At 42.7% G+C, this 144,179-nt stretch overlaps 3 protein-coding genes and 1 non-coding gene across 7 annotated transcripts; 2 read left to right on the top strand and 2 right to left on the bottom strand.

The window, feature by feature from the left end:
- The first annotated feature begins 26,332 nt into the window (after nt 1-26,332).
- On the top strand, nt 26,333-26,404 carry trnad-guc (transfer RNA aspartic acid (anticodon GUC)). The gene has a single exon. It is a non-coding gene; the product is annotated as a tRNA-Asp (tRNA).
- A 731-nt stretch (nt 26,405-27,135) lies between these two features.
- On the bottom strand, nt 27,136-97,157 carry hs2st1a (heparan sulfate 2-O-sulfotransferase 1a). Of its 3 annotated transcripts, none has more exons than XM_064338201.1 (8): nt 97,120-97,157; nt 95,176-95,303; nt 33,162-33,397; nt 31,102-31,187; nt 30,174-30,312; nt 29,389-29,486; nt 28,693-28,850; nt 27,136-28,393 (listed from the first exon to the last, which is right to left on the bottom strand). In XM_064338201.1, exons 1-8 carry the CDS (start codon nt 97,140-97,142, stop codon nt 28,167-28,169), a joined length of 1,095 nt encoding a protein of 364 aa, XP_064194271.1. In that variant the 5' UTR covers nt 97,143-97,157; the 3' UTR covers nt 27,136-28,166. The 3 variants fall into 3 exon arrangements, with proteins under 3 accessions (XP_064194271.1, XP_064194273.1, XP_064194272.1); XM_064338203.1 differs by lacking the exon at nt 97,120-97,157 and adding an exon at nt 95,571-95,691 and having other exon boundaries at nt 27,137-28,393; XM_064338202.1 differs by lacking the exon at nt 97,120-97,157 and adding an exon at nt 95,521-95,677 and having other exon boundaries at nt 27,137-28,393.
- Nucleotides 95,849-109,058, top strand: selenof (selenoprotein F). The gene is made up of 5 exons (XM_064338214.1): nt 95,849-96,228; nt 98,342-98,509; nt 104,581-104,644; nt 107,191-107,240; nt 108,433-109,058. The coding sequence occupies exons 1-5, from the start codon at nt 96,181-96,183 to the stop codon at nt 108,562-108,564; spliced, it is 462 nt and encodes a 153-aa protein (XP_064194284.1). The 5' UTR covers nt 95,849-96,180; the 3' UTR covers nt 108,565-109,058.
- A 6,054-nt stretch (nt 109,059-115,112) lies between these two features.
- On the bottom strand, nt 115,113-124,183 carry cldn18 (claudin 18). 2 transcript variants are annotated; one of them, XM_064338213.1, is made up of 5 exons: nt 123,657-124,183; nt 118,706-118,870; nt 117,028-117,184; nt 116,770-116,880; nt 115,113-116,445 (listed from the first exon to the last, which is right to left on the bottom strand). In XM_064338213.1, exons 1-5 carry the CDS (start codon nt 123,874-123,876, stop codon nt 116,352-116,354), a joined length of 747 nt encoding a protein of 248 aa, XP_064194283.1. In that variant the 5' UTR covers nt 123,877-124,183; the 3' UTR covers nt 115,113-116,351. The 2 variants fall into 2 exon arrangements, with proteins under 2 accessions (XP_064194283.1, XP_064194282.1); XM_064338212.1 differs by lacking the exon at nt 123,657-124,183 and adding an exon at nt 119,741-120,031.
- Between the last annotated feature and the right edge of the window lie 19,996 nt (nt 124,184-144,179).

The following is a 144,179-nucleotide window of genomic DNA, read 5'->3' on the forward strand; positions in this document are numbered from 1 at the left end:
AATACAATTCCACCTTGGTTTCAGTTCCATTCTCCTCTTCTAGCCAGCTGCTCCCAACTGCATGCACGAGGACAAAACCAAGATTGTGAAGAATGCTGTCCTCATGAAGGGCTAATGAATTGATCTCAACTATTTCAAACTGAGCGAAATTAAGAAATGACTTTGAATGGGGGCCTCGAAGGAGATTCTTTGTTTGTTCATTGCAGCTCTTAATGAGCTTTCATGAACGGCCAAGAAAAATGACTTTCTTTTTCTCCGCAATATGATAGAGGCAAATAATGGCGGGGCTTGGGGCTTCCCAATGGAAATGATATTCCCCTTGTTTGTGTTCTCTCCTGTTGTCTTCTAGCATTTTCTAAGTAGTCACGTTACATTCTCAGACATTACCACCAAAAGCTATTAAAACCTTTCAGCGGGGTTGAGAAAAGGGAGTTCTGGTCCGCAATATTGATAGCCTCCTGCAGGGATCTTCGACAACGCTGCCCCGGCTTCACATTAGTGAAGTTTCAGGCTCACGGGGAATCCAACACCACAGCAGCTTAAATACACTTTTTTTTTATTTGTGATGGGACAGTTCAGACAGGAAATTCACACTTCATTAGTCATTACCACACTGCTGCAGTGTGGAGCGATTTCTCGTTAACTCTGCGGTGTCCAGGCACGGATTCTAGAGCAGAAAACTATCTTGTTACCTCTAATGACAATTTTGCCATGCCCAAGATTCACAAATTAGTACTAAAATAGGTGCCAGACTAGTTTCTATAACACATTCTTCAAACACTGAAAAAGTATTAATAATTTGTAATGAATTATTATTGTTAATGTATATATCTCAGAATGTTTTCGCAACCAAAACAAGATGCATTATGTGCCACCTGGTATCCATGCATCAGTCTTAGAGAGGGACTTCACACCATGCAATTTGGAGCTATTAAAAGGTAATAGTGGCCATCTGTCTCATCTGTAGTGAAGATAAACCTTAAACCTAACCTTTAAGACTGATATCTGATTGAACATATTTTGGTTTCATGAAACATGTGGGAGTTGTTTAGATGGACATATCAAGTGTTGCATGACACATTTTTAAAATCACTGGTACATAAAGTTCTTTTCCTCAGTTTTATTATCGGTAGTCAAGTTGCTATATAAGTGGTAAACAATTAATTAGGCAGAGGAATGTGGTGTGATTCATACCAAGAGACTAAGCACTGTGCGTTCCTTAAAAAGAATGTGTAGCGTCCTTTCATGAAATTCTTGTCTGTATGTGTGCTGCACTACAACTTAATCACGCTAATTGTCTGTTCCGTCCTGCTCTGGAGGGTATTCAACAGCCAATCTGAGATGCGCACTAATCCATACTTACAGTACATAACCTTACACTAGAATTAACACCATTTGTCACTCTGTTTATCTAGTATAATTTCTCAGGCAGTGATTTACCATGGGATGATCATGACGATGATGGCGATGTTGAAGATGAAGATTTTTCTACTGCATCAGCTTCAAAATTCATTTTATTTTTCTTAGATTTAATGTGTGGTCCATTTACAGATGGGAATTTACAGGGATCATTCAGGTTGTCTCATTCAGGTGTCTCAGTGAAGAAACTGTAACTATAAAATAGTCAGAAAAGGAAAAAACCTATACCAACAGGCAGCAATGGAAGAGCTTTTGTAAGAATCACATACTGCATGATATTCTGAGTGACAGCTTGTATCGTTTAAAGTTGTGTTCTACTGTGTCCTCTGTGTGCTGTGTTGTGCTGTACTGAGCTGTGCTGTGCTGTGCTGGTACTTTGCTACATGCTTGAACAGATGACTGCCGTGGTATTTGTAGTTTGCTTATTTAGCGGTAATGATAGTGTTATGACGCCACTGTGTGCTCACTGATTTGCTAGAGTGCTATCTGAAAAACAGCCCACAGCCTTATAGAAAGCAACGTATTGATACTATATCTACCATTGTTGTATGAGAACACTGTACTGGCTCATTATATTTAGCTATTTCTATTTTAGCCATGAAATCTTTTCAGAGAATTTCCTCTTCCGAAATTCCAACCATGTCAGGTTGTGTCCAATTACCAGGACACAACATGCAACACAGAAAGAAGAGTGTTAATGCTTTACTATGGATGGCAGTATTAAAAATGTTTTACCATACTAGTGGTATGTCCACAGTTGCGTGGAATCATTCGGCATCCTTGGTCATTAACTCTGCGGCTGTGCTTGGGCTCTTACAATCAGTGAAACTGTGGCCTTGAGAAATTGCTTATCCCAGACTGGATTTTGATGCCAAAAGTTGACGAGCACAACCTTCTTAGGAAAAATAGTTCTATCACTTCAAAGTTTCAAAACAGTGGCACAGTTTTATAATGTAATACTGTTACATGTATGTCTAGGCTATACGGAAATACCCTAGGTAAACATTTCAAGAGTTTCTGTATGTAATGCTGTACTCTAATTACAAGATATGACCTGTTATACCATTTTAGAAGCAATTAGTAATGATGTATTACTACTTTTGTTAGTTCATTTCATAGATGGGCATTTTTGTTCTGCTGCATATTTCCTTACCACAGTAGAGCAGACTAGCAATCAGACACTTCCAGTCGGCCTGATTTCCACAGCTGAAAGTAATGAAAGTGCTTTCACTGCAAAATAAAATGCCAAAGGCTTTTCTAACAGTGAGAGAATTATTAAAGCACGCTATACAGGTACTATTTACAATACAGGTTTGAGTTGTACTCTTTTGTCCAATATGTTCTGTGCTTCTTCAATCTAATATTAGTTGGTTTAATATTTATTTTGTTATGGTTGTACATTTTGTGTTTACTGTGTCACAATTCACAGTGGCACAGTTTTAGTCTGTGTGAAGCTCTCGCTGCCGTGGAACCTTCTGCTTACCGGCCATAACATGGCTATCTGGGATACAAGGCAGATGCTATTGCATTAGCCCAAAGCTTCTGGATGAGACCCTCCTGGAACAGCACCTATCCCAGCTTCCTTTGTGTAAACTCCTAATTATGCTGATCAGAGTTTGTGCACCTTTATAACAACATTGCTCTAATGAAACCTTAATACTTAATGAGCCTCCGTTTCTCAGGATGAATTTCATAATTAATGAAACCCCCACAAACAGAGAGGAAATTCATCAGTCAGGGCAAATTAGCTGGGATTCATTAGGGTGTGCATCTCGCAGGCGCACAGACACTTTATTAGCCCCTACACCCATTGCCTTAATTGGGTGCATATTTCACTACAATAGACCTACTTCACTGAAAAGGCTGCTTTTATCTGTTATTTACAATAACATGCGATCAAGTGCACAATGCTGCCATCGTGAACAGCAGTCTCCTAAATAGGTTTGGTTAGTTAATGGGAATCTCATCAAATCTTTGATATTAAGCTTGAAATTTAATTGGCTAGCATATGCGGATAACCCAATTGCATTAATTTCATTAGATGCCGTGTCTAGTTTAGCATAAACCTGGTCACGACAGCATCATGCTGTTGTGCATATTACTAAGAATGGCCTGTACAGAAAGGCCCCAAAATGGGCCTTTATTGAATTATACCTGAAGCTCAGAACTGGCATGGACATGAGGAGGAAAGAATGACTACTCCTAACTGGAAACAAACAAAAAACAGATCTTCTCATCTCCATTTCCCCTTCGAAAGCTCTGCATTAGAAAGGTGAACAGCAAGCTTTCTCTATCGGACTGCCATTTGCCAAATGCCAGCATTCGCTGTTCGTAAAAACTATTTTCCTTAAAAACAATTTGAGTGTTGGTTGCTGAGTCAATTGAATATGGTCATCTCAAGGGACCCAGTGAACATTTTTGTGGTTAAGAGTCAGTGAGAAGTCAGTGAAATGTCTTATAGGCATTCAGGTGAAAATCCAGCTACATTTGGTTGAAAGGCAAAGATTTTCTAGCAGAATAGGGTGTAGACAGGCCATGTCCAGGCCAAACCTGAGTTATATTGAGGTCGATCTAGTCTTTTTATGTTGAACCATCTCTTAGCCTAGATTTCCACCCATCTAGATGTCTAGATTCCGGCTTTTCCTCCCTGGGGAGAGAATCCCTCTAAATGTTGAGCATAAAGAACAGAGGAAAGTTCAGGGGTCAGAAAGTAAGGAAGTAAAAGTCCCGCCATTTGTTTCTTCTACCATTAATTCAGCCAGCTGATTTCACTAATTAGTTCTACCTCCTGGCTGAAGAATTGTGCTAATTAGAAAATCCAAGTGACTGGAACAAAATACGGGGGAGGAGCAATTCCTATATAGGATTGGTAGTTGCCTGTTCTAACCTTAACTATTAGGAAATGGAAGGCTAAACTGATCCAAGATCAGCCCTCCTGCACTGAGGCTCCTCGAATATGGGCTGCATTTGCTTGAGATTTGCTGCGCACTACGCTAGCCCTAAATGGCATTCTCCGTCAGTCTTCTTTTTTCATTGTAGTAGCTGGACTGGTCAGGGACATGTTATATCACTTTCAGAATTACTGATTGTATAAATCATGTTGCACTGTGGTCCTTCAGGATTTAATATGGAGCCGGTCTGCAAAAGAAAGCCTGTGAGTCAGAGGTTATTTACTTCACGGCATAAAGAAAAAGCCAGCCGCACACTCACCAACCTTGATAACCAAACAAAAACAAAATGATTCCCATTGTGCTTTAAGGAGAACTGTGTTCATGTTTTTTTCTTTACTTTTTCTAGTAAACAGGATGCAGCTGGGGAGAAGAATGAGATTGACATTTTAAAAGGAAAAAAAACACCCAGAGAGCACTATAACCTTTTAATTGGTTTAAATGATTCAGAAATGAGGTCTTGGAAAAACAGATCCTGCGCATGCACGGGCAGGGGAGGTTGAGTGGAAACCAGGCGAGCGATCCCTGAAGCCAAATGCTGAGGGCAAAAGGAGGAGCAGCAGTGGGAGGGATGATTGAGCTGTCATTCAGGAGCAATCTGAAATGGCCTCTGCCCACCTTACGGGAAACAAAGCTGGCAAGGCCCTAGAAACTCCCATTTGGCATCCTATGGGTGCTTGGATGGTCTCATAACAGCTGGTGTTGGAAATTATTGGAAAGAAATGATTGAATCAATTTGTTAACCTTCTACCTGAAGTGGGTTTTATGTGACCTTAACAACTCAACAAGTGCTACATCAGTGGTTTCCAACCCTGCTGAAGGTCTACTGTCAGGAGATCACCCCCTGGAGATCTACTGTCCTGTAAGTTTCCATTCCAAACCAAATACAGCGCACCTCATTCCACAGCTAGAGCGCTTGTTGAGCTGCTAATTAGCAGAAGCAGGCCAAATTAGGGTTGAAATGAAAACCTATACAGGACGGTAGATCTCCAGGAACAGGGTTGGAACCGCCAGGCCACATAATGTATCATAACTATTGCCACGAGTGTGTGCATGCTTCCATGCATGTGTGATTCGGTGAAAAGGATGATATTAAAATTCCTTTTGTGGCACATGGTGGATAATTTCCCCTGGGTTAGTAATGGTAGGGCCTTACTGATTCTCCTCCTGTTGTCCACAGACAGGCTTAGGGGGCTTCTCCAGCCTGTTCTGATGAAGACATTAACCGCTGTAATTTCTAAATAGATATGTTCCTGTGGTCCGGCTTTTTATTTTTTTTTGGTGTGTGTGTTTTTTATTTATTTTTATAAACACTGCCTGCCCAGCCCCTCTCCATCAGTTTGGGTATCCTTTATCTACAAAATATACTTCTGAAAGTGTTTCTGATGTCCAAGGCAGAACTAGCACCAGACAGTGGTGCAAAGAGAGCGGACATTGGCACAGTATGCTCCATTCTTTGCATGCTGGTCTGCTATTACTCTTGTCTCAGGAGACACCCAGATCCACTGGGTCTGCCATATTATTTTTACATATCATCAGCATTATAAAAAAACCAGATCTCCATTTTTTTAAATTTAATGCACAAATGGAAAATTGGAAATATCAGTTGTGTACAGTCAATGTTTCATAGCTCTGTAACAAATAAAGTTGATTAAAACAGCATGCAAGTGCATTTTTGTAATGCAATGCAGTAATAAGACAAACGTTCTCCCTTCCTGAAAGCTTTTCATAACATCAGTAATTGAGGGCCACGTGGTTGGATATTTACTGGGCTGAAGCAATTGAGATCAGATGCCGGGTTCAGGGCTACGACTGCAGGATTCAAACCTGCAGCCTCCTCCTCGAAAATCTAATATCTTCACTACGGCTCCACTCTGTCCCCTGCTGAAATCACATCTTTTCATCACACCCACCCCCTCACAGCATTCATCCACAGCGCCGCGTGCCCATTTAGTGATGTGAAGGGATGAGATAAGTGGAACGCAGGGAGACAATGCTGAAAATGCACGTGACACTCATGTTACACGGAGGCTCACCCAAAGTGGAGGGAAGGGCGCTGAATCTGCGTGGCCGCCGGCTGGGATTATGAATGTCACGCTAAAAGAAACACAGAAGCCACAGCATCACCCATCACGGCCCATTTGGAAGACAACAACAGCTTAGCATGACTATTACACCACAATGTTACCCTGAGCTGTTTTTATCACTATAACTGTCATGTGAATGTCCCCTAGGGGGGAACTAACAAAAACATTTCTTATTGATTTCTATTTTTATTTTTTTGCACTTCCATGTGATAATCTTGCAACCCAGAATTCAATTACCTAAATGGTTTCTCTCATAATGCTCTAGTATGCATCTGAGTTCAAGTTAAGAATGAGCACACAAAAAACACTTAAAATTACATTGAAATGTATTCTCCAGTCCAAAGCGTTACTATTAACTTCTGTTTTAATAAAAACTGTTCCTCATGTAAATGAGTTTATAAAGCAATATATCTGGGGTGTAAATGATAAGACATGTTAATGTCAATGCAAAGAACAAAGGACAGATTCAGACACGTATACATTTAGCACATGTGTACTGTATTTCTGAAAGGACTGTATAGCCCATACTATTTTGTGACAGCATAAAATGAATGGCCAAAATGAATTGACCTATAGTAAAGGAATTTCACCTTTCAATATATAATCATGTATTCCAAAAATGAAGCCGGCAGTTTACATGGCCATGTAATTGAATGCACAGCAACCGGCTCAATATGAGTTATATATCAAACAATATTTAATTGGTTTCACTAATAAAATTACTGGAGAGTGTGCATATTCTTTGAGGATTACTAAACTATGCAAGAGTCATTAGCTGTATCTCATTTTGTCTGTGCCAAGGATTCAAAGGCAGTATTAAGTTCACACATCGTGTGGAAAAGAGGAAGTCTTTTTCTATTGGAAAGAAATGTACGAGATCAGCATTGCAATGTTTTAGCCAAGCTCCAGCACAGCTGCAGTATTCAGCTTAGATTCATCTGGACTGCTACCAGTGCACAAAGACTGTGACATGAAAGACAAGAAATTAGATCACAGCGAGTCAGATGCTATCAGAACCTTGTAATGGGAGTGTCACGTTGACAGTAAGTCATAAACATGTAGTCACAAGTAACCATGTTCACTGGCAGTCTATGACCATAGACAGTTGAGTCTTTTTATATACTGTATAACTAGGATGTTGCTGCTACACTGGGTGTAGCCCCTGTTCATGTCCATAATATCAGCTGTGATTCCTCATTGTCAGTATATCTTGCAGCTGTTCTGATGGAGGATTTAATTTCCTCCAGGAACCTTCCCAGGAGAACCACTGACTCAAGATGGTGCCTGTGGTGATTTTGAGAAATGTGTGCTGCCATGTTTTAGAACTCTTCAAAGAGTGCTAATGCCATTACTACACTCAACCAAACAATGTACTCAACTTTTGACAAACTTGATAGCTTGGCTATGCTGCAAAGATGTAAAAAAAAAAAAAAAAGATATCTGTACCTTCATTTTATTAAGTTAAAGCCCAGGATAGGGAGTTTATGAGTTAAATTTTTCAAACATAATAAGATCCAGCTGTGGAGATAACTAAATGCATTCAGTGGCCTTTAGTTATAAATCATAATGTTTTATTATGTACCTTGTACTTATTATATTTTCTAATTTATTCACTATCCTGTTTCCATTAACTCATTAAAAGGTTGTTTTTCAAAAACAGGAATGTTGGTGAAACACCCCAGTCACTGCCTTTTAACACCGAGGCTTAAACTTTAATTAATTTTAAAGCTTTAACAAAAATATTTACATACATTTATATATTAAATAAATCTTAATATAAGCTCTGATTGTGTGATCAGTAAGATACCTGTAGAGAACTTGCTTAAATATTGTTAATAGAATGAATGAATGTAACCTCAAATGGTTTCTCAGCTGGATTACAATTGAACTTCTGCCTTTTATTTTTAATCTATTTAACCCTAATAGATATGTAAAGAGAAAGACTTAAAAAGTCAGTGCTCTTAGATATGTTTCTGAGCTCTTCTTCTTCTTCTTTTCTTCTTCTTCTATTATTAGTAGTAGTAGTAGTAGCAGTAGTAGTAGTTGTTGTAGTCGAAAAGAATTCACCAACATTTTCCTTTTTCCTCCACAAAATTCCTACTCGAAAATCTTTTCAGCAAGAAAACTTCACAAAAGCTGCTCAATCACCTCTTTGGACCTTATTAAGGCTTTGTTTTTACAAACTGTGCCATGGCCACAATGTAATGAAAGGGGCTGATGTGCAGATCTGATTGTGGGGTAATAAAAATCAGTGCGGAGGAAAGGAAAATAGCACCCTTATCATCTTTCTTTCATTTAGACTTGATTACCAGCGGATTATAATGCAATCACTGCAGTGTGTGAGAGGTAGCCATGGGAACCAGTGTTAACTGTTTATCTAGCCCACTGATCTTAATTTAAGTTTGAACACTACGGATTGCTTGGATGTCAGAGGCCGAGAGAGGAAAAAAAGAAGGTGGGTGGAGGGAAGGGGAAAGAAGTGGGAAAACAGACGATCTCTTGTTCTTTCAGTTGTATTTCATACCACTACCAGTCAATTTGTCTTTCAAAGGAGAAAATTAATTTCTGATGACAATCCAAGGACGCAATAAAAGTTTGAGTTCCTGTGCCCTGGGAAAGTCGCTGCTGGAGACTGGCACTCGCAGCTAATCTCAGCCAAATTAATCATCCACGCTCTTATTCTGACATCTGCATTACATTTCCCTCCATTGTGTTTGACTCTGGCTCGTTTCTGATTGGTCTTTATTACCACGCAGGTGGCTGGAGGTTCTGTAGCCGTGGTGGAATGCTGTCTGCGGAGGCCTGAAAGGTTGCGTTCACAAACTAGCCCGGGAGCCGTCAGTGCTGGCATCTCTGTGGCTGAAACCGCGTCCAGAGGAAAAGACGCAGGCTAGCGCGGCCATGCTCCGGCTCTTTCAGCAACGAGCATTTAATCTCCGAGCACTTCCACTCCCACGGCTGTACTGAATGTCACATCAGCTGGGATTTCTTCTGCTAAATTGCATTTTATTCATTTCACAAAAAACACGGAGACAAGGAAGCTTTCGCAATCATCTTCTGAGAACATGTGGTGGTACCACAGAATATTTAAACAGGAACAAGAGAAAAGGGAGAAAGAACCTTTCACTCAGAGAAAACCCATGTAGATTTAAGAGTGATCTCAAAAGGACTACAGCAAAAAATAGAAATAAAATGGACATAATGAATGCATTTTCCCTAACTTGATGTGAAATTAGTAAAACTGCTGAATGAACCAGAAGAGAAAGAAAAGGAATTGCCAATTCACAATATACCGCAGCATTAATATGCAGAATATCAGTCTTTTCTTTTGATAGAAATTTTCACTATGTCAGCTGCTGGCCAAATACAAACATCTGGTACATAGTAGGGGATGTAACCTCATATTTTTCAGACATTTATACATTACCCTGAGTTTTACAGGCATGAGGCTTACGTATAAATCAGCAGGAGAATCCCAAATGAAACTTGGTATAATGAAAATGAACTTGAGGACTATTCAAATTCATGGTTTTTTGTCCAGTGGATGGAAGGTGCACTCCGGTGTAAGATCATACAGGAAATTGCTGTCTGGAAACTATAATGCTGTTAATGGAGTCAGTGAAGTTTGTCATATGGCATCCCATGTCTCATCCGTTCTAACTGAGGCAACGCCCCCCCCTCACCCCCCACCCCCTTTTCCTATACCTCTGTCAGGATACATTCAACACCCCATATTCCAGTTTCAGTAATAATGATTACTGAAAACTGCAAAAGTAATTATTCACCCCTCAGAGTTGACAGTCCGTCTGCACACATGATTCAATAAGAGAAGCTTAAAATGCATGGCACAGGCCTAGAAACTAACTTTCAGTTGCGGCAACCTTGTCCTCGCCTTACATTTATTGAGTTGCTGAGAGACAGGAAATTCAGACCAACAAAAAAAATGCAATTTACTCATAACACTAGAATATGGACAAAAAAAACTTGCTCAATGGAAAACCAATATGAAAAGCATTACATTGGTTCCTGTGTCTATTCTTCTCTCGACAAAAGATATGTGCTTCATCATCTTAGTGTCTGCATTCCTGAACTCCTATTGTGACCGCAAATCCTATTTATTGACTTGATATATTAAACCCAATCTCAGGAATCTTGACTTTCCATAAATAATTGGCAGATTTTTGAATTACCTTTTTGAATTGCTCAATAACACACATAATCTGCAGTTCTGTGATTTTATTGGACGTGCTAAAATGCTCAGTGATTGAGGCCATTGGCTTGTACCAATGCCCTATAATAAGACCCTATTGTTACAGTGCACTTCCTGTGGTTTAAACCATTTACAAAACTTAACTGTGGGGTTAATGATTCAGCATTTTTCTCCACAAAGGCGTGCAATTAATTAATCACATTGTTGAAGACTGACAGAGCACACAGCAAGGTGCTCTGTCAGTAAAGGAACCGGTGGATTGTGTGAAGGCTGATTACAATTAAGTTTCCCACTTTGAAATCACTGCAGCAAAATTTCATAACCTCCCATCAACGATGGCAATGAGTAAGCCGGATTGCTCCCAATCAAAACTTTGCTGTGTGTAATTTTAAGCAATCAGATTTTGCCGCATTCACCGGGCGCAATCAGGTAATCAAAGGGGAACGTTCGCGAGACAAACGGGTTCTGAAAACATGTGCACTCCCTGTTCCTGATAACTTCTGAGGGTGAGCCTCCACTTCACACCTCAATTACTTCCATCGCCAGATCTCCAAGATATTTCTATTATGGCTGTTCAGATGCTGCACATCGGCCTTTGTGGCAACGGCCTAAAGAAATGAGGTGATACCCTCGAGCACAAGTCCTGCAACATGCATTGTCGTTTTTGCATCACAGAACAAAGCAGTGGGCATGTGCAGATTATTTTTGCTGTTTTTGTTGTTGTTGTTGTTGTTGCTGCTGTTGTCGTTGTTGTTGTTGCAAGAAGATATTATCTAGAGATAGATGGTTGAAGTATTACATGTAACCCAGAAAAATCTAAAGCAGAAACTTTAAACTATTGGCAGCGTTAGTATGTAACCAGGGGCCATTGATTTCAGAAGAAGGGAGAGTCCCTGTTGCTCAGTGATTTTTAAAGGGCAGGAATGCAATATCTTCATTGCTGAATGACGTGTCCACATAAACAATGCCTATGTAGCACACGGTCAGTTCTAAACATGCAGTTTATAAATGCCCAGGGATTTTTCACCTTGTTGACTCTCAGTGCCCCTGTACCATCTACGTTTTTCTATGAATCCAGGAGAAAGTATTTTGAGCCAGAAGCAAAAGAGGTTGAGTCATTAAACATTAAAATCACAGCAAATGAACAGTGGTGTTGCATTGTTTGTATTGTAGTAGTATTGTTCATATTTGCCAAAGTTTGTTTTATCATCCACTAGCTAGTTACAATCCAGGAGCATATTAACAGACATTGTATGGGCCTAAAATGAATTAGGATAATAGTACTTCACACTTTCCCTCCACAATGTATGTAACTAGGCCATTACACCTTTGAAACTGAACTGACAGGAAAGCTAACTTCATTTTTTCCTCCTCATCACAATAGATTTCTGAGTAAAGTGAACAGTTATCCTCTGAAGACATGCACCGGCCCTCCTTAACAGCTTTCATGTAGCCCTGCTCTTAGTAAAAGGAGACAATGCCAGGGTGAGAAAAAAGAATTAAAAAAAGAAAAAGAAAAAAAAAAAGAGATGGGTTTCAATCGGCTCCCATGGCTCGGCTGAAATTTAAACCGTAGCCTGATGAAATTGAAGAGGAGAGAATAGTGACACCACCTCACTGGGGCCTTCGTACTGTATGGCAGGAACACAGAGTCAATTACATTTCTTAACAAAGGGAGTCACATTCAGAACACAGCGGCGGTGCTTGTAATGGGCCAGCACCAGGCAGCACTCGGTGCCCAGAGGGGTCGTATTGCAGAGAGTGCCAGGATTTCTGAACATCAAAACCGAGCCCCTTGTCTCGTCAAAAGGCCTAGCTGGATCGAGTGCTTAGCTCCTCTAATACATCAGTCTTTCTCTTGGCCAAAGAAAACGTTAGCAGGTGAATTTATCTCGGTACCTGTCACACTATAATCACTCTGTCCAGGGGCAAGGTTTGATTTGGCACCTTGAGCCAAAGAAAAGGTCATCGGTGGAGCATTAGCCCACAGATAAGTAGGGTAATGCTTAGCGCTGTTGACAACTGATAGCATCTATGCCTGGTTGCATTGATGACCAGTTTTGAAATGGACAGAGCGATTTAAAACCATGATGAAAAATATACACAAAGAAGCACAAATTCCTCATGTGAAGACAAGTGTGCAACTTAATGGGAAATGGCCTGAAACCTAAATATGTGGTCTGACCACATAACCTTATGTGGCCTGACCACAATAAATCAAACCCCACCTTCTGCCAAAGATGGTACCTCATTGGCTGCGAGAATTAACCCCATTGGACCTTTGCCGGAGATATCTAAGCCTTGCTCTTGATCTGTCGTCCCCATGCACTTAAGCTTATCGCGTTCATCTCTGAGATTGCCTCAGAGATGGGAGAGACGAAAGACCCAGTCATACGGCAGGCCTCCCGAGCTCTGTCTGCTTTCTGAAGGCACTGATCTTTCCCAAAAATATTCAGGCAGGCAGGAGATGCTGTCAACACGGCCGAGGCACGAGCATGACTGGTTGCCCCAGTGATCACAGGTGACTGGATCTTCAGTCAGACCCCATGATTAAAACTGAGCTTTGTCTCCTCACCCCACATTACAATAAATAACAAACTTTTTTTTTTTTTGGAGTGATTTTGATTTTTATTGTGACACACTACCTACATATCAGAGATATGTACAACTGTGTTTTAACACAATTAGTGCAGATGTGTATGTGTTATTATTGTTGTTATATCAAACCGTTTTCATTGCACTATAATCATCTTACAGTGTTTGCCAATAAATTAGACCGGGATGTGGGGGAAGCCACCGTGGCATTTGGATTCAGAAAAATGGACGTAGATATTAAAAAAGAACTCCCAGAACCTGGGTGCCTTGATAAGGTGAGTGGGCAGACTTTGGCAGACATGAGCTGTGCTTTCTGGCCCAATCGTACCTTCATTACAAAGTCAGTCATGGGAGCGGAGCAGTCATGAGTCTGTCAGTACATGTTATTAGATTTTGAGCTCCTGCTGGTCCCAAATGCCTAATCATAAAATATCAGCCTTGGAAAGCCAAGCTAAAATCGACCCAAATTGTGCTTGTGAACACTGTTATTGGATAGTCTAATGAAAAATAGCTGCTCCTTCCCTCCCTCCATTTGTAACTCTAATATATTTCCCACGCACCGTGAGCCAGAACTACAAAAAAAACAAAAAAACAAGTGCGCTTCTCAGTCATTAAAAGACACATATTATTGACTCAATTAGGACCAGGCCATTAACATTAACTCAGATTTTTAAATAAAGTTAAATGTGAAGACTAGATTGCTGAATAAACAGCAAACGATTATACAACAACGATTATCCAACAACTATTATGTATACAGCTTCCAAAGTCACACATTAAATGAGTAAACTGTGCTCCTATACAAACCAAAGTTTTTATGAACCATGAACACAGACTTCTACTTATAGGTGTGAAACTACAGTACAGGAACTTTTCCCTTTTGTCCCACATTGGAGTTTGTTATATTCTATGGGGGAGATTGTTGAGGTAGAGTACAATTTTTACAGTTGAACCTCAGAGATACACATGCATTGGGAAAGGAGAATGGAGGAATTCTGAAATGTTTGTCATTTGAAAGCACTATCAAAATACACCAATAAGAATTTGATTCCTTTATCCTTTACTGTACCCTTATTTTTTGCTTTTTGCAAACTCCACCTTCTACCCAAGGGAGCACAGAGACGACACCCAACTGTCTCTTCATATCACACCCAGAGTTTGGATGTCGGGGCTTGCACGAACATGAGTTGGAGGAAGACGCTTGGATGAGGCAGCTAAACAGGCAGACTTGTGGGGGGACTGACCAACCAGTGGGGGTGCTTGTGCTAGATCACGAGGCATTGTCATCCCAGCTGACTGAAACCCTTCCCTGGGCAAGGTTGGAGCCATTTTTGTTGGAGCCAGCCATACACTAGATCAGTGACTTAAATGAGCCACCCTGAAATTAAGATCATATCTGATACACTTTCATCTCTGCAAAGTCACTATCTGAAAATGTTTGTTGTCTATTTGCTACATACTTAGGCACAAACTCTATAAAATGAGTCTTTTTAAGTGATGGCATGTCTCTTTGCCATAAAAGGTTTGCAGGGTTTGTGTTATGGCTGTATGACACTGACCTCTATCACAGGACAGAGGATGGCTATGGTATGCAGTGCAACAGGACCGATTTATTGGCTTTTATTTTATGAACTGAGAAATGAAAAAAAAAAAATCAAAAAGGCTCTGTCCCTTGTTTGTTCACATGAATCTTTCTCTGCTCATTCCCTAGTGATAATGGGTAAGGCTGAATGACCAATCAATTAGGAGGGGAAAAAATTAACATAAGAGCACATAATGTGGTCCATGCACTCAACCCAAGACCAATATGAGATGCATTAGTCATTCCGCTTGTTTGCTGGTAGGTTGGTGCAAATAGAAGACCTAGAGTGTCTGTAATTAAAAGCAAATGGGGTCCTCTTAACAAGGCAGGTATTTAGTGAGCCAAATAAGGATTCTAAGCAAAACAACAGGTTCTAATCAATTTCCCTTTGATCTTACATTTTCCTGGCTACAATTAGCTAATGGGAGCATTAACGGACTATTATGATATAGGACTGAGGACACAGAATTCTAAAAAGACATTGAATGGGATTCTAAATAAACATGTCCTCAATTGTCCTTTTATTTTAAAATAAAATGATTTGAGTACTCATTTTGAAGCAATACTTTACAGTATGGGCCAGAGGATATAGCTAAAGTATACAGCATTGTACCCAAATGCATCCTTTCATTTGCAAAAGGACAAACATTGCATCTGGAATATATTTTTTATTTATGGCTTGGCGTGAGTAACTACAAGTCTTAATGCATAGCAATAAGCTCTGTCCACAGTTCACTTTTGGTTGTCCTTGACCCCAACTACATTTATAATATGAAAAATAAGTGTATAACATCAGCTGTCTGAGGCTAATTCAGGTTTCAGGTGTGACATCAGCAGATCCAGAAAATGATTAAAGAAAAAAAGAAGCCAAAGAAGATAAAAGAAATTTTAAAATCCAGTTTGATTCATCAGCTCAGATCACCTACTTCATCTGTTTTAAATGAACAGACTAATTATTTTGAGCAACCTCACTTTCATCAAAAGTCAGTTTTATCACCAAAGTAAACTCTTCATACAAAATATCAACAGGTGTTACCCATACAAAAAACTCTTGGTTGAATCTACTTCTAGTTTTGGACAGTTAAGGGAGGCCAAAGTGATTTTTTTCTTCTTCTCTAAGTGGCTGTTTTAAAATTATATTAGTCTCAGCCTCACAGACTTTCCATTCAGGTGATCTGTAGGGGATTTAGCATTTCGTATCAGTGTGCTTCAGGCTGTTCTCTGTAGTTCACTCGAGTTCTGAAAAGGCTTCCTTGTTCGACCGCCTACGTTTTCCTTCCTTTTCTTTCCCACAGACTCTCGATGGAAGTGATTTCAGCCCTCCAGGGGCAAACGGCTGAGGGAAGGGGAGAGATGGACGTGACAGTGTTTGATTGTTTTCATGGCTGCCCCTAAGCCACATGTACACAACAAGGCCTTGTGAGAGTCAGCACAGTCCAAACCTGGCGCCCTTATTGCCAGCTCCCTTCAGGCCAAGCTCTTCCTCTCAGTGGAACTTTTTTCATTTTTTTCTTCTTTTTTTTGGTGTCCATGCACGCAGTCTGCTGACGTTAATATTATTATCGTTTTGAAGACAAGAAGCCTTTGTTCTTCCTTGTCTGGACTGTAGCGCTTGTCTCCATTTTGGTTCCACCTAAAAGCTTGGTACATTATGCGTATAGAATTGAATACAAGCTTGTTATTGTCTGTACGACAAACTTGTATGTACAGACAATCTACAAAAACACGATAGTGTTACAGTTGTGGCAGTGTTACTTTCATTCTGTGTCACTGACTCCTTGTTTGTCCATGCAGGTCATTTTTCCCCCTGAGAACAGAGAACATGAACCCCAAAGACATTTCCTAAGCATTTTCGCTTAAATAAGGTTATACTGTATATAGCAGAATGAGACCATAGTTTATTATATTATTTATTTATTATAATCATTGGATAATGTGTGCTACCCAACATCTTGGATTAATTCCCAGTTTTGCTGATATCTTTCTGCTCCTCACCTCATTCACTTTTGGTCTCTTTTTTTCACAATTAGTAGGAATGTATAGTTTTAACTTCCAAAGGAAAACTGAAGTATTTTGCTTAGCTTGAAACAACATGTCTGGTTTGCTTGTTAAAATGCTAAAAGTGTGCTCACTGCTCAAAAGTTCAATTTAACAACCAGCCAGCTGTGTTTCTATATTTAATTTTAATGGGGACTGTGAATTTGATAAATTAACTTGCTAGCTCAGCCTATTTACAAAGGGGAAGTGGGCATACAACCCAGAAAATTATTAAAACTATGGTTTTTTTTGTTTGTTTTTTTGTTTTTTACATTAGGAAGGGTCATATTTGTGAAGGAAAAGACACGCACCCAACTGTTAATGATGTGTAGATCAACAGGGGATAAAAAATCAAAAGAAAACACTGCACAGTCTTTTTGCTCAATGCTTTTGCACCATGAGCCTTCATTAACTCAGTGAAAGGCATATATTACCTAAAAACTGGTATTGTAGTCATATTTATTATTATTATTATTATTTATTAATAATGTTAATAGTAGTATTAGTACTAACCATATGACCCAAATATTCTTCAAACTCTTACACTGCCTTGTAGAACCACGTCTGCTGTGTTAACATTGCCAACATGGCAGTCGGTTTTCTAAGAATCATCCTGTTTTATTTCAGTATCATGTACTTTTAAAGACACAGTTTACCTCAATCATACTGCTGTTATATTTTTTTTTTGTTTTGTTTCTTTTTTTTGAGAAAGAGAGAAATGCTGAGTTATGTACAAATGCATATCATAGCAACATCTAAATCTATACAAAATGTAATTCCACCTTCGGCTTTCTAATGCTTTATTGGAATGAACTGCTCACTATTCACAAATGCAGCCAAGATGCCTATTGGTTGCAGATGCTGCAGTGGAACAATCTTGACTAGTTTCATACCAATGCAGTGAAGGGTCTGTGGGTAAGTGTTTTTTGAGCTAATTTTTTTTCTGAGGGAGTGGGCACTTAGAGAGGATATTGCACTCAGCAGGAAGCACATATGAAGGAATGCGTTCTGGCCCACAGTTGAAATCAAGAGAAGGCTTGAAGAAGCCCTACCTCTCGATGTCTCTTGTACAACATTAATAAATGCGTCAATTTTGCACACAGTTCTTGGGTCTTGGGTAGTCTGACCTTAATCACCTGTGAATGCAGATATTATGTTGCCAAACGCAGCAGAGGTGGAAAATCCAGGTCTAGACAGTAAAAAGTCCTGCCCTGTATTTTGTTCCAATCATCTGGATTTGCTAATTACTACAATTCTTCAGCCAGGAGGTAGAACTAATCAGCTGGCTGAGCTTATGGATAGAAGAAACACATGGCAGGACTTTTACTTTCTGACCCCTGGGCTTTCCACCCCTGCTATACAGTATATGAAGCCAATCAGAAGAGTCAGATCATTCTAGAATTCTATCTCTAAAAAGGAAGCGTACCCCCAACTTTACCATCAGCAAGATGTCTCTATTTTGACTATACAGTGTGAGTAATGTTGAAGCCTTCTGAAAAGCCTTTGAAACCTGTCACTGAAACATTCGGTGTCCCTTATGGCCATCATTCAAGTCTTTCTTGCAGATTCAAGGAGAAAAAAAAGCTGCATGTGAAGAAATTCCTTGTCTTTCATGTCTAAAACAAGCTGACAGCTCTTAAGTTGTAGAGCACTGTGGTTTTTTCGCTCTTTCATATGCTGCTTCCAGTTCTGCGTACACGGAACTGTTAGTTCAAATAAAATTTCCCGGCTCCATTGCAATATTTAATTACCAAAGTGAATGTTCTGAAAATATTATTGGATAAATCACTGGATAAATATACCGCTGGCTCACTCAGACACACACTGCCGATGCTGGAAAATGGGCTTTTGCCAAAGGAAACATACAGAGGCCAAGCTGCAGGGCATTTTGCTGCCTTGTGTCCAGGCTTGTGCTCTAGCTTCCTTTAATCATCAACGTAAATGAGAATGTCAAAAATCATCAAATGAATTAATTTTCTGAAGCCGCTTTGTGTCTCCATACCAAAATTTCACACCACACATGAAAGGGTCAAGTGAAATAGGGATGTGAATATACTAATCTTAAATTGAAGTATTCCACTGATTGTAGGATTGGGAAAATTATCAAATATTAACTAAATGATTTACCCCTAAACACCTCGCTACTCAGTCAATGTTACTCCATGGCCAACCCATCTCCACCCAGGCTTTTAACCACTGGCTGAGAATTGACCTAAAATCCACGGCCCCTTCAAGTCATACAGTAGGTAACCCAGTGTATTCTACTACAGTCGATAATGTTTGGAATTGAACAGCAGTACAACAGTACAGTCTCATCTCAGATTCTGAAGCATTTCATAATGCCTATACTATGGTAGCTTTCACAAAGATCAAATGCCTTTGTTGGATATGCTGAGCTACAATCCACCTCTGATGACACAACAGTCACAGCTCAGAGTCGCTTAAAACACAGATCTCTTTGTACACCATTGCGTGTTTCGTATTGAAATAGGACAGCGGAAGCCAGATTCACATGTCATTGTGCTTTGGCTGTCCCAGTTGTCCTTGTGTGCATGTTGGCCTTTTCTCAGAACTATACTGACCTGGTTAGAGACGTGCCAGGGAACACCACTTCCCCCAACCTCACCAATTGTGACATTGTTGCCATTGGGACATTGGTTTATGATATGCTGTATTATACAATGATTGTGGCCCTGAAATTGTTGCTTCAATGGCAGGGTGTTCTGGGATTGCCCAATGTGCAACATTAGTTCATAGTTGAAGAGCACAATAGACTCAATAGAGGCCTATATCTTTCCTTTTGTCAGCACACCAGTCTGCTTGGCGGACAAAAGCTGGGTTTTTCAATTGGAAAACTCTCAGCTTTCAACAGCTGGTTAAAACACCACATTGTCTTCAATTCAAAGTACATAAATCTGACCCACGTTTGCACTAGACAACAGAACTAGTATGGTATTTTTAAAGTGCAGTATAATGTTAATCCCCTAATAATGAGAATAAACTGCCCATATCCCACATATCATTGCAGATAAAATCTCTGTTTGCTTTTCAATAGGACATTTCAGTACTTCAGCTTCCTGAAGGAACCATAGAGACCCTGTAATAGTAAGAATATTATTGTCCTATCACATCCCATATGCTCTCTTTAGAAATACCAAATAAAATTAATTCCCAGTTCATTGTGCAAGATTGACTCCTCTGACCCATCAAGCAAATTAGTCTACTTGTACAAACCAATATGCCTCCATCACCCAATCCCTTAAAAAAACAACATGTAGACTGCTCCTGAAAACAAACAAGAAGGAACACAATGAAACTGAAACATCAGTATCACCACTGGAGAATTCTGAGCGAATAGTCCCGCAGCCAAACAAAAAGTATCATATCCTAGCAACAAGAATGCCACTTGCTGTGACACAAAGAAGGAGAAATCAATTGAGAAACATACCCACATCCCGACCTGGAGACAAAAAGCATCTGCTTCCCATCACGACGGACTTGTGGTGTTGCAGCGCGTGGAACAAAAGACTGAGCCCTGGCTTCTTTCAGAAGCCTGTATGCTGGAGAAGGCTTCGCCACACCGCATGTGAGGTCCTCGTGTTTAAGACTGGGAGTAAGAAACTCAACATTATCAAAAAGCTTATTGTTATCTGGTAGAAGATGCTGTCTCTCTGAGTAATCTCACTAAGTAACAAAAGAACTTTAGAGTGAAAACAAGGGGGCTGTTCGATCATATGTGTTCTAGTCATTTCCAGCTGATATGCATGATGTGATCTTCAAGTTCCTCAAATAAGCATGCAGTAGTCGGTTTGAACAGACTCCAGTAATATTGACATTTTGACACCAGGATCAGGAAGGGACACCCTTAAACATGCCCCCCATGCAAAGCAAATAAACAAACAAAGACCCCACAACTTTTTCATGACATCCAGTGAACAAACTAATTTAGGTCTGCGAGTTTGCCAGGGAGTGAGCTACCTTGTTTCTCTAAAACAGAGGTCGGCAGCGAGGGCTGTATTTGTTTCTGGTTTCTGGTTTCATGCCAACTTCCGGCCTTAATTATTTAATTAGCCACAACATTTATGCCATCTGACGTTTTAGTTACATTTCTTGACATGTGCATGAATTACAGCCAAAGTCTGTTTTATGAAACATGAAAAGTTTTACTGTGATCTCATCTACAAGCGAACCCGTGTTGGTGTGTACAGCCAATTAGAAGTTCCAGGGTAATTGGTATAAACAAAAACCTGCATATACACTGTCCCTCCAGGACCAGAATTGCTTACGCCTCTAAAAGATGACTGGACAAGGGCCTAAACCAGTGGTTCCCAATCCTGGAACCACTGGTCCTGGAGATCCACCATCTTGTAGGTTTTCACTCCAACACTAACAAAGCACATCTCATTCAACAGCTAGAGATACTATATAATTAAGCAGCTAGTTAGTAGAATTAGGTGTGCCAAATTACAGTTGAAATGAAAACCTACGGTCGGCAGCTCTCCAGGAACAGGTTTGGGAACCGCTGGCCTAAACACTTTCGTTCGGATCACTACAGCTGTGGTAAACAATTCCCTCGCCCATATACAAGTGTCACAGTAACTTTGCTTTTCCAATCTGATGGTCTGATGAGAATTTTACATATCCAGAATGACTTCATTGTATATCTTACTGAAGCAGTCTTACTGCTGAATAAAAGCCAGATATTTGACCATGGACTTGCTTATTATGCTCATATAAATATGCATGGGATTATACATATAGTCTTCCTCAAAACCAATGTGTAAATTATTTTCAAGGACCATGGCACCTAGAATAAGACTCTCAGCTAGGACTCTTCAACCCCAACACAAACATTGGTTTGATTTTTGGATTTATCTAAGGAACAGAGGCTGGACCATAAACCATGACAATGATTACTGAATATTTTTATTGAATTTTGAATATCTGAGAAATATATGGTCCCTCAAAACCCACCAAAAAGTATATATGGGTAGATGCATAATTTCTTTCTAATTTATTTAAAAACTGCTTCACCTTACAAGTATCCAAATTGTGTCAGAAAATTGAAGAAATACCAACACTGACATGAAATGGTTTTTAACTATTGGATGTTGACATGACAGCCAATCAGCAGCAATGCAGCATCCACGTTTTTTTTCACTGCATGTACTTTTGTACTTTACCTGGCTGTTATCTCAACAGCAGTGAGGACATAAATCATTTTTTTACCTCAAATAATTTCTTGTGAAAGCCAATAGGGTGCAAGGTAGTAGATATTAAATCATTATCGCTGCGGGTTTATTAACCAGTCGTACTAAAACTGAAAGTAGATTGCTGGTCAACGTTAGATGATGGAAATATTTTTGGCCAACATTCCTTCGACACAACCGTTTGACATACAGCCTCTAAGAGATGTGCGGTAAGTTTCTCGTTTCAATGGAGCAGACTCCAAAGAGGCAGACTGTGGTGATTCAATTTCCAGATGAGCATTTACTGTAACAACCTGTTCACCTGCCATGATTTGTTATTCATTTCTGCCCTTTTGCAAAAACAAACGAGAACTGCACCTAAATCTAAATTAGACATGAAATGCCAGAGTAGAGAAGGAGAACAACCTTTTTGAAAAGTTTGGGAGCATTCGTTTAAGTAGGGCACAGTGCTGTCTAGTGGCTTGGCAGAGGAAGTGCAACAACAAGCCTGTTTGCAAAATAATAGTTTTCTTGACTGTTAGACTATTTTGACTCCTTACCTCTGTGAGTGAAATATCTTTTGATTTAACCTTCAAGGAAGGTCTCCTGATGTTAACACTGAGTTATAGCTATTAAAAAATATATTTAGAAAACCCCTATTTATATAGTTTGCTATTGTTTTTGAGCTAATGTAGTACAGTATGTACACAGATATTTATTAAGACTTCCTGATTGCTTAGGTCAAATAAAGTTACAGAGTGATAGATGGCTGTACACATTGCATTGTAATGCATGGTTAATTTACATAATCTATATAATGAGTACTAAAATGTGTAAAAAAATAAAATAAAATAAACGAGGTACATGCGACTCTAAACAAGGCCCCCCAATGCCTCATCCCGGACATGACTTCTCATGTAAACCAATGCCTTTTTTGAAGCTAGGGACAGGAGATGGCCTAACTGAAGTCCTATGCTGCAGCACACCGTTGTCATCCCCCATAGAAAGATAACTTTCCATTAGCTGGAGCCCTCACAGTATACAAATGCCATGCAACCAGCTTACTCCTGGCCCCTGCCCTTCACCAGTCATGATGACCAGCACTGATTTTCCGCGAAGGTCTTTGGCAAACAAAATTGCAAACATTTGGCTATGCATACAAACCTCTGTGTGTAAGGGTCCTGTAATATATCAGTATCTCCATTCTGCTGTCGGTTTCCCCAAACACCCCCCACTCCTCCCCCAGCTGCCCGCCCCCCCAGCACTTTATTCAAACACTAATTAGAAAAAAATCGCATCTATAAATGGCCGTGAGTGATTGCTGCCTTGAACTTTGCCTGTGTGCCTCGTACACAAATAGGCAGCATCAATAGGAGGAGGAAAATAAATAATTTAATCCATTATCTGGTCCATGAGTTCATCAGCCGAGCCACACTAAGCGCAGATTGAACTCTTGATTGCATTTCCCCCTCCTGATGAAAAGCTCAGACACGCTCAAAGTCACACTGTCGCCCCACGTCCCCCGCAGACTACCACTCCGGGAAAACTTCTTTTCATCAACTTGGGCTAAAATGAAGTTGTAGAAAGCTGGCCAATGCTCCAGACAACCAGCAAGTTCTTACAATCATTAGAGTCCACATATATGTAATGATTTATTTTGACAAGCAAGTCAACACTACAAGGGATCTTGGTGAATGCATTTTTAGGTTAAAGAAGGTATGAACTGCACTAGTGAAATAATTTTAGTAATACAGTGCAGTAATTTTCCTGTACTGCCCCATGCTTTTGGTCAGCACACCTGAGCTTTTAGTCACATTCTAATACCAATTATTTCTACCCAGGCACATTCCAATCAGTCAGTTTTGCATGAAATGCACAGAACTGCCAATTGTCCATGTATGCAATTGTTAGACTAAAGCTTTTCAAATATTTTATTTTAAATTGTTGCATGTGAATGGCTACCCAGACACCAGTGATTTTCCCAAAGTCTGAGGCTGGTGGGAGGAGCAGTTTCAAAAAAGATTTTGAAGGAATTAGGATTGAAAATCCTATTTCATTTCTCCCATAGGCAGTTTATTCTTTGATCACGAAATCGAAGGGAACGATAACGCGACTTCTGAGGCCCATGGAGCTCATTGGGTGGAGCTAGTTTGATTTGGCCCACCTGTGGTTAATCAGCCACAGGCATTAAAAGCCTGACTTTTTGTTTGCTCATTTGGCTGAGAGTGCTATTGAATGTGGGAGGTTTGTCAGAGGTGCCTGGAGCTCTCAGCTTGGGCTCTCAACTGTGAAAAGAAAAGTTGTTTGAAAAGTGGGAAATTATATAAGTTTAAAACCGAAGTAAATTAAGAAAATAAGTTGAAGTATAGCCCAATATAATCACTGATTGGCCAGAGATCACACTCACCTGGTGTCCCTGATTAGAGGGGGGTGTCAAAAACCGGCAGTACTGTGGGGCAGATTTGAGTATCCCTGCTCTACCCAGTGGGTGTGCTCATCGTGGAGCAATTGAATGAGATAATCCCAATTATATTTTGCAGTCCCACTTGAATTCTGTCTAGCCAGGTGGTGAACACACACATCCACACATTCTTTAATGTGATTGAGAATGAATTCACAGTAACAAATTTGCTGAACACATTTCAACTAAAAAGGGTTTTGCCCCATAAAGAAAGCCATGTGCTGTCTTTAAATGGAGAGTGAATAAACTCATCAGGGCATTGCATGGTTTCTTTTTCTGTTGCTAAATGTGAATATTGTAGTGTTTTACCAGTGAAGTTGTCTAATGTCTCAAACTACTGCAAAACCACACTGAAAAACTTTCTGCCCCAACATCATTAACTACAATACATTATCAAGAAAAAAAAAAATCTTACCAGCACTCGGTTTCTTTAAATCCTTAATTACTGTCGAGACCAATCAAGTATTTATTTTCTAGGTACACCTGCAGGAATTTTCACAAGCTGACTGAATGGCTAACTAATGTAGTAATCACAGTTTTTTTTTTTTTATGGAACACAAGCCAAAACAAAAAATAACCTCATGAAACGTAGCTCACTTGGTTCACAATGTATTTCATGCTGAAAGCTGCATTGTTCATATCCTGTCTTACATACAGAATGCCTAGTAAGAAATTTCCAATTAGCATTTAAACCCCATCATTAAATAAAATGTCATTATTTTGGCAGGTGTTACAGACTGTATTCCTCAAATTAAAATGGGGCTTTTTGGAATAGTGGAGTCAATATGGAAGCACACTAAAAACAAGTCATTTACAGTGAACCAAATGTTTTGCTGTTTAACTGTAGCTAAACAGCACCCTCTAGTGCCTACAAAGGATGATCAATGCCAAGCTTCAATCAATGCCTTTTTCTAACAATAACATCTCCAAATGGTGAAATTGCACCTTTTAGTATATCACAAATATATGACCTGCCACAGCCATGTGGTCCATGTACATAATACGCATTAGTCCAATACAACTCAGCTATAAAGTGGAAATGTATAGAAAACTCCACTATTGGCTGTTGTTTTCCTCTTAGTTTATCATCTGCCTGTTGTCTAGTATAACACTTTCATCAAACAGAAAATAATGCGTATGACTGTTTTCTATCAGGATGATTGCACAAATTACATAGACCCTTAATTAGGAGCAATCTAAAGCCTAAACAGATGGATCCTGGACTCTGGACACTCCTCTCAATCAATCTTGAACCTCATCAATCAAAGTCAATACACAGTGGCTGCTCTTAATTAAGACAAGATAATTATCAGACTGTACCGGGCTTGTTGATGTAAAAACGGTGCCAAATGCCTGAAGCTAGTAAGAGATCAGTGGGGATCAAATGAGAAGTATGAAATGGAGCAGTTCAGGATATGGTCATAATTTCAGCTCCCACAATAGCCCTGATCCCACAGACCAACAGCACGTCTCATGTCCTGCGCTGTATAGAAACAAGTGGCAGACCTTCACTACTGTAGAGTCCCCACACAATAATCATGCGATTTGATTTGCCATGAAACCTGAAAGGGGACTCATACATTTTGCTAGATGAGCATGTTTTATCAAATTTTTCAGTGGAAATTGCTGCTCAGTTAATGGCAAATTAAACCGCTGCAAATGATCCCTTGTTTTTTTTCATGTTAGATGAGTCCAGTTATCAACTTTTCACCATGAGCAAAGCCACATATGAAAACTGCTGAGCTCAGTGTTTCACAAAAGTTACCTACAACACCTCCTTTCACCTTTTTCTACCTGTATGCACTCCTCGTTAGTATAGTGGTGAGTATCCCCGCCTGTCACGCGGGAGACCGGGGTTCGATTCCCCGACGGGGAGGCAAAGCTTTTGGTATGCACTTCCTGCACGTCAAAGCGTCTGCCGAGTAGATGTAATGAATCACTTCGACCGCATGCTTAGTTCTCATAAGACTTGCTGAAGAACATACTGTGCGGTACACATCTGAAAAGACGAAAATGAGTGAGTAGGTTATGATCAGTTTTGCTGTACCTGTGTGCACCTCTGACAAAACCACTGAACAATACTGCTGTAATCAGTAATCAATCACACACAGTAAAGCATTGGTGATGATTAAAAAAAAACTATTTAACATGCAACTCCTTCAAACTGCCTCAAGGAAGCAGATCCAAAGACCCTGTTTTACTGAAGGGCAGCTACTCTGCGTTTTTAAAGGAGTGCTGTACGAAGAACCCACAGTGAAATCCTTCAGGCTCTGCAATACCAGCCATGGCTGCAGATTTCTCAACCTTAACTGTATGGATGGATCTTTAAACTTAAAAATGCGCTTCCTTTCTGGAGATCATGCTTCCAGAAAGGCTTAGCATACAACACCCAATTACAGATAAGAGTCATCTAAACATGAATCTGTATTGGACATAAAGTACTTGAATGAATGCAGCACAATGGATTTTCATTTTAAGTGTAGTTAATCCGGTTGCCTGTGGAGGGCAGCATTGAGCAAAGCATTTCCACAGTTCATATGACTTGTAAAGACAGAGTTGACATGGTAGTAGAGGGTGTGTCATGTTAAACAGGGTAAAGAAATGAAACAGTTTTTTTTTTCTTTTTTTAATAACCTTTTGGTCCAAATACATAAAATATGCAGTATGTACAGCAGCTGTTTTTCCATCTTGGTAATTACAATGCTTGTAAACACATTACAAAGCACCCTAGCAAAAATACTCCTACAGGTAAAAGTGTACAAGATGCAGAAAACCAAAAATCCCATGAACGTACAATACCACAATTCTTAAAATGGAGGTCTTGTGCACGCAGGCCTGTGCCTAGTGCAGACATGTTATCCATCACCCTGGTAATAACTGGACAACCACCAAGGTGACAGACTCTAGACTGGGTCTGTCACGTGATGCGTTTTTACCATCGATGAGAATATGAGTACAACTTTTCCACAGCATTGTTAAGACGGTAGTCCTCTCTAGGGGACACGGGGGCTTTCATTAAACCGCCCGATAATGCCTTTGTCACATTTAAAACACGGGTGTCAAATTTTCTAGACATCGTGATAACCATGTTCATAAGAAATCAACAAACCGAAAAACAAAAGAAAAATAACTTTTTTTTAAAACGCCCTCTGATTGGACAGGACTTGTAACAGTGTGAAAGAGGGCACATCTAGCGCGCTTTTGAAATGTACACCGCTGAAGTGGCTCGCTGGGTATATACGGCAGTGACTTTCCTCCGCACCCCTGCAACAGTGTCCCAGAGTCCGTGACCTTTCACCTGGCAGTGAAAGAAAGGGGGGGGGGGTGGTCGTGACGAGGTTGAAAGACGTCGGCGCTGTGAGGCCGGGCCTCTGGACGAAGGCTCTGGCCAGCCCTCGTTCGTAACAGGAAGCGTCCGCATCCGCGGCCGCTGTGGGTCGACGGCCGGCTAGTCGAGCGAAGTTCGGCGAGGGGACTGGTGCCCGCAGAAGTACCGTTCAGAAGACTGCTGAGCACCGTATGTCCAGGCCCGCCATTTTGTTTAGAAATGTGTCCTTCCTCTTCCTCTTTTCCCCGGTGTGTGAGACGGCGGCGCTAGGCCGAGGCTCGCGGCCCTTCCTGCGGGCTCCCCCGCGCCGCTAGTTCATCTTGGGGTAGATCTTCTCGTAGAAGAAGTTCTGCGCCAGCAGGTAGAGCTCGCCGTCCTTTTCCCGGACGGCGTGGGCGCGGACGAACTGGAACTGCTCCAGCGCGAACTCGTAGAACTCGTTCTCCATCTTCCAGATGTCCGACTGCTGCAGCTTGGCGATGGACTCCTTGGTGGGCGGCTTCTTCTCGCTCGTCTTCCTCAGGTGCGATTTCTTCCCTGCAAACGAAATGGCCAGGCTCATGAATCTTGGTCCTCTCAGCTCATTAAGGGCAACAGTTCAAAAATGTAAAAGCCTCGGTATTAAGATTTTAACGATGTGCAGTAAAAAGTACCTAGTCATATAAATGTTACAGAAGTAGTTTTGGCATCTGGGTATATGGTTATGTACAGTATGTAGCAAACTTGGACACTATGTAAATGATCTCTCTCAGAGGCGGGGCCTTGGGTGGGTGGGTTGGGCAACTTTGGGTGGGTGGGCGTGGTCTGGGGGGTGGATGAGGCTTGGAGGGTCGTACCTGTGCGGTAGAGCTCAGTGGCACCCCGAAAGTAACGCGGCAGGGCCGCTTCCAGCATCATCACAAAGTCCTCCAGCTCCTCCGTCACGCCCACCAGCAGGTACTCGTTGACCAGGTTGTACTTGGCCTGTTCCAGGGCCCAGTGGCTCCCCGTGTTCCTGGAGAAACACAGACTGTGAGCGCACTGCACAGCACACAAAACCACAGGTGTGATGCTACGCTCATAAAGACCGGCTCTCTGAGGGCCTATTGTAACTCATTACTTAGCACAGTGACCTTAAGTGGCAGTATTAATAGAGAAGAAAGATAGAAATCTTTGGGGTATTTTTCCCCTTTCCCCCGCTGTGTCAGGCTAAGCACCTTCCTCAGGAGTACAATGGAAGTGCCCCTGCTGAGAATCGATCCTACAGTACAGTTCCTGAGGCAAAAGCCCAGTTTCCTAATCATTATGCTACAGTGCCGTCTTTTTTTTGATGCATTTTTCTTCAGCCTTTAAAATTACCTAACCCTATAATAACAGAAACAACATACATAATATTAATATGAAATAACTTTTATATTTGCAGTCAAAATGGGTGGTAGGGATTCATTTAAACTACCCAGTAGCTGAGTATGTGTGTATTTGTGTTGGCTGAAGAAGTTCACAGGAGAGAAGTTCACAGGTGTATGATGGGAGTTTGAGTGCGAGTCACCCACCAGCACTCTGAATAGTGACCACAGAAGAAGGGAATCTGAAGCCAGAGCTTTTCAGCAGCACAGTCTGATCCTCCCGCTGATACGCACTCATCAAAGGTCTGAAACACAACACACACAGTGACGGAAAGGGTTAAAGCAACACACAGAATCACGGAAAGGGTTAAAGCAACACACAGAATCACGGAAAGGGTTAAAGCAACACACAGAATCACGGAAAGGGTTAAAGCAACACACAGAATCACGGAAAGGGTTAAAGCAACACACAGAATCACGGAAAGGGTTAAAGCAACACACAGAATCACGGAAAGGGTTAAAACGCCACAGAGACACAAAAAGGGGTCAAACTAAAAGGATTACTCTCTGCTATGCAGTCTTATGAAATCTTGTTTTTAAATTGTCAAACAAATTAATTAATTAATTCATTCATTCATTCATCCACTCATTCAAAATGAAAAACACACAGTCACAGAAAAGGCTGAAACGCAGCACGCACTGGCTAGCATGCCACCGTCAAAGGTCTGAAACAAAACGCTTACAGACGTCAACGGGGCTAAGAAGCAACACTCAGGAAAGGTAAGTCACATTCCTCGGATAAAAGACGCAAGTGGCGTGTGTGTCAAGTAGCTCATTGAAACGCTGCCGAATAGACTACCTGCACAAGTGTCTGGTAGCGTTTCAATGGCGTCCCTCACTGAAAGGGCAGCGCTGAATGAGGAAGAGAGTGAAGGAGGTGCGCGGAAGGACGCGGCGCCGGAGAAAGAGCGGGAGAGAGAGAGAGAGAGTACCTTCTTATCCCCCTGCTTCCTCCTCCGCAGGCCCGGCCGGTAGTCGTCCCCGAAGCGCAGGAAGTAGTAGTAAGACACCAGGCGCTCTATGGGGTCCCTGATCACATTGATGTAGATGGGCTTTCTCTTCACTCCAAACCTGAAAGAGGACAGGACAAATCGGAGATCTAATGTCTATCTCTTCACTTACAGAGAGAGACGCATACTGGAGTACAGCTTATGGTTGCAACTGAGTATGTACCTAATTTAAGGAAAAAATAGTTTGGGGCTAAACAATATATTTCAATCAAATTAAATACTTGTTTCAATGCTCTTGAAGAGTACTGCATTTTAATCTTTCTACCAAGTGGCGGCGCCATAGAGTAAAATATAATCCTATAAGCGTTAGAAACTGCTTAATAGCCCTAGATGCCATCCGCACCAACATTGAAATGCAAAGAACCAGACTGGATCCACGGAGTGTTTGGTGCACTGCTTGGCTTTAGCCACAAGAGGGCAGCTTCTACACAAGCAAATGATAGGCCGCAAATGAAACCATCTTCAGTATTGTTTTATCTGTATTGGATCCTGTTCTTGAAGCACAGATGCTGGGTTCTGCGATGACTACACTAAAATATTAGTTCATGCCACACAATTACCAGCAAAAACAAGGATCCGTCATATTTATACTGCGAGCATCATTTGCAACTGCAGAAAATGGCTACCGGGAAACAGCTGGGTTGTTCCAGAGTAATTTTGTGTAATTGACCATTTTACGTAGACCCGCAGCACAATCACTGACGGTCCCCTAATTCTCCTACTGGGTGACTCATTGTCCAGCCTGGAAAAACAAGCTCAGTTTTTTTTTCCAGGGAGACGTTTCCTCGTTGCGACAGGCCACACGGTGGTCTGAGGCCAGAGTGTACACGCGCGGGCGAACGGCACTCACTTTGAGAAGTCCAGGAAGGCCACGTGCCCGTGATAGAAAGCCGGCTTCATCTCCCGCCAGGACGTCACGTTCCGCACGAAGCGCACCTGGGACGACAGGAGAGCGGTGAGACAACCACACCCCCGCCCCCCGCGCACATCACCTCGGCCAATGCCGACCCGCCCTGCCCCGCGTGCAATTCTTACCGACCGAACGCTGAGAAAGGAACGATTTAGACGGAGTCGCCGGGCAGCTCAGAAAATGGCCGGCCGGCCGCTCCGTGCCGCCGTCTCTTCTTCACAGTGGAGAAGCGCGGTGCAATACTCAGAGACAACGTGTTGGGAAAACACGGACACGATATTGCGGAAGAACAAGGGAAATGAGATACTTTCGCGGCAGCCAGGGCAAACAGTCTGAGCGCTGGTTCACAGCAGCATGAATACTGATGCAGAGCGATGCCTCAGGAGTTAATGCAATTAAACTGAATAAAAATGAGGCCTTCAGAGCCTGAATCAACACATGCTGCATCGACTGTCATAACTCTTTATACTCACAGTGCGGGACAGTAGATTTAACCTTCTTATTATCATTATTATTATTATTCACACTGACCATTTCTTCTGAAAGATAGTATCAGTAATCCACAATGCAGCTTGTCCTTATCTGAGATTTTAGCAACCGTAAATTTTTTCAAATTCTTAGGCAACAATTTATCAACAGCAGAGCTCAAGTTCTGTTTGAAAAAGAAAGAAAAGGAAAAACACTTTTAGATTCTAGATTTAGAATGTTTACACATGCTAAGTACACTCACAGTTCAATAAAGCCAGATCCATTATGGGTATTATAAACTCCTCATTTATATGGCGTCATTATTGAGACAGATGGGCACTGGACCTAAATATATAACGTTCCAAGTCCTGGCAAAACAAATTTATCCTGTTTTCCTACATACTGCTGAAGCCTCAAGTTATTTGTTCTTAACTGCAGATTTATAATGTATTAAGACAGGGAACAGCATGGTTCCCAGGGATAAGGGCAGAGAACAGTGCTAATTCAGCAGCCACTGTCAAATCCTTCAGCCCTTCAGAATGCTTATGCAGGCTTCTTACCTACATCTAGAAACCCGTCCAGAACACGAACACAGAGGTACAACAGGACAGCAGAACAGAGTCCCTTAACAGGAAGATTAAGTGCTGTTTGTTTTCTGCTTTCCACTACAAAAGTCGAGCCTCCTCCGATGAATGCAAGCCTGCTTCCTCTGTCTATCTTAATGTTCGTCTTTGTACAATGTACAACCGTTTCACCACGTTGGAAACGGTGACACTCTCGTAATGATTACAGCGCATGAATTATGCATGAGGACGAAGAGGCAACTGCCAATCGTATCTGGCTGCGATCTAGAGTTACGGGCTGTCGTCAGCGCTGTTTCTGAAGCGCGACACCGGATTGGCCGGCCGCATTCCGCGCGGGTCCCGGCGACGGAGTCGGCGTCGGCATCGGCCAAGGTCAGGACCGTCACCGTTACGCAATCGCGAAAATGACAGCCGTCAGCTGCGGCGAAAAGATTCCACTGATGCAACCAGAAAACCGATCCCCCGGCGCCCGATATCTTCCCGACAAGATGACAGCTCGGTTATGAAATGGAATACTAAAACAAGGAAACGCAACGTAACGGCGGCATTGATCGCACGCCGTGAACGGAGTTCAGCACACGCTCAGAATTGAATTCTGCAAATGTTTAAATGTTCATTTACGATTCTCCCCTTTCAAATATCTTCTTTGATGACTTTCTACATTTATGGAATTATGAAATTGAGAGTTGGGAGATGGAAACATCTCAAACATTTGATTAGGATATCAAATTTACTCAATTAGAAATGTGAAACAGCCTTTTTGAGCAGCAAGTTATTATGGGTAATAATTTGCACGGTGCAAGTCCCTGTACTTGCTACGGAATTTGATGACTGTTTATTAGTACCTGTACGGCAGGGCTAGGACATGAGGCTGAACTTTTATAACCAGACTTGTTTACAATAAGACCGGCCAATGAGCAAAGAGGATCCATTGCTGCGGGCTCTCACCTGGTCCTGCAGTGACATGACGGGGTTGTTCTTGGTGGTGTTGATGTGCAGGACGTGGTACTTGTTCTTGCCGCACAGGTCGTAGGCGATGTTGGTGAAGGAGGTGCTGGCGGTCTTGGGCACGCGGTTGTAAATGATGACCACGTCGTCGCCCTCGTCCGGCGCCGCCTCCCTGCCGCCGTCCATGGTGTGGCGCTGCTCCACCTCCCGCACCTCGTGCCGGGCGATGGCGAGCTCTGCGGAGGGAAAGGAGGGGTCTCGGTGAGACAGCCGCGAGCAGGAGAGCAGCAGGCGCTACGTACTCCCAGACAATCAGAAATCTGGTTTCCGGGGGGGGGTCTCGAGCGGCAGAGTCGGCGCGTTCGCTCCCGCCGGCTTCCTGTGATTGGCGCCAGCGCTCTCCTGTGCGGCAGGTGAGGTGTGAAATAGCCGGCGGCTCACAGGCGAGCGCGGCGGAGCAGCGCGCGCACCTGCTCTATTTCGCCCTGGCACGCGGGCGCAGGTGGCACAGCGACGCGCTGGCTCGAGAGAACGTCAAATAGCAAACGGGGGAGAAAAAGGAAAATGGACAAAAACACTAACGCAAGAAAATGTCAGTTTCCCTTAAAATGCAAATCAGGTTTCTTTTGGGTGAACGTTATTAAACGAATCACATTTCTTTCACTGCACTGATCCAATGGCCCTAACCCAAGAGAACGGCTCCCAGCCAATGGGATGCACCCAGCAGAGCCCTTCACACCTGATTGGCTGCACCTGCTGGAAGTGAAGCGGCGCTGTCACAGAAAGATGGATTACACAAAAGCCTCAGCTGGGCGCTTCCCCCTCAACGGCTACAGTGAGCGAACGAAAATACGGCCGCCAATAAATACTACCAATTAGAATGCAAACCAAGCCACACACTGAACTCCTTCTGCCCCCCACTAACGAGGCACAAAGGGAGGCTTTGAAACTGAACATGGAATTTGGAAGAGAAAAAAAATCCCCAGACTGTCAAGAATATGGAGATAATTCTCCCTTCGTCGGTGGAAAAACTTGTGATGTTCGCAATTATCGAAGACCATTTCGATGATGTAGACTTTCAGGGAAAACACAAACACTCAGGAGGTGTGCTAGCAAGATAAAAGGCCAGCACTGGTTCGATATGTTCCGGCTAAAAGATAAAAATGAGGGTAATTTTGGACTGTGATGGCCCCTGAGCCTCTGAGAGATGGCCTGGTGGTGATGAGCACAAGACAGTGTCGAGAGAACGCACCAATCAGCAGCACCAGCGACGAGGCGGCTCTCCTGATTGGTGGTCTGTCCTGTTCTGAGGTAACACCATCCAACCCTACTGTTTGCTTTTAGACCTCAGGCTTTTAGTCTCTCAGCCAGCAGCGCTGAGTAAACACCGCAGAACGTTCCGGTTTCATTTGCTCTCATCTCAACATGCAAGCAATAAATTGGGGTGTTGCCTTTTTTTATTATTGAGACAAGGAATATTTTTTTAAATGTTTACCATATTCCCTACTTGGTTTTCACTTTACAACAGATATAAGCTATAATGTATATAATATACAGGGATATTTACTGCACTCGCTTATAATTCAGGTAGGCGGCAAACTGATAAACACCGATGCATACGTCACTTTGCACACCTCCACACACAACACTGGACTGCAGCACTGTTCACACAGTCCTGTGCTCCTAGGTCCGCTAAACACACCGGAAGCTGCGAAAGACCGGCACCGATTTTTAAAATTTATTTATTTTTGTTCTGCACCCTCCCAGCAACCTGGCCCAGCGGCCCTTCCAGCGTGCACCTCGCGTGAATCAGCGCAGCCGACAACTCACCAACGAGCTACTAAACCACGTACCCAAATGCTAACGCCGCGAGCGGGCTGCAAAACAAACCGGCGAAGCAGCACCGTGTAAAATGAAAAAAAAGAGAGAGAGGCTTATCGCTGCCGTGGCGAGGTTCTCCGCCAACGCTCTTTGGGGCAGGATTCATGAAGCAATTACACCGCTGGGCCGTTCCGAAGCGCACGCGGACAATACCGCTCAAATAAAACCGTCACATAATCTCGTGAAAGATAGGTCCCTCTTTTTTTTTTTTTTTTTTAACAAGAGCCATCTTGCAACACTCAGATCATATTAAGTGGACACTGTTGTTAAAAAAAAAAAAATAATAATAATAACGTCGAGAAAGACGCGGGGCCAGCGCGCTGGAGCTGGACCAGCGCTCGGATAATTACACAAAGAGGCTCCCCTCTCGGGGGAGTCAGGCCTGTAAAAAGGCTGAATGCCATCCGTCTGAAAGGACTTCTGTCACAAACCAAAGCTCCGTTTTGCAGGCAGCACAGTGGCCGCATCGTCCTCCCAGACACCAAAGGGGATTGATTCGCCTCCGCCGAACAAACAGGAAATGTATTGGATTTCACATTAAAAATAATGAGGCTGAAACATAATTTCAGAGGCCAATGTTTTTTTGATTGCTTTCGAGCAGCAGGTTTCCTTTTCTCTTTGATACATTTTTTTTTTTTTCAGACGCTGGCTTTGATATAGCTCTCGCCAATTTTCACCCGTCCGTGAGCTTCCAGCCCTCCTGCTTCTCCCTCTCCCCAGCAAAAATAAAACGTTAATACACATTTCTGGTCGCAGCCATATTTAAAAGGCAACACACCGCTTCCGCACGATCGTATGAAGTGAAACAAACGGGAGTGAACAACAAATCGGTAGGACAATGAACGCGGAGGTTCCACCAGCGCTCGCCGGGAAGGAAATCCATGACATCAATACCAGCATTTCCATGACAACCGGGGAGCGGCAGCACTTTTGGGCCCCCCCGGGGGTGGGGGGGGAGAAAAAAAGGGGAGTTCACAGGAGAGCAAGTTTAATCAAACAACTTATAAATCTCAGGCAGCTTAAGGTGGAGCCAAGCCCTCCCACAGCGGGCCCTCCATCACGGGGCCCATTCAGGGCCTGTCCTCCGCACCGCGAGTTCAATCAGAGGCCAGAAGCGCTGGCAAGCTGAGGAAATGAATCTTTCAGGAGCTTTAATTGGCGACTACGCCATCTTTACACAAAGACTCCTCCCAGCCTCTTCTGCTCCTCATTCTTCTCCCTCGGGGGTTTCGTGCCTGGGATTATGTTGTAAGACACCTTGAAGTTGGCAGATAGCTTTTTTTAAATGGGACTAGATGGGCTGAATGGCCTGTTCTGGCCATTATGCGCTCTTGTGTTCTCATGTTGTAAAACGGCCATCGCATCCTGCTCTGTGGCCTAGAGCCTTCAAGTGAGGAGGTATGCATTTGAGCTGCAGCCAATCAGAATCGCTTCCTGCACACAGGAGAGACGCCATGCCTCTGCTGATTGGACCAGACTGCCCTCATCGTTGTGAGAGGGGAGGGAGGGGGGTTTCCACACCTGCGATGGGAAGGCACTGCTAACTGTCATCATGCCTGCTGCATTCCATGCCAGCGGCAGGTGATTATTCCTGACAGCATTAATCATTCATGCCGCCGCGCACCAGGACCGTTCCTACCGGATTACGACCGCCGTTTCTCTCCACGACCAAGCTTTGAAGAGAGCTCACTTTAGAACTGTTCAATATTATGCTTGGAAACAGGTATTCACAGTTCAAAGCGGCATTTATTTACGTTTATGAATTTTGCCAAGCCAAACAACCCACAACGTGCAAACAACGGTCCGTGCTCCAGGAAGGGTCTGTAACACATTCAAGCACTTATGAGCTCAATGTCTCATATAAAGGTCCTCCAGAGCAGAACAAAAAAAGAATTTAAAAAAATAAAGCTGAGGGGCTTAGCTCAGACACTCACAGATCACTGATCGCAAATTATCCTGTCACATCAAGTCATCAATGCAAAAGAGCTGAGCATTTCCAGAGCCAAAATACTCCCTTTGACTTAGAAATGCTACATTATTTCTTCAGAAACACATTTTGGGAGTTCTGCGATCAAAATGAACTCCCCAAAGAAAAGGATAAATGCTGGTGTTTCCCCCAGTGAAAGCATGGGGTTGATTTGATTCCCAAACCGGCAGTGCACTCTCAAACCTACACGTGTGCCTGTGGGTTGGCAGTACACCATAATGGTTACAGAACTGAGCTTTCAACGTCTAGGTCAGAGGTTCAATTCACAGGTGCACACGGCTGCACCCTTGAGCAAGGTGCTTAATGTGAATTGCTTCAGCAAATGCCCAGCTGTATAAATGGACTGCATGAAAAGAATATAGCCTAAGTTGTGCAAGTCACTCCGGATAAGAGCATCTGTCAAGACACTCCGCATTAGTGCGTTTTAGCGTTAATGCGGGTGTGAAGGAAAAGTAATTAACAAAAGAAAGAAATAAAATAAAACTGGACCTACTTGATTTCCTTCAGCTAAATCCATGACTAAGTGGCCCCTTTAGACATCATTTGCATGTGTTTTAAAGGTCTAGACCAATATATATTGCTTCAATTATTCGTATTAATATTATTGTCATATAAATATAAAACAGTTCTGCTTGAAGCAAAGGGTCATAGAAAGAGAAAAGCCTGAATCGAGCTTCACAGATAGGCCCGTTTCCTGAAAAGGAAGAACACATATTGACAGTGCAAATACTCCGTGGCCTGTGAGGACGCGGTGAATGAGATGCTATATTAGTGCTGTCTAAAGCAAACAAAGGGACGAGTCAGATTATCAAGTGTGGCGCTGTCATGACCAACGAGCTCACAGTGAGAAGCATACCATCCAACTAGTTTCTGACATCACCTTATCACATCCATAGGCTGTGGCACACGTTGGCATTAGAGCTTTTTCTTACAGTTTCCAACCATTTCATGTTGCCAGTTGGCGAGATTCTGTTCCGACAGGAAACTCCGAGATGATGCATTTCTCCTGGCTGACAAACACCATCGAGTTCCCCAAATAAACGACAAGACGACATCGTAGTGGCCTCTTCTTCCTGAGCTTCTTTCCACTAGCCAAGGGCGCACCCAACAGTCTCACTGGAGATCGGTCGAAGCAAACACTCATTGAAAAGGATGAGGGTTACAGGGAAATATGGCCAGTCCTTTAAGACCCTGTCAAGCTGCAATGACTGGTTACCTTGCACTAGATCAATGAGAATCACATAACAAAATAATATTGAATTCAACGCTGAACATGCCAAGCACAAAGATACTAAGCTACTGGGCTCTTAAAAAGCGTATTATAAATGGACAACAGAAACCCATTCCCTGGGTTTGTATGGTTTGTATTTGCTCACAGTCCTACTCTAGTTGTCCTCTGAACAGCAAGCCTGTCACCCTCAGGGCGAGCGGACACTCTAATGGAGAATGCGGGGGAAGTGAAACGACAAGAAAAGAGAGGGAGGAGAAGCGCTTTCTCGCGTTTGGGCTGCAGGCGAGGCCCGAGCCCGTGCGCGGCGGCTGTAATTACCCAGAAACCAGTGCTTTAAGTGACTGGCTCCTCTTCCGCCACCGATGCCCGCCGGCGCGTGAAATGACCATCTTTAAATATTGATCACAGCTTAATAAGCTTCTGTAGCAGGGCTCTGTCACGCCCGTCTCAGAGTGCTTTACTGCCGTTCGGTGTGGCCTGCTGCCTTTGGTAGTAAAGATAATGGGTCTCTAGCAGAGCTACATCCCCCCCGTGCCCACCCCAGGTCTTGCTGTGCCTGTTTAACATGTAGCCTGTGTGGCCGGCAGTCTGAAGGGCAGGCAGTATACATCCTACTGAACAGACCCACACCAATCCGCTTACCAAGTGTGTCTACCTAGATTTCTCTGGCACACTAACCATGGTTCCACGGTTCTAACCATGGTTCCAACCACAATATTATTAATGTATATACCGATAGGATCATTCAATATTTTCCCAGTTTGCACAAATTTAATTGTGTTTGAAAATGAAACACGGAGAGGGGGAAAAAAAATACATTTTCCAACATGGTGGCCTTGACAAGACAAATCTAGACACCCTTGGAGCTTGGTTTTAATTATGGTACCTGACACGTTCATGCTCTGACTCTGAGAGCTGCGTTTGTGTAAGCGGCCCTGCCCGGGCACTGCTCCAGACGGCTGAGACGGCGAGGCCCCCCCCCCCCCGGGGTAGCGCGAGGCTTCCAGCCGCTCCGCGCTCCGACGCCCCCACTGTTCTCCCCGGGAGGAGGGCCGCGCTCCTCGCCGTCTTCAAGCCCGTCCGCAGACGTCGCCCCGCGGTTGCCGAGGGGATTCCATCTCGCCTCATTTGCATGCGGAGCGGCGGATCGAGCCGGGAGAGTAAACGCGCTCTCCCTCGGAACGAGCGGCGGGGGGGCGGGGTGGATGCGTCCGAACCGGCGGCCGCGTCGGCATTAGCACACCTTAATTAGCGAAACAAGCCGCTCCTTCGCCCGGCGCCGACGCATTTCCAGGCGATTAAGCCTTTGATGGCGGTAACGGCGAAGCACCGGGGCCGCGGCCTGATGGGAGATAATCACAGCCTTGCGGAGCGCGAAGGGGACCCGGGGTCCATCGCTGTTTCGCGCCGCTGAGTGACAGGTCCTCCGGTGCGTCTCTGGGATGCGCGCGCGCGCGATCCACGCCGGCTATCTGCTAGCGAACACCTTTACCGGGGAACGCTCTCAGACCTGGAGCAAGCCCAAGTGTCAGCAGAAAATCAGGCTGAGCAAGAGGAGATTAGCAATCAGGAGAAACGGCTTATTACCGTGGGACACTTGAACTGCTTCCACACTATCTCAGATGCTCAGCTCAACATTCACCAAAGCATTCAGAGTTTAATCACCTTTCTCAAGGTTGCTACAGCCGTGTCCCCCCAGGACACAAAATCGTAACTCTTATGATGTAACCCTTATTCCTTCATCCCCCTTTCCATTACTGATAACAATCTTTTGATTTCTAGAACATTCCTAGAAAGCTAAAGTAGATGTTCCCATCAGGCAAATTTGCCTGATTTTCAGAATGTTATTTATGTTATTTTTAAGGAACAATCCAGGCTATGATCTTAGAACATCATTCTTTTTTTTTTCAAACTTAAAAAGAAATTTCAATTGTAGATGGCCATTCATGCTATTTCTTCCCAGCAAAGTCCCATTAATGTTCTATCTGCCAGTAAGATCGCATTCAGGATGCCAGAATCCTTTTTACACAGAAAAACAATACATTCCAAGTCTGTTTAGGGCACATTCTTGCCATATCGTTATGTGCACGGCTAAAGGGGGAAACTAAGCACAATGTTCCCAGACGTTCTCGAAACGTTTGGCCTCAGCCGGGAGGCTGCCACAATGTTCCCTGACGTTCTCGAAACGTTTGGCCTCAGCTGGGAGGCTGCCACAATGTTCCCGACGTTCTCGAAACGTTTGGCCTCAGCCGGGAGGCTGCCACAATGTTCCCTGACGTTCTCGAAACGTTTGGCCTCAGCTGGGAGGCTGCCACGATGTTCCCCGACGTTCTCGAAACGTTTGGCCTCAGCCGGGAGGCTGCCACAATGTTCCCCGACGTTCTCGAAACGTTTGGCCTCAGCCGGGAGGCTGCCACAATGTTCCCCGACGTTCTCGAAACGTTTGGCCTCAGTCGGGAGGCTGCCACGATGTTCCCCGACGTTCTCGAAACGTTTGGCCTCAGCCGGGAGGCTGCCACGATGTTCCCCGACGTTCTCGAAACGTTTGGCCTCAGCCGGGAGGCTGCCACAATGTTACCCGATGTTCTCCAAACGTTTGGCCTCAGCCGGGAGGCTGTCTCTCCGAACGTCTCATTTTGCGGCGGGACGAATGAGCTGTCCGCTGCTCACACCTCCGCGCTCCCGCTGAGCACTGGGACTGAGCTGTGGAGACGGGCGGAGACCGCCACCGGGGACCGGCGGAGGCATCGATCGTCTCACCGAGGGAACGGCAGCGAAGAACTAAGGGGCTGCCCGTGTCAACTCCAGTCTCTCACGGGGATTCATTACCGACCCCTCCGTCTCGCGCTCCTCGACCTCCTCAGGGTCTCAAAGCCCTCCGGATGTACCGCTGCCAAACAAACTCTGCCAGACAGTGATGGCTGGGGCCGAGGCGGCATCTCGCCAAGGCCGGTCCTGAGCGCCGGGCTGCCCAGCAAACGGGCTGATTCACGAGCGCCGCTCTGGCACGGGGATCTCTACGCTCTAAATTCACCTCGTACTTTCAGCCCAGACGCCGTGGCGCTCTTTCCGGGCGAGTCCCTGTCAAACTCACAAACGTCACCCCCTCAACCCCGACCGGCCTCCCGTCACCCACAGGGGGAGATGAGTTTTATCGATCCTCCGCCTCGACTCCCCTCTTCAGAAAGGTCAAACGCAGTCTTTCATCACGCCAGATTGGAAGGGATTCACGGTGACCGCAGATACCTTCATATACGGATGAAGAGCAGTGTTTGGACAGATATTCCACACCATAGCGCGGTTTCTTTTATCTGAAGCAGAGCCCAAACACAGCCGCCCCTTCACAATTAGTCCCTCAGAGTATGACATAATTCATACTGTTGTTACATCTGAACAGTGCTCTGCTCTCAGACATAATGACCACTGTTGTGGTTCTGCACCTTAAGTGCCCCATCCTTTGCTTTGTCACAGATCTCCCAGCTTTGCCCCTGCAGATTTTCCATTCCGAATACTAATGGCACCATAAATCCAATGCCAGCCTGATAGTGGAGGCCTACTTTATGAATAGCACAAGGTGTTCTCTGGGCCCGGTGGGAAAACTGTCATATTCAAGAATTATGCGATCAGCCGCTTCAAATGCAGAGCAAACTGCAATGCCGTTGGTATTATACGCCCGGGAATACGCTAACCGGGCGTGCTAATGGGGGGAGGGTGTCACTCGGCTCCAAATATTTGTCTGTTACAGATCTCTCTCATTAGAGGAGTACGAAGGCGCTCGCGCTGACGTTTCTCGTCTCCTGGCGCCTCCGCCGTCGCCTGTTTTAAGCTGCAGCTCTTCACGCAGCAAGACGCCGCGTGGTTTTCACACTCGGAAGTCTCGGCTTGGTTATGAACGGCACGCAGAGCGACTGGCGCTGTGCGTTAGATCCCAGCGAGAGACCGAAGAGTTGAGTTTCTGGAAACTAGGCGCACGGCCCTCCCCATTAATATGCTCTGAGCTGGGCTAGGTGACTACTAAGCTACAGTACATGGCCAAAGGTATGTGGACACCTGACATCCAACATCTCATCCAAAATTATGGGCATTAATATGGACTTGGTCCACCCATTGCTGCTATAGCCATCTCCATTCTTCTGACTTTATACTAGATGTTGGAGCACTGCTGCAGGGATTTGCTTCCATTCAGCCAGAAGAGCATTAGTGAGGTCGGGCACTGATTGGGCAATTAGGCCTGGCTTGTAGTTGGCTCTCCAATTGATCCTAATGGTGTTGGATGGGGTTGAAGTCAGGGCTCTGTGCAGGCTAGTCAAGTTCTTCCACATCAATCTTAACAAAACCATTGCTATATGGACCTCACTGTATGCACATAAGGAAAAGTCAACTCAAAATCAGGTCTTGATGTCAAGTAAACTACTGGAGCACAAATAAAGTGACTCTGATCACACCTACTTTTGATATTGAGCAAGTGCTTCAGTAACATTACTTATTAGTTTTAAAGTTCATTTTTATATGCCATCTGCATAAAAATGAGTCACTCTGGCACTGAAATTTATATAGCAACACAATTTAAATATGCACGACCCAGACTGTGTGTGCTGTGTTGCTATTTTCCTGGTAGTGCATTGCAGGCACTTTCCACCCACTGTGAATCATACATATATTTTTTACATTTTTTATTTCTATAAACCTGCAACGGTTTAAGGGGTATAGAAGTATCACAATCCTTTTGTGGATTCCATCCTGAGTGTTAGAATTAGAAGGAACTGTTACACTCACATTTACAACTAGTGAGTTTAAATATTGTATATGAATTAGAGGTCATAACCATACACTTCATTAGAAATGTGAAATTATAGACTTTATAGAAATATAAAATCATGTGTGTGCATAGCCATACAGTTAAGCGCGTGGAAAAATGTTAAATACAACCATTAATTGTAATTATACCATAATTAGGCTGAGAAGAAAATATCCGTAAAAAACATTGTTGAAACACTTTAATTATGTGCAGTGTTTAATGGTCTTTTTCCGAATCTGAAAGAATGCAAAATGTGCTCAGCTGTGGAGTCCTGGGTCACAAATGACTAATGGCAGAGCCTGAACTTCAAGGAGCAGTGCTCAGACGCTGAGGCCAAGCCTGCACACAGAGCCATCTCATTAACAGATGGAGACACATGAGAGCCCTGCTTATTGTCATATTATAAAAAAAAACAAGGCCATATGTTCAGTCCGTGGCAGAAAGAAGCCTTTTTCCTCAGCACTCAAATGTGAATAGGCATTTAAGGCTTCAAAGGAAGCCTTTGAAATATAAAAAAAGAAGAAGAAGAAGAAAAAAAAAACTACACAAAAGACTTACAGAGCCTTGTGTGGCCATTGCTGGACAATGCGGCCACCGTTTCGCCCACTTTTCCCATAATGCTCCAGCCTTCAACCCCGCTGCTATATTAAAGCACGCCGGGCATGACAGTGAAGTGCGAGACATAATATTACCGAGGAATGACAGCGGTGATTTATGGGCAAAGCTCTGGGCACCCTGGTATCCCCTAAGACAGCCGCGGAGGGAGCGGGGGGCAGATCGACAATCACTAATAAGGTTTGCCGATTTTTAATTGGAAGCGTGCGGGCTCATCGTGGCGATGACGGCGCGCTCGCGGACGGGCGGGAGGGTCGCGGCGGGGGTCCGGTGCGCCGGTGCCTGGCGAGCCCGGCGGTCTAGCGGGGACGACGCTAGCGACAGGCCGCTCGACTGCCCCGTGATTAAATGGAGATTGCGCTGCGGGGAGCTCCTTGGCCGCGGCAGGCACTTGGCGTCAACCCCCCCCCCCCCCACCCCCACCCCCCGATCCAGTCATCCACTCGGAATGAAATATGAAGTCAGCCAATTAGTCACTTCATGTAAAGTGGCCTCTGTTTTCTGGTAATGTGATTAAAGCCTAACGAACAACAAGCGGGAATGCAAACGCGGTACCAGCACACGGCAGCCCATGCATCAGGGCGGACACAATCTAATTCCAGTCAGAGAGAACGCTCAGTGCTGCGTTCTTTATTTCTCACTCTTAAGAGAGAGGCCTCTGAACATGGACTCCAGAAGAGTACGGTCTCTTAAAGAAGACTCGGGCTGTGCGGTACAACAATGAAAGCCGGAGACGACTTCAGGGCATTCGAGGAGTGGCTTCAGAACAAAGTTCAAAGGCTTTTCCATAAAACTTAAATCAACTCCAAGCTCTCATTACAAGTTTGCGATGGAATAAATAAATGTCATAAAATATAATAACGTATCTTTTTTTGGTGTTCTTTCAGACAACGGTCCTCTGTGCACATTAAATTCATCATGAGCCTCAGCTTTGGACATGCTTGTCAGAGACTAGCCGTACAGCGGAGTTACTGGCTTAGCCGCATCATCAAAGCAGTGAAAAAGCCAATGAAAAGTGCATGCTCTGTCTGAAGGTCCAGAGGGGCACAGGGAGCACGTCCAGAGAGCTCCTGCGATCGAACTGAGCCCCTACCCGTTCCAACATGACAGCCAGATCAAAGCAGCGAACACCAAAGTAATATGTCAGGATGAAATCATTTGTGCGGCAGGTGACGCACACGTCCCATCTTTACTTGGACAAGGGGAATCATTTAGCTGATTAAAAACACAAATCAAATTCTGCCACAGCCCCACACTCTACAAGATCAAAGTGCCAATGCACTGATCTGTTTCCAGTGAGTTGCCCCATCGCCTACCCCTGCAGCGTTAACCTTTCTCCAACTTAGACCTGAAACCTAGAAACCGGGCTCCGCAGGGAAGGACAGGGAAGAGACTTGGGTCAAAACGCTGACCCTCGCGCTCATTTTTAATCAGGACGTCCCATGCTGACGCGTCCCGGAGCCCCCTCACTCGAAAGAGGACAAAAGCAGAGCTCTCACAGGAGAGAAGGAGAGCGAACAGAGGACAAAGCAAACAGAGGGGTGGAGCAAACAGAGGGGCGGGGCAAACAAAGGGGTGGAACCTACAATGGGGTGGAGCAAACAGAGGGGTGGGGCAGACAGAGGGGTGGAGCAAACAAAGGGGTGGAGCAGACAGAGGGGTGGAGCAAACAAAGAGGTGGAGAAAACAGAGAAGTCTGGCAAGCAGAGTTGCAGAGCAAACAAAGGGGTGGAGCAAACAGAGGGGTGGGGCAGACAAAGGGGTGGGGCAGACAGAGGGGTGGAGCAACAAGAGGTGAGAAACAAGGGGTGGGCAGCAAGCAGAGGGCTGGAGGCCAATGAGACAAGGGCGCGAGTCAAAGTGAACACAGCGAGCTTGCAAACGTGCCCTAGCTGAGCACATTCACTCATCCCTGGCAGAACGGGCTTTGGAGGAAATGGAACCCTGCTGGTTTTAGCAAAAGAAATGATTGGAAAAAATACAGTCAATTTCAAATAAACTGACTTTCTCTTCCCCTCATTAGGGGCTTGGTGGCTTAAAAATAACAGAGAATTTAAAGTGATCTCTCGCATTGCATCGATCCCACGTCCCCATAACAATATTGCAGAGCATTTGTTTTGGGTTCAGTTTAGGACTTCAGACTGCACAATCTGTGAAGCTTTGTATGAACAGCAGTATGTTAAAGCACACGGCCAAAATATCAAGCAATATTTTTTTCATATTTATTCAAAGATATTTAGCAATTAAATGCATACGGGAAGGAAACATTAAAATTCCTTTTAGCTTGCCTTTGTCCAAGCTAAAGACAGCATCTACCTCCACCTCTGAAATCTCCACACAGTAGGTGGATGAAACCTCATCCCAGTTTCTCTTCGCAACCGACAAATCCGCATACAGCGAATGAAACGCGGTGTAAAAGGCTGCTCAAATGCCAAAGCGGCCATTTGGAGGAACCGCAGACGGCAGCCAGGAGCAGGAGGGTGGAGGGGGACGGAGGAACACGGGGTTGTGCGAGTCGGCCAATCCTGGCGGTGCTAACAAGCCGCGGCGGGCTCGCGGCAGAGCGGTCCCGGGGAGCTGCCACGATCTGGAGCCTTGCCCATCCCGCCAAAGCTAAATCAGGACTGGGGGGGACACCGCCTCCAGCAAAACTGCACATCCTGTCCCTTCATTCAACTCCCAAAATGGTCAGGAGGACATATGCACAACCACTCACTGATTCTAGCGTACCGGAGGCAGATTTATAGCATTTTCTTTGGAAATTTCTTTGCTTCCAGTGTTTTTCTTTTTCTTTTACTTATTTCTTGGGTGTACCTGTCCTACGTTAATACACTTTAACAGGTTTCTCTTTATGAGATCAGTAAAGTGAACAGAGACGTTGAGGTGCACTGACAAACAAAGGAATACTGTCTAGGCACAAATGACCATGATAAAAGGCCTGAAATCCTGTCCTCAATACATCACTTTTTTATTTTTATAAATGCTGCCGGGGGTTCTGGGACCGCTGTTGAGGTTACCAGGAGCGATGAAAATCTCCATTACCTGTCAGAAAATTGAAATTAGTGATGAATCGCTTCAGGGAGGTGAAGCCGACTTGACCAGCGAAGACGAAGACATCCTGTGCGAGCAAAGTTTTTTCTGAGCCGATGCCGCACCTGACGAATCCACTGAGTGAGTGAATTCTAGCTCATTTCTGGCCATGCAATATTTATCATCCATTCTGCCTGTCACCGTGCTCTACAACAGGGTTCTACCCTTCCTGGGGGCAAGATTCTTCACAGAAAATGATGTATTCCGGCCAAGCGTTGTCCACGTGGGCCTGCTATTTATAAAACAACGTATGAATGAAAAGCATTATGTGTGCGTGAAGACAAAGGACATGCCTTCTTAATGCATGCTATTCAGCAACTAGTGGCCACGCAAGCAACATTCAGACCTGGACACAGTCCCAGTTTGTGAAGCACCTGAATAATATATATTTTTTCCTTCTGAATGATTAAAAGGCCAAGAGTACCTCTACGGAGGGCTGCATGTGGCCTCCAGGCCACTGGCTGAATAACCCGTTAGTATAACAGAGCCAAAATGGCCATTCTCACGGGGAACACACGGGCTAGCGCAAGCCCGACCCAGCCCCTATTGAGACGAGGGAGAAAGCGCGCCTGGTTAACGTGCGCATTGAAAGACCAGGCAGAGCCCTCCATCGTTTTCCCTCCCTTCGCTATACGGGGAGTCGTGTTCAGGCCTTTCCTCGGGGAGGCCAGCCGCTGTCAGACGGCGGCGGGAGGTCGACGAGCCGGGCCGAATCAAACGGCCGCGGCCTCCTCCTAAACGGCGGCGGCCGCGCTTAAGGCGCTCATTAAAGTGGCACCTCTAGACCGCGCGACGCGCCGGGAAAGCTAAAGAGGCAATTACCGCGCGGTAAACACGCCCGCTGCCTGCCGCGGGCCGGCCGGCTCCCGACCTCTCAGACACAGCCGACAGGTCGCGGAGGGGTCGCGGCGGTGCCGGGGCTCTTGGGAGACAGGAGGGGAACGAATGGATCGGATCGACTTCTTCCTCCGTCTCCTTCCGTTCCACGCTCTCTCTCTCTCCCTCGCTCTCTCTCTCCATGATCACACATCCACAGCCTGCAAGTGGAGAGCATTACTGGTGCATGAGGCATCTGAATATTTGAACTTGTCAAGTCTGACCCCTTGTGCTAAATGGTGGACGGCTTCAAGAGTTTGCTTCAGAAAGACTCCAGTGTGTTTTCTAATGAAAGGCGGATAATACCCCTTTCATTTGCTCCTTCAGGAAAGGAGATCTGCCGGCTGAATGTGCTTTCTAATATGGCTGAATAAAGAAAACGATGTCCGTGAAACAGCAATCCAAAACTCCTTGGCATTCTTTCGAGAATGCTAGAGAGATGAAGCTGCATACTCGTCTGTGAATTCATATGAAAGGCGCTACTGTCAAATCAGCAGGCTATTACACCTAGCACCGAAGCAAAGGCTACCACCGCCTTTTGGGGGGGGGGGGGATATCCCTCATGCTATTCTGCTGCAATCTTCCCTTAGCCGGCCATCCGTGGAGCTGCTATCGACATCAGCCCTTCTGACATCAGTGTCAACGGCAATCCGAAGCGCGCCAAGCTGGCGAGGGCTCCATCTTTGATCAGGGAACTAAGGGCACCGGGGCAGTGGAGCAGGAGAAACAAAGTGCTTCAGCTCAAACTCAGACCGTGAGACCTGCAGTAGAGTCCGCTGAAGCCTTCGATTTCCCCAGCAGCTGACTGGTTTTTGAAAGTTTTATGCTTCAGTGGCTTTAAGTGTTGAGGGGAGACAACAGATGAACCTGAATCAACAAAAAAAAAAGCCAGCGTAGATAAAAGCGTGCGCGCAAGTGCTGCGTCTGCGGCAGGTACTGCAAAACGCAAGCAGGCGTCTGTGAGAAGCACCTCTGAGCCCCTCAGCAGTGTCAGAGCGCGGAGTCAGACACACCTCAGCTGTCACTCAACAGAGTAGAGCAGAGCACGGTTACAGATCCCACCCCCCCCCCACACACACCCCAGAGATCACAAACAGAGAGGGCCTATTTATACCTACAATGAGCTGAAGTATAACTAGTATCAACCAAAGTATATCTCTGTATCAAAAGAGCAACAGCAACAATTCTGGAGTCTCTGGAATTTAGTGACATTTTTAGCATTGAACATCCCCGATGACATGTCTGAAGAAATTCTGGTTTTTGTGAAGCTTAATGTAATGCGCGTGAAATCCTCATTTTAATTAAATGTGCAATGCGCAAACATGGCCTCGTTACGTTTTTATCTTGGGTATGAAGTACAGGCAGTAACAAAGTACAGGTTGTAAAGAAAGCAGAAAAACAAACCATGAACATAAAAACAAATGCAAGAAAGATCTGGCGTGTGTGTTTATGTGGTTTGTTTGAACAGCCACCCTGAAAAAGAACAGGCATGGAAGCCGTAGGGCCTCGAGCGAAATAATGACTCAAAGCTTAGTGACGAGGTAATGTTCTGCTCCACTTTTATTATATCTCCCTTTATCTGTGATGCGAGGCAAGCCAACCCAGCTAGATTTAAAAAAAAAATACTGAACACACAGTGACACGGGGGAGAACCTTTTGATTAAAAAAAACCCTTTTAATAAAAACCGATGGAAAGATCCAACGAGCTCCAGTGTGCCACCATTCGGGATTTTACCAGCTTTCTCACCCCAGCCCTGAACTTTAACGGAAAGGTAAGCCTGATCGCGTCACGCACACGGATACAGTCACAAAGAGCCAGAGGTTCCGTGCCGTTTTTAAGTGGGGGAAAAACCGCATTCTTAGGAACTCAGCAGACGGCGGACTGGGATGGAGAGAGAGGGAGAAAGCCTTCCCACACTGTGCCATGGCCTAGTTTCCACCCGCTGCAGAGCACGCCAGGACACGCTCACCTATAGCTGCAGAGCCTCCTTAATGGCTCCCCGCGTGAAGATCTGGGCGTAACTCAAAAGAATAACACATTCTGTACAGCGCTACGGTGCCACGGCTGTCTGGAGCTGCTGGGGGTTCAGCTGTGTCTAATGAATAATTCTGGACGCGTACAGGAAGTCAGAAATATGGCCTGAAGGGAAGCTCGGGCCGGTAGGCTTTGTCACCGTAGAACCATAGCTGGCTGATAACGAGGGCACTGAGCAGACTCATTACGAGGGTGACCTGCGTCTCAGCGAGAATCAGAGATCCCATAAATCCCTGCCTCCCTCTGCGTCTCACTCATCCGACACCGTAGCGGGGAGCCCTCCGCCCTTTCCCGGCCCCGCCCGCCCGCCCGCCTTTCGCTCGCGCTCCCCAGTGACCACCGCAGCCGCCCGGCTGACAGCCGCCGCGTCGCCGGGGCCCCCTGGGGGCCAGGAGTCGTTATGCAGGTCCGCGGAAGGGCGACATGGCAACGCGCGAGACGAACCGGGGGGGGGGAGGGGGGGACAGGGACAACGGGGGAGACTACAGGGGGAACAGGGACAACGCCACACACTGAACAGACCACACATCTCACACTTCTCTAGAAGGCCTGCAGTGACTCTGCTGTATGCCAGCCTCTTTATCAATGCAGACACAAAAAAAAATAAAAAAATAACAAACAAAAATAAACACTGTGGTGTGAAACGCCCACTTCGCCGTGTGAGCATCCTGACGTCACAGTATGGGCTAGGCTATACCTGGAAATCTGGCTTTCGCAGCAAAATTAGTAGCTAGGTAGCAGCTTGTGCCCAGAGCATTTTTAAGTGTGCGTTGTGCACGGCTACACAAAGGCTGTTCTGTAATTACACTGAACTGCTATAGATATATACAACTGTGTCCATAGCTAATGTGTGAAATGTAATCTGCAGAATAAATTACAAATAGCTATTATGCAAAAAATAAAAAAAATGTACGTATACAAGGCTGTATTCCCGGCAAACCCCCACTAGCAATGTGCCACTGATTATTTCATTTAGACTTTCGAAATGAGGTAATGTCTTCCGCACAACCGTAAAAATAATGCAGTCAGTGAACAATAATGCAGGCAGGCAGTATAGCCTGCACCAGCCCCCGTGCAAAATAAATCCATAAAGAACACGATCGGAGACAAACATTCACATCATCTATATTGCCTCATAATTTGTAGTATTAAAAAAAAGCCTTTGTGATGAACGGCCTCTTGCATCTCGCGTTCCCATCATAATTTCCCCACTATCGACCCGAACGGCGGAAGAATTCCCATGACAAATTCCCACGACGGCTTCTGGCTAGAAATCAGGCAAAGGCTGCCGCTTTGCCGTGGTCTTCTTCTCTAAGGTCTGCCGGGGCTCAGCTCTGCCCAGATCCGCGTACGTCCGCGGGACATGGAGGATAAGTCGGAACAAAGCTAAATGAAAAAAAAGAAGAGCGGAGCCAGAGCTTGTCAATTAAATTACGGAGTCGTTCTCGCTTCACAGCGCCTGAGAGACAATGGCGGAGAGGCTAGGCGCTGTAATTTTAATTCATCATCCCCATTCATTTAACATGACACCGTGAGAACAAAGCCGGATAGTCACCTTCGGGAGTAAAAAGCCGTCTAAAGGTACCCTCTAACGGCACTGCGAACTGCATTTGAGAGCTCGTCTGGATAGTGCCTTTGTGTCTGCTCAATGAATATGCCATGCATTTCCTAACAGATGGAACATGGCTGCTAGGCGTAAGGAGTGGGTCAGTGGGCAGAAGAATAATGGGGGGGGGGGCAAGGAGCTTCGCCTGAACCAAGGTGAGCTCAGAAGCAGAGGCTAATCAATCACCCCACTTCGACATTCATCCAAAGCTTTTACTAACAAGAAAAAGATCCTTGCAGCAAGCTTAGTCGTAATGAACGCTTAGGCTAATGCTTGTGCTACCAAAAATAAGAGCTGATAATGTGTGTGTGAACAACTAGAGTCCTCACACGTTTAGTCTAACGAGCACAGAAATTCATATTGAAATATTTTGTATCCAAACTCTCATGAGAAAACTGTGACTGTGAAAACTTTCTGCTGCAACTTTCAGCTGGGTGCTGATCTATCTCTGAGAAAAGTATGATTCATTTAAGTATTATTCCCCCTACAAACTACTCCGCTTTCTCACGTGTTTCTTGTGCTCCTGCCAACGAATTGCTGAACTTTTTTCCACCTATACTTGTATAACACAAGTTCAGCCTCCAAGAAGATAAACACATTTAATTAGTTATGTAATAAAAGCAATGACTTCAAAGGCTATCAATCTTCAGTCAAGGGACACACATTGGGGTGAGGCAGGGGTGAGGATGCCCCAGAGAAACACAGAGAAACCTAAGCAGCCTAGGAGGGGGGGGGGGAGCCTTTGGGGCCCTCTCCGAATGTTGAATGTCAATGTCCGTGTCTCATTAAGAATCATTTACGGCACTGACCGGACACCTTCATAAAACCCCCCCGCTGGTGAGGCGGGGTGTTAATCTGCTGAATATGATCCCTGGAGCGGGCGTTGGGAACCGGGCGCTACCGCTCCGCCGGGAGGGGAGGCGCGAAATGCCGACGCAGCGGACGGGCGACCGCGACCGTTTGCGGTCAAGCACAAACCGAGACCGCGAGAGGAACGCGTCGCTGGTCACGTTCTGAGCACTTTAAATATGCGACAACATTTGAGAGATCTGGCCTAACTATAAGAAAATGCCTTGAAAATGCGAACAGACAGAAACGTGACTGAAATAATAATTATTTGCGGAAGAAAAACGCAAACATCAATATAAAAAAAATATGGTGTGTGTGTGTGCGTTGTTCAATTCAGGGTCTGCACACAAATCGTGGCTCATGTCACACGCAGTAATCAGTGGTGCTCTGTCTTATCGCCGCTGTCCCAGAATCTGAATTATGGGTTTAAGTATCCTCAATCCCTGTATCCTTCCTGGTGTCAGTCACTCAATACGCGTGAGACTGGTCTACGAGTCGCGCCCACACAGATGGCCCCCCCCCCCCCAAAAAAAAGTGGCACTGCCCCAGACCACCTCCAGGCCGGTCCGGAGGGGAGGGGCTGTAATGAAGACATTACCCATAAGCCACAGCCGGCGTTCCGCCTGTCTCGCTGCGCGGACAGCTGGAGCAGTCCGACTGTGACCGAAGCCCTGCATCTGCGTCTGTCTCTTACGGCATCGCTGGGAATGCCTCCGCACTCGCTGCGCTTTCTCCAGGGCGGGGGCTCCGAGAAGGGGGGGTGGGGGGGCAGCTCAGCACTACTACATCCCTGTCCGTATCCGCCATGGCTCCAAAGACCGAAGCGCTTTGCTGAAACGTGCAGACTGTCCACAGTGTGTGTGAGTAGCACACCCAGGGCCCTGTTTCACAAAGCAGGATTACCAAGGTAGCTGGATAACTGCACCGAGTAACACCTGGAACCCTCCAAAATCTGGAACATGGACTGAAGTAAAAAAGGGCTGCTCCGGGTTTTACTCAGCGCAGCTATCCATCTAACTCGGTAACCCTAACCCTGCTTCGTGAAATACCCCTCTGGTCTCAGGGGAAAGAGGCCTGTATGCCTTTGACTGCATTATTGTACTGTGAACAATACGACTCTTCAAAATAAACCTGAGTGAGGACTGACAGTATTGCTAGAAAACTACACTGCGTGAGGACACTTTAATGACAGCATCCCTCATACGTTTCTGAACACTGCTTGACATCAGGGCGAATCGGATTCGACTAGCAGAAAAAAACAAAAATATATGAATAAAAAATATTTCTGTTTGTAATATTCAAACATTTGTGTCAAACCTGCACTGGTGAGTCACACCCTCATGCACTGAACTGTAGAATCACGCTTTGCCCCACTTCCCTAATATTTTCCGGTTTGAGCTCCGGGCGTAGATGCGCCTGTTCTTCAGGACCATTAGGGGTTCGCTCGCTCGCTCTACCCGGGGCCTGTGGGATGTGCAGCGAAGCGTGGACCTGGAACGCAGCCTGTTGGGAGTCAGGACCTTGGGCGTCTCCCCCCCCCCCCCACCCCGAGACGTGCGGTGGCGAGGTGGGGGACGTCTGCCGCTCCGAGTGACGGCGAGCCGCTGATGGAGGAACGCCCGGAGACACGAGCGCACGGGCAGGAGCACAGGAAGAGGGAGAGCGCGAGAAATGTGAAGCCTTTTACGAGGGACTGCAGAGGCTCACCTTCACAGACAGGAGCAAGGCCCTGAAAGACGTCAGTGCATGGCGGTGGGGACTTAATCTGAAAAAATCAGAATGAGTACTTGAGGAAATGGAAGTAGCTAATTTAACTGAAACCTCTGAAAGGGGAGAATTTGGGTAAACACTACCATACTGAAATTTATGTTAATGGATGGATGGATGGATGGATGAAGCAGAAAAGAAAAAAAAAAGATGAATGTGCTGAAAAAATGGGGCAATACATTTTTTTTTTTGCAAATCCCTAAGTGGTTCATTAAAGACAGGAAATGATAAATGCTTCTTTCTAGGTTCAAAAATTTGACTTTTTGGGCAACTATAAAGCTATTACATTTTGACCAAGGGAGAGGCATAAAATAAAAAAAATAATAATAACCACACCCCTTTTGATTACAATGAGTTCCCTCACAATCCTGCCAGCAGGACAAATGAGGAAATCAAACATGAATCAGAGGGACTGAGACATGTGATCAAAGGAGCCAGCTCTTTTGATCATCTGAAACCACAATTGGCTGAAATTGCATGTATTCATTGAAAGTTTTATATATATATATATATATATATATATATATATATATATATATATATAAGCAAATGAGGTACTAGCACAGCCGCTTCTCTGGCTACTAAGTTGCTGCAGACGTTTGTGTTCTGGCTGCAACACGAACGGTTTCCACGGCAGCAGCGTGCAGATACGGACAGGATTTGGATTTGGTGCCGCAGACTCCTCATCCCAGAGGTTTATCTAAAATGGTAATGGTAAAAAAAAAAAGCTAGCCTAATGCTATTCAGCAGCCTTGTCAGGGTGTTTTCGATGAGACGGGGAGATCGGGAAGCCGTGGCCCCGGCTGCCTGTCCCCGCTGACGCGTTTTTAATTACGGGACAAAAGGCCCAATCTGCGACGATTAATCTCTTCCCGGCGACACAGGTTTCATTCACCGCGGCTTCCCCCGTTTTACCGGTGCGGTGGCTCGTCCGTGGGCACGGACCGGTAATTACGCCAACACGTTACCCAACACATTCCTCACGCTCAAATTATCACCAATCAGATTTTTTTGAAATGATGTCATTCACAGGACCTGCCTTGCTGATGCACAACATGTTTCCAGCTAACCATAAAAAAAATTTTTTTATTGGTATACCTCATGCACACAGACACGCACATACACACACACAGACACTGCCTGTGGAGTGTGACTAACTTAACGACATTTACGACCACAAATCCTCAACATGCAAGACAGCTGCACTGTCAGTTGAGAATTTGTGAACATTCCTTAAATTTACACGTTATCAAAAGCTGAGGACAATTCCTTCTGAGAAATTTAAATCACATTTCAGGAAACACAAATTCAAAGATGCGTTATCTTTTAAGGGTAGCAATCCATGAAACGACTGTTTATTTTAGCGCACTACTACTAGGCAAGACAGATAATGTGCAATAAACACTGAAAACAGGTAGACTGTGAACAACCAAGATTAACAATATCGATACCAGGATTGAACCACGGTGGCTGCTGTAAACTGTGTAACCACCATTACAGATTGTATGGAGTGCATAATCAAACCATTTCTTTGTCAAGCCTAGTGCTGTCCTATAATAAGCAGGTGACACACGGGTTGCTCACCTCTTGATGTTATTGCTTTACACCTTTGTGTCAAGACTCCCCTATTTTCACTGTCTTTCAAAGACAGCTACTCTAAATAGGCTATATAAATCACAAATCTCACAAAAAGTTAGTATAAAAATGCACAGTGTAGCTACATTTAATATCAGCATCCTTTCCTACTGTTAGGAACAGAGTCTAATTGATTGGGAAGAGCTAGCAAAACAAATAAGCCGCCTGAAATTTTAGAACATTGTTTAACAACACTGAGACACGAACGTACGAGGAGATGAATCTGGCTGAAAGGACCTATCGATCAGCGGACTCAGCGTAGACGAGGCCCGACGGCTCCATGCCAACCCAACGGCCCGGCTGCGCAACGCTCCCCAAACGTGAAAATCTCCATTCTCCGTCACCTTGACCACTTCCTCTTAAAAAAGCACTGCACGGGCTGTCCTAACACGGGTCAAGGGGTGCATCGGCATTCAAACAGTAATGTCAAGGGGGGGGTGGGGGGGTGCTCGGAGGACTACAAAGGTAGAGGCACTTTAGGCACTCCCCGGCTGAAGCGAAGCTCGGCGCCTACCGTGAGGAGAGACGGGGCTGAATGGAACGCTGACAGGGGAGAACAAAAGCGCCACTCCGCGCGTCCGCCTCAAGGTCGCCGCGGCGATGATGATGAGCGTCGAGCCGGCTGATTAAATCCTCCTCTCTGCTGATCAGCGGGCTTAGCGTGGAGACAAATCCACAGAGGCAGAGGCAGAGGCAGGAGTGGGCTCGGGGCTAGCCAGGTAACGGCTACAAGACACCTCAGCTAGCCTCAGGTGGTGCTGCAAGAGGAACCATGCTACAGCCAGAAGAGATGTATGTTGCCGTCATAAAACCTTATATATCTCAATTAGAGTTTACTGCACCAGTGGAAAGGAGAACAGTTAGGCTATGTTCTGTCAATGTTTAATGAATCTGTGACTAACAATGTCTAAAACATCTTAAGTACATAAGTTTTTTTTTTTTTTTTCATTCCCTGAAAGGGTTCATTTATGGCGCTGACAAAGTATTACAACATATTATTTTCTTTTATGTATTACTAATGTTTACACCAACTGTGGCTGATTTCAATGGTATTTGTTAAATATTACATGTCTACTTGACTAAGCATATAATTTTACTGACAATTAATAGAAATGATCTGGTAAAACAAAACAAAAAAAAATCTTCTGTATTCATTGCACGTATAAACGGGATGCTTTGTCATTCAAGGCAGGAGAGCAGAATGCATTGAGAGAGGAGAGAGTCTGAACTTCGGCAATCGTGGGTTTGAGAAGATCCACCTTCCAGGGTTCCGGCTGAACGATATGGGATTGTAACAGGGATGGAGATTACATAGCCGGCTCTGCAAATCAAAACGTCTGCCATTTCCTCTGTGCCTGTGTGGCCGGGGAATTCATGAGTCACAAATTAAGAAGCAGGACACTCTTCCCTCCTCTGACAAGAATAACAAAGTGAGAATGAAGTTGTACTGGAAGTTTCCATTTCAAAAAGGACCAGTAGAGAGACTCTGCCTTTATAACCTCCCAGAGATGAATTCTGCACATGCCCTGATTCCACATACCAGAGTGACAACAGAGATATTGGACCTGGAAGTAGCGAGTTACCGCATCCAATAATTGTAGTGTACAACAGATAAGCAACAATCTTAACTGTCCATACTAACAGAATGGTCTTCCCACCTTTCCACTGAAAGCCGTTACCCCTCTTCAAGCTCACGGCTCATCAGGTATGTAACAGCAAAGAAAGCTGCTCCAATCCATGAAACTACCTGAGCCACACTGTCAAAAGCACTGGTTTATGGAGAAACAGCTAACTTTTCACGCAAAGATAATCACAGCATGGCTCGGGGGGAAAAGTGAAACATTCTTGGCTTAACCACGTAATTTTTCAAGATATGTAACAGACATCATCTCAAGCGGGAAGACACAGTACATGTATTGTCACATCTGTTGTGTGAAATTACACACAGAGCACAGATTTCCGGGGGGGGACTCAGAGCCTGCATGCCTGCCTGCCTGCCCGCCCACACACACACACACACACACACACATTCACCTTTTAGTATGTATTAATCACCCTTCCACACAATCACCATTATAAAACGTTAATTGTGTGTTTGTGTGTGTGTGTGCAGCCCACTTCCTGTGCAAAGCTGCATACATTATTTAATACACGGCTTCTGTGGATCAGACCAGCCTCCAGCTGCTCGAGCAGTTTGTACTTCCTTGTCACCTAGTGTTACTGTCAAATCCTCCAAAAAAGATGAGACTTTAGACCAGAGCAAGGACAGCTCAATTATGACTCCCGGTGGATGAACTTTACAAGTAACATTTTTTTCTTAAATCCTTCAAGATATGTTCCAATTCCTTTGGGCACAGTTCTCCTGGAAGACTTGGTTATTTACCACATCTGAACTGAGATTGTCATTCCAACAGCAATATTACATTACCCCCTTGTTTTACGTCGGTCTCCCTTGAGAAAAGATGTGACAGCAAACATAATGTGGTGGTAAAACAATGCCACACATGGCAGATTGTATGCACTTACGTATGTGAGATGTGCTTCACTGAGGTATTGTTTTCAGATAACCTTTTTAAAAGAACACAGTTCTTGTGGTTTGTATGGATTGCCTGACAATCCTGAATCCGAAGACCCAGAACTATGACTGGTGTATCGTGGGGGAAGAGCCCCAGGATTAGCAAGCATTTCACAAACTCACTCAGAATAAAACAACCTGCAGGTAAGATTTCTGAAAAAAGATGGTCTGGGAGAAATGGGGAAAAAACAAAAAATCATGAGAATATTCTTAATATAAAGAGAAATGTAATAAATCAAGAATTTGAGGGGAATTCAACTGTGGATAAATGAGCTAGATTCTGAAAATGACTGGAACTGTGTATCCAAAGTAGAAATTTGTAAAAGCCACAACAGAATCAATCTGAACTCAAGGACGCATAAATTTACAACAATAGCTTTTCTTTTTTAGAAATTAAATTAAGATGTGTGAAGAACCACGATTCAGCCTCACATATCAACAGCACAATAAACTATGAATGACAAAAATTCACACCATTCACATGTCGATCCTGAAATGTCACACCAATCGCGTGTCAGTCTGGAAATTTGTGTCCAATGAATGGTATAAAAAAAATTTCATACTTCAGAAACACAACTGCAAAAACGTCTTTTTAATTTCACCGTTTGACCTGTTTTTGCAGTCATTTCCATCTGTCAACATCAGAGTTATTTGACTCAAACCCTTGCAGGTGTGAACTAGTACCCAATATATGTAGGGAAAACATTTCCTGTTGGGTTTAAAAGAAAAGCCAGTTTGCAGCTAAAGAGTACAGCACAGAGAGAAGACGGGCAGCGAGGGATTTGGTCTGTTCAAAAGCTTTGCTGGACACTCCCGTGTGGGTGTCTGTGTGTGTGCGAATGTGTGTGCTCGTGTGATAAATGACAGGAATCCTATCTCCCCCGCTACTTCCTAACAGGAGGGAGCCTGGAAGTCCATTAGCATATTAAAATATTCACATTTCTGCTATCTGGGGCAGTGTCAGGTAAGGGAATAGAATGCCTGTGGTGAAAATGTAAGTTAGCAATTCACTTTTGTTTTATCACTGGAACATGGGCACTGAGGTCAGCCCTTCTGAATCCAGTCAAAATAATAACACTTTATCCTCAAAATAAATAAAAAAGTATACAACACAGCTAGAGTGCTTTGGGGAGGGGGAGGTCGCCTTCATGTGAAATTGGAACAGAGCAAATGCATTAATTTCAGTCACACCTCACTCTCCAGTTCCTTTTGTTGTTAACAACTTTTAAAGAGCCCGACAGAAAACAGTGATATCAGAGAGCCGATTAACAGAACTAGCCGGATGTGTTAGACAGCATCCAAGGTGATGCAAATGCATCTTTCAGAGTCTTTCTGTGTCTAATATTGCTTCATTAAAGGGGACGAGCATAAGCTTGGCTGAATAAATTATTTTTCCGGCATGTCACCACTGACTTTCATGCAAACACACGGCTGTTTGGGGTCTATAGCAAAGAAACACAAAGTTTCAATGTAGGAAAAAACATCTAGGCTAAGTCAATCAATGAAACAGAGTCAAATTTGCAATACCCATGCCTCGGGTTGGCAGTGACATTTATTTTACCCAAGAGCCTCTCCAACAGGGAACTTGAGCCTGCTGATTAAAATCAGAAACTGTTCACAGCTAAAGCAGGAGAGAAGCTAAATCATGGCCACGTTATGTTCAGCGCATCTCTTACCATCGCTGGTACATTAATGAATACTTCAGCCTATGCATTCAGAAACACTTGTGACTATACTTGATGAAGATAATGGGTGCTCGGTAACTTGAGTGACAGAGACCCCCAGCCCTAACAAACTGGCCTTGAGACAAGGGAGAGGAACCGCTACCCATATCACTTTGGACAAATTACCCCGCGATGATGATGATAATCACACCCTCTGATGATATGATTAGATTTATGCTTTTATCCGTTTTTTTTTTTTCACGTCCGTGTGAAAGAAATGATGGGGTTCGGGCTAATGAGAGCTGACGTCCGCCGCCGCCCAGCAGCCTGGGAAGACCCGCGGTTATTTCCATCAGCCGTCAAACCGGCTGAAAAGCCAATTATATCAGACAGGCCGCCCTCAGACAGCGTCTGGTAACTGCTAGCTCCACTCAATCAGGAGCCCGTCTGAAACGAGGCAGATATTAAGACGTGGTCCTTCGGACGGGCGAAGGCGTCTCGGACGAAGTCAGTCCCGGAGGGGTTGTGCGGCACCGCGGTGGAGAGACCGGATGTCAACCTATCAGGCCAGCGCGGCCAATCAAAACCGTCACGAGCCGAGCTATGGAACACTCCCTGGTGGAATCAAAAGGCGGCCCCACAAAAAAAAAAAAAAATCCATTATGGAGGGTTCTGAAATGAAAGGGTGATTGTTGCTGTCGGCCTATTCTGACATCCCATCACACGGACCCCCCACGCACGATCGGACGAACACCAAACCCGGTAGAGGAAGAGGGCATTCCAGATTGAGCACCTACCGTGTCCTTTGTTAGCAATTTGTCAATGGGCCAAGTGAGAGCACGCAGATCAGATGCTTTATAAACAGCAGGTTCACTTGGACAAGTTCACAAAGGCAATCAGATTCCTCAACATGCTTGGACAGAAAGGACTTCTTAAACCTCCCCTTCTCAAGAACAATTGTCTTACGAAATCTGTCAAAAATGAGACCATTAACATCCACAAGTGTTTGTGGGGGGACTATCTGACATTTCCAAGAAGACATTTGTTCTGAACTTTGAACTCTGAACTAATTGCAGGCACAGGTTTATTTATTTATTTATTTTGTTAAAAACAGTTTGCAAAGTTAATTTTGATCAAAGATTATCACTTTAACTCACCAAAGAAACAAATATTTTCACCTGAGTAAATTTTAGGGACAAATGTTCATGTTCACAATAGCTGGACTACATGGCAAGCAGCCTAAATCTGCATTTCTTTTTTCAAGCTTAAAAGCTACTTTCATAGCACTGATTTAAGGGTCATCAACCCATTGATTTCGGCATAAATCAGAGATGAATAATCTCATCCCCTCCCCCCGGCCCAAGACGTGATCTTTTTTTCACAGTGTTGCGATAAAATGTATCTAGGTGACAATCTGCTAATTGCTCCTGAAAAAGAGAGTGGCGATGAGGATCGCTGCAGACTACTCAAACAGGTTGCTCAAATTCATAGTGACATTAGGATCTTCATTTAAAGTCACCTGCTATCCAGGCCGCTGCCATTACATTAGATGACACTAGTTCTTATATTTGAAACCTCACAGCTCAATAAAACTCTACCTTTTTTGGGGACGTTTTCACACAGAAGATGTGCAGTTCCTGAAGTCATTATCTGCTGAAATAGATTTTGGCCCGCTGGTTCTGTTTCCATCGGCAGCTGGGCGATCAGTGCACTTTTAACAAGGAGCCCGATTAATTGCTGACTGAAGCTGGGGAGCTGAGAATCGGTAATAAGGTTATGTCCAAAGACTCAGCACTCCAAATAAGAGACACAAAGCGGCGGCGGAGGAGGAGGAGAAGAAGGAGGAGGAGGAAATGGAAAAGAAAGGAGAAAGAAAATTCCTTTCCATGTTTGTCAGTAACTTTTATATTTACATATGCATCCCTGAGTCAAAAATGCATTAAAAAAACATTTTTTAAACATCCATAGCACAAAGGCAGTTTAAAAAAAGGTATATTTCTGCTAGCGGGGCATCCAACAGCACAATTTTCCAAAGTACCAATATTTCAATACAACCCTATGGGACTGTACCCAGCATAACAAACCATAGCTGCAATAATGGGGACATTCACACTCCTTATACCTGAAGGGAAAGTCTCCATTAAAACAGCAAATAGGACTCTGCTATTCAGAGTTTTTTTTTTTTTTTAAACTGCATAATATGATTTTTTTTCTGGCAAATTACATGTGTCGGGGCAATTAAATCTTGGCCCTTGCCACTTCCATTATAGTCTGGTACAGCTATTATTAGTCCATTATGGAGTCAGCAAATGCACCATGCTGTACAGGGAAGGCGGAGGAAAGCAGTGATCTACCATGTTTGCTAATGGCATACACCAGTCACATCCTGCCAGACAATTTTTGCACCTGACAATCTCTTATCAACATTGAAAGCTGCCAGCATTACCCAGCAGTCTTAGCTCTTCTATTTTCAGCTCTCCTCTCTCCCATAGCCATAAGGGACCTTGGTGCAGTTCTAATGTTGGTATGCAGGCCCTGCAGATAGCACAGATAGCTAGCGTACACACACACACACAGTTACTGTGACTGAGCTTGCTTTTATAGTACTGTAAAAAGAAGCCGGCTGCAATCAAATTTCAAAAAGCTGCCTCAATATTTGAATAAATAATTTAAAATGTTTAATTACACTGACTCCAAATTACAGTGCATATTAAGTTTACAAATGTACTGTAATGATCAGAGAATTTATTATCATTTACTTTAATCGTATTTGTCTGTTCAACTCAAAAAACCTGTTCAACTCAAAAAACCTCAAAAAGTGTATTGCATAAACATTGCTGATTTGTAATGTATGAATATGTCACTAAACTACCCACACGTGTCTATATTAATAAAAACAATCTGATGTGTTTCAAAGGTTTCACTTACTTTCGTCTTGGTGCTGAGTAAAGCCAATGTATGAGATTTCATACGTCAATGCAGTGAAGCAAGTCTCATTTGTGGTCTTAAGTATAAAACACCATATTTGGTATGCAGAATTCCATAGTTCATGATCAAAATCTGGAGGAAAGTGCATTCTTATGTCTTTCTTTCTTCTGTTCCACTCTCTTACTCATTTCACCTCTCATTCCGTCAACCTTTTGGTCTTGCATTAAACTCTCGCTACCATTGATTGGTTTTTGATGTGCCCTGTTAGTTCCTCTCTGATGCTCGATAACTATGGTCTTTTCAACAGACCATAAAGCTGCGCACAACTGTTAATGAAAAAATAACCAAAGAACGTGTCCGTCTGAAAATACATTTCTACAAACTGAATAAATCGCACGAGTGGCTCTCCCTGCTCTTCAACGATACTTACTGGCACAGGGAAATATCTTCATATTTTAGCACCCCATGGCGCTAGAACAAAAATACACAGCTAAGTCACCTCCCCAGAAAGTAACTTTCATCGCAGTGTCTTCAGATAGAACGACTTCCTTTCTACTCTAAGAGACGTCCCACTGAGTTCAAAGGCAAAGGCCACTCAAGTCTTTTGCTGGTTTTCGGCAAGTGGAAATTACTTTCGCCATTTTCATAGTGAAGGTAGGTGGGCTGCCGGAGGGAGAAATCTGCTGAGCCTTTTTATTGCAATGCCAGCAGGTCTTGGTCCCGCGCTGGTTTCCGTGGGCCTAACCCTAGCCAGCTGAGTGCGGTGTACAGCCCAGAGGTCTTGATGAAAGCCGGTGTCCAGTCCGCTTGGCAGGAGAACAGACGCTGCTCACCCGCTGGAGGATCCACGGAGGCTCGGGTTTTTCATACATCACAACACGGCTAGATGCTCAGGGCTCTGCGGCAATTAAAAAACATGAGCTGGCCCGAGGGGTCTTATCAGCAGAAACAGTTTACTGGCACCCGGGCTGTCAATTACTCACTTTTCTTCAACCCATCGTAGTTTTGGTACGGGAAGGTAATATCTTATGATTAGCCTATTCAAGTCTGATCGACAGCTCCGCTCGTAATTACGCGGCTCTTTACGGGATGATTGCCGCACGAAGCCTACACGATGTAATCAACATAATCACCAGGTTGCCTTCCTTCAGGTTCCAGGCTTTTTTTTTTTTTTTTTTTGGCTCGGCTAACGCGTGTCAGCTCAGGTCACTAGCAGCGCTGCTGTTGACTTATTTACAGGCAAGCCAAATGTCAGCATGCCGCCATGGCTGATCGCAGCGAGCCGCCAGAGACAGACAGAAGCCACGCAAAGCTTTATTTTTCCGGAAAGCCCTCCTGAAGATGCAGATTGATACGGATTGTGCGCGTCGTTCGCTGCAGATGCTACATGCCATTTCACTGATGACACCCTCTGGATGTCGTTAATGAAAGGGAAAAGCAATCGTGCAGTACTGTGTCGACCAGCTTTGCTACTAACCTTATTTCAACTGTACTGGAAAAAAAGACTATGAGGACAACAAGCAACACTGCCAGAGGGAAATAAAATAACCTCTGAAGTATTTTAACAACCACAGCAACACATTAAGATTTGTTTTTTTTTGTTTTGTTTTTTTAAACTGGGACAACAAGCCGATGTGTCGGGCCAGCACCCAGACACCGTAAAGTGCAGTGCTCTTTCATCATCATGTGGGCAGAGGAGGGATCACCGCTGAGGTTACATGAAGATGACCAAGAAACAGCTTCGCTTTATTTGTTTTGTCTTGTTTTACACCAAATGCCGAATTTCTTTTCCATTAAATATACATAGCCGATATATGTAAACATAACTAATTGTTCAGTTCTTTAAACAAAAACAAATATACCAGAAGCAAACTGCCCACTACTGACATGTTTTTGTTGTACAACGCATGATCATCAACAATGATTCCAATGACTTATGGACAGGAATTATTACTTTAATAGTCATTTATTACTATTAATGTGAAGCAAGATATGCACTAAAATAAGCCAAAAAGAAAGTATCACTGTGTGTATTTTAATTATCTAGCATAGTTGTAATCTAAGCTACGCTATAGCCAAATCATTGGTACACTGCCGTCTTACCTCACAGCGAAGATCTACACATAAAAGATCCTGCATGAAAAAGTCATTTTTTTCAAAGAGATTAACTCTTTTCAAAAGAAAACAATCTTGTGTAGTGGGGAAAGTGATTAGGGACCACCTTGCTTTGGGGCCAAGTGATTTATGAGACTGGGACCACACGCATTCTTCTGTGATAATTCTTCACTGGCCATGGAGGCCATTTTACCAGAGCTATTTTTCATTTTGCTTAAGCTTCGCTTCCTTTGCCAAATTGGCAGATGCAAAGACATAGGGAGTCTGAGTATAGAATATCTGAGTAATCTAGAGGGACCAAATGACCTGACATTTATCTTTTAGGATTGAGGTTTGCTTTGGTTCGAGATTCCGCTGTTGGGGAGTATTAACTTTAATTTAATTGAACTATAACCATTTGCTCGTCTGTACATACAGCACTGCTAAAACAGCATCGAACCGGTTCCTGGACAGTCACATGGTCTGTTGGTTTTAGTTTTCACATTAAAATCTGAAAACATTGCAGACCCAAGAATCCAGATGAGGTGAAATAACTGAGTCAGTAATCAACTGCTTTGACTGATAAATGATCAATTGTGTAACAGTGAGTTAAAGTGAGAACCAACAGACAACTGTGGCTCTCCAGAACTAGGGTACCAGACCCATGATTACGGGTTGAATTGGCCCTCTGAGACTGAGCACTCAGAACTTACTGGAGACGATAGTCTACTTTAAGCAACACATCGTAACTGTGCTTCCACAAATACCATCTGAGACAGCTCCAAGCTATGCTAGCAGCTAAAACTAGGTGTCTTACCCTGCTTGGAGCTTTCGAGCGGACCTTTCAACTTTCAGATTGGAAAAACAAATGGGCACTGAATTTATGGTAATACTTTAGGGTTTCTTTATAACAGATCTGCAATGCATAACAGATGATTCCTCTAATCAAAACAAAATACATTAGGGTAAACGTCCCTATTAAGCCCACCAAATCCGCTTTTCAGACATTTTCCATGTATACTGCCCCAATTTAAGTGAGAACATTTTAGTTATAATGAAAGTCTAATCTCTCATTTGAAGTGTCAATAATTCATTTATACCAATTTCTAATGTTTTTATTGTTTAATTTGTCAAAATATGTCAAAAGTCTGGCATGGGCTTAATGGGTACCTAACGTACCCTTTAAGCCCATGGGTGTTCCAAATAAGCCCACTTCATGATTTGTTGATAAATAAATATATATTTAAAAAATCCTAACAATACAAACTTGTTCTATTCAAATCTGTAATCTCTTAGCTCTCAATAGCTATTTTCATTTTGTCTCCACTCCTATCCTATGGCCTGTAAATGGCATTTGAAATAGGCATGACCAGCCTTTTTGCTGTGTTGTCAACACAGAAAAAGTTAAACTTACAACATGTCTTCTTTGGAATGTAGCCAAAAACATATTTACGAACAAAATCAAAACTATAGTGGAAATTACTCTTCAATACTTCATCTTTCAATATGTGTTGTCATTTTGTCTGTATCTCTATCCTATGTTGTGCTGTTGGCATTTGAAATTGGCCATAATTTCTGGTTCAGTCAGCTGGTTGAAAGTGCAGGTGTTTTTATGAAGATTTCTGAAGACCGACTGACTGAATGAAAAACAATTTCAAGTTCAATACTAATGTTCTAAGGATAGTAAATGAGTCAATTTCAGGATTTACAATTAAACAATACATTTTTAAACGTTAAACAGATTTAGGATAGTAGTTTGAAAACATTGTAAAAACACATTTTAAAATCATTCAGTTCATTGTGGAGTAACATTAAAACATACAGTTCATTATGAGGAGACATCAGTCATAACATATTGAAGCTCATGTATTATTAGCCTATAACTTAAACAAAATAAACAAGAAAGATGTCAACATTTCTGCAGTTTCTACTTTCTCCTAGACTAAACGTAGGCCTATGCTCTTTGAGGTGATTGTATCGTTTTAGTAAGGCTATCATTTGCTCCATGCTCCATCTTAGTAGTATAACATAACAGGTTATAGGGTGGTCTAAGCTTTATTTTATTTGTTTGCTTCAATCTTTAGCCCACGTTGTGGTTGTCTTTGTCTTACGCTAGCAAGTCGTTCATGGCTTTCATCTTATTTTTGTAGATTTTCAATGACCTCATGATTGCACAAATAGAATGGTCCAGGTCCCTACAGCCCTGCTTTGCAGAGGATGAACTTGCGCTTCTATCATGTGTGGGCATGAACTGTAGTTCTTTCGTGTTTTAGTCATCTTAAACTAAAACTCATCTGAAAAGTAAAGATTAAAAAATTATTGCTAATGTTAAGATAGAACACAGGCCTATCCAGAATGAATTGACGTTTGCAGTATCACCGATATTTAAATATGGGTATTAATTATCTGAATTATGGAGCTGATTCATCAGGTGAGGTCAAAATTAGGGAGGAAAATGGTTCAGAGGTCAAAAGGGAGAAAATCCCCATTGAAACACAGTAAAGTGGGCTTAATGGGAACAGGTGGGCTTAAAGGGAACATCAGTGAATTTATGGTTAAAGACTGAATATTTGATTCTACTCACATGCCATTAAAAAAACAACTGTATGAAATAAATCTATATATGGTGCACTAACATAATATGAAAAGTATAAATTGATCATGTACAGAAGTAATTAGCTATACTCATTTACATCCACCTCAGACAGTGTGATTTTTTTGCTAGAGTCCCCTTTAAGCCCACCAGGTAAAAATGTTAATTAAAAAATAAATAAAGATAAACATACACATTTATTGTCTATTTAACAGTATAATAATATAAACTGCATACAAAAATATAAACTATACATGCTTATCATGCTTTATGTCATTGCAATGAACCATACTATGTAGCTACTGTATTGATGCAGCATGTGGTCTGTTTGCTAGTGTGCTAAAACTCATATTTTGATTTCAAAAGACACAATATTTCTAATTCAGGTAATATTCTAACATATGTCTCATTCAAAACACTAATCTCTTAAATTTTGATAACAAGTGAGTACTTTCCAAAAACAGGAGTAGAAATATACAAAAAATGTTATTTTCTGAGGGTACCAAAATCACCTAAGTTTTTTTGCAACTTCTTCTGGGATCAGCAGGCACATGCCACACATATGCTTCGATAACTCAATATCGACAAATGTGATTGACTTACAATAAAAAGTGTCATTTACGTAACAAGCAGCTTCATTCGAAAAAACATCACACAGCAAAAAATGATGATGTAGTTTTTTTAAATTTGACTCAGAAGTTGCAAGTGGGCTTATATGGTACGTGGGCTTAATAGGGACGTTTACCCTATATGATGTTTTGAAAAGATTCACACAAATATGCCAGCATGACACGGCTGGGTGATCCCTGCCGAAGCATAGCAGCACATCTAATTAAGTTAAATCCAGAGAGTAATGAAACAATCACTGCTCGTATGAAATGCTGAATCTCATATCAGTTCTTTGATTAAAAAAAATACAGATTTACAGTATGATTGATCTGCTGTAATGAAGAGAAATTTGATGCATAAAAACAGCATTGTGTATATAGATGGCATGCCAGCCAACTGTTATCCTCATCCTTTGTTTTTAAAGGCCATTTAAAAAGGTATTTCATTGAGGGCTTGTTGTGCATGTTGGGATGCGTAATGTATCACACGGCCATTTCTCAAGAAGGCTTTCAAAGCACGAAAGCCTTTCTAGGACTGAAATGGCTTTTTGAAGGAATATTGGCAGCTCACCGATAACTCCTTCCCATCAGTCTCATGAAACTTTCATAAAAATGTGCCAGAAAGTGAGTGAACCAAAAATAATCTTCACTGACTTCTTTGTCTTAATGGGAAAAAAAAAAATCATCTTTCAATGGTATTTGGGACAAGAAAGAAATCATTTCATGAGGTTAAATGCATATGTAACAGAAATATTCCCAGAAGGACTTGGAGGCAAGTCCCTCAACATCACATCTCAATCTTTTAAACTCATCTACATACAAATCTACATATAACCACTTACTTGGGCAACAGTGAAAAATTGGAGAGACACCATGTTACCAGGATCAAAGGCACACATACCACCTCCAAGACAGCTGTGGAAAGATTACATCAAACCTCAAAGAGCTTCTCACAGATACTGAGCTATTGGTGGCCAGGTTGTGCAATGCTGGAAATGGAGCTCGGATCAAAGAGCAGCAATTCACCCAGATGAAGGAGGGAAAACCACTCCACAGCACTCCATATCACAATTGATCCGGTCGCATTTTCACAGCGAGAACTCCTCCAGAAGCACAAGGTGCAAAATCAGATCCCTTAAAGTTCTACAAAAACAGTGAACACAGGCTGCATGTAGCTAAGTGGTTTGAGGAGAGCCCAACCGCTCCAGAAATAACAGACTTTTGGTAAGAATTGGGAAGTCGACAAGTAGTGCAATGCATTCAAATGAAACGTATGTGTGAAGTACTGCTGGCATAGCATATTTCCCTCCCCTGCTGACATCCTACTGAAGACACCCCCGCTCCCTGTCTCCCCAGAGAGAACAGAGGTCCAGCAGACTTTCCTGCTGATATGGCAGGACGGACTACGAAACCCGCCAGATCTGAGAGGCCCGACCCGCGCATCGCAACTGGGGTTCAGTTACGGATTCGTTTCCATGACAGCGGCGCCACCGTCAACGCGTGCCAACAGCGTCGTCCTCCGACTACGGCGGTTTGATGAATTCGCCGAGCCTGGAACGCCTCAAGTAACGTCTCTTCCGAAAAACGCCGCGTAGACGCCGTCGCTCGCCCGCACTTGCGGTTGACGGGCCGCGTTTCCCGTCAAACCCTCCCGTGAGGCTCCGCCACCCCGCCCCTCAGCGAATGCCACCCTGAGCAGCGTCACAGCGCACATCCGCACACATCCCCAGGAGGAAGAGCGGAAGAGGATTATCCGCGCTGCCTGCGGGCAAACTGGTGGGCGATGTCTTCTGCTTTCTTCCGCTAGCTGGTACTGCTCTGGTTCCGCCCACTCTCACGACTTTTGAAGCAGGCTGAAAAAGTGCGAGCAGCACAGTGGCTTCGGTCTCTGAGGGCTGCGTGCTGTAGTTATGTGGCAGGTGCCCCTCGTGAACTTCACCAAACCTTTGGGTCACATTACCAGTAAACTCTTTGGATTTGGCTTGCACTTTTGAGGGTGTTCTCACTGAAACGACATTATATTTAAAAAGAACTGTGAGAACCAAACTGCATGCCTAAAACGTGTTCACAAAACCTTCTCATTGCATTCATGGCGTGTAAAAGGAGGGGGGAAAAAACCTGCATAGTGTTCAGATCTTTGCTGCCAACTTCCTGGTACCTTGGGGGGCCGCGCTGAAACTGCTGCTGCTGGCACTATATCCCAAAACAGAAGGCGTTGACGAGGGGGTCGAACAGGCCTGCTGACGCGGCACGATGGAGGCATAACAAATTAGACAGAAAGTCAAAGTTGACACGCAAGGAGAGCTCGATGGTTTCTTCGGTTCCACCTTCCGTAAGTGCAATGGAGACAGCCAGGCACGATATTCACATGCAAGCTACGTATGGTACACCATGCAAGGAAGGGTCGCATTGGCTATTCCTCGCAGGTTGAGATTGTGCAAGATGAATGCAAAATTTTTTAATTCACATATTATTTGAAACACAGCAGCCTTTTGGTTACAAATATGAATGCCATGGAGAGTTACGCAAATTTGACCTAGAATTGACCTTCACTGAAGTAAACTAGTGGTTAAATGATCCGTTTCTGCACGATTTTAACCCAGAGAACATGAATGCAGTTTATTTAAGTACACGCTTGCTTTGATTATCGTCCCCATAGATTTCATGCTGAATTATTCATTTTTTATGTGATTGAGCCACCCCAGAGAATCAAGCAACATTTTCTTGACATGCAAGCTCTGCTGCATTTAGATTAGGCTAGTATTCATGGTAACAGATTTGGAGCTTATAAATATTTTGGAACACGAAAATACAAATTTATTCCATGCAATTTTTTCATAACCAGAAATCTATCCACTGTTGGATAACTGGCAACGCTCACCATTTCATTTAAATTGTTCCGCTCGCATGTAATGTAACCTTTAAACTAAAACAGCACTCTAAGGGAGGAGGCTCTAATAATGACAGTGCTGACATGACAGAAAACCCTGGGAAATTATGCAAAGTAGTAAACATAGGAGACATTCACGTGTCCCTCCCCCATCCCCGCCAAACCTTCCTCCATTTCACAAATTAAGTTGCAGATACTAGCCTATTGCCTATTACACTGTCATCTCTAATGCTGCAAAAAATTTGATTATAACTAAATTTTGACTGAATTGAGATCTCTGGTACAATAAACCAAAACAAAAAAACCCAAAAACTAGCAGCTGTGAGTAATCGATACGATCCGTTCAGAGTTTTCTGTTGTTTACACGCCCTCCTTAACTAAATCAAGGCCTGGGCACCAGACTCATCTGCTTCAACTTGCTGTCATCTGAGAACATTACAGCTAGTTCTTGACAACATGCCACATCCATCCAAAGATATAATTTCCTACACAGAATAAATAACTAAATGCCTGTGCTGACACACATGCATCGAGACACTTCATTATTTTGTACACTAAGCATTGAGAAAGCAGGTGTTATTATTGGAACACGAATCTGCTTTGACTTCAATCTCCATTTATGATGTAATGAAAAACAGACCGTTCATGCCCCTGATGTTATCTGTTTTTACACAGCAGTGAACTCTGGTCTCCGTACAACCATCTGCACAAATCAACTGTTTTTAAAAGTAGTCTGTGGAAACAATACTTAATTAGATACACTTTCATGATTTGTCATTAATGACAGATAGCCTGCTCATATTTGCTCGTTTCATTTAATAACTTATCCAAGACCGGGCAGGAAAAAAAAAGTCTTCAAACAGAAATGAATTTCAGATTAGCCTACATGACACATCTCCTTGTATCACTTACAGACTGGAAGAGATGGCAAAGAGATATAGAGGTAAGGCTACCCCTGTCAAGATTTCATTAATCTCAGAGTAGTCATTGAGGCTAATTTGCACTGTACCTCGATCCCAGTGTCCTGATTACCAACCCATCCTAGCAGGTCCAGACCAAATTCTAGGTGTTCCCGAAGACAGATGCTCTACATTTGTGTAGAAATATAGTAGGCTAAATACAGCCTAATAAATAAACTAATTAGATAAACTTGTTTAGTAAACTACTGAAGTGGCACACAAGGCTACTGTAGAGTGCACTGATTTTTAGCCATTTCCAATGCTAAATTTAGCAGCAACGGTAAATACGGCAGTTCAACATGGTCACAGCCAGTGTGAAGTTCAATCTACTAGAACCATTATGTGAAGCAGGCAATTATACAAAATGGCCTACTGTCACAGTTGCTGGCACACATTTCCAAGCCACAACAGACAACACAATATTGGCCATGATGAGGCATGCAGAAGTGTGAAAATGTTTCTGAGAATGATTATAAAATATAGAAACAGAAAACAGAGAAATATTAAAGCAGCAAATATCTGAATTAAAAAAATAGAAAAGGCTCACAGATGTGAAAATATATATTTTTTTAGTAGATGTAGATGTTTTAGTGACCTGAAGGTAATGAAACATTCTTTGCAGAATTTATAGAAACATTCATTGTTTGCAGAATTTATAGAGCAACTTATTTAACTGCAGTATTCTAATAAAAGTACTGGTAATGTCAGGACAAGCAGAATTAGAACCATGTGGTGCATGTTAGCATTTTGTCCATGGATAATACTCCTATTCTTTGAGAAACGTGCAATAAACCTATTCATCTGCCATGCTTTGCTCAGAATGGACTTTCAGAGGACTTTATATAAATTCAGTAACATACGTAATGGACCTATGTTATAAATTGCTCTGACCATTTTACATGTTTAGCGTGTTGATAATTGCTACATGAATCCACTGCAGCGAGTTTGGTGGATTGCAAATCATGGTTTCACCTCTACATACATATCCTTTCACCCTTGCCTTTTATTAATTTTAATCTGGTATTTACTGCGAGAAATTTCATAATCTTGTTTCCTTGTTACTTTTAATTGTTCGTGGTGGGATTGAATGCTGTCAGGTTAAACCTGGCTAAACTGCAGGGGTTTCAAACCTCATACTCGGAGGGCCACAGCGTCCCCAGGTTTTGGGTTTTGCTTAAATCAGCAGCTAATTCAGGCCTTGGAAAGCAAGTGTAAGCACACAAGTGCTGAAACGCACCAAACAGATGCAGACACCGCAGCCGTCCAAGACTGAAGTTTGAGCTCCGTGCTCTGGTGCGAACAGAGCAGCACATAGCCTATGTGCTACATTCCAGACCAAGAAACGGTCAGTTCAGTTCAAATGCAGTGCAGCTTCCATTTTGTTCTGGGACAGTTATGATTTCCCACCTCAGCAAGGCAGAACAGATTGCCAGATCCCTGTTTATGTTAACAAACAAAAAATAAATATAAAAAATCCCAATTAAAGATGCATTTCATAATGAATAAGATCTCGGGGAAAGGCCCAAGAAAAGAGTGGAAAAGAGAAGTCAGATCAAAGCACCGATCTCTTCTGCATGTCGTCTAGAATGAAGTGCGTGCTAGGGCTGAGATTCCGAGAGGGTGTGCAGTCCAACAGTCGATTCGGCGTTTGAAACAAAGTGGCAGCTGCCAAAAACATTATTGGCATCACTAATGCACACTTGGCAAGCGGAGAGAACACACAGAAGCACGTTAGGACAGCACAGCTGAACAGGACATACTCGGTGACTGCAAATAAAAACTGGAAATGGAAGGACTACACAAACACAAGTCTAGTCTCAGAACAGATTGAGATGGGAAGCTGGGTTCTATTATATATAAGGAAATAAAGTGGGGGGTGTGGAGTTGGGGGGTGGGAGTCAGGCAAGGGCAGGGAGTGGGATGCAGGGGCTGTTACACTGCTAAAAAATCCACTGTTTAACCCCTCAACAGAAGACACAATTCTTCTGTTGAGGGGTTAAACAGAGAAATACCCATTTGCCAATGAAGGAAATTACACACATTTATGAAAGAGAAAAACGGTAGTACATCTAAAAGAAATCTTCCTTATTCTTATCATACACAAGCCAATATTAGGCTACCTTTTTATTATAAGAGAGACTATAAAGGTTTGCTGGAATAGAAAGACTCCCAATAGAAAATCAAATTTTGAGAAGATATCTTGAGCCAAGTACCCTAAGATAATGGATTCAACATCATGTAATCTACAGCCACCATACATTTTATCACTAACACCTTGCAGAAGGTCTGTATGAAATATCTTCCAAAATAATTTCAAAGACCACATTTTTAATCAACTTTCGGGGCATACAATTTAAAGAGGAATATCAAAAAGATTACTCAAAGTTTTGTGTAGATACAATACATGATCACAGAGAAAATGCCGCTTCAGTGTTTTAAAAATGAAAATGAAATGGCAGAAAATCCAGTCCAGCAGTATTATCCCAAGTGTTGATGTAGATAAGTGCACCAAGGTTCATGCCGCTACGGTGGACTGTATGTTCATTATGACAGTTCAAACATTTCAAAACTTGGAAAAATGTTAGGTTATGTTAGAAAATGTAACTGTTATAGCAGTAACATGAGGCCAAATTGATTCCATATTTGACGTGTGGACAACTGCCACAGTCCTCAAAGCCCTGCAAAGTTTATTGAGTTTTTGTTACTTTCTACTATCTACTTCTACTTCATAGAAGAAGAATCCATAAAAAAGGTGTCTCTCTACTCTTGCTGTGTTGCTGGGACTGTGTTTCTTAATTACAATTGAGGTGCCAATGAAATTCATGACACCTCTATCACACAGTTAATCTTGTTCACAGGAAATCATTTCAAGAGGAACAACCTACGAATGGAAACATTTGGACGTGGTTTTAACTTGGCTTGTCATACTCAACTGAAAACTTTCCCTCTGGCTTTCAAATACATTTAGATTCTTTCTTGACGAGAATTCATTTTGGGGTCTAATGAGATGTACAGGCTGTCACTTTTCCCCTAGATAAACTCTATAATGTAGCTGCAGAGGCAAAATAGTCATCCAGTCTCTGTCACTGAAGCTGTCAACTGCAGCCTCTCTTCTGAGGGAAGTGACAGTCCTTGCATGCAGTACGTTCACTTCGCCCAGCAGAACAGCAGGATGTTCACAGCACACCTTTCTGAAGGACAGGTACTTCTTTACACAAACAGTGCTCATTCAAAATCCAACATTCAATAACATTGATTCCACACAGGCTAGTATCTCAGAAATGGAGATTACGGGAAACTGAGATGTGCACAGGTAGGCCCAAACCAATGAACCACGGAGAACAGACATCCTGTGAGACAGCACTGACGTTCCCCATCTGCAAACGCAACACAAAGAGCCTTGTGTGGCAGATCGATTTTCACTGAAAGCATTGCGTGGTCTCTTCGCGTTTTAAAAGCATTTGTGCAATGTGCAAGCTCTCCGTTTCCATGGCACCTAACCAAGCAATAACAGACGTCCAGGTACATGCACCCCCGACAGCTCCCTCAAACCCCTCCCAAATGGGCAATATTTTGCTCCCTAAAACTGAACTACAAAAACAGAGCTGTCACCAGGGACGTTTTTAACAGATTTTTTCAAACATTTAATAGCTTTTTCAAACTTTTTCAAAAAATCTCCTCCCAATATGTTAACAGCACAGAAACTCAAACCAGCAGTGATGAGGCTGAACTGACCTGTTCATAACAGTCAGCGATTGACCAATCTGAGAGATATAGTGTACTGCAGAACAGTGGGGTTCCCAGGACAAGATTTACTTCTCTGGCCCATGAAGTTGCACAGGCTTACAAATGGCTTGGACCTTTCCTGACACAGGTGACCAATCTCTATTAACTGGGCACTCCTCTTGAGTACTGACCTTTCATTCTCTGCCTCGCCGATGTTAAGCTGTGTTCTCCAACCTTGAGGCTTCTTGCCTTCGCTGTCAAACCACAGGCTCCTCCACACTTAGCTGTTGGCTGGCTCACGTCCCGTTTCTCAGCGGCTAACAGAGTGTCCTTGTTATACTGAATTATATTTTTAGGGTAACGGAGGAATTTTCTTGGACAACCCATGAAATCGAAAGTTAGCATTATGAGGGATCAATCAGAACCGCATCTTAACACGATGGGACGATTCGGTAGGAATGGAGCATCTTCTGAAGTGCAGAGAGGTATCGGGAATGAAACCTTCACCATCTCATCATCCCCACAGCCTGATTTCACCATCCTGACAAAGGCACACTGCTGTTGGCAGATAAAAAGGGCTCTGGATAGTCTACACCTGACTGAGGCTTCCTCTCCTGAATAATTAGCCTGCGCTCTGCAGAGGCGGCGCGGACGCCTGGGACGGTAACCAATCAGCGCTAAAGCAGAGTGACAGTTTCCATTACCTTCCGACAAGAGCAGGTCAACCCACCCTTCACCACCTTCCACAAACCGCCGCTTCAATCCTTCAGGACTGAAGAAACGCGTTTAGACCGAGACGGAAGACTTTCTGTGAGTCGCTAACCAAAGTGAACAAGAGGCATGTATTCATTATGTTAAGAAGAAAAATAAATATCAGAAATATTGGCGAAATATCAGAAACATCCAAAATTAGTTTATTTTTGAGGACATCAACACCAGGTTCTCAACCATTTTCAGATTATCGTCACACACAAACCGGTTAATAAACCATCGGCAAACCGTGAGGTCTAGCCGAAATGTCACAGCAGCTGGCAGCTCATTCATAACATCTGGACAGCGGTGCCGCAGCCTTGTGTTGCCGGGGCCAAGACACGCCTGCGGTGCGAAAACGACACGAGCTACGCTAAGCAAAACATCAACAAACCAAATTCTCTTTGGCCCTCAGTTCTGAAGCGCCACTGTACAGCACGCAGGCACGATTTACGGCGCGGAGCACGGTTTTTAACGCAGTGCCTGGGACCGCCCCGAATGTTTCCAGCTGGGCTTTGGTTCCCAGGCAGTGCAGATCCCCAAACTTACACAAGAGGAGGATCCATAGGAGGGACGAGAAAGTGAGGGCCATGCTGACTCGGCCAAAAACATTTTCTTCATCGCTCATTTTGACAACATAATCCTTTTTACCGGTTATAGTGCTGGGGGAGGGCTGTAGTTCTCACACATAACACAGGAAGACCCACACATATAAAGTTACACACACAAAGACACATAGTCATTGAATTTGTGTGCCTACCCTGGCTACAGACTGTAATGTATTCAACAGACACAGTGCCATATTTGAATTCATTGAACGTTCCAAAAAAGTAGAATTGTGGGCAGCAACCAAGTGCTGTTGAACCTTGATGCTATTTGTTTTGCCATTTTTTCTCCTTTGTTTCTAAATATGTGGTAATTCCATTGTCTCAGTATTTCATACATAATTCACACAGTAAGTAATTTTGTGGACTAAATAATATGAGCATAGCTGCAATCTTTTTTAAATATGACCCATTCTGATGGAATGTTAAATGTATTTTATACTACCTAACATTATAATTCACTAAAGGAACTCACTGTTACACTGATGGCTCCATATAAGAGAAAGATTACTGGACCAGTACAGGGCTTACTAAGAACTGATGCCCCTGAACAAACGGATTTTTAATGATGTAATATAATTAAAGTCCAGCTATGTCATTTATCCATTTAATGTCAGTGACTGAAACACCAAGATCTTTTTGCCGACCCTTTGCAGTAAAAGCAGGAAAATAATTAAATGTAATTTTCAAGCAAGGGGATATATCAGCTAGGTATTACATACATGTACGCATACCCCCTGTTGTCTTTGTACATGAAAAATGTAGACTCAAGACAGGAAGATAAATTCACTGTCATCATAGTATGGGCTGCCCTGGACACTTTAAAAAGGATCTATACAATGATTCGCTGTCTGCCATTTAACAAGTCGTTACAATTAACTCATCCTGTGACATCCTGTGACATCTCCCTCCCAGCACGTCTTTTTTTAACAAAAGACTCGTCCAATTGTTTGAATGCAGCAGGACTCCGGACATGACCGATCGCGTCCGGACGATCGGCCCGTCACTGGCCTCTTATCTGGCCCGGGCAGGCGAGGCTACCATTCTGGGTGCATTAGAAAAGCTTCATTACCTCAGCCCGGCTTCCGAGAGGCGCTTTCGGGACACTTATCAGAGCCGCTCTGCGATGGTGAAAGGGAGCAGGCGGCCCTTCAGCTGCTCTTATCTCCAGAATCGGCTCGCTCTCTCGTTTGCGCCGAAACAGATGGATCGATACAGCCTGCCCAGGCCATATGTCCCTCACACTATTTGTAGATGCCTAACAAACAGTCGGTTGGTTTTTTTGTTTTTTTCCCAGAAACTTCTTTCCTAGCCTGCCTCGAGGCGATTCGCATGGATTTCGGCGTGACTGGATCGTGGCAGTAGACGAGACGCCCCCGATAGCGATCGGGCCAGACCGCAGAGGAACATCTTTTTCGCTGAAACACTAGACTTCCCTCAGGGACACTTGTGTGGCTGATAACAAGCGAATCGGAGAGATATTAAAGAGAGTCTTTAACAGTAACTTCACAGAAAATCAAAAGTTTCATATCGTGATTCTTACCTTTCAGAATATAAAAGCTACATAATCAAAATCAAGGAACAAGTTTCGCAGTGGGTAATGTCGTAACAGAACTCCACATTCTGATGTCAGATACAGACAGGATCCTCTCAAATAAATTAATGATTGAGGAACAGTTTAAAAATGCCAGCGGCTGGCCAGTCCACATGCCCATTCTCCACGTGAACATTCTGAATTCTGATTGAAACCAAGTGTAATGTTTCATTTTCTTTGACCTCCAGAGTGAGGATGACATCAGGACATACCCTTCTGCACGTCTACTGAATTTACATGGAGGATCAGTTAACTCAGGTCTATGTATGAGATAGTCTAATACGAGTACAGAATATGTCTTAAAATGTTAAAATGACCTTGCATTCTTACCAAATAAATGGTGAACAATCCAAATGTGTATTGGATGCCTCTTACACTACGGTAAAAGGGGCAATAACAGCACATGATCTTTAAGTTTCAAGCTTGTCCATGTCACGGGCATGCCATATGTGGACAAACAGAAATGACACCAGTGTAGAAGTGATAATCAAACACGTCGGATGAATTTTGGCCTTGTGATCAGAAATACACTCACAGCGTGATTAATTGTTTGCCTGGTTAGACAACACCAGACGCTCGCGGTGAAATGCATTTGATAACCAAAATTCACCTGTGCCAATGGGTGCCGGAGGTAAAGTTCACATGAACGAAGAAGGTATTTGTAAATGTAACTTAGTTTCCCGTAACTGACAGCACGACTCTTTATCTTTAACCGATTGCGGGGGAACGTAAAGAGTTAATATGGCCGATGACAGGGCATACTTGCTGGTGGTCAACTGTTAGTCAAGCGCGCAGCTAATTTAAAGAGTTTTCCTGCGAAGACGCACTTTGGGCTCTTGCATTGCTACTCACAGGTGCGATGCGTTCCTATTGTGCTGCGAATTTCCTAAAGTACGATTTCAAAAGCTTTATTTCATTTGATCGATCGTAAGCGCCATGATACAAAGTAATTACAGCGCGGCTGAAAAGAAATGAATAATGAACTTCCTTCAGTGTCAGAGTCCCAGCCAGGCGAAGTAGGCGCGCTCAGGAAGCAGTCCAAACAGTTCAGTAAACGGAACAAATGAGGAGAATGAGAGGATTTATAATGGGTTTATCCATTTCTCATGGTCTGAGTACAATTTATTATGCAGATAATAAGAGATGCCAGAGTATGAAGCTATCCCCTCTGACTGACGGGTACATATGCGAGTGCACCCTTATGCAGAAAAGGCATTAGCGCCATCACAGTGCACGTGTTCCTTCATGCCATTCTGGGAGTTCACATGGGGAAAGCATAGTCTAATGCAGTGTGAAGGTAAAGCATGAGACACAGCCAACAGACCACTGCGGTGTTTCCATCGTTCAGTTTGGCAAGGACATTAACACAAGGTCCTGAATCAATGTGGTTTAAGACTCTGTGACACTTTTGAAAAGAGCGTGGGTTTTACACCCAGCAGGTTGGTCAAATTCCCAGAGCTACCTCTCTGCATGTGATCTTTAAACATCCCCTACATCTGATTGGTGACACAGTCCCTCACATTGCTACTCACTTCAATTCCCCAGACCATCACAGCAAAAACGAACAAATTCTCAGCTGATCTACGAGGTTAAACAAAAGTAAAACAACAATAAATACAAAATGCTGATCAGTCACATCATTAGGCATGGGCAGATACAAGACTAATTAGTCTTTTGAGTGTATGTGTGCAAAATGACTTCAGCGATATTTCTGACACTGTGCCCAACCATAATTGAGCACAAAGCAGAGAAAAAGGACGAATGTAGCCCAGAGGTTTCCTCAGAAGAAGAAAAATCCTCCACAGAAAAGAAAATTCAGATTCAGCACAACATGATATGCTAATGAGGTAAAGAGTCTGAATAATTAATTAAGCTCACAAGATGTTCAGAGCAATGTAGAGTAGCCTTGGAGAGGAAGGCAGCCAGCGAGTCACACACGGCCCCAATTACCAAGGACAGTTAACTGGTGGGAAGGTAAGGACTGGATCTATGAAAAGCCGCTTTAATGATGGGGAATCAGCTTAGTTAACCGCTTCCCTGTCGTATGAATTTACTGCCATTCAAGTTGCATTTGTGAGCAAGACCTGATGACTGTTTATACACTTCCAAAAGGAAAGACCAGTCAAACGCGTCTGTAATAGCACTGGCAATGAAGTGATGGCCTTGAGTGAAGTGGAAATCTGAACCAACCTGCACTGGCAGCTGCACTGTTTCAGTACCAGGTTAGCATATACACTTGCAATCTGTAATGACTTGCACAGAGGATGGGCACAAGTCAGAATCCCAAAGCCCCGCCCCTCCTCCTCTACAGCTCTCAGCATTTTGGAATGGCTCAATTAGACTGCTGGGCTGGGCTGTCTTTTCAGATTCACCCGTGAGTGTTATTCTCTTCCCAGAAATGCTGACACCCCGCACACCAAGTCCAAGGGCATCGTTTTCAGGCATCGCGCTGCCAGTTGAAGGGATTGGCGGTGCGTTCTGCCTGATCTGAGATTGTGTGTCAACAGCCTAATGGGGAATTAAGCTAGTCTTGTCTAAGTTCACTGTTTTTCTGTTTTGTTTTTTCCCCCTTTTTTATCTTTTTGCTCTTATGGGCACTAAGCTATGCTTAGCAGAGCCAAATAACTTTAATTAATTATCAAACAAAAAATCAAATACACCCTAATGAAACAATTCAGAGGTTTTTTGTTTTTTTTCAACGGTAACTTCAATAGGAAATGCAAAGACCAACTTTCAACAAAACCAGAGCCATGGAAACACGGGTCAGGTTACGGGTTTCACAAAATCTACAATAACAATAAAAAGAATTTGAAACAGCCACTGGCAAGAAGATTAAAAGTTCTCACTCATGAAAGTTAAAAACAGAGAAGGGAAAAAAAATCTAATCCAACTTTTTTGCTGCAAAATGTATCATCGTGCCAATCCCAACTGGCAACCCCACAGGGTGTTTTCAGATCTGTGCATCGGATTGAAGATCAGCTTTAAAGTCAAAAGAAACTCAACCTATCGCTGCCAGCCTCACCAGAGAAGACGAGAGTGAAAGAAAGACCCCAGCTAAACCCATCAACGGAAACATTCAGAATGAGGCACACATCATACAATAAACAGAGCGCTCAGAAGCCCAGCAGGCCAAATCATGAGCCATTCACATAACAGGAAAAGACACAGTTATATTTGAGGACACAGGAAATGTGAAAGAAACAGTTCACAGATTCAAAAGCACCCAGTGGAATTAAATAAAATGCGGGCACAACATTCCATTTGATGTACCTAATATTCATAAATCTTGTGTGTTTGGTAATATGAACCAATAATAAAGAATTTCACAGGGGGATCATTTCCAAAGTAATATTCGCTTGTTAAACCTGGCAAAGTTCAAGCTGTGCTTCGATAATGTTTAAATAAGTAGGCTACTACAATATAGAGAGAAACTTTTGAGTTCCTGAGTTTAAGCAGGAAGTCGATGGGTTCTTTTGGGGAAGGTTCTACAGGGAAGTTCTTTTACTTGGAACTTCCCTGCAGTCTACTGTAGTTATAATGGCAGCAGAATCCGCCCATAACGGCTTTCACCAGGGTGGCAGAATAAATAAAAATATTCCGCAAAAGCAAAGCCCGCATAGAAATTCCGTACTCCTCTTCGCCACCCATCAGCATCAGTTGATTTTAATGGTTACTCATTAGAATGTCTGCCCCCACCATTTTAAGACCACAAATAGCTTCACACTCTGAGATTATGAATGATGTGTGTGGAAGCCAGTTCCCCACAGAGCCAGCAGCCAGTGGGGTGTGCAAAACGAACAAAGAAGCGTCTGTGATCTCCATGGAGCGCGTTCTCATTTCCGCATTTGGCACGGCCATCTTAGAGGTAATTAATTTCTGCCTAAAAATGAAGGGCTCCTCAAAATATCCACGTAGCACTGCTGTCTCCACATTGTCACGAGTAAGAAAAACAAAGACAAGGCTATTTTAAGTGGTGGAAACACACACACACAACAATTTCGGCTTCAGTCTCTTTCTTATCCAGTAGCTCATTATTTAGCTTATTCCCCAACAAACAGCGATATCCAAACAAACCGACCTTTGTGGTTTAAGAGGGTGAAAGATGTACATAACTCCAGTTTTTCCAGGCAGAGCCCTCAAAACTGCAACATTAATCTATGTGGGGAATCTCTAACAACATCAATGATGAGCATTCTGGATACCGGCGCATGCATGTGGTCTGTCAACCTTGCCACTATGTACATCTAGTCCGACCAGGACATTAATCAAAGTGCAACATGATTCATACAAAAGGTAGCCTCCTGGGAGTGATTAATAGAGAGAAACAGAGAGAGGACAATTCCACAGTGCCGCATAAATCACCCTGAGAGAAATACATTCATCATTTGGTTAATCGATATGATAAATCGTTCGGTGCCAATCTCATTTCTTATCTTAAATCCAGTGGCATGGTAGTGACTGGGGAGGAAAACACCGAAGAATTCACTTAAACGGTTTAGCATACAGATTTGCACACACGCCCAAACTTCATTTCATTCCATTCCATTATTTATCCACATTTTTATCCAGAACAAGCTTTTACCAGATACATCACCAGAACATCAGGATTACTTGGGTGGTACTTAGATAGTATTCCAGCTTGTAACCTTGTCTCTCCATGGGTCCTAGTCTGCAGTATGGTATGTAAGTAGGCCTACATTTTGAATTAAGTGTATATATTTGTCTCTTCACCTCATCAGGAAAATGCACCAGGAAAGGTGCCACTGAAGAACACAAAGCTGCATCAGCTATAAGCTATGAGTGCATGATCAGACATAGCTCTGGATTTGCTGTGTTCGGACAGGTAAATGTCAAAAACGTTTCTTAAATTGCATCCTCTCAGTTGAATGTTTTCAACTGTGCAGATATGGCCCGTAGAATAACTGAATTTTTTTAAGGAGTTTGTGAGGAGATGCAGGTGAAAAGACAGTACGGTCATCATCTGATCATTGCTCCCTGTTAAAAAGTATAATTCACGTTAATAACAAGATGTGGTAAATGTGATCACGTCATCATTCTTGAAAGTACTGCCTCATTTTGAGGCAGGAAAAACCCTGTTAGCACATCTGTTTTTAATGTCACATTAAACATGTATTAAAGGGTTTTGTTCTCATACACTGTACCCACTGCTGGGAGTGCAATCCCAAAAAGCCACCATGAAATGCAAGATAAAAAATGCACCCAAAGACTCCTCAGTTGAATGCGTAAATAAGAGAAGAGAAAAAAAAAACCTCCCGCAGAAAGATCCCAATGGCAAAGAACAAAAAAAGCAAGGACAAACACAGGGTGCAGGAAGGTAAGCAGAAAATTCATCTTAAAAATCTAAAGTAAATGCACTTGGTTCTTTTTGCTTGGGGACAAGGAAAAAAAACTCTACAAACACAGCTCAACAGTACACCTGCTAACAAGAGCTCAACTAAACCGAACTAAAGAGAGGAGCCATGAAGTCTCTGCCAAAGCCCTTGGATCGATGGCATAGTTGCCACCCGTACAGCAACCAACTGCAATAATAGTCCACCTGCAGTCAAGGAGGCAAATGCAAGCATCTCGCTTCTTGTTCTGCAGCTAGCGCAAAAGCAGCAGGTCCTTATGGACTGAAAGCAAGCTTTTGGAGTCAATTATAATCATGTTCCCTGCCCAGACGAAGCAAAAAGCAGGAGCTTAGTGCGTCAAGTTATAATTTTCAGCAAAGCGACAATTGTTACCCGGCGCAGCTGTCTTTCTGGTGATAAGGCCCGACGGTTTTCAGAGAAAGAAAAGAGTGGCCACAAGGGACAGTCACCCTTCCACCTCTCCTTCAGGCTAGCTTCAACAACAGAGGTATGCGTCATCCAGAGGCCCATCAAAATCCAGCAAAGAGCTATTGTGAGGAGTGGAGCTGGGGAAAGGGAAATGGGAAAGTAAAGTAAACAAATGTATCTGCTCCTCAGAGATTTACAGTTGAAGGCTCGCAACAGAATTGAAACACACTTAAATATGTGTTAAGAAAAAGGCACAAAAAAGTGTAATATTTTTTCTTTAGAGGAAGCATTGGTATTTTTAGATGAAAAAAAAAAACATTCCAAGGCTTTGCTGAAGTGACAAAGTAAAGCAATTGTCCTTTCAAATTTAACCAATGACAACCACAAGGAAACACAGTTCCATCTAGGCTAAGCTTTTCCATCAAAGCGAAGGAAAATTGGACCGAATGTGTACTTTCACTTCACACAGCCTACGTGGTGCCTGTCTGAGCGTATAAAATAGGCTATGTGAATCTGAGGACTACTACATCATAAAGCAGCTTGTGAAGTATGCCTGATTGAGGCTTTAGATTTGAGCTTTAACACAAATATAACGTTATTCCCATAAGCAGTGTTGCAGTGAAACAAAGCCACTGTTTTTTTTTTTTTTAAATGACATGGTCAAAATTCAAAGGGAGCCATCTCAAGACATTGGGAAAGCAGAAATCTTCAGCTCTCTTATATTTGACCACCAGCACATTATTGCTCATTCTATAAAGGTCCTCCTTCACAATCCATTAGCTGGTCTTTCTTAAAATGTCTTGTATTGATAAGCACATGAAATGTGTTGGGCAAAACTGGCCAAAAATTACAGTTCTGTCCAATATTTTTCAACCAAATAAAAAAATTAACGATTTTAGCCAGAAAAAAAACTTAATTATTCATTACAGGGAAATTATAAATGTATAGGACTAAATAACAGTTCCAGCATTTCTTACACTTTCATAAAAACTCGAAATCAAATTTGCAAGTACATCTCAGTTCCAAAGATCCCCAGAGTCTAGGCTTAAATGAAATTCAGATATCCATTCCATAAACTGAAGAAGATGATGATAAAATAGCACTGGAAGAGTCCTCAAGATTGATCTCTTCCTCTGGTAATGGCCTGCGTGCTCTCCTCCCAAGTTATTTACTGTAATGACCTGTCCATACACCATTACTGGGAGTGGCACAGCGAGAGTAAGCCCAGTGTTTCCACGGGGTCATCCATCCCGATTAAAATCCACTGCAGCTTGGGTATACAAGAGCAATCGCCCCATCCGCCATCTGCAAATGGCACCGCCAATTTACCGGCGTGGCTCATTATTTCTCTGGTGTGTCCCTGCTCCCAGCAGCCCCGAGGAAACCCACAGCCCATGAAGTACAGCGAAGAAAGACTAAGGAGCCAAAATGGAGGGAATACCAACTTTTTACCTTTCTCCCAATTTGGAATGTCACTGCATCACTGCAACGTTTTCTCTCTCGTTCAGTTCATCGGAACAAGCGCAACCCTATGTATCGAAGAAAGCATGTGCTTGTGTCTACTCTCATGCAAGCTGATCAGCACTCATATTCATACCACAGGCACCCAATCTACCAGAAGAGTTGAGCGAGGAAGTAGGGGAAGCCCTGTCATTTCGTACTCCCTCCCTTCGATAACAAACCACCCTGTGGGACTCCTGGCTACAGTCAGTAAGGAACGTGATTTCTGGACCACCGAGTGCAAATTCTTGTAGCTGGATGGGGCATTCAAGATGCCTGAGAATTCCCTTACTGCAGAGATTCATAACACACAAATAGGATTAAACAGCCAGATTAACTTTTATATCCAATTCTGATTGCGGGGCTGCAGAGTTCTGACGCCCGAGTCCGCCGCCGAACTTGACGAGCCGGCGGATCAGACGGGCGACCTGGTCGCGCACGGAGAGATCCCCCGACGTCCTCTGAAGGTCCTTTCTGCAGCTGTCCAGATAATCCTCTCAGATGGAAGGGGGGCATCGATTATGGGCTCTGACAGCGTATTTATCGTTGACAAAGTGCTTCGCTCGGCTAAACAAATGCCGGGCGTCCTGCGCCGGGGCGAGCCTCCGCATCATTTAATCCGGCGTACAAATAAACGGCCCGGCCGCCATAACTCTGCTCGGGCTGCCTATCGACTGTCGCCTCCGCGGCCGAGGGGAGCAGAAACGGAGCGAGAGAAGGGGGCGGACCGACGCTAAATTACAATGCCTCGCTCGATACACCGGAGGATAGAAATCGCATTCTCGTGCGTTTACTTATTTAAACGATATGCTAATTTAATATGCTTTATTGAATTTACGCAGAACCCCCGGAGGGTGTCATTTCAGAGGGGGGAAAATGAGGAATTCGCATTTTTCCTCAATAAAAGCTGCAATTTGGCCCCGTGCAACAATCCGGCTCAAAAAGGTGGTAATGAGGGCTGGGCCTGCTCTGATCCCCAAGGAGATGAGCGGAGGCATCCTATTGTTGGAGGCTGACACAGACACCTATGAGTAAATTACACCTCGAATAATCCGAGGAAACACGCAGGCTTTTCATAAGGAGAGTTAATGCCTGGTTATGCTGCCCATCTTCTGCCTGGCACATCGTCTGTGCTCGTCTTCCAGTGAAGGCCACATAACAATAAGCCTGCCACAGCTATATTCCCAGATACACTGGTGCAGGTACGCTTCGCAGACTCCTGCCAAAAGGTTATTCAAATCCAGGGACAAAAGAAATGCTCACAAGCAGTAGTGGTATGGAAATATAGAGCATAGCCACGAAAAAGGCTCCAATTAGCACTTGGGAGGGGCTGGCATAACGCCTAGCGGCAGGAGAGCACCTGGACCAATCCGCTCCTCACAAATCGGTCCTGACTGCAAATCAATGCTCACCTTTTAGCACAGGCCGACATTTCCTCAAACCGCTGCCCGGGACAAATAGTTTCGCATTTACCCAATTACAGTCCACCGAATTACATACTCGTTTGTCAATACTTCAGAACGGCGAGGCGGGGCGTTGCCTTGCTGATGGGAGGCCAGGGAATAAGGGAGGAATTAACCTTCTGAATGTGTGGCCCGGGAAGTGCGTCAATTGTGTTTTCGGGGGGTTACCGTGGATACCGGGGCTCCTTCAGTCAGAAAGAATAGAGGCATTAAGGCATTCTGTGGGTCCTGCATAGAAACGGCAGTTCAATGCTGCTCTCCAAAATACACGTATTGAAAGGAGGGCCTTCATGAATAAATTCCATTTCACTTTTCAAAAACCCAATGGTGCACTACAGAACAAGAGCACGGTCCCCCCCTAATGCACTGAAATGCAGCTCTGTGTTTGGGGGCTAATGTACAAATTACAGAAGCAGGTTGTCTAAGCCAGATTGCCTTCTCCCATCCACACCCCCCTTGTTCAAAGGAAATTGTGCAGCAAAACGCCGTGGAAATGTTTTATGCTGAAAGCTTTATACGTTAGATCTACGAACGTGACTTTCAGCGAGGATTTACATTTACATGCAAATATGAAAATTAAATCTTTTGTTCCTCCAATTAAATCTTTCTGTCGTCTCCAATATAGACCCAAAATCAAAACGTTCAACAGGCCTTCTGCCACAAGGTCTAAGAGCTGAGACACTGACCCTGAGAAATTCTGCACTCACAAAACATATCGAAGCATCCACTTCAAGAGTCTACCAATTTATGTCAGCAAATCAGTAAATTAAGATGGAATGATGCAGGATCATCAGTAATAAAGACAAATCCAGCTCTGCTTATGACCAGATGTCAGTTTCTCTTCAATTATGGCTATAAGGCACTTTAACCTACTTGCTGGTAATAAATGGCAAGCAAAATTAAACTGGCTTTCAGAGCACTTACCCACAATGAAAGCATTATTAGTCAAACCAAGAGTGACATGTCAAAATAGCCCATTTCTGAGAGTGAAATTTCTTCAAACAAAAACAAGTGCAAGCTTCAGCCACTTGTGATACATGGGCAATCGACAGAAAGGGTGGAGACTCTTCAACTTCAAGGTACTATAATCTCAAGCATACTTACATGGGAAACCAATACGATTGCTTTCATTAAGAAATGTCATCAAAGATTCTATTTTTTGCAACAACTTAAAGAAGTTCAGGGCTTCTCAGGAGGCCATGAGGTTCTTCTACAGGGCAGTGGTCGAGAGCATAATGATGTTCTCGATCACTGTCTGGTAGTCATCAACACAGGACAGGAAATAGTTGGAGGTGGTAGTACGCACCAGGTTACCTGGCTGTGGCCTCTTCTATGGCTGTGATTTTCCATTCTCATATCAATCACAAGGTCTTCAGTGTCCTCTCTCACCCGCCAAACCATTTCTTCGACCTGCTCGCATCAGGAAGGAGATGGAGGTACCAAAACTAGCAGACACAAAACTAGCACTTACCCTGTAGCAATCTGAACACTGAACTCTTAACAAGTCCGTGACCCTATCTAACCACACTGTGCACTTGAACTGCATAGTTCTGTTATCTATTTTACTTCAGTCTTCCGTAATTATTTACATTTTATTGGTATCCTACTGCATATGTATTTGTACTGCCTTTGCATGGACAGTTTGGCTACACATTTAATGCAGAGTGAAATGTCACAATAAAGAACTAGCCTAAGTGTATTTTATAGCATTTCAAAGCATAGTTACAGCATCCCCAAGAGAAAGAGGGTTTCAGGAAGTGAGAGGATGGGGTACCTGCTGTCTGTGGGCAAAGGCTGTGCATTTTGGGCAGTCCGGCTGGTGCACTGCAGTGAAGAGAGGCAGGCCTGGCAGTTCTACAATAATAACTGAGCATTTTTAATCAGCCGATTAAGTAGCTAGCTATCAGACATATTTAAAAAAACACCTTTTTTAAAAGCTTGGAGAAATGCACGACTGCATTTTCATTATGGCAACCGGGCGGCATCATTAGCCGTCTGAGCATTGGATGAGACCGCCCCGGGACATAATAACACGCGTGTTCACCGCGTCACCTCAGCTGCGTGTGAGCATGCGAGACGTCAAATTAGAGATTCCATGCACAAGGGACCTACTCACTTACAATGAAGGCACTCGCTGAATGTCACACATGGGCAAAATTAATCCTGCAGGTCAAAGGTCTTCCAAACTGAATCCAGCAGATCCATTTACTGCCATAAAGCTTTGCACTATATTAGGAGGAGACAACCAAGACCTCTGCCTGGAAGGCAAGGCCATTTCTATGACCTCCAAATAAATTTTTGTACGTCGTCTTCGAAAAGCATTCTGCTGCCATACCACATCTTTCACACAATGCCCAATGATCCAAGGTAACTCTTTCCACACTTTGGTGTTGAAGGGTCTAGGGAACCACCGTGAAGACCATTATTCTCCATTAGCATTTGCACTGTTTTCACACTATTACTTGATGAAAAAAGGTTTATTGTGGTCTTCACCTTCACTGGATTACTTTCATTTAGGCAATTTTTTGTCACTTCACTTCATGTCATTTGAAATAGCCTATAACACAACAACAATTCATTAAAAGTATGAAAAAACCTCAGGGTGCTATAGCATGCCATTTTTCAACTTGTTTCATATAGAAAAGGTTGACAATTTAAAAGAAGATGACTTTCCTAGCTTCCAGGATATTTTTTCCAGCCAGAGAAGAGCATTTAAGTTTTCAAAACATGTCAAGATGAAAAATACTTTCTCCTTTGGAGGTGTAGCCTAGTTGTGCAAGTAATGGGTGGAAGACATTTGATGGCCTTTATAACCATAAAGAAGATAAAATCACTGTGATGTCAAACACGGTTCACTGATATCTTTAACACAGCCATTAGAAAGAATTGCGCTGACATCAGGAATGCAGAAATGTATTCATGTTCAGCAGTGACCAGTTCATCTCATTGTATCACAAACATAGACCAATGCCAGTTTGCAATAAGAGAAAATGAATAACTAGGTTCCAGGTTAAGAGGACCACAGATGATCAGAGACAAAGGGTTAGATGACAAAGCAGCACTATTATCTGACCAGCACTGAGCATGTATCTGAACAAAGAGGCTGTGAATTTGATTCAATTCAACTAAGATCTAGGCTACCTCTATTATGCATCATGTGATTGATGCAAAATGATGTCATCAACACCACTTAGGCCTAATGAAAATCTGACCAAACATCATTATGCCATATTTTGGCTACTGACACAGGATTGAAGTGGAACGTTTCACATTCAAATAAACAAAACACAAGATGAATTCACGATTGTACAGATATCTGGAAATTAGTTATATTGTCATTGAACTATGACTAGTACACTAGACACATCCCTGCGTATAGCCTACTAAGTACTACAGTATACAGAAAAATGAAGAAAATGTGAATCAAAGAGTTATGGATAAATCTGTGTGAAATGATGACATATGCGACAGAGGAAAAAATATTTGTGTAGGGGTCAGGGGTTAGGCATGAACCTTTATGGGTGCCAAATATACTCTGCTGTGCGTGTGCCTCTAGATTGTAAATTACATTTCCCGAAAACTGACAGTTTCATGAGCCTTTGCACAATGGACTTTTACAAGCGAGCAATACATTTCATTAGCAACTGATTTCTATAGATCACTCTTCTTATTGCACAATTGTGCGGACAATACGGAAGAGCCAGTGTTCCAGCACAGCTTGCAAAGCGTACTGCACGAAAGGCAACGTCTTTGTCCATTTTTTTATTATTTTTCAGCTCACAATTTGATATTATCGGCGCACACGTGACCGCCGTAAATCTGCCAGTTATGGACATAATCCATCGCGCGAATGCCAGAGGGGTGGGGAAAAGAGGAACACAAAAGCGCAATTTACCAACCCGTTAACCTCTCGTTCAACGGGAGCGCATCTGGATGATTTTCGAGCACATCCACCTGATGTCAAGCCAACACGCCTCAAATCAACGACCCGCAAAGCTTTACCTCTCGAAAGAAATCCATCAAGTTTCCAACCAATGTCAAATCAGCAGGAAGAGCCGAATGGCAGGTCTTTCTTTACAGCCTTTTTTAGCCATTTATTTTTATAGGAATCCAAAGGCACCTGCGCCTGTACCACATATTGCTAAAGAAGCACACAACAAAGGATATGTTTGTTTGATGGAAAAACTACAATGAGATTCAATTGTGCAAAATTACACATTTTAGTGAAATACATTCAGCCAAAGCTCAATTTGGAGAGGACAAACGCATAAAACTGCACTGCATGAAAAATATCTGAAAAATGTCAGAAGAAACACAATTCCTGGATCACAATGTGAAGTACTTATCACCTTGTGTGTCCTTGATGGCACCATTTAAACGCATCCAATCAGTACAATTTCAAAATTCAACTGAACCTCAAACGCGGCATTCACAAGATCCATTGTGGTTTCCTTGACTGCTTCTATATGCAATTTTTTTTTTTAGATGATTTTTTTGTCGCGTATGATTTCGCATATCATTCCATATGAGGTCAAAATTCAGGCTAATGGGCAAGACTTTTCCCAGCAGACTGCTCATTTCACATGCGCTGCCCCGCAATCTCTCGCATGTAAAAATATGCAAATGACCATTTCAAAATGTCACTTTGGAGCTCCCAATGAAGAGGAGCCGGTTCTCCTCCCACTGCAGTAAATAAACGACATTAGACTAGCTACAGCAGTCGCACAGTCGTCAGGGTCTTACAACTTCAAACTGCCAATGGACTCCAGACCATCTTTCTATTTAGAGCACCACGAGATGACAGATTTATAAACAACATTTCTATTTAAGCAACTCCAGACATGACTGCCCTCTAATGTTTCAACCCATCAGGTAAGCATATTCTTAGCTCCTATTAGCTCTTAAGTGTCTCACATTCAACTATTCATAGCGCTGCTTGTCCAGCATCACAGACCAGCAGCAACTCCAGATACGCAGATGATGTTATCCACAGGATACCCAGAACCAATCAGATTTGGGCCATGAATGCCATCTGGGAGGGTATTATTAAACCAACCGCAATTATTGTGACACATTACAAGGAAGTGGTTGAGTCTTGAGTAAATGGAGAAACAGGCTTTCAGATGAAATTGTAATCACATTGAAGGACATATGAAGATTGAAGAATGTTACACGTTACATGTTATAATGTTCTATGTCTAGCATTGCTGTGCACTGTAGCCACACTGAATTGCGTCAGTAAGTATCCAGCTACAGAAATTAATATTTAAAATGCAAGCCAGTTCATTGTAGGCAATTGCACCAGCCAATTATTGATTGTAGTCTAAACAAAGTGAAAGAGGCTAAATCCAACACTGAAAATTGCTCAACAGAGGTAGCTCAATTTGCAGAATGGGCTAGTTTGCATGTTAACCAAACAATTTCACAGCAGTCAGTACAATAATAAGACTAACTTTGACACTTAGCGACAACGCTCCCACATCAAATGCCATGACCTCGGCTATTTCAAATAGGCCTACGCGTTTCAAGTACAGCGTGCTTCCAGTGTGCACATTAAGCACAGTCCAGCAACCTTTAAACCCACAGGGCATTAAATCACAACCTCTGGTGGCAGACATTTTCTATCCGGCACATTCCATGAGAAACACAGCCCACAGGGTCTCTCCCTCTCCCTCTGTCTCTGAAGGTGGCAGTCAGAGCAGCAAACGGAGAAAAGGTCAAGGTTGTGGGAGACGTAGAAGCTGTAGGGGTGAGCCTGACTTTGCCAACAAGGAGGAATGGTAACAAGCGCTCAAGGTAGCCGAGGGCACTGCCTGTCAATGCGTAGCAGGGCACAGCCACCCGAGACGGCCCAGGGAGCTACCATGGCCTGCCTCGATGAACACTTTCCCCCTGTGCTGGTGACAGCCAGCCCATTTACTCTTCAACAATAAATGCCAGGGTGGCAGCAAGCTGGTGACTTTTACATTCAGTCCTTCCTCTAATCAAGCGTACCACATGTAGCCACACATCCTGCTCTTAAAACCCGCTTTGATTGCCATTCCATCAGTCACACAATGGCTGATAGACGATGCATACTTCAAGACCATGTTTGAGGCAGACACTGTGCATAGCAACAGTTTTTATGCAGTATCTATGACAATTTGGACCTAAAGCAGGTGGAAAACCCCCAGTCTAAAACATTCCAGAGCAAACACTACTTTTTCCCCTAGCCTATGACTGTGGCAAATGGATGATCATAGTCCCTCCAGAAGAGTGGCCAGTCTTTCATTTCTTTGGAACCAGGTGATGGAAGTAGGCTACACCTGTCTTTTTACAGTTTGACATGCATCCTGCTGATCTTCTGCATGGAAATAACCACCCATTAAAAGAATAATAATCAGACATACACTGAAAAATGTAAGAGTATAAATGTCGAAACAAAATGCATTCAATATAGTATTGCAGTTAATAAACTATAATTCTTATTTTGCCACCACCGATGGTACAAAATACTGCCAAGTGATTCGATATGTAGCCTACTGCACAGCACACAACATATTCATAACATAAGGCCCACACTTGACCAATCCTCAGAGCACACAACAGTATTTTACCAACATCATAATGATATAGAATAGGTAAGATGATGGATTTCCTGCTGCCAGTTGTAACAGTTTCCATTAGAGCTTCCAACTTAGAATATGTCCAGTCTTGGAAATAAGATTGACAAATTGAAATAAAATAAGTGCCTTGCCCATGACTACCTAAACGATGAGCTTTTAGCAATTCATGTAACACAAGTATTCCAGGTGTCTTTCTTGAGCAAGGGCTTTTGGTTATGCAGCTGATTGACAACGTCATTGGACCTGGCTTAGTTTCAGGTTTCCAGAATGAAACTGCATCTGTGAATCTTGTCTTTAGCAATACATTGCCATTTAAACAACATTAATTCAGACAGGCCTACACGGCACTGATAGGTCTACTTCAAACAACAATTTCTAACGGGACTCTTTTTTTCTACATGCATCTCTTATCGAGAATACAAATGTGACCAGGATGCGATTATTTTTCATATTCCATGCATTTCATGGAATGTTAAAGTCACAGAATGTAAAACATCCCACCAGGTTGTTCTCTGGGTTGTGCTAAGTGTTGATGTCCAGTGTAAAATGTAGGATCATTTGGCAGACACTGTTGCTCCACTATCCACGACAAGGTCAAAAGGAAACAAAACAAGGCACCTGAAAAGCCACAGTCAGGGAGTCAGACCGTTTGAATCAAAGCCTTCTTCACCTTACTGTGACAGTTTGCACTGCCATACTGACATGGGTAGAGATACTCAAGTTTTTAATGACACAAAGGCGTTTGTGTTTTACTATTTCATGCATATTCAAGCAATGCACAGAAAAACATAACTCAAAAGTAAAGATGAACCTGTGTTTCATGTTGATACCAACGTAAAATTAACAAAAATTGGTCAAAATGATAGCCGCATCGCAACCAGCTTGCTAAACATCTCGTTGTACGTACAAGTCATTCGAATGACATGAGTGCGCATGGTGTTGTTTCTCGTGAAAACCTCGGTCGTAAAAATGTTATTCAGCGACACAGCTGTACAAAACACCAAACCGTAGAGCTATCTCTCTCTTCACGTTTCTTTACAAACTATAAGGTATAATGTGTACGTATAAGAGGCCAACTTCAAACCACTGCATTTCTGTTCGCTTATGTGCACCGGCCTTTCTCAAAACATCAGTGTCAGCTTGCTTTCTTTACCATCTTCTTAATTTACCATAAACTTGGTAAACAACGTGATACCAGTAATAGGGTGCATGCCGCTGTCAGATTGGAGCCTGTGATATGAATGGGCAACTATCATAGTTAATCGCTGGCTTTCTGATGTGCAAACTGATGCAGGGTAACACTGACTCACCTAGTTTTCCCCGGGACTCCTCCAGCTTCTGGATCTGATTCTCTAGGAACAGCATCGCCACAGCAAACGCCAGCAGCGCCAGGAGCTGAAACTTGGGCGGCATGATAATCCTTAGGATCCCCATCAAACTATCGAATCAAAAAAGTCATACCGTGATCATGTAATCCAAAAATAAAAAAAGATGTGTAAAACGGCAACGAAACGAAAAACAAGTGTGGCGCTCAGCCTCTATGTCCTCATGCTTTCAGCCCTGTACAATTATTTCAACTGCTGAAAGAAAGAAATCACACAATGCGTACAATAGTCTTAAAAAAGGGATGGGATACTCGCATTCCCGGAGATTACCCGAGGAGCCGACTCAATCTCAGTCTGGCTCACCGGACACAAACACTCACAACTCGAATATGCACACTCTTATTCTCCCTTTCCTCAGCGAATACCCGTGTGTTACGTGCGTAGCGCGACAATCCCACAGTGCCTGCCTAGTACTCCCACCCACAAAATACGACCACTGGACGTGCCAACCAACCGCAAACACTGACCGCCTCCGTGATTCGTGAATTTTAAGATCTGTTACATTTCCCAAGCAGCGATTGGATAGAATAGATTCATTGGCCGGAGCCTGACTCCCCGGAAGTAGCACTAACTTGCCTGAATCGAACGTTACCAGGGGTTTTTGATGAAAACGATATTATTGAATCCAGTTGATTAATGCTAACCATACCAAGTATATCACAGCAAACTATTCAAATCATAGAATCCTTAGTGATACTGCAATTTGAACGTTAACCAAATGTATAGACGATTAGGTGTGTTTAGTATTTAATATATAAATTAATTTAGCACAACAGTTTATGACGCTATGATGTTGTATCATAACTAACAGAAATTGTAAGAAAATAAAAAAGTACACAGCGCCAAAAACAGGCAGACAGACGGACCAATATACTCAGCGTAGGCCCGCGCATTACCCCACTGACCTATCAGCAAGTTCCACATTCCAAGATGGCGGGCGAGGTGTATTTGCTGTGGCTTTTGCCACTCTTACAAGCGGTAAATATGTACTTCTTCTCATTTAGTTTGCAATTAGTCTTATTTTATTATTTCGTTTTGTTCAATGTTTAATAAAACTGTGAAACAATATGACGTGATTTTATAATAGTGACGAAAATGCGGTAACTTAGTCTGCTAGCTAGCTAGCGGGGGAGACTAGTGACTGTATGACGTGGCCTTATGACTTATCAGAAATTGTTTTAGAATGGTCATAATTTAAAATAATACGCGTAAACGTGACCCTAGTTCTAGGGTTTGCAGGAAGGAAAATGGCTAACTAACTGCATTTTACGTTGACTCGCCAACAATCCATCTGTACTTCCCTATCAAAGCGAGGCTGCTTTGGCTAAATTGCCTTTATTCCGCTAACGTTTTGCTAGTGCTTGTCGCATCGTTGCCAAATTCAACTAACGTTAGCTAGTTCTTGTTGCATCGTTGTAGTGATACAGTGATTCTATTTAGATTTTGCCAGTATGTGAAACGTTTAGTTCTAGGTCACTTAACAGGCATTTGGAATGATTTCACCTTGGATGTGGCAGAATATCACTTGTATTCAGATCTCATTAGAACCAGACATACAGGCGTTCACTTGGTTTCTTGTCCGATTGAACCAGCATTGTGTTTGTTCGTATAAACTTTAAATCGTTCTCAATACAAGCATTAGACCTTCGCCCATATAATTCAGTATTTCCGTCTTTTGGCTAAAATGTAGCATTGTAGATGGATGCTGCTCAATATGAGGCAAATTGTAGTCGAATGCCCACAGTTGCGGAAAGGGGATAACTGGTGGTGCCGACAGTCTTAAATATTACAAACGGTAACAATTTATTCCGCTGCTCCTAAAATATTGGCAGTGGACCATGCAGGATGCCAGACCACCCTCACCCCTACTTCTGTTTGCGCGTTGTCCTCATATTTGATCGTCCGCACCTGTTAAACTCGCCCTATGTGTGTACATTGTTGCACTCGCGTAATCAAAACGTCTCCTTGAAAGCTTAAGATTTACGGGGACCACCCAGGGCCTTTCTGAGTAAGACATTGTACAACAGCTGACATGGAACAACTGTATCCGAAGGGTCCGTGTTGCCTCTAAGCCCCAAAGAATGAGCCATTTTGAGAGTTAAATTATATTATCTAAGTGCTACAGTTTCCATTTTCACAATCAGAATGTGTCACATTTTGTTCAACCAATATTTTTTTGTATATCATTTAGGAAATATTATTCATATGTTCACATTTTAGTTTACAGAAATGCAGGTGTAGGTCTGTGTCTTTTTTTTTTTTGGTGAACTCTTTCACTGATCTGCAGCATAGTTTATGACCAGGATACAGGATTTGCACAGGCTCTTGAATGTTGACTTTGAATGTGTAAAATTGAAGGTTGGGGAAGTGGTTAGGTTGCCCTGTTACCTTTTTACTTGGGACCATAATAATATTATCCATCTACAAATAATGTATGAATCTGGAAATGTTGAGTGTGCTGTGCATGAATGATGCAGGCAGAATAAATGTGATTGGTTTGAGAAGTTGCATGGGGGAGTTTGGAAGTTTGCTTAAGGCTAATTGCATGTTGCTATTCTCTGGATTACAAATGCTGCTGGTTAAGAATGTGATGGTGAAGTGAGGTTTCCTGAAATGAAAATCTGACCTGGATTCATTAGCGGTTGGATTAGGCCTAGCGCCCAAGTTTTTGTGAAAGTGTTTGGATAGAAACACTTTTTAAAAAGCCAGAAGCTTACCACCTTCATTTGTATGAACAGCATGAGGCGTATTGCAGGGGATTAACATACAGGTATTGAGATTACTTTATTTTACTTTTCTCAGCCTACACGTTTCTGATTTTTCCTGTCGGCTTTTTACCACAAGCTGACATTCTGATAATGGCAAAGCAACGCTTGGAACACTCCCAGAGCTTAGCCAGCAAGAATGACCTCCTGCCCTCTGATATTATTTCACAGTGAAGTATTACTCTGGGTGCACCCTCACCCCCACCGTCGTTTGTCAGGCTCCCTGGAAGATCCGGGGCAGCAGGCGAAAAGCCTCGCTCTCCGCGGCGTGCGATTGGGTGGAGCGGCGCGCTGAGCCCCTCCCTCTTTTCTCTGTGTCGGCGCAGGTGGCGGCGTACGGCGTGGAGCTCTCCTCGGAGGCGTGCCGGGACCTGGGCTTCTCCTCCAACCTCCTGTGCAGCTCCTGCGACCTGCTGGGCCAGTTCAGCCTGGCGCAGCTGGACCCCTTTTGCCGGCAGTGCTGCCAGGAGGAGGCGCAGATCGAGTCCAGGAAGGTAAGGGGCCGCGTGTCACGCCCAAATGCGCCCCCCGTGGAAAAGTGCTCCGGAACCTATTTTTCTGTTATAGAAATGCCCCCTCCCTCTTATAGATACTGATAAACTGTGATTATTTTGTCAGTTTCACATCCTACAGTGGTTTCATATAAACAAATATTTATTCTTATTTAGCATATAAAAATGACCGACCAACATATATTTTTCAGTGCACATTTAAGCATATGAACGTGAACATTCATCTGAACTTATGTACAACAAAGAACTAATGCATCTTCAACTCAGGTTGAAAGATACATCCAGTGTTGCTGAGAAGTGTTTTCTTTTTCTGTGGTGGTCAATTGTACCGTTGTGGCGATTATTGTGCATTTTAGAATATAAAATGAGTCGGATCAGCTTGGCTTTGTACTTGCTTTTCTGTTTGTCTGCTGAGGCGAAATGACAGTTGTAGATTTGAGGACGTGCCCCCAATCATGTTTCATTTTGTTTGTCTTTAATTGTCTGAACCATTTATTCTCCCATGATAATTGCAGCTTGTGGGCAGGATTACTTGAAAGTCAAACAATATTACATAGTCTGGGTTGGCTCCTGATGTAATACAAATTATGCATTATCGCTGTTCGGTTTGAATTTTAGTTATGTTTTAACCATTTGGTGTTGTTTACGGACGAATCAGGACGGCCCCTGTCAGCGATGCATCTTTGAGAATGAAGCTTTCCGGTTTCCATCAAGGCGAATGTCATATGGTTTCAGCATTTAGCAAGCTGTTTAAATACATTGTTCCATATCAGAGTAACATTTTCACTCTAATAATATTCCGGGTTTGTGAAGTAAAGCCCTGAGATATAGGATGTATAACTTTGTTGCATACAGCAAGTACAGTATTTCTGCTAATAAAGCCTATTTAGCCCAATTCATAAAACGCACTAAAGATCTACATTCCACTGGTCAAGCATATTTTTATATTTTTATTCAATAGCTTAAAGACATTATTTAAAAGTATGTTCAGCATTTCTTTCTTGTCTATTGATATTCTGTCGAAGGGCTTATTGATGTTCAACCCCATTTCCGTTTGACTTTTTAAAATACTTTTTAAAAGATTGGCTGAACAGCAAAGAGCATTTCCACAATCTCTCGTATCACGTAATGGCTCAAGTTGCCAGATTAATTTGTTATTGTGAGATCAGTGTAGCCTTCTTTTATTATGAAATAAAATGCATTTTTGCTTAAAGACCGTAGTGTGGGTTACCATGACTTGAAAACATGATGATTGGAAAGCCAGCACAGCTAGTTACACATCGTGATTATACACTGGTTATTTTCAGGGTTTGATTTTTTCCCCCAGTCTAGCTGTTGTCTACCTCGCAGGAATCATGACAAGTGCTTTTTTAAAACAGATACAAGTGTTTTTTAAAAATATATACATAATTGTTTCCAATGTGTATAATAATTCAGTTGCTCACAATTTTAAAATGGTGATAGGCCAGCCAGTGCAGGAGGATTCTTCCCTTTCCACTCAACCTTTCAGGGTTTAGAAGTAGTCAAAAATGTAGTCAAAAACTCTGGCAGGAAGGCAGCGGGCTAAAGAGGTTTCATAATCTCGGACATTCTACCCACCCACTGAGTAGTTTCAGTCCTTATGGACTTCTCAGAGTTCTGTGTTCTTGCTTTGACTCCCTGCAGTCAAATATATCAGAAACCTTTTGTACTCTACTTTATTACTGTTATTGCCCAAAGGTTTTTGTGGAATGTCGAGAGAATTTTTTTAGCTTCTCTCTGTTGTCATCAGTGCTGATGGGAAAGAGGCCTGTTTTAGACAGAAACTCAATGAAGATGACATTTTGTTCTGACAGTGTGAAAAGTTGTAAGATTTGCTGTCGGGGCTGTACAGGCCTGATAGTTTCTTAGAATGACGTGAGGCTATTCTGCTCCCAACAGCTGGTTGAACTGCTGAAAGCTGAAAATATGCTGGAAACTATTTGTACCACATTCAAAAATGAAGATTCAAGATAGTGATTAAATAATGCTGGCAGGTAGCTTTAGTCTTATAAATCTATTACTGTGACAATAGTGTATGCTAAATATTGCTACCTGGGCCATTATCTTTAGAAATGACACTAGGGGCAGAATTACATAATTTCTCTTTTTTCCAAAAATAAGTTTGGTTTTGGTAAGTTGAGTGATCACCGTATGCATTTCATTGTGAGGCAAATTTATGGCAAATGATTTTTGACCCAATGAATTTTATACTTTGTATCCAAAGAAAAGTTTGTCCTTATGAGGTGTAAGCCTGATGTGTAAGTTTCTTCAGTGTTTTACAGTCATGGTAGAGTGGTGAAACTTAGCAGGCCTTCACGGCAAGGCCCGTGCACAGCGTGAGCCCAGCCCGACTCGGCCCAGAACCGAGCGTGGAAACGTGGGGCTGCGGCACCATTCGGTCCCGCCCCTTCCAGATTGCCGCCGCCATGTTAAACAGAGAGGGATGACTGGGAGGTGAGACCAACTGCGCGTGAAATTACCCAAGAACATTTCACTGCTGCTTTAAATAGCCCTCCTCTCCTTGGATAGCCAGCCCCAATTTCAGCAGCGCTCCCCAACAAACATCCCTCACGCGCGCGTGTGCGGCTCCCCGACTGATTGGCGCGGGGTCTGCCCATAAAAGCAGCTGCCTACCGCGTCTCTCCCCGCTCTCGTCTCCGCGGGATTGATGGTTAATGTGCGACAGCTATTTACTGAGAAGATGGCAGTTGTAATTACCGCGCGACTTGGTTAATCATACATGACGTTATTTATTTTCCCGTGAGATGCCTGCATCTTGGGAGACCCAGACATGCAAAGTTTATTTATTGGCAGTTTATACAGCCGGATATTTATCGAAGCAATTACAGCATCTGGGAGTCCCGCTTGCATCGTAGTCACGAGACGCGTCCCCCTTAACCGCTGCTGAATTGCCGCCTATCCTGGAATTAAGGAACTGCGACAGCGTAAGACTTAAGGACAACATTAGGCCTGAGACGTTATCGGAGGTAAAGGAGAAGAAATCCATGCATTCTCCACAGTTCAGCCGTTTTGTTAAGAAGTTTCCTTTTGCCCTTTAACTTTGACCGGGCTCCCCGGCACCGCCGGTTATGTGAAGGGCTGCGTCCCTGTCCTTTATTTCTGAGTCAACGGCTGCATCAGCACGCCCTGAATATTGATGTGGGTAATTAATGCAGGACTTCAGGCCTTTTCTGACTCACGCTGTGAATTTCACGGGCGTGTGATCCGCAGGTATTTAAGGACTAGCAGATTTTTGCCTTTCTTTAAAGTTACATTCCCCCCACTTGACTTGAATGGAATATTTAAAAATATTTATTATAGACTATGGGGCCTGAATTAAGACCTTTAGCACGTGCAAAACACTTTAGCACGCACAAAACCAGTAACATGACCATTGATTGGTCATGGTATTTGTTTTGCGCCAGTCATTGGTTGTGCTATCAGTTTTGCTTGTGCTAAAAGGTTGTGCACATGCTAACAGTTTTAGTAAATCAGGCTTTGAATATAGCTTGCAATTCTTGACTGAAAGGATGGTTTAGAATAGCATTGGTTAGCACATTTGTCTTATCAAATTTAAAATCTGTTTTCAAACACTGACCCTAAACTACTGCCAAATATATTTGATTTTCTTCTGCAGTCCTGAGCTCCAAACAAGATTCAGTCGTTGTTTATCCAGCCGAGGATAGTGATTTGTTCCTGATGAATGCGAGCTGCAGTTAAGTAGCATTTAAAGTGGTGTGATTTTGAAAACTCATCTCAGCTGGGTGTCGGAATGATTTCTAAAACAAGCTTTAAGCGCGGGCAGCTACGCTGAAGTTGCTGCCAGTGTAATTCTGTTAAAACAACCGCGAGCAATATGCAGAGCAAAGTGAGAAGTCTGCTCTGCGAGCCATAATCAGATAACCGATGGTCTGCAGCGTTATTATCTCTTCGTACCACATTGGCAACCAAAAGAGACCACTGGTCACATTCAGGAGGTGGTATTAAGTTATTGAATCCTCCCACATTCCCGAGAAACATTTCTGAGTTGCAGACAATGATCCGAAGCTATAATTCAATACTCTAATCAGCACGCCCAAGGTTAATACGATTTCCCCCGAGTGCAATCAGCTCGCCAGTAACGAAGAGAGGCATTTAATTAACCTTGATCCCACACACCAGAGTGGGGGGGCTGGGAAAATCCCGGTGTCCGTGTGCGATTTTGCGGCAGGAAGCTGACCGGCAAATTAATTTGCATGCGCAGCGGGCGTCGCCTCGGAATACCAATTTCCTCGAAAAGCCGAAAAAAGAAATAAACGGCAAACGGCGCACGCCGGCAGCGATACGGCGCCATCCATCACCGGGCCCCGGGCCCCGACCACCTCCGTATGCAGAGCCGCTCGCTTTAATGGCCCTGAAATACGGCCCATCACAGCGCATTAATTGCTCCGGCGGAATCGATTCGCCCGCCCGGGGTACCCGTGAGCGCGTGGCTAGCGCTAGCGCTAGCTCCTCACGCGCGGGCTGGCCGTCCTTGGCGCTAGGGCCAGGGGCTCTCCTTGAAGCCAAAGGCTTTGTGTTTGGCTGTGGTGTGCGTGTCTTACGCCGCTCGTGCCCGGAAGCATCAGATTTGCCCTCCGTTAAATTTTCATTGTTTGTTAAGTCCAAAGTTTGGTGTTAAGTACTGGTTCAGCTTTCAGTTTTGTTTCGGTGAGGCGTCCGCGTTCGTACCATGCGCAGATAGTGTAACTGGATGACATTCCTGCTGTCTGTAATGTACTCTAAACCCTCAGTAATCACCTGAAGAGCTTTTGGCTGCTGAGGAGACAGAGAAAAAAATGTAGCATTTGAGCACTTGAAATATTTTCAAATTATTTGTCATGAGTTTGTCCATCTCACTGAGGAGTGTATCTAACTGCAGAAAGAGAGAGCCTGTTCCCTTAGAGAAATCGTAACTTCAGTCCTTGAGGGCCAACAGGGTCTGCAGGCATTTATGGTTTCCTTTTGATCAGCAGCCTATTAAGGCCTTGAGAACAAGGTGTGGATTTTTTAGCCAATCGGTGACTCAAATGAATCTCTCGTTTTGAAACACTCCGAAAACCAGCAGACACTGCGGCCCTCAATGGTTGAAGTTTGACAGCCCTGTCTTAGGAGATTGGAGATGGAAGTCAACCTTATTCTGAAGAACTCTAACAGAAAGTTTTATATAAATCTATTTTTTAAATATATTATAAAGAGGCAAGAAGGGCGCAGTGGGGAAGATTCATAGTAAGGGCAACGTAACGCATTTTTGTTTTTCGTGATTTAGCACCTTCAAAGACACTTTCCAGTTTTCCCAAGATGTAAAACCGTGATAGTGAGGTCACAAGTTCAGTGAGGAGCGCAGTTCTTCATTGTCATTGAAATGATTGGCCTATTGTCAGCCGTTATCTGTAATTCACACGTCTGGTTGTGTCATGGCGGTTTCTCGCGGGGCTCGTTGCGCTTTAAAGCTGTAATCCAAGCACAAACCCATTACAGCGGCGTCGTTACAGGGACTCTCCTGGCCCTGCTGTCATTCACAGTGCGGCACTGTCTATCGCACTAGCTGGGGGCACAACTGCAGACTTGTTTTTCCCCCCTGGGAGTTAGCGCGTTTTGCTAGCGTAATTGTTTCGGGACTTAATTCTTTATCTATCGCTCCAGGATGCAGAGCTGTCTTTCAGATCGGAAGGCAGTACAGCTCTCTCTCTCTCTCTTTTTTATTATTAATTTCTGTTTCTATTGTGTATTCTCCTGAGACGCCGTGGTCACCCAGTCAGGCGAATCATCCTCGTCAGCCTTTTCAGCGTTTTGATTGGCAGAGAGCACACACACACACACACACACACATACGTATGCTCACACACACACAGTAAGTTAGAGATTTTCCTTGTCACTGCTGTTTCTGTGAGTCTCCAGCAGAGCGCGTCTTTGTAACGGCTTCTCCCATTGGCCTGGATAAGCACGAGTGGGGCTCTGTCTCTTTTCGGGCGTGTCTGTGAACCAATTGCTCTCTCTCTCCCCCTCGGCAGCACTACCCCGGTGCCATCCTGGAGGTCTGCGGATGAAAATTGGGGCGGTTCCCTCAAGTCCAAGGTGAGTGACCCAGTCGGCTGCTCTCCCGCCGCGCGGAGGCCCGACGGAGGCTCCGCCCTCCCCCGGGCAGTGACCCGAGCGGCGGGTGTGATTTCTGCACCTGCGTCGCCACGCGTAGCTTCCCCTGCGCTCGGTGAAGCCTGCCCCGCCCCCCGGGCCAGGACTCCTCTCCGAATCAGTCCGGCACAAAGCCTCTTCCCCCTCCGGAAGCAGAGGGGCATAATGGTGTCTGTGAAGCAGCATTCTGTGGGCCCAGAGTGACACTGCACACCCGAAGGCTTCCACACTGATGTTGAAACGCATTAGAGAGGAGCTGCTGAAGCCTGTGCACTTTGTCATCCATCCCACGGAGGGTTGAAGGCAGCGTGCTCTACCAGTGCTGCCGTCGTGGGCGGGGCAGTGGAGGATCCTGGGACAGGTCCACACAACAGCCTCACGTTGCGGTTTCCACAGCTTAAAGCTGGCCTTTTACTAATACAGGGCACTGAAAGTGAGAAATTTAGAGAACCACAGCTTAGGAGAATAGGGTTATTTTCCGTCTTCCAACAGGGGAAATCAGTAAAATACAGTAACATCAAATGATGCTTTTCCCTTTAAACATAAGGTGATTTGTTGCACTGTTACATTTTGGGTCCTAACTCATAGTCCCGGCGCTGCTTTGAGACTTTGGGCTGGTGACGGCGCGTGTGTGAACACGGGACCGAAAGCTCCCCCCCCCCCCCCGCAGCCCCTGCTATAATTGGGCTTGTTAGAGTGACTCAGAGAGGGCAGCTTGTTTCCTAGCTAGCTTCCTCCGTCAGCACATTTGCTTTGAACTTTAGCAGTTAATGTGAACAGAACACAGCAGAAAGTGAAAGGTTCTTGTCTGAGAGCCAGTTTTGTACTACGCAAGGCAAACCTGCGCTTTGATGCTAACCCCTGCTTGTATCTGATTAGGCACTGTCCCTGGCAGCTAACAAGACGTTGTCTTCGACTTCAGGCGTCCGCCTCTATACACTGGAGGCCTCCTGTACAGGAATACATTGATTTTAGGGCTTTTGTAGGCTCATACAAGCATGAGGAGAGGGTTGCTGAGTCAGGATTATCGATTGCGATGTTCCTCTTAGAACTTCTCAGCCATCATATTAGCGACTGGCCCTGTGTGAAATAAGAAAAATGACTGCCTCAAAGCCACTGATCTCAAAAGTCCAAACCTAAACCAAATCCCTATATTGACAATTGGGAGGCTGTTTGCGGTGCAGTTGGGCATGCGCTAACACGTATGCCGGATCAGTGAAGTGAAATAAACTGTCGCCACCTGCTGCTCCCCATCACCACCACCCGGCCCCACCCATCATCTGAGCCACATCATAAACTCCATAAAAACTGACAGACATGTTGGTCACCAGTCGGCACCCTGAGCCGACCAGAGGTAGGATAGTTCCTGGCCTGTTCCTTCCAGGTCCACGCAAGATTTTCCTGCACTGTGCCTAGCTGCTCCGGGGTTGGCCAGGGTGTCTGTGGCAGTGCAACTGCGTAAATACGCAAATTGAATGAAAGCGCACTTCCTGTGAGCCGCGAGGCTTCAATAAGCGGGCAGTCAGCCGGCGTGACACCGTGGAAGCGCCCGTGTCATCCGTTCACTGTGACCCGCAGACTGTGACCTGGACAGCCTGTTCCTGCAGGCAGCAGGCTCGGCGTCCCCGGCAGCTGGCTGCGGTACGCTTGTTAAACGCCGTGTAATTGAGCGATTCCCTCTGGGGAGAGTTACGAGCCCTAATGCTCCCGGCCTGCCCTCGTTGTGCCAGAGGAGGGGGAGGCAGGGACCAAAGGTGCATTTGGACCCCTGACATATTGGAAATCGTTCTAGCAGTATCATCGGTTCCCTGGCTTTGGGAGTGAAACTGGATCCTTCCGAGACTCCCCCCCTATACTCCTAACTTATAGAGACCCAAATCTTTCAGAGCTCTGTCCACACCAGGATACGTGTGGATTGGGGGGGGGGTCACTAGAGGTGGGAGGATGTAATGAGTTTTGAGTCTTGTGGAGGCTGACATTGCCTGGAAGGATCGGTATCACAGTGGAGTAACAGCAGACATCAGCACTGTCCCTCTCGTGTTTTCTCTCATGGCTGTACAGATAATGAAGGAACCCTACATCACAGGCCTGAGCCTGAGGGACAGAAATGTGCAGCATGTCCAGGCTTTTGAGTTTGGGGTTAGCCTGGCCAGTAAGGCAGGACTGTGTTAGCGATTTGTGGACTGGTCTTACAGCTCAGGCACTGCAGTGGTCATTCCCACATTGGGCACAGTGTATACCTTGAAAGACCGCAATTAATATTCAGCAGTGTAAATTGATCATATGTAAAAATACTCCTACATTTTATAATGCTATCCCTTTTTTATATTTGTTTGTTTTTGGAAAATCAATAAACAGTTGTTAACAAAAAAAATAAAATACCGCACAGATTTACACTTAATTGTCCTCTTTATGGTGGTGGTAATAATAATAATAATAATAATAAACAGTAATAAGAATAAACAATAATATTTATTGTGTTCTCACAGCTTTTGTCAGGAGTGACAAGCCAAAGATGTTCAGAGGTCTTCAGATCAAGGTAAGGAACATTTTGTGCCGTTCACTCATCCAGATAAGTAGCATTTTTTTTCCAAATGCTTTTCTCAACATGTCTGCATCAAATGAGCCACTTCTCTAATTGAAGTCAGTATGGTGCGATTGGAAGCTTTTCCCCATATGGAATGCTTTCAGGCTACATTAACTTAATGTATTCATTTTGATTGTGAATATCGTGTGCCCATTAAGTCGTACACTTTTGGCTATCTGTAGATCAAGGATAATTTCTAGGGCCCTGGGACAGTTGCGGTTTTTATTATCCACACCTAAAGTTAACCTAGCAGAGCACGTGCCAGCTGGTGTTTGCAGTACATCATACCTTCAATTATGTGCATCACCACGTATTTGAAGGCATACTTTTATTTTCTACTGGAAGTGTTGGCACTAGTTGGCACCTGTCTGCCTGTAGTTGACAGGTGTTGAACCTTGCGCAAAATAAACATCTCAGATGGTGCCAGTCACACACGATTCTGTGCATGGGACTCCCAGAACTAGTAGGGGAGACGGGATCCTCGCGAGACAGGTCCGCTGTTTGAGGTCACCTCGCGGCACATGTTCGCCTGTCCTTAAATCAACGGGATGGCTCCGTCCATTCGGTTCGCCACCTGCCCCTGCCAATCCGTACGCCGTAAGGATCGGCCCAGAGTCTGACACAGACCAGTGTGCCTTTCAGCCGCCCAACCAAGCGCAACAGTCGGAACCAGGGCTGCTCATTAAGACGACAGTGAAGGATTGGCTTGCTCTCTAGAGCAGGGGGACCTTGCCAGATGGGAATCTGTGCCCTGCTTTTATTTTGACACGCGGGAAGGAGAGTGGCGTCTCACTGCCTGCCATAAAGGGCCCAAATGTGTCAGTGTAAATAGTCTGCCGGCACAATTACCCTAGCGCTTAATTGTTGAAGGTGAGAGAGAATGATACCGGTAATTGGATTTGGTAATAGCACTTTGGCAAAGACTTATAAAGACTTTTTTAAGTGGCTTTTAATACGGCGCGTCACAATGGCCAATTTTTCATCAGATTTACTGGCCATTGTTTTGCGAGTACGTTTAGAGCCAATGACTTTTTCCGTTTTTGAAGAGCATTGCTTGGGAAAGGACGAAAGGAGTCAAGCCATGGAAACCTTTCACAAACCGCGGATTTGAATGAGCTTTTGTTTTTGTGTGGTCCGTTTCCAGTACGTCCGAGGCTCAGACCCCGTGCTCAAGCTGCTGGACGATGACGGGAACATTGCCGAGGAGCTCAGCATCCTCAAGTGGAACACCGACAGCGTGGAGGAATTCCTCGGCGAGAAGCTCGAACGCATTTAAAGAATCTTTGGCACTTTCTTTCCTCCATTTTGTCCACCCTTTCTGAATCGACTGATACCGAGGCGTGTCTGCCAGGCCTTAAATGTGTGTCATTGTTGCTGTTTAAATACTTTTTTGTTTGTTTTTTTGTTTTGTTTTTTTTTTAGCTCAAGTAGATTTTTGTTGATAAATACATCTTCACAGTGATTAGCCTTGATTAGCCCTGTAAAAGTAGTCTTTATGCAGTAGTTCTGCTCCATTTCACACTTTGATATCATTTGTAGCGTAGCTCTGTACAGTTTTGTACCGTTTGGGCCGGGAGCTCGCCGGCCCCCCCCCGCGCGTGCTATAGCGCCTGCAGGGGGCGCACGTCTGTGAGGGCCTCTCAGTAAACCAGCTCTGGGATGAGAGGCCTGATGTCCCCCTTGTGCGCTCACTGGGGCGCTACGCACCGCGGGAGCCGCGAGCTTCCGGTCCAGAGAGAAACCAATAAAACCGAGGCGTCGTACCCGCTCGCTCTGCTTCGCCTCTCATTTGTGCTTTCCTTTTACTTCTCATTCCTGAACTCTGAGCGCTTCCCCCACACGGTAAGCTTCTGTGATCACTCAGATCTTGTGAAGTTTGAACTGTGATGTTCGCCAATACTTGATATATCCAGTAAAAAAAAGGTTTATGAAATATTATTGTTTTAATATATGAAATATTATCTGTGTACTAGTGAACCCCGAAATAATATTTTTGTCATATACGTAATGGCTGACAGTGTAATTGTTTGACAATATTTCAGACGCACTTGGTGTTACCCCGGCGGTGTGTGTAATAACGAAGTAATGTTTTGATATAATGGGCATATTAATCTTGCAACTCTCCCATCTGTTGTAAGATAATGAAATACATGAGGTGAGATGAATTTTTAAATGGCTTTAAAAATGCATGTGCTGCAGGTGCCCGTAGGTTCAGTAAAGGTACCTGAGCTGTTTTATGAATTCCGTTTTCACGGGGTGTGTTCAGTTGTAAACAGACCACAACCCTGAAGGATACTTGGTTCCTATGTTCAAACTTGAAAGAATTCCTGAATCTAATCTTTTTTTTTTTTTTTTTAATTTATTTATTTATTTTTTTATCTCTGGAGGATCTTTTTTTTCATCTCTGATCTTTGACAGTTCTGTAGAGGATCGGCTCTGACACTGCAGGATGTACTGAAGAAGCACTATACTACTTTTACTGCTTTTCCTTAGCCATTTCATGGTTATTCTTTTATTTGAGGGTATTTTAATTCACTGGTTTCAACATGTAGAATTTACAGCACTTTTTACACAGTGTGTTGGATCTTAGACAATTCCTTTGGCCTCCACCCTTTGCTCTTGCCATCAGTCTGATACAAGTGAATCTTGGTCTCATCTGTCCACAAGACCTTTTTCCCAGACCTCTGGTACTCTGGTCCTAAGAGTACTCTTAGCAAACTGTAACCTGAATATCCTGTTTTTGCTGTGAACTCGTTTTTTTAAATCTTGCAGTGAACCTTGTTCATTAAGCCTTCTACAGACAGTTGTCACTGAAACATCAACGCCTGCCTCCTGAGGAGTGTTTCTGACCTGTTAGACAGGTGTTTGGGTTTTTTTTCTTCAATATGTTGCGAATTCTTCAGTCATCAACTGTAGAGGTCTTCCTTGGCCTACCAGGTCCTTTGCAATTACTGAGCTCACCAGTGCTCTCTTATTGATGATCCCAACAGTTGATCTTGGTAAGCCTAAGGTTAAGCCTGTGTCTCTGCCTGTTTTTTTTCTTCTTATTTCTTAGGTTTCCTTAAGTTTCATTGGCACTCTCTGACCCACATGTCGACAAATGGCAATAACAGACTCCAAAGGCAATGAAACACCCACAATCTGGACTAAATACTGAAAGCTGTCCTATACCTGTACTAAGGAAGCAGTTGAACACAGCTGACTCATCACCTGTGAAAACACCGGTGACGTCATTTGGCCCAACCGTTACGGTGCCCTGAAATTTGGGGTCTGTACATTAAAAGTGCTGTATTTTCAACATAGTGAAACCAAAATGTATAAAAATAGCCTTTAATAAAAGCTGAGCATGTGCACTTTAACAGCATGATGATTGCTTGATTGCAAATCTAAAATTGTGGAGTGCCGAGCCAAATCAAGGAAAAATGTCTTTGTCCCAAACATGTAGCTCACTGAATATAAAAAGTATTTTCCATATTGAAATGATAGGCTATGTTTGAGTACTTTGCATCATAATTAATTTTGTTGTCAGAAGTTTTTACATTTGATTCTGTTACTGTAGTTCCATATTGCTGTTGTGGGAACAGTCTTTCGGAGTAAATTGTTTTTAAGTCAGAATTGTCTTAGGAAAATGCTTTTCTGTGAGTTACACGGTGTACAGAATGTAGTGAGCATCTTTAGTAATACAGTTCATAATACGTTCATTACAAAGTGCAGATTTTGATAAAAAAACGGAAATAATTGTGTATACGAGGATGCTTTGTATTATATTAACATAGTAACTAATGAACCTTAAACTACTGTGGCTGAAGGATGGGCTATTACCAGCACAGTGACATCTCCCATCGGGGTCATGTGACTTTTTCATTTATGTGTAATTTTACTGTGGATAACAGGTTCAGAGAGAGTCCAGGTCAGGTAAGATACTGTTTTGCACTTGAAAAGACCTTGTTTAACCCGTCCCCATAAAACGGAATTGCACAGGCTGTAGGCCAGATAAACTAGTTTCCTAGCCGTGGGTAAAAAATAATAAAACATTGATCATTACACAGATATAAATGATTCGTAGCTTGGACTATATTTAGTCGAGTTTTCTCGGTCGTTCTTGGAGGTTCAGTGATTTTGTTGCTGCAGTTGTTTTCCATCGGTTTTATTGCCTTGTCTGTGTAATTACTTTAAAAAACGATTCCAATCTGAAGGCAGTCTTGATCTTATTGAGGTTGTGTCACTCCTGGTATGCCATAGCTTGGCCTAGTCTGACTATTTAACTGCAAAATAGAAACTGTTGGTTGCGATAGGGATGAGGCATTGTTTAGACTTTACTATTACTGGCCAACCTGTCATCAGGTTTGAGTGTTGCAGTCAGTCTGTCATGAATAATCAATCCCCAGCTAGATGTATCCATCTACAAACCTACATGCCTCAATTGAGTGACTGATTTCATAATGCTGTGTATATAAAATAGCATAGCGTACATATACCCGTACAATGTGCCAGACTTCATGTAGGCATATACTGTAATGAGAGTATATGCAGTAAGGACTGAATTATTCTCAGCTCTGTCAAGCCCCTGAATTTAGGTGCACGGACGCCCTCTGTTGGTAATACTGTAAGTCTGCGTCACAAGCTTTTGAGTGCACTTACATTATGTCGAATTCTGTTCACAATAGTGCATCTTGAGAAGATATAGACAAAGTTGTCTTGCGCGGCATCTTATATGCCTACTTAGAATGGAAAAAACTAATGCAAACATGCTTGCATTAACTGAATTCTGTACCTTTTGTACCTTTTCTTTCCCTGAACGAAACGCAAGCCAAAAGGGACCACCTCCCACTGGCATTGCAACAATACAAAATTCAGTGGGGGTTCATGAGTTCTTTTTGTTTGTTTTTTTTCTTTCTGTAACCAAGGGCTAGGCTAGCCCTTAAGCACATTGCCTGTTATTTTCATTCTCTCATTGACCTGGGTAATTCTTAACATCATTGTCTTGAGCTGTATAGATTACATTCAGCTTTCATGGCACCACACTGATGAAGAACTCTGAGCTCCTACAGCTGCCTTGTGCCCCACTGACACAAAAAAAAGAGTTTGGGTCTGAATATTGACTATAGCATGCTTTCCTATGCCAAAACAAGACTTCGGCCATTCAATAGGTTTACCAGAGCCGGTTGAAATTTGTATTTGACAACAAAAAAAATTTTAAAGGCTTTTTTTAGATGCGATTTTCCCTTTAAATCCCCTCAGACAGAACCCCTCCATCTGTTGTTGTGTCACATTATTGCCTTGGTAAATAAATTCAGAATCATTCTGTTTGACATTTTTTCAGCTGCCTGACCTTAACAGCTGCGTTGCTATTGCTGACTGGGTGGCAGTGGTGTAAAGTAGGTCCATCAAAGTCGTTGGAATTTAGTGTCATGCTGCTTTTGATTGCTTTGCCTGTCTGCATGCTGTAACTTTGTTTACAGAGGTGTCACATGACACAGAAAGCTTTAATTATCCAATCTGTGTCGTGCTGTGTGACTGAACTTCCTGGGTGGTGAGTGACAAGGAATCTATCACCTATGCTGGCAAATTAAAATGTATGGTGTTCTATTTGCAGATGAATCAGTGCAGTCTATATCTAGTGGTCCAAGCCTGTAGGGCTGGAGCCCTTTTGTTTTTATGGGGGTTTTTTTCCTCCATCTTTTTGCTAATTCCCTTGAGATTGTAAATGCATGAAAACAGATATGATGTGCAAACTCAGACACAAGGAATATTTTTCCAGTTGGCCGAATGGTGGTGCGATAATTAAAGACCCAAATTTAAAAGGCTCTATCTCCTACACTGTAACTCCAATTTAGGCCAAATACAAATATGGTACACAGATTCTGGCATGTATGCTCTACGACTTTGCCAATTAGACTACCAGGCTTCGCCGACAATTTTCTCACCATTAAAATTTTTTTGAAAAACACATTTTTCCGTACTCCTCCTGCACAGTCTGTCTTATTTCTATCTTCTCTTCACAGTGATTTCAGTCAAACTGAGGTAACGATGAACGTTTGTAACAAGGAAACATGCAGTATTTGATTTTCTAGTTTTTTTTTTGTTTGTTTTTTTTTTCATTTTTTGAAAAGGCTCAATTCACTTTCCAGAAATTTTGACCCCAGGCCCCAAGGAGCAAGCCATGGGCTACAGTGCCAAGGAAAAATGCCCTTAATGAAATGAGAACCTTGGATATATGCCGACTCACTCAGGGGAAATAGTACTTCAGAGTAAAGTCTCATCTGATACAATATCAAAATATGGAGCTGTTTAATCTAAAATTCCATATATTTTTCTGGTGTCTTTGTTTCTTAATGGTTTATCATTTGTTTGTTCTAGTTTCAATGTGTATTTCTGATTCATTATTTTTTAATTTGAGTATTTCTATTATATTTCAATTAGTCGAAAGCAGATGAAAAACCTCCACAGTACAGACATATTTAAAATATTATTAAATGTGTTATTGTAATCATTAATACTGCTCAATACAAGTAAATGTGTGTAAATCTACACGAGAACCTCTTTACCACCGATTCAACTGGTGTTCTTGGGGGTGCCTTTTTGGCCAGCAGGGATCACTGTTGTACAATGAGATGCTGGCATCCTACCCTGCAATATCTGGGCAATGAAACTGCATTGCCTTATGGGGCTGCCTACAACTGTCAGCACTGGCATGAGTTGTACATATTTGTTCATCATCACATCCCTAATTGAGATTATTCATGCACCACAATGGGATAATTATTAATAATTTCACAACAGATGGCTGTGTTCATGAGCTGTATCAGTATCCTTCCATTGGGGACCTAAATTAAATGCCATTAACCCATTAATAAACCAGGACACTTCATATTACCGGGGGTACTGTACTGTAGTTTTAGTATGTTTTTTATTGACCCAGACCATTTTTGTATGTTTGTGTGAATATTTTAGATTTTCAGAAGTTTCTGATGACCTGCCAGCTTTACAATGGCTGGAAGCAAATATAGTTAATGAAACCCCAAAGCCATGTATTGTGATTGTGATGACCCCTGAAGAGGTAATGTGTGTTTATTGTGCTAGTTGTTAACTGTTATAATACCGGTATAATATAAAAATGTATGTTTATATTTATAGTAATGACATAATGAGAACAGGCTATTCAGCCCAGAAATGCTTGCCATTTTCCTGACTAAATTTTACCTATTGCTCTGATTACCAACAGACTAGATAGAATCTAGCATCGTATCAAGCCTGGTCTTGAAAATCCCCAGAGTTTCTGCCTCTACTGCGTGACCTGGCAGGCTATTCCACGCATTGACCTCTCTCTGTGGAAAAATCCCCCCCTAATATCTGTACAGAATTTACCTTTTGCTTATTTCCATTTATGTCTCCTCATTCTGTTCATGTGTACATCTGAAAATGTCTGAGATTATCAAAAATATCTTTCATTGTACATAAACACTGTCTGCCAATCAAAACAAACTAAACCTGAAAGAATATAATCTCAAGCTCATAGCATCCTCTTGTGGACGTAGTGAGAATGGCTACTAGGATTGCCTACATATCAACAAGTCTTTACACTCTTTATACTGTTCAAGTGACACTCAATTTGAAGTCAGTTATCATAACTTTCATCATCACTGACTCTAAATTCAGGAGTTTCTCAATTGAATATAGACTCAAGCAAAGTATTTTAATTAATAAGGAAAATGTATTTTATTCTTTTATATAGATATACAGTGTCATGAAAAAGTATCTGCCCCGTTCCTGATTTCCTCTGCCATTGCATATGAATAGAATAGAAAATGAACCAGAAAGATGTTGATCTGTGAAAAATCTTTATTATTTAAAGAGGTGAACAAAAATTCAAGTAAAAAAGGTTTATATGCATACATTGCATACTTCTGTTTATTTTGCACCTCTGTATTGTGTTGTGTATAATTGCAAAAGACAATATGGCATGAATAACGCAAAAAAAAAACAATAGATGTTGACTACACTTCATTGATTTAAAAATGGTACTTCTGTTTTTGGTAGGCTACAAAAGCATGTGAATATTTAAAACCTACATCAGCCTAAACTCTGCATCAGCAGTACAAAACAACTTGAATCCAAGATAAACTTTTTTTAGTTTTCTGTTAGAAAACTATTTCATTTTCTGTTTACTTGACAATTGCCTATTTGAAAATAAAATCCTTCAGAATTAATCCCTGTAATAACCCAAATATCGTTAAATGAATGACTGATTAACAAGCATTCAAACTAAATTTAATTTTTTTTTTTTCATAGAACAAACATAGAAAAGGCTTGTTCGTAGGGAATTAGCAAAAGAAAAATAAGTGACAATTTACATCTCTGTCATGTAGTTCCAGTTTGTGTTACAGTTCATGCTTGTGTATTGTTTCAACAAATTTTGGCAAATACTGAAGAGAATTTAATGCAGAATTGTTCAAATAAATTCATGTACTCAGTCGCAGCCTGGCTGTTTGGCCAAATAAAACTTTCATTCCATATATGTTTCTGCCTTTACATGTAAATAAGAGTAGTTTGGTTGTAATTAAACACATTGTTTTTGAAATGTGAGATAATTCTGTGTTCAATGAAGATGGAATTGATGATGATATCTAAGTTCAAAAATGATTATATATCTGTTTGTAACATGATAATAAAAAAACACATTTTCACTATACATTTGAAAAAATGACAGATTTTTTTTTTTTTTTAATTGCGCATGTTAAATAAAACTATTCGGCATTTTCTAAAAGGCTTCACTTGTAAAAACTAAAACTATAATTTAAATGTAAAACAAATTATGAATTAATAAGCAATATAACATAAAATGGAATATAATTGAGTACGAGAGAAAGATAATATTTTTTAAAAAGCCAGCTTTAACCCTAGGTGGTTTTTTCTTACTGAACACACGCAAATGTTTCAAATCTCACAGACCTGTATTTGTATTCATTAACGACAATGGGAAAACCAGATGTTCATATGACAGTCAATATTACAATAACCCAGTTTTGTCTCGTATACAAGTTACAGAAGGCTGCTCAGGACTTAAACGTATTTCTGGTTGTCGTGTCGGCCTCCTTCACTGTGCTCATAGACTGGCCTGTCTTGGGCGGGAGCTTTGTAAGCCACGGCATTGAAGCTGAAACATAAGAGAAAGAAAACTGTTACAAAGTTCACGTTCAGTTGAGCCATATTCATTCCGGTAAGGAACAACGCGTAATTTGTTATATTATCCTGTTTGTTCTGTGAAATTGAATAGCCTGTTTTTGTAAATTTGATTGTATCTTAAATTACAAGATTAAATATTTAAATGCATACATGCATATTTTCTGTGACTGATAAGATTCAATTGTCATGTAATGGGTAAATACTATATTACATTAGATTGCATTTATGCACACATGCACACACGTACCCATGCTCGTAAACACACACGCACACATAAAAATAAATCAGGACGTACCGTGACTTATCTGGCACCAGCCCTCTGTAGGCTAGGCACCCTAAAATCCCACCAATGAACAGCACTGCCCCTCCTACCCAGCCTACAAATAGGGCGGGGCCAAACGTGTACCTGAAACGTAGAGAAACCAGAGGCCTGAGATCAAACAAACATATTCTCCAGAACATGACTAACTTCCCCTGAGCTGATACGAGTCCATACAAGGTAAAAAAAACAAACAAAAAAAAAACGATGGATGCTGTGTAATGGCCTTCTTACCTGGGTGTTAGTGTCCCTCCAATACCACCCATGCCGCCACCCATGCCACCCATGCCTCCACCCATGCCGCCACCGTATCCACTGTTGTATGTGGTCATCATGAAGCTGGACACGATCTGATTCGCGTAGACAGAAGCTCCGGCAATAGCGCAGAGGCCTAGGATAGAAACACAGTGAAGGTCTGAGGAACATTGCTTCACCAATGCCAACTGTGGCCGGCAGCAGAAAGGGGAAGGCATAGATTGGGAAACACTGTTGTAACACATGGAAAATATCGTACTGAAGGTCGATCAGTGCAACTTCAACTTTTAAAGGAACACCCTTGCAGGTATTCTGAAAAATAAAAACAGAAGGATGTGTTCAAATGAAGATCAGCATTACAGTAACCAGAGGGTCCTGTTGAAGATCTTTCTGGATTGCTTTGAAGCATTGGTGTAGTTTGTGAACTGTGTTGCCTATGTGCTGAGAACCACGTTGATCTATGTTTGATCAATGAGAATATAAAACCCAGAAAAAGTATTTGACTGGCCTTCCCGAGTATTAATTAATCAGCATTGTAAAGGCCATTTAGTTGTTTGAATGTAAGGTTGTAATTTAACTGAATCGTTTTTTTTGTCTTCATTTACAAATACAGTTTGGATATTTATGTCAGCGCAGCCTTGACCAAAGCACACAATAGAGTATTACAGTTTGTAGTCCTAAAACCAGGAAGTGAATTAGCATTTTTGAGCCGTTGGTTTCCCTGGCAGATTTCCAATGTTATTTTTTTTTTGTCCTGTAGGGTTTTTGATTTATGCAGAAAATAAGGTCTGTAGTTCGCATAACCTTAAGTGAATGTCACGTTTTGTTCTACGACATAAATTACACCCGATGTTAAGGAATGTAATTTATGTCATAGAACAAAATGTGAAACTCGCTCAACCATGAATTTTGAAGCTGTTATGTGCATTAATAAAGTTGCTGGCACCTTTCTATATTAAAACTACAACAAACGGTCACAGAACATAAGACTTTGATCAGATATACGTAATTGGTGTACTTCAGTAGAAGAAATAGTTCTCATAAAACCGTGTACATATTAGCTATGTGGATGTTCATGAGTAACCGTGGCATCATATTTGGAAAAAGACATTGCTGTTGAGTTTTTTCATTTAAATGTTCGGCGCATTGGATTGTTGTAATAGAAAGATCTGTAGTGATCTAGCAAACCTGCCGAATCTTTGCAAAACTATCTGGATGGATAGATAATACTCCGGGAAAGTGAAAGAATACTTTCATTTCATTTTTGGGTTTCATTTTAAGCTATACATGTGAACATTCATTGACAGGAAGTTACCTTTGTACAAGGTTATGAAAAGATGGGTGGCCACAGTGTCTATTCAGTTTAATCAAATTGTCTTTTATGAGAGTTTAATTCCATTGGTCGGAGTCACTGGTAAACAACCCTGTTCCTGGAGATCTACCTTCCTGTAGATTTTCATTCCAACCCTAATAAAGCACACCTCATTCAACAGTTAGATATCTCATTGAGCTGCTAATTAGTGGAGTCCGCTGTGGCAAATTATGGTTGAAATGGAAGCCTAGAGTATGGTAGATCTCCAGGAAAAGGTCTGGTTAAGTGCATTGCCATTAGACTGAGCTGAGGTAGAGGATCTGCGGGGATGAAAGCCTTGTGTACCTGCAATGATGAACATGATCCCACACGCCAGGGTCATGTTGGCTTTGGTCCCATCCTCTGTGCTCCCCATTTTAATGCACTTCAGAGAGCAAATGGATATGAGGACGGCGATCGCCCCCATAACGATGCCGACGATCATCAGGGCTCTCACTGCCTGGAAGGTTCCTGTGGGACAACAGAAACGACACCATGGACACCAGCAAAACTCAGACAGTACTAATAAGGGATTAATAGAGCAGAAAGAAAAAAATATTATGATTGATGTCATTATTATGAATGTACATGTAGCTAATGTGCAAGCTAACACAACCTATGAATGAAATTGGTATTACCTGTACATATGGTAAAACATTATTGTTGTTGTATGCATAGAATAAAAGTAGATAAAAATAGAAAGATTCTATTATGACAATATTTTTTGTAGAATATGTTGTAGTTGAGAACAATTAGAGTGAGACTACATTATATTTTCAGGAAGACCAAATCAATACACACACTGGCATAGATTTTCACTGCGTTCTAACAAATCTGTTGATGTTTCACATTTACACTGTCACATCGTCATTTTGGTCTTGAAAATGAAAAGTTTTGTGTATCTTTCCATAAATGCTATGATAAAAATGTTATGATTAAAAAGAGAACAATTATTATACAGTACACAGTAAAATCTCCAGTGTTAATTTAACTTGTACAGAGTACATATGAGTCCAATTTAACGGTGTAATACAATGTAAACTCTGCCTTAAGATTTTTAAAAATCCGATTTAATCTTAAAAAGGGAAAACTTAATTTCTCAAAATGTAAAAAAAAAAAAAACCCTTCTTAATCTTAGTAATCAATAAAATATTTTTTAAAGTATCAAAATAAGCACACAGGTAAGTTTGAGTACTAGACGGACCTTCATTGAATCTGTTGACTTTATGATGCATGCATTCAGGTATTTAATTCAGTTCTCAACAAAACCTGGAAAGCTCCAATAGTAAAACAGTGTAGAATAAAATCAAATCAAAGTCTAATCTTAAACTGTTCCCTTACCTGGCAGTCCTAGAATAGTAAAGAAAGGCCGGCATTCAGTAGTACCATACGATGACCCAACACATGAAAACCACAGACCGGAATAAGTGTAGGTACTTGTCACTAATGTGAATGAACGGTCCTGAACACTCCACATGTCCATCGCTGTGGCGGCCGATGTCAAAAACAGCCCCAAACCCGACAGCAAAAATCCCATTAACTGAAACATAGTGGCAGCCATTTTGTTTTTTCTATGAACTGGAAACAAAGCCTCCTGGACGACACGATGCCTGTGTAGTCATGAAATGGAAGCCAGTTCTGCATCTCTTATCGCTATGTACAAATGTGAAAAAAGCTTATCTAATGTTTGCTCACATTGTTCATGCTCTACCTGAGTTTCGTATATGTTTTTTTTTAATTCCTCGTTTGCGTAACATGGGGAGTGGTTTGAACTAGACTCGTTATTTTTTTCACTGCTTTATCTGTCTTTTGTTTAATTCAAAAATGTATTATTTACTGTATTCAAACACGAACCCTGAATGCTGGCTTACACCTGACCACCAAAAGATCCTGTAACTGTAAAGGACAATTGGCACGTTGTTGAAAGAGGTTCTCCTCTTTGCCATCTTCGTGGCAGCAAATGTTTTGACAATCCTTACATTACATTACATTACAGGTATTTAGCAGACACTCTTATCCAGAGCGACTTACACAGGACTTACACGACTCAAGATAGTCAACAAGGGCCCACGAGTCCATTGTTTCGATCAAGACTCACGTGATTGGCAAAGCTATGTATAAATAACTCTTAATTAAGCTCATCATGACCTCTGTCTAACGTGCATGTTCCCCACCTAGTGTAACATTCATTTGTGTATGTTCCCTTGTCAGTTTATTGTACTTATACTGCCATGTGACTGGCTTCTCAGTCACATTTATAGTGTAAAGTCAACTCTGATAGAGTACAGTTTACTCTGATAGCATAATCCATCTTATATTAATTTAATTTCTGTTAAGAGTTACATTTACACTGAACACTTTACTGTGTACTACACCTCTGAAAGCTACTGCTCTCTTAGGCCCATATTTGTTCATAGCCATTTTCCTGGTAGCAGGTAGGAACGCCCTGCCAGCCAGTCAGGAAAACAGGTGATTTATAGAGACATAAAATTAATTTAACAAAGTTTGTTTGATTTTTCTCTAGGTTGAGAGAGAGGTTTTGATACAGTCATGGGAGGGGAAGTGGTATTTGGATGTCCGTCTTATTTGTCAAGTTGTATTGCATTCATACAAGTTCCCTAAAATAATGTGTTCTAAATCCTAATGAGTATCAGTTTACCTGAACACAAAGCAACATTTACTCTCGATCCATGACTAAAATCATGCTATGTAGGAACATGCTTTATTTTGATACATGTGCCACCAAAAAAAATGTGTTTGCTTTTTGTGTGTAAATGGAAGAAAGGTAATTAAAAGGAACTTAACTTTTAGCTAACAATGGTTTGGCTCACCATAAAACACCTAAATATTGTGTAGAGTTCTCCTGAGTACTCTTCCTGAAAGTGGATTTTGCTATATTATTTTAAGGGTTACATAAACATAAACATACTATAAGTTGCAATATCTTTGAAACTCGAGTGACTTCACATAATGTTTTCTTCATCTCCTGATTCCTACCAGTTTTGAATTATCTATAGGCATTTCATTAGCCTACATGAAATACACTATATGATCAAAGGTATCTGGACACCCCTTGGTCTGGGGCTGTTTTCAATGGTTTGGGCTAGTCCCCTTAGTTCCAGTGAAGGAAAATCTTAATGCTACATCATAAAATGATATTCTAGACGATTCTGTGTTTCCCCAACAGTTTGGGGAAGGCCCATTTCCTGTTTCAGCCTGACAGTGTCCCCAGGCAAACAGCGAGGTCCGAATAGAAATGGATTTGTTGAGAACAGTGTGGAAGAACTTGACTGGCCTGCCCAGAGCCCTGACCTCAACCCCATCCAACACCTTTGGGATAAATTCGAACGCCAACTGCGAACCAGGCCTAAATGCCCAATCAGTGGCCATCCTCACTAATGCTCTTCTGGCTAAATGGAAGCAAAACCCTGCAGCAATGGTCCAACATCTAGATGAAAGCCTTCCCAGAATAGTGGAGGTGGTTATAGCAGCAAAGGGTGGACCAATTCCATATTAATGCCCATAGTATTGGATGAAAAAATGTTGGATGTCAGGTGTCCACGTACTTTTGGCTATATAGTGTATCACAACAAGGTGTGAAATGCACACACTGTAATCAAGACAACATTTCATTAATATGCAAATGTCTGAGACTTGAGCTGGGTTCAATAACATGCATTGTACTCAAGTAGCATTAGAAACATAAATTATATCACGTTTCATTTGTCAGTTTCAAATGAATCAGTAACAGCTTTGCCCTGGAGGTGTACATAGGCGTACATTATATTGTCATGCAGTTTTACAATAGTGGGATTTTTCTATTTAATAAATCTTTGAATTATTGTCACAAAGAAATCCTAGGTGTGATTTCGGGCCTTGTGTTCATTCAACCTTTTGATGTAGGAAAAAAAAAATCCTTGATGATTCTATTATCGCTGCATGGATATGACAGTTTCGCTATGTGGCAGTGATATAACAGAGAGCAAACAGAGACTAATGGATAATGGACCTGTGGCAAGTTCAGCCAGGCAAACACAATAACCGATGCAAAAAAACCACATAAGATCACAAACTCCAAACCAGTCCAACAGAAGGCAGAACTTTCTCTTAGTTTTCAATGGATTTGAATGGGTTTCACAGCGACGGAACAATGACTGAAGAGACATTGAAATTCCTCAAGGCTGACAAATTCATTGAGTTCAGGCACATCGCAAAGCAGCCACAGAAAAAAACCTTTGTATCAAAACTAAATAATGGCATATATTTTCTATTGCATTTTATTTATTTTTCTTTTCACTTGACATTGAATTTAGCAGAAGCAGCGGGATTTCTATTGGAAAAAAAACATTGGCAAACTATAACTTTTCCCTAGAAACAGTCATTTCATTTTTAAAAATTGCCAAATACCTTTAATGAATTTACCTTTTGGTGATATCTAACAATGGCAATACATTATTATTCAATTTTAAGTATTATTCATCAAGTAAGGTGTAGGTTTCTTAGTTTTATATAACAAATTCTCTCAACAACATTCATTATGGTTTAGATTTGTTTTGTTTTGTTTTTTTTTTTGTTTTGTTTTTTCAGTTAATCGTATGGGTCCTAAATGAATATTGGTGTATTTTTAAAATCTATTCTTAATTTTTAGGTCTTAATTGAAATTGAAACATCTGGAACTCTTTTAACCAAATTTTTTAAATGATTGTGAAGAACTTTTTGTTTTTGGTATTTACCACATTTTACCATATAGGAGACTGGATCTAAGGTATTGTGATTAAATTTAATCTTACCAATTTTTATATTCCTCTATACTTGTGAAAGAATTGATGATAAGACATAGTAAATCATCAGTATAAGTTTATTTATTATAATAAGTGTCTCCTTTAGACAATTTATCAAACTGAGATTCTGTTCAGACTTCATTTCAGTTATACTGAAAAATGCGTCAGCCATTCAATATTTAAAGTTAAATATGCCTTTAAAATATCACAGCTGCTAAAGTAACTGCTATGACTGATGCTTTTCCATTTTCCACAAATATTCCACAATATACTTAAAATAAGTAAAACATCCAACCAATCAAGTGACACAAAATGTATGACTCATGTGTGACTGTCACAGGGATCCATCCCCAGAACCACTCGGTGACATGTTAGCGTGTCTGTGCCTTTTTCACAGGTCCGATTCAGAGCCCCCTCGTCAAGCACACAGTTCATTTTAAAGCAGAAGGCACAGCAAATTCCAAGTCGGCACCCACCTGGCAGGCCGATGATGGTGTAGAACGGTCTGCATTCGGTGAACCCCGAGGTGGCCACCTCGCAGGTCTGCCACAGGCCCTTGTAGATGTAGACGGAGGTCACCACGTCCCCCTCCCTGTCCTGGCTGCTCCAGTTGTTCATGCCCGTGGCGGCGATGACCGCGATTACGCCCAACAGGCCGAGGGCAAAGCCGGCGGTCTGCAGCATGGTGGCACCCATCTTTACCGGACTGGGGGCTGTGCTTGTTCTGTTCGACAGCTGCAAGGAACCCAAACTCGGAAGCTACGAAGCTGCGGGGGGAACTGAGACTGAGCTGGGCGGATGACCTGGGATCACCTAGACTGCGTGACTCAGAGGGGGACCGGCCGGTCATGTGAGCACTCACGCCTGCTTTTCATAAATGCGTCCGGAGACGGGACCATCTGGTACCTTTCAGGTGGCGGTCCACCAACCGCCGAAGGGCTTGAGCAAATAAGAGCAAAGTCGCGCCAAGGCTGCGAAACCACCCATCGCGACCAGCGTCTTACCTTAAATGTCACAGAAGAGAATAAATCGCCCTATTATGTGGTGACCTGGGGGATACTTTTTGACGTTATTGGGCCTTTTTTTGACAAAGAGGGGCTTGAAGCAGAAATTTTTTACACACAAAGCCCTGTATCGCTAAGACTGAATTATGAATTATGATTCAGAGAGAAAGCAAACACCCTTCCTGACTCATTTCACAAGTGTGTGTAGTTTCTGCTCCTAATCAGTTTGTGACATGAAACCCATCCTTAGGTATTACGTTATGAAGGCAAACAGTGCCCCATTCCATGGTGAAAGCACGTTATGTGAGTAGAGTATTCGCATGCCATATACTGTATATTAGGTTGTATTTTTTTTTAATTCTCCTAAAAATGCCACTGGTTCTCTGACTCATTTTTTTCCTTTTAATTTTTAAATGACAGAAATGTCACATTCAGTAATAAGTAAATTTGGCACAAGGGAACATTTTGCAGTGCATGGATCCTTTTCTTGGTCTGTCTTTTTTTTATCCAGCAATTTTTATCCAGCACCTGCTTTTTAACTTTGAGATGTGCATGTTCTTTCTACTTTGTATATGACAGTTTAAACTTGAAAGTGTTTTAAAAAATTCCCAGGAGCTATTTTCCAGGTCTCTGAAAATGAAACCCAGGAGACCTATTTCAAGCATGCAGCTAGGGTAGGGCCTTTAAATAGGTATGCGTATACCTGCTTTGTTGAACCAACCAAACACCCTACCTGAGTGTTGGTTTTAAAAAGAATACCTCTAGGACCCTGTGATTGTGGGTCTTCACATAAGCAGGGGCAGGTAGCTGAACTTGATGCCATACAGGGCTTAGACACCAGCACCTGGCTTCCATCCCCATGTTCCTCACCCTTATCTTTCTGTCAACACTGGTAAGACTGGGCTACTGTGCTGGTAACACCCTCCTTATCACAGTCTATTCACGGTGGGTGAGAATTAATGTGGAATGAGCCAGTGCTGCCTTTCTCCTCTACCAAGGCTGGCCACCTGCGGATCTTGGGTAAAGCTGGTCAATCATTTTGTGAAACAACATATTTATCTGCAAATTGTCAAGCAATCCCACTAAATATTTCTACTTTTAATAATGAAATATTTCAGATCAGTTAATCTACAAGTCCATTAACGGAACAGTGAGTAAGTGTGACGTAAATATGTACAAACAGCATAGGAAAATGTCTGAGCATGCTTAGAAATAGTCTGAGCAGCCTGTACTGCTCTGATATTAACACTAGAGGGCAGAGTGGGTTTAGTAACAGAAGTGATAGTCAAAGAGTCAAAGAACATTTGAATGATGAACTGCCCACTGTACGTGGGCAAATAGTGAAGATATTTTGTCTGTCATTATATTGCAGGAGATTAAATATTATTCAGTGTGTAAGCCTTTTCCTAGACAATACTCAGATTGGGGGATGAAACATATCCAACCTCCTTCTGTATGGAATCTCATTTCCCACAACACCTGAAAGAGAGGTAGATATATTCATGGACACCACGCGTCATTTTTATCTTTAAGATTTGACTTGCCATTCTACCTGAGGAGTTTGAATGCCAGGGATTTGCAGGGGTTCTCAAACTCCACCTTGGAGGACCACTGTGTAAGCTTGTTTTTGTTCCAATTGCACCTCCAACTCAGGATTTATAACAATCTGCTAATCTCTCTTAATTAGTCATTTAGTGCCTTTTAATGTCTATCGAACAATTTCCATTCTTAAGTTTTGATTGATCCAGAGATGGGCTATAACAAAAACGAGCGTACACAAGGTTCCCCCAGGGGGAGTCTGAGAAACCCTGATTAACTGACTTGCCAAGTATTGAGAAAAAGAGTTAATTATGCTGGAGAGCTTGTTCACAAGACACTTTTTATAGAAAATAAGAAAATTCAGAAAAATGACATACATTCTAACACGGTAACAGCAGAGGTTCAGTAAGATTTCAGAGTATGGTTATAAATGCTTAATATATGATCAATAACCATTTAAAACATTACACAACTCATTTCTGACTCTGATTAGTCTAAGTATTGTTAAATGTGTTATTAAAAATGAGACTGTGCTTCAGTGAGTCTTGCCAGAATTAACGTGTCTAATATCTGTTCAGACAAAGACAAAATCAAGGACAAGAAAGAAAGGAGATTCTGGTTCGGTTAGCTCACTTCAGTTAATCATTTAACTTAAGGTAGCAAACCTGCCGTGTACTGTAAGTTTTGCATAATAGTGAGCGAGCCTTTATTAGCAGATGGCTGGCTTTTGTTATTGTGCCTGTTTTATTGTGCCAGCATGACCTCTATGTTAGCTGAGGGGGCTATATGTCTAGACAAGAAAGGAAAGAGACGGCAGCAAAAAATAGCCTTTTGCATCAGTGTTGAAATATCATGCTTGCTTCCTGTTCACTATAATGCATGATTATTTTGCATATTTTATTTTCATTTAAAGAAAGTAGGACAGTCATATTCAAATACAAATACCGCTTGATGATATACTATAGGAACTAGGTTACATTTTTGTTACATTTTTCTTTTCACAAATAATAAAAACTATTTAAAGAAAATAAAGTGAGTGTTTTAAAGCCAAGGGTTACCAAGGGAGGGGCTATGACACAGACATCATGTGACAGTGCTTTGTTTAGACAAAGGGGAAAACCACCTAATAACCAGCCACAGTTACCTGATCCATTGGTATCTGTGGATACCGATTATACCTCCTGGTAGTGCAAACACAAACAGTCTGGATATCATTACTTCCGCCTTTAAGCTAGGCTATTTCCTTTCCCTGGCATTACCTTACCATTCAGGGAAAAAAAAAACAGAAATCACCTCACCAGATGATGTGTCCTGGAGTTTCAGATATATTGAGGGATGGGAGAGAACTTTTTACAAGCCTAGAGTAATTAACCAATCAGGGTTCGGCAGGGAGCATTGACGGAATGCCCACATCACTGACTGACGAGCCTCCATCCGTCACGCATTCAGCAGCGAGATCTAAATTAGAGAGCCAATTATCTCCACTAATAGCCCTCTCCAATTTAAGCTGGGAGACAATACGGTTTGAAGAGAATGCCTTATTAAGGACTCGAACGCCACAATATCGCCTTTATGTGACGATTCACAGGGCCCGGGCCCGTCGCCTTGTTTTCTCTTCAGTTAGCCCACCGCTTTCAGTGATTAAGTGTCTATAATTATTTTTCAATTAGGGCTTTGATCTGGAGTGTTCTGTACACAATCTCTCCGCGCTGGGAGAATGAAGATGACGGAAAGTGTGTCCCCGCTGTTCTCGCACAGGCGGTGTGAGGGAGATAGCTTTACAGAAACGGCAGCATCCATCAAGGAAATGATATTTTGGGTGCTGGAATCGTGTTTGTGCTTTACCCTTTAATGAATTCCTTGATCAGTTGACAAGTACATATTTGTCATGCTTAGTGCACGCCAATGCCTCATGATGTGATTTGTCTAACTAAAATTAACAAAATGCTTGCGATGCATGGGGGTACACTAGAGGGAGACACACAGGCAACCCTCACATCAACAGTTCTGCAGTGATAATTCTTCAATCTGGCAGCAAGGAATGGCCCAGGCACCAAAAGACACCACGTTCCAGGCATTCTGGGCAATATTGAAGAATCTACCAGCAACCTGCAAAGACACTTTTAAATCAGTGGTAGCCCATCCCTGTGAGATTGACAGGTGTGCAACAATGGACCAACCACAAAATCCTCACCCGTCCTCACATGGGGTTACTAAAGTTCCCTTGAGTTTCATGCTTTTACACACCTCCAGAAGATTTTGATACCTATCCCACACACTCTCATTTCCCCAGCTTGTCCGGGGGTTGAATTTATACAGCTGTTTTGGAAAACTCACATTTCCCACTGAGCAAAAATGTAGATTCAGGCATGTCCACCCAACCTTTTTTTTTATTGCAACAACTTCTGAGGTTCTCCGTAATCTTTTCCCCTTTGATGCTTCAGCCTTATTGCAATGGCTTGACAGCTGCTGAATCAAGCACTCAATGGCATTCATGCCACAAGATCTGATTCTCTCAGTCACAAATTAATTCACTCTATCCGTAGCTGCAGTGCTAATGAAGAGGTCCTCCATTCCATTCCTCATGTTCACACAAGTGAAGGAGCAGTGGGTCAGCTGTGCAGTCGACCTGAGTTGCACAGCGAATGAAACGGCAGAGCCATGTGGGAAAACACGCCCCCACTGGGCTGTGACATCACAAACTCTCCCTGGGGGAGAAGCAGGTAGATTTACTGTTGATACATTGATTAGAAAGTGGACCATAAGCCAGACTGAGTGGACTTGATTAGGAAAAACTGCTTCATCAGCGCTTCAGTCTCAGCTGTTGTATGTGGGGCTGACAATGACCTCCACCACAAGGGTCACGTGTTAGGGCTATGCGAGGTACTCTCCTTTTTTACAACGTGCAAAACAACCATTCATTAACCCCCCCCTTCCCCCACCAAAAACAGAATAATAAATTGAACCTTAAAGCCTTAGACAATGGTGAATTTGAAAAGAAAAGGACAGGAGACGCGCAGCCGAAAGGACTGATCCAGGCGTGCTCAACAGAACGGTTAGCAGCGCCCGTGACTTAATTCCTCTTTTTACTTACCTGTCTGAGAGGCTGATCAAAAGGAGGGGTGGCGTCGGAGAAGATGACAGCTCTGCTTAATTATCTCTGTAGCTGGAGGGATTACGGGCAATCAGGGAGGGAGCAGGGTGTCCAAGGGGCGGCGGTGACGTGACAGCAGGCTTTGTGCGGCGGAGTCTTAACCACAAGGCCGAGCCATGCCCTCCAGGCCCCGGCCCACATGAAAGCGTGTTCGGGGAAGCCCCCTTTTGGCCCTGACGCCCTCGAACGGGGGGGGGTTGGGTAACAGGAAATGGAAACGGAGCCGAGGGCGTGCGATCGTGGGAGCATCGCGCGGCTCCACTGCCCGAATCGGGGGCCGGCGGTCCCCTTTTCATAAATGTCTGTCAGGCCCCCCGAGGCTCGTCTGGGCCACTGGGTTCTGAATATCATCCATTTTAACATGCAAGTGAGAAAGCAGAAGAGGGAGAAGCTGGAGAATGACCGTTCAATGGCATTTGCTCATTCTGTAAGCATATTCAAATTCATTTGGCTCTTTTCCTGTACTGAAGAAGGGAATTTCTTAGAATCGTGCTGTGCGATAATGAGTTTCTGACAATTCTCATCGTATTGCTGTGAAACGGTTGCTTGTTTAAGGGCTTAATGTTTGTGTTTGCTGAGGGGTGGAAAATATGTAATCCAGTTGTGGTGGGTAGTTGTTGACCAATGCAATAAGAGAAAATCAATCTTCAAGACTAAATCATTCTAGTTCCATATGTGTAAAATAAAATGTAAATCCGAGATACTAATGGAAAGCTTGATGTGTGGTCTTCAAAGTTCTCTGATGAGAAATTAAAAAGTGGCTTTCAAAAACTGTAAATGGTTCTGTAAGTTGGGTAAATCTGAATAACAAAGTGGCTTACCAGGCTTTAAAAAAAACTGGATTCTGTAAATCTGTGATATACAGCCATTCGCAATACACACTAGCATATTTTTTATTTGAGCAGTGGTAAAATCTCATATTTGCAAGCTTGACACTTTGCTGCGTAGTTCTCTGTCAATTCGGCAGAGCACAGAAAACCTATCCTCTCCTCCAGAGCTCCTTCTGCCAGCCACTGCTTCTTTTCAGTCCACAGTCCATCGCCAGCTGAGCTGTTTTCTTTCTGTTGGTGAAGAATACTTAATGCACACTTGGTGCATTCAGATAGAATGGCCGTCAACTGACCAGAGGAGTCAATTATTCAACCAATTATGTGCCCCCCTGTGGGGCTGCCAGCCACTGTTGGCACTGGCACGTTTAGGACACAGTAGGTACACAGAGGTTTAGGAATATCTTCTTACAGAACCACCGTCCAAAACACAAGCCAGTTGGCAGGCCCATATTCCTCCATGACTGTAAACTGATCATTGTGGTTGTATTTGAACAGCTGTTAATATCACCAATTTCCTGGCTGAAGTGTACCTGACCAAGACCCATTCAGGGACAAGTAGTAATTATCCTACTTAAATTAAAACCCTTTGAGCACTTACTGATTACCAGCTCACAATAGACCAATATATCGCCATAGATCTGTGTAGTAAACAGTTCATCATACCGAATGCCTACGTTCACACAATCTGACTTCGGGAGAAAGAGGGGGAGCAGAGCACAGGAAATAAGAAGAATATCAGTTGCCCTCATCTCCTATCACGAGAAAAAAAATAATGAAACATTACGAGTTTGCGGAACAGGAAGAATGAAACCAGGTGGGAGAGGGAATTGTGTCTGAAACGTTTGGTCTGACCCCCTTACCTCGTCCATCCACCCGAAAGCCTGCCTCATTATTCTAACGGCCCCTCTCTTTTCTTCTGTTGTATGGAGCCATCAGTAGCAATCTGCATGCCAATTATCGGCCAGACCCCCAGATGCCTACGCGGAAAATGATCTGCCAAGGAAAAAAAAAAAAGAAAAAAACCCTGACTCGTTCGCGGCAGCCTCGATCCCTCATTCGGTCCTCTATCTTTTTTCTGCTGTTCCCCCGAACCCTGCGCCCCCCCCCCCCCCCACTCCCATTGTCCCTTTAACAGTGGTGACAGGGCTTTCTGGAAAATTAATCTACGGATAGTGAGGGAGAAATTATAAGTATAGCCATTCTCCGCCTGCACCGGGGGGCAGAGGAAACTAAGTTTATGATAATTGCACAGCGCAGGAGATTCTAGACGCAAGGGGACCCGCTCTCTGAATGTTAGGCCGAGGACAAGTCAGAGTATCTTCAAATCCATTTCCAGAACTGTGCCCTTCCGAGTGTACTGAGTGCCTGTTTTTTTTCCCTCTCTCAGCATTTCCTCAAAATTACACATGACTGGGGTTCCTGAGCAGTTCGGCTGTAAAAGGCCTTCGCAACAAGCACTGCCTTGGCTTATGTATAGCCTACACACCACAGGTATGAACATTAGCTATGCCATAAGTTAACTATGTTGTGGGACACAATTGTGCAGGAGGACAGAAGGAATGAACATTGGAAGTATAGCCATTGCTCCTGGTGACGTAAATGGAGAGCATTCGCCTAAGCCAGCCAGCTGCGCATTGCAAAGACCTTCATGTTTTTAGACAAACACAAAGCAATAAAAACTACATAATATGAAAAGGGTGCGTGGGTGAACCATGGGTGACTCCTCCATAATTTCACAAAGCAAGCTTTTGAGCTTCGTTTGAAGATCAAAATGTGAAATTTTCACAGGAATCAGAACGACTCTAGAAAAGGCTATATTTGAACCCATCAGACCTGTTATGAATCGTACAGAGTTGGACGTGGTCAGATTCTTTGCTCTTATTATTTTTTGATGAGTCATTATAACATTGCACTCTCAACTGTAGTTTGAAATTACTGAGCAGTAAGACGATAGAAGACAACAAAGAACCATGAAACAACTTTATAAGGAGCAAACAGTCAAGGGAGGGGAAAGTACAATGGTCCTTTCTTCACATCCCCTGAGCCATCTGATTGAGATCTTCCCACCAGGAGGAAGACTCAGGTCTCTATCCTTTAAAACAAGGAGAGCACTCAACAACTTTGTTCCAACACTACCCTCATTAATAACATTGGATCCCTTAATTTTAATGTTTAATTTAATATTCTGATTAAGCGTGTTCAAATATATTTTAGTGTTTCTTGATTTTGAGCAATTTATGCAAGTTTTGTATAAATGATGTATGAAAGTTCTTACTAGCATTACCTTAATAGAATTCTTCATTCCTCATTTGTAATAATAGTAATGTAATTAAGGAACAAGGTTAAATTTCTTGTATGCTGGCTACTTAACCTGAAGTTCCCCCTGGGAAAAATGTATTCCATTCTATTCTAAATTGAGTTGCTCTGGGGAAATAAACAGAGGTGATGCTTTCTTTATTTACAAAATAACTCGGTTGGATTTCCTATGACTTCCAGATTTCCTTGACACTCTGACTCTAAGATTTGATTGTTGCAATCAATTGCGTCTGGGAAGCCAGAGGCAGTCAAAGTGTCATGCGTATCATACTGTGTCCTCATTTTTCTCCAGAGCACAACGGTGAGTAAATCAGCAGATTGCTTTTCTGAACAACACTAAACAACAATTGTAGCTTTGCTCTTGAAATCCGCAAGGAGCAAAGTTTAGAGGAGATAATTAAGTTGAATGAAATAACATTCAGGACTACCCACTTTCATTAGTTTAAAACCATGATGTGATAGTCTTCCACTATTTCAGCTTTTGAACAATGGAGTGAGTTGAATGTGGCCTGGTAGGTATATTTGTGACAAGCTGCAAATTGCAAAACCCAAATACTGAAAGGTCAATGTTTTTACTGGAACAGTTATTCTACAGCACACAAAGAAGATGGATGGGAGAGAAGAGGACATCTTGCACAATGGCACACAAAACAATTCAATATGGGCAACCCATGCAACAGAATCTCACCCCACAGTAAAATAACCCTACATGTGTATAAATCCCATAAATATTAATAACCTGGGACAATCACACACAGGTGAAACAATATCAAAATTGAAATATAAACATATAAAACATATGAAACAAAAACTGTTCATTAAATAGTATTAATATTAATTTCACTCATTCACGCATTCATTTTCGTCAGTTACGCAGAAAAAAATCCATGTTTTATTGAAAATGAAGGGGAGAGGCAGGTTGAAAGACAGTATGGATTTTCTTTTCATTTCACTGTATATTTGTCAAAGGCACTGTGTAGTGTTGTTACTATACTGTTATAATGAATATGGTTGTCCAATAGGAAGAAAATCTATGGCAATCGCTTGGCTTTTCCCAAATTTCCAAGAAACACAATGCAGAATGAATTGCAAAGAATAACGTATTTGTTTCCCATGTGTTCATTCCACCATTTTTCTATACTTCACTATCAACCTCCATTCTTGACTACTTATCCGTAAGGTTAAATTTATTTTTTGAATCTACTGCCAGCTGTCTATATACCTAAGTTTACAGTTGTGTACATAGTGGCCAAAAATTATTAAACAAATCTTTGACATTGATTTAGATTCATTTTTCTCCTTCTTTCAGACACTTTTGGTCCAGACCTGGTCTCAGAGGAGCACTGGTTCCAGAAAAAAAAGCAAATTAAAACATGTCCACTAATGTGTCAGCTGGTAATGAAATAAGAATCTGACACTTGTATTGAAATGCAAAAAAGGTGTCCCCCTTGTTACCCTGGCAATTTATCATAAAAGCGGATGCATTTCTATTTAATATACATGAGGCACCCTGAACTATTTCCAGGTTCATTTTTTATAACAAACCATTTGGAATGTATGCACAAAAGGGTTATTTTTTCTTGCACCAATACATTGCCTGAAGAATTATAAATCTAGGGCTCAGGCTAAATTTATTTTTAGCCCTTCAAGTCTGTGTGTTCAGGTAGGCCATTGAGAGGGACATCTGAGTTCAAACCTAAAATTAATCTGTGCTAGCAAAGCATTTAGTCATCTAATATTACTATTAGGTTTGATCTAGCTGATATTTCAGAACCACAGAACATAACTCGTTAAATTCCTTTACCCTTCTAGTTTTAAGGCAACAATTTATGATGACTATTATGACGTATAATTACTATTAATGAGATGTCTCATTTGACCTCTGATTCAATGTCTTTTTGATCAATCTTGGAAGGCCTTGGGGAATTATACTCCACCTTGTTTTTAAGTGTGAACTAGTAGCTGTCATAGTTACTGAGACTTATGCTCCTTTGTGAGGCTTCATTTAGACGAAACATTTGCCAAGGAAGGCAAAGTGTCCTTTTATTAGTCATTCCCCTGGGATTGGTATGTCAGTGCTAGTATTTTCACAGAGTGGTATCAATAAGTGATGACGGTTGATGCAAGAATCTCAACGTGAAATTTGATCACAGCCATGAAGCGCATAAATAGCAGTTTATTCTGTAGTTGAAAAGCCAAAAGGAGCATATTGAGTGCCTTGAACCATCTGTGTAAAGATAAAGGGTCTGGCTTCATAAACCTGCGTGACACAATGACACAAAAATGTGACACATAAATTTAGGCCCGCGCAAGTTAAGTGCGAGAGGATCTGTGAAGGATGCAACCTTGAGATCAAATGGATGCTTTTAATCGGAGCGCGCGCAGAGGACACAGAGCAGCGCGCGTGCAGTTAATCACGCTCGGGCCGCGGCCGTGGAGCTGACACGGTCACGCCCGGGGAGTCTGCAGGCCAGTGCGTCGCTTCCGCGCAGGAGGGGAAAGCACACCCTCAGCATGGGGACAGGGAATGTTTCACCTTATACGCGTGAACAGAGAGTCTAACCCCCCCGTCTCCCGTCTCCCTCCAGAAGCTGTGGAGATGGATGGCTCCTGATTGTGTCTGCTCTTCATTAACGGGAGGCCCGTGACAGGAGAGCACTTTCATTTTCCGCGCAGGAGTCAATGCTGATTAAAATGTCCATACCGCATTCTGATTTACAATTTACGGCGCGGGCTTCTCAATTAAAGCGCCCGGGCCAAATGAATGGAGGCGGGCAGAATGGCAGCTGACAGGACTGCAAGCGCTCCCGGTCAGAATTGATTCTCCTGACTATTAGGAGTAATTTGATTCATGTTAACTCAGCCTTAAGGGCCCCGCGTAGAGCACGCTGTGGGCTGCCCACCCTTTTCTCTCTCTCTCTGTCTCCCTCCTATCTTTCTCCTATCTCTCTCTTTCTCTCTGTCTGACACATTTATTTATCAGGGACGCTATCTTCAGAAGTTGATGATGACCATATTATGAAGCAACACGACAAGAGAGTGAGCTTTGCAAAAGAACTCACGTTATGGGTAGCATAAAGCATCCATAACACAACATTATCCATTGCTAAGATTCTGTCAATCTTCCAAAGCTGTAGTTGTTTATGACTTGATAAAGTTTTAGCTTTTCTAAAACTCTTTTTTTTCTGGGCTTACATTCATCCCATATTACACGCCTTTTCTCGTACCATGTGTTCCTAGCACTATAGCGCTGTTTATGCCATTGAAAATCCATCCCATAATTAATCCATAAAAGCTGGTTACTCTGTTGTTTACACCATTCAAGGGTTCAGAATATAGTTAAAATGAGAAAAGCATAAAATATGGGGAAATAAGAATGGATATGAATTGAGGAATAAAATACGCTTGCCAACTTTATTGTGCGCTCTATCATTTCATCGGCGCTCAAACAATTTCTCTTCTCAATCCTATCCTTAATGCTTAAGACCAACACAAAGGAATGGAGGCGTATGGACGCATGGATAAGCCCTAAGGCTTGCGTATGCATTTATGAATACTGGGCATCGATACGCAGAGCCTCCCTCTACAGGGATATTGCGATCACTCCTGAATCCTGTATCCCTCAAGCACAACAATGCAAATAACACGCGCAGTTGTGTACTGAACAAAGCAAACACCGATGTCCCTGACGGTACATGTAGCGCTAACATTGAAGGAGAGGGAAGATCATTCCTGTGGATTTGGAGCAGAGACATGCAACTTCGGGGAACGGGAGTAGGTTATAGTCCAAATATATACTGACCTCCTGATGCAACAGATGTTCTCTGACTCACCCCATACCCCCCCCCCCCCTCAACCCAGTCCCCACCCATTTTCTCCTCTGTCCTTTATTCCTGTGAAGAGTACACTCATGTGATTTAAAAGGACATGTGACTGTCTTGAGACAGCATTTGGTGATAATGATACAGCTCAGAATAAATCACCGGTGATACTAACATGCATTGCACAAGAGTATGATTTCATTTGAGGTCAGTAAACTGTGTTCAGAATATAACCGTATATTAAAGGGTTCACCACCCTTGTAGGGCCTTGTGATTGGTTAGAGGTCTCCTTGTCAGGTTCAGGGAATTGGCCTTAGGCAAAAAAACCCGGTTCCTGCTCTTCAGCTTGTCAGGGCAGCCCCAGGGCTTCTGGAGAACTTGGCCCTGTTGTGACTTAACATCCGATCTGAGATTAGACCCATTCTGTCTTAATCCAGTCAAATAACAGCATTCCAGTTGTAACACTGTCTCAAACAATTACTGCCTGTATGGTGATCTCCTTCCTGACCTTCTTCTTCTTTTGTCAGGGAAGGTGGGGCAGCCTTCAGATTTAAGAGGGAGAGAAAAGGTCAGCGTTCATAGTTCCCTCCCACTTATTTAACTCAGTCTTTATTGAATCAATTTGTTCTTTTGAAATAAAAGAATTACTTTTACAAGATGCCTATAATGGCAGCATAGCAGCAAAAAAACAAAAAAACAAAATAGCTATTTTATAATACCTGTCACACTTGTCCTTATAACTCTAATGGCTAAACTCTCATTAGAATCGGATTTTAGGAAACCATGTAACCAAACCAAACTGTAACTGCGTCTGAGCATAACAACTGCAGAACAGCAAATCATCACCTTTTCCCCCACTTCTACACAGTCTGAGAGAAATACAGTTAGGTTCCGGCTGGAGTTAATCTCAGGGCAAGTCAATGTGTCCACTCCATCTTATTTGCAGTCACTCTCCATGTTGATAAGTTAGTTGCTCAACCCCTCAGGAATCCCCCCGCCCCGCAGCCCCCCCCCCCACCCCCACCCCCCGCCTCCAGTAAAGTGCAGAACTCAGCAATATTAAACTGACGGTTCGCCGTGCATGTTGAAATCCCAGATTTCTTATGGTGGGCTTATACCATTGTCTCGAATCTTCTTGCTGATTGGTTTGTTTTTGCCGCCCCAAGGCCATATGTTTCGAGAAGACCTTTTTGCTGTTATTTAGTGGTGCATACCGTCAGTTCCAATGGCTGCTGTTCATTTGGCCAGCTCTCTGTAATATTTCAAGGCACGGTTGCAATTTGGCTCACATATTGCTCAAAAAGAGTAAATGTCGCACGCTTAATTGCCTCCGCTCAGCTTTGAACAGTGGAGATTACATTTTTTGGTGTCAGTGACAGCAAAGAGACGCCTGACATTTCCTCCAAGGCCCTGACAGAACACAGTTTGTACGTCTGTTCGCTTCTCCCTCCTTCCTCGGCCTCTGTGCTCCACTTTGTGTGCTCGACACACCGTACTGAGCACAACAAAAGGACTTCCCCGGACTAATTGGAAGTAAGTCAAAACGTCAGTGTGTCTCACTCAGGCTTTCGAAAGGGGCTTTTGAGCACTGTCAGGCAGCTGCACGCTTTGGCCACTAGTGGGCGATGCAGCCACGGAGTTAGGGTGGAGGCAGTCTGCTGATAAGGCTGAGCTTTCAGAAGGCTGCATCTGATAAAAGGGGGAAAGAAGCGCTCCATTGGGTGTGCAGATTCCAAAACATCTATTATCTGTTTCAATTCATTCCTGATTGCCAAATATTTTCAATGTCAACCCCCCCCCCACCCCCCCACCCCCCCATCAGGGCTTCAGGCCCTTGCTTTTCCTTTGCCATCTGTGACCCAGTGTTTGTGTTTACTGTTTAAGGAGAGAGTGGGAGAGGAAACTGACTTATGCTTGCCTTCAGATCCAAGAAGATAGGAAGGAAAGACAGAGGTCTGGATTCAGCACAGATGTGTCCTAAACTTGGACTCACAATTAATTGCAAGTGTCTGTTTCTTCATTCACTACAGCGATTTGGCACGGTTCAGCAATCACTAAAATGAACATGCCAAACCTTGTTAGTGAAGAGAAAACACAGTTGAGGACATGATGATTTAATCTAGGCCAAGAAATATTTAAAGTCATGTAAATGTGTACAAATCCATATCTATGCTTCAAATGAGTGAAATAGTGGCTTTGGTTCTGTTTCTACTATATGCCATTTTGACACAGGTTCTACAGCATAGTAATCTGCTGGGGGAATTCTCAGTATTCTCTTTATTATTATTCAGTGATAATCTATTGTATTCTCTGCAATTATTTAAGCTTTAATTTCCGTCACACTGATGGATATAATGTAAATATAATAATGTCCTAATAATTCTGCATAAAATACATTGTATTCAGCATTTTATTTTTACTGAAGCTCTAATAATTTATTCTTTATTTCAATTTCAATGTCTCCTTAACCATGCAAACTACACACACATACACACATTCACACACGCATGCACGCACAAAAGCACACATAGTTTCTGATAAATTGTTAATGAAAAGATAAATTTTGCAATGGGTCAGGTTAATATGCGTTATGTTTTGCACGTATATCAGATGAATGGCATTCATTCCTTCCGCATAAGTTGGTTAAAGGAGCTTACATTCCTTAATAAATTAATTTATCCCACACAGCTTTCTGTTTACTAAACCAATGCATCTATCGAAATACCAAATGCTTGGTAGTTGAGGATGTAAAATTTTATATTATTTTCAGGGAATTCAAGCACAAACCACAACTGCACGGAAAATATTGAGAGTGGTCTAATCTAAATCTCCCTGATCCCCTCCTCAACCCCCGCAAATACTTTCAGGAACACACACACACACACACACACACACATAAAAAGCATACAGTCTGGATAAATGTATATATTATAATATTTCTCTTGATAAACATGTATAAATGAAAGCTACAGTATATATGTGCTGGGCATTGACAATTATGCCTAAACAAATTTTCTCCAGTGAAAACAAATTATACAAAATTTTATTGTTTCATTTCAAAAAGACAAAAATATCAGTCTTGCCATCTGTGTTACAGTTAAGGTTTGGTTTCTGTTTGCTTCGCTCCATTCATTTACTCAACTGGCCTTAAGACATTAAAAAAGAGGGAAAAATGTTCCGGAGAAATTTGTCTAATGAGAATTCATTAAGAGCTCATTTCACCCCACTGCTTTACCACTAATCACCCATTCATTTAACACTGAGCACTTAGTTCTGGAATTAATAAAACTTAGAGATGGTTAATGACATTTGATTAGTCAGCTCCCTTGAGAACACTTAAAATGCAATTGTCAAATACAATTAGAGCCAATTCCATTCTAGAAAGCTGCTGTTTAACGATAACTAACCCCTCATTTGCCAGGGTAATTTATGTTGTAGTGCGCACCACAGCTGATGAAAACAGTTAAAGCACAAAACATGTAACTCTATTTAAGGAGCTCTTTCTTACATATACCACACATCATAGTTATTTACACAGTAGATTGGAGGCAGCAGCGGAAATCAGGGTGGAATCCTTGAGATATAGAGCAACAGTAATATAACTGATGGAAGTCAGATAATGTAGTTGCATGGCTAGCCTAAATTAAAAAGCATCAGTTATTATTGTGTGAAATCAGTTGTTGTGCACAGGGTCCTTGATGTCGATCAGGTGACATACCTGTTCTGTCATCCTGTTTTCAGAGGTATGGTATCCTGGCAATTTTTTTTTTTTACCGACAGAATTTTTTACATTTTTTTCCCAGTGATGCAGTGATAGTTTAAATGTACACAGGATCAGGTAACCCTTTGGCTGTTGTGCCCTCTTTGATCATTTCCGCCCCCTGCGTTGGTTGCGTGATCTCTTTTAAAACGTGTGTGTGAGCTGCATTCTTTTCTTCGTGTGCCATGTTGCAAACAAGGTTGGTCGTCAAAGTCAATATCCATTTTGGATCTATAAGAGGAGGATCGGGTATCGGCCTCAGCTCTTCATCCATTGAGACTTCTGGCCTTGATTGATTGTTCAACCATTAGTACATTCCTCCCTCTTTGTAGTTCATTGTATTGCATCAATAATTTTCAAGCTTCATCTCCTGTAGTTTTTCCACCAGGAGTTCCACTGCCTTTCCCTGTCTTTCAGGGATTTGTCAAGCATTTTCTTTATTTCTTGTTTCTCGGTTATTGAATCATGAATCTTTGTTCAACTTTTATTGATTTGTCCAAATATTATATTTTCCATTTGCTTTTTTCTAAGCATGAACACATTTTTTAATCTGAAGCCTCTTGTAACTCAATTGTAAATGTACTGTAATATAAAAACAGGGTTGCAAAATGAGTGGCCCACTCCATTACAGTTACAAAGGAGCCGATTGGGTGTGACTCATAACGCTCAAACTAGGTAAACATGTGACCTACTTCTCAGTTAATCTGGGGTGCAAATCATTTAAAAATAACAGGAAGGGCTTCAACTCACCAGCAATAAGATAAATTAATTGACTTCTGTAATAATGAATACTACCTCAGAGGGAAACAAACATACGTTGTTGAACTGTGGCAATAAAATTATGCAAGTCACTTATCATTTAAGGTCCCAAATCAATCACTTGATGGGGATGTAGCTCTTGAAATGCCCATCAGTGAAAATTTGTGTTGGCTATCGTTTCACAACAAATAAATTAATAAATGATACTGTGTGACATCAGAGTATTCTTCCACCTGGCCTTCTCAGGGCTCCCAGGAAGAGCCTGATTGATTCATGGGACAAAGAAAGCCATCATTAGTGCCTGCCTGACCTTGCTAGATGTCTGTTATTCTGGATGCCTGTGAGAGTCTAACAGGCAAGTTGAACAGGTCAGTTGATGTTAATATTGGGGGCTTTGAGGGACATTAGCAGGAGATTGGTCATTTCATGCCACATTGATTTTTCTGCCATCTTCCTGATTTAACATTAATATTAATCTTTGTATTTTCTTAGGGACTATGGCCTTTTTTCTCACCCCTAGCTCTCTAAAATCATTGACTGACATTACCCAGAATGCTTTACTGGAAACGAAAATTCTCTTTTTATGGGATGTCTGGAAAAGAAATTTGAGAAGCACACCAAAATAAAGTTTCATATTCAAAGTCTTGTGCTCTGCACTGGATAATTTGTGTTCTTTTTGTATTGAATTTAAATATGCTGAACATAGATTCAAATATAATGTCAAATATAATAAAATAAATGCAGATAATTTTCTGTCCATTGAAACAACCTACAAGTCCGGTGCAAAATCAGGCATTGCAGGTATTTACAGAGAGACAATCAAAATAAGTACACAAAGCTGACCACTTCACTGTGACAGCAGGCACATGACATAGGCTAAAATGACATATTCTTGGCAGGGGGTAATGGTTATATCACCCGTAGCAGTTTTTTCTGAATTAACAGAATGCTTCTGAACTTGTTAACAAAACCACATCCCAGAGACGCAGCTAAATGGTTTATGCTTTCTTAACCCCCCGTTGTTTTGTCAGAGGTCATGCATTCAGTCAGAGACCCTAGCCCTTCATTCCTGAGGCAACTCACTGAGGTCTGGATGGCATCTAGCCCTTCACATTCACACCATAGCAATTGCAAAGTGTGCCTTTGAAGTGCTATGCTGATTCAGATTTTTCCATCTGAAACAATACGGCTGCCAGTGCAGTAAATTAAAAGCAGGATGAAATATGGAGCCAAGCGTGTTCCAAATGTATAATGCAAGATATCATAAAACTGTTATCGGCTGAAAAGAAGGCTGCAATATAAGTCAACATAAAATGCTGTAATTTGTGGCTCACTGTAAGGTAACTGCTAGAACGGGTACACCAGCATCTTTGAAGCTTTTGTTTTTGTTCCTGTCTATGCTTCTGTTCTGCTTGTATCTCTCAGCTGCAATACCATTTAAAAAATGGCCCTGCACGACCCCCCCCCCACCCACCCACACACACACCACACACCACACACCACACACACCCAACACAAACACACATTGACACAGACACATACAAACGCACACACCAACATACACACAACACAAACACTCACTCGCACGAACAAACATAGACACAGACACGTACGCCTGCAGGCACACATACGCACAAACATACATGCACATACGCATGAACGTACACACACACATACACTCCCGCAACACAAATTTTAAATAATGTGGGAAATCAAAAACTATTTATCCAGCCTAGAAATGAGTGCAGTCAAAGCCATTTTTGTCAAGATTTATGGACATAGCCAAAAAAGAAAGATTTACACCACCTCACTCACAGTAAGATTAACAAGTTTTATGGTAGGTGTTGGAAAATAATTTAACCTTCCACATTTTTTTATTTTTATTTATTCAGAGCAGATAGTGGAAGAGCCTAAATGTGATACAATCATTTATTTATACATTTGTACACAAGGGACGAACAAATTTTAGCCCACCTGACAAATACATTTCATGAATGGCGTTACATTCCTTCCCTTAGTCGAAGGATAAACATTTAGTCATTTCTTTTGAGCTCAATTGAATACTTCATTGTCATAACCATCATTAAACAATGCATCTGTTTTTTGTTTTTTTGTTTTGTGAAAACTAGCTTGGTAAAATAAAGACTTGCTGGCTTGCCAGCTTGCTAGAAAGCGATTACTTTAATTCAAAAAAGTCATAAAAGGTGACCATTAAAGTCAAGGAGGGGTAGGTGGAGAAAATGTGTTTTCATCTTATCACCTTTTGCTAAAGCATGTCATACATGGGTGTACTAATATTTTTCAAATTATCAGTGCTTTTGTGTTGAAGATATAAAGCCTAAGATTTCATAAATTAATACACACAGATGCCCCCATTAAATCAGCCTTGAGATAGGCAGTCAGGGTAGTCAGAGGCCTTATTTTATGCTGGTTTATTTTGTTTCTTTGTATATGGGCCTTAAGAAAAATTTTGGATATTGAAAAGGGGAAGAGAGTACAAATGTTCATTGAATACCCAGCTTTGACATATTAGTGATTATAAAAGGTTGTGCACATGACAAGAGAGGGAAAATATTTCTGTGTTCGTCTTCATGGTCATTGCAGTAGTCCATTGTTAAAAAAAATCTGTTCTCCATATCTTTTATCACAGTCAAATGTCTGTTCCCTGTCTCCTGGCTCTTGCAACAACAACCTGCACCTGGGAGGACTTAATGGGCTCCTAATTATTGAAAAGAATCATGTTGCTTATCAAAAGAAGGAATACTGTTCTAATGTTAGAAAAGGTAATGTTCAATGGGTAAGCTGAATGATGTTATAACATATTCATTCCTGGTCTCCTTCAAGAGGTTCTACATTAGTGAACCTTGGAATAATATCATACTGCTTAGCCCTGCTTTCAACAACCTCACAGAGTTTTGATTTTGATCGGGCCTGAAATTTAAGCTGAAACTTGACTAAGGATTGAGGACCTTGTGTCCAAACCTGAATGGCTTGAGTGCTTTCACTGAACATCATCCAGTCTGGTTCAGTAGCTTCAATCCCTGTTCAGGGAAAGTAATTGTATGACTGCAGTGGGGAGTGTTTTGCCAGTCTTGAGAGCAGAATATTATTATTTTTGCTTTGTTTGTGGTAGTTAGCTATATGGTTTTTTGTTATTGCATGTGTTATTTTCTACTTCCTTTTTCTTCTGTTGTGTTGAAGATAGAAGTTTGGTCATCTCTAGTCAGGTCTGCTATTTTGGTCTTTCTTTCTGTCTATCATCACAACTTTTGACAAATAAAGTACACAAAATAAAGTTGAAACAAGCAAAGGAATATGTTTTTGAATGTTATGGTATATACAATAAAATGGCAGTTCTTTCAGAATTAATTAATTAACTGCACAAATGAGAACACCTATAGTTTTCCCCACGTATATTGAGAATACCCCTTACAGTAAATTGTGATAATGAGGCATGCATTTCATTGGTACTTTAGAATATTTCAGAGCCCCCCCCCCCTTATTCCCAAATAAATTCTCCATATCAACCACTAACAAAAATAAAGATAACTTGTCAACAGCCGACAAAGAAACACAAAGAAAACAAAACGATAATGTGCCGACATGTTATTACTTCGGAACACGTAAGCAGGAGAATGAGTCACTCACATCAAGCTGTCATTACGCGCTATTATGCATCAGTCCAGGCAGGGAGCCAGATGTCTCTGGGCTGAATCTTACCCTGAGAGAGAGGGAAGGGCAGCCACACACGAGAGGGCATGAGGGGGCAAGTGCGTGAGAAAGCATCATCTGCGGTGTGGATAACATCACGCTTCC

The sequence above is a fragment of the Anguilla rostrata genome, chromosome 6 (assembly GCF_018555375.3).
Source record: "Anguilla rostrata isolate EN2019 chromosome 6, ASM1855537v3, whole genome shotgun sequence".
Classification (NCBI taxonomy): Eukaryota; Metazoa; Chordata; class Actinopteri; order Anguilliformes; family Anguillidae; genus Anguilla; species Anguilla rostrata.

Bases quoted from the DNA above. Each gene is read 5' to 3' on its own strand.
- hs2st1a (XM_064338201.1), bottom strand. From the start codon at position 97,142: ATGAGGACAACGCGCAAACAGAA. The intron at 29,487-30,173 runs GTACTCTCTCTC...GTTGTGTTTCAG, and splicing joins GGAAGCAGGGGGATAAGAAG to ACCTTTGATGAGTGCGTATC. The intron at 28,851-29,388 runs GTGGGTGACTCG...GTGTTTCTCCAG, and splicing joins GGTCACTATTCAGAGTGCTG to GAACACGGGGAGCCACTGGG.
- cldn18 (XM_064338213.1), bottom strand. From the start codon at position 123,876: ATGGGTGCCACCATGCTGCAGACCGCCGGCTTTGCCCTCGGCCTGTTG. The intron at 118,871-123,656 runs GTGGGTGCCGAC...GTTGTCCCACAG, and splicing joins CACCATCATCGGCCTGCCAG to GAACCTTCCAGGCAGTGAGA. The intron at 116,446-116,769 runs GTACGTCCTGAT...CTTATGTTTCAG, and splicing joins CTGGTGCCAGATAAGTCACG to CTTCAATGCCGTGGCTTACA.